This window comes from Notothenia rossii (assembly GCF_949606895.1).
Source record: "Notothenia rossii genome assembly, chromosome: 7".
Taxonomy (NCBI): domain Eukaryota; kingdom Metazoa; phylum Chordata; class Actinopteri; order Perciformes; family Nototheniidae; genus Notothenia; species Notothenia rossii.
In genome coordinates, this window is record NC_136905.1 from 52,563,241 (window position 1) to 52,707,419 (window position 144,179).

At 41.6% G+C, this 144,179-nt stretch overlaps 5 protein-coding genes and 2 long non-coding RNA genes across 12 annotated transcripts in view; 3 read left to right on the top strand and 4 right to left on the bottom strand.

Moving 5' to 3' along the window:
• Positions 1 to 4,425: 4,425 nt before the first annotated feature.
• On the top strand, positions 4,426 to 72,095 carry lrit3b (leucine-rich repeat, immunoglobulin-like and transmembrane domains 3b; the record flags this gene model as incomplete). Its single annotated transcript, XM_079692804.1, has 5 exons — positions 4,426 to 4,829; positions 9,487 to 9,572; positions 69,423 to 69,716; positions 69,813 to 69,872; positions 69,955 to 72,095. The coding sequence occupies 5 exons, from the start codon at positions 4,426 to 4,428 to the stop codon at positions 70,431 to 70,433; spliced, it is 1,323 nt and encodes a 440-aa protein (XP_079548930.1). The 3' UTR covers positions 70,434 to 72,095.
• On the top strand, positions 14,991 to 27,835 carry LOC307045770 (uncharacterized protein). 6 transcript variants are annotated; one of them, XR_013809987.1, is made up of 5 exons: positions 14,991 to 15,134; positions 15,996 to 16,190; positions 16,281 to 16,357; positions 16,475 to 18,109; positions 27,618 to 27,826. XR_013809987.1 is itself a non-coding variant. In XM_079691721.1 (5 exons), exons 2-5 carry the CDS (start codon positions 16,122 to 16,124, stop codon positions 27,766 to 27,768), a joined length of 558 nt encoding a protein of 185 aa, XP_079547847.1. In that variant the 5' UTR covers positions 14,991 to 15,134; positions 15,996 to 16,121; the 3' UTR covers positions 27,769 to 27,835. The 6 variants fall into 6 exon arrangements, 4 of the variants coding, with proteins under 4 accessions (XP_079547847.1, XP_079547844.1, XP_079547846.1 ...); XM_079691721.1 differs by having other exon boundaries at positions 16,475 to 16,735; positions 27,618 to 27,835; XM_079691719.1 differs by lacking the exon at positions 27,618 to 27,826 and adding an exon at positions 15,502 to 15,593 and having other exon boundaries at positions 15,038 to 15,134; positions 16,475 to 19,120.
• On the bottom strand, positions 17,631 to 20,873 carry LOC307045772. Its single transcript, XR_013809990.1, has 2 exons — positions 19,088 to 20,873; positions 17,631 to 18,586 (listed from the first exon to the last, which is right to left on the bottom strand). It is a non-coding gene; the product is annotated as an uncharacterized lncRNA (long non-coding RNA).
• Positions 32,650 to 34,793, bottom strand: LOC307013442 (E3 SUMO-protein ligase ZBED1-like; the record flags this gene model as incomplete). The annotated part of the gene is made up of 2 exons (XM_079640841.1): positions 33,365 to 34,793; positions 32,650 to 33,195 (listed from the first exon to the last, which is right to left on the bottom strand). The coding sequence occupies exons 1-2, from the start codon at positions 34,484 to 34,486 to the stop codon at positions 32,650 to 32,652; spliced, it is 1,668 nt and encodes a 555-aa protein (XP_079496967.1). The 5' UTR covers positions 34,487 to 34,793.
• A 6,848-nt stretch (positions 72,096 to 78,943) lies between the features above and the next one.
• LOC307045771 lies at positions 78,944 to 83,815 on the bottom strand. Its single transcript, XR_013809989.1, has 5 exons — positions 83,491 to 83,815; positions 83,007 to 83,084; positions 82,690 to 82,788; positions 81,080 to 82,477; positions 78,944 to 80,615 (listed from the first exon to the last, which is right to left on the bottom strand). It is a non-coding gene; the product is annotated as an uncharacterized lncRNA (long non-coding RNA).
• Positions 83,816 to 87,209: 3,394 nt separating this feature from the next.
• Positions 87,210 to 115,010, top strand: enpep (glutamyl aminopeptidase). Its single transcript, XM_079691722.1, has 20 exons — positions 87,210 to 88,618; positions 95,850 to 95,991; positions 96,750 to 96,884; positions 96,983 to 97,103; positions 97,816 to 97,970; positions 100,075 to 100,188; positions 100,275 to 100,409; positions 100,506 to 100,571; positions 100,699 to 100,764; positions 100,947 to 101,107; positions 101,530 to 101,612; positions 101,786 to 101,922; positions 107,536 to 107,591; positions 107,670 to 107,817; positions 108,484 to 108,557; positions 108,750 to 108,854; positions 111,874 to 112,047; positions 112,230 to 112,370; positions 113,828 to 113,909; positions 114,274 to 115,010. Exons 1-20 carry the CDS (start codon positions 87,885 to 87,887, stop codon positions 114,418 to 114,420), a joined length of 2,976 nt encoding a protein of 991 aa, XP_079547848.1. The 5' UTR covers positions 87,210 to 87,884; the 3' UTR covers positions 114,421 to 115,010.
• Positions 115,011 to 115,150: 140 nt separating this feature from the next.
• The window catches only part of rrh (retinal pigment epithelium-derived rhodopsin homolog), a 75,756-nt gene continuing 46,727 nt past the window's right edge, over positions 115,151 to 144,179 (bottom strand). Inside the window, exons 5-7 of the mRNA XM_079691740.1 lie at positions 133,559 to 133,727; positions 132,087 to 132,265; positions 115,151 to 115,817 (exon numbers count right to left, since the gene is read on the bottom strand). Coding sequence (XP_079547866.1) covers positions 115,712 to 115,817; positions 132,087 to 132,265; positions 133,559 to 133,727 — 454 coding nt within the window. The 3' untranslated portion in view covers positions 115,151 to 115,711. The remainder of the gene's footprint in view (positions 115,818 to 132,086; positions 132,266 to 133,558; positions 133,728 to 144,179) is intronic.

Below are 144,179 nucleotides of genomic sequence, written 5' to 3' on the forward strand. Positions count from 1 at the left end.
CGGTCTCTGTGAAACTCATCCGCAACATCCCACAAACGAGCCCATTAAATCACCGAAAAACAAGGAAATAGCCTAGGCTAGAAATGTATTCCTATCAAATAGTTATGGACAGTGCCGTTAGCAGAATACACGCATGATGACAAGTTTGTGCAGACCACGATAATGACGTTGTATATGCAAGTTAAAGAGAGATAGCAAACAATAAAAATACATAAATTGCATTAAATCAAGGAGGCAATTAAAAGCACCCTGCAAACTATTATCCAATGAGCATATTTCCAGCACTTAAACACTTTCAATAACAGCCCATACCGCCGTTCAAGTCCCCCTATCATGATGAATGAAAACAATCTGCGTGTTGATGGAATGTACTTTCTTTCTATTGACGAACACGTCCTCATCTTTTGAGGGCACAATTATTTGTATGTGCGTCCCGTCAATAGCACCGACCACACCGGGCATACCTGCAATTGCCATGAAGTTGGCTTTGATCCTGTGTAGTTGTTGATTGTCCAAAGGAAACCGGATAAACTGTTGGATGATATGTGGTCTAGAGAGCGCGTTGATGGTTTGGTTTATGGCACGGCTGACTGATGGTTGCGATATTCCTAAATCGTCGGCATTGCACAGTTGCATTTTCCCTGTTGCTAAATTTCGTAGTGTTGCCAAACATTTTATTTCCGTACTAATAGGGTTATTCCTGTTAGTCGGGGATGTTATTGCATCCCGCACTAATTCCACAACAAGTTTGATACCCTCACGATTTAGCCTATATCTCTTGATCAATTCACAGTCTTCCATTGTCTCCAAAACATTTCGTCTCGCAGCCATTTTCAGATTCTTTGTGAATAGGTCTTACTGAGTTAGGAGTCCTCTCGAGGACTTTTAAGCTCTCCTAAACTTAGGTGCTACTTTTAGGCCTAAAATACTTTGTGAATTGCTCTTAGTGAATACAATTAGGAGTCCTAAATTTAAGACTGACACGCCCATTATGTTTAGGAGTTTCTCCTAAATTCGCCAGTTAGGAGCTACTTTTAGCCCTAAGATCCTTTGTGAATACGGCCCCTGGTCTATCATGGACTACTCCAACACAAATTACTTAATGACTTCCAGTGCTACAGTGGAATATAAAAAAATGGTTAGTAGTAAAGTAGCAAGATGTACATTACAGTGCTCTTACATAGTGTAATAGACATACATGACACATTCAATTGGTTAACTGTAAAGCAGAGAACCACCAATGCTTTGCTCAAATTAGTGAAAACTGTGACAGTGTCATGCTCATCAAATGTAATATGGGGAAAGTTTTTCCTCTTTATTCAACATAATTATAATGGGATCAAAGGAACCTCAATCTTCCAGACTTCATAGTACACCATTCAGGTTTCATTCCGGACTGAACAGGTTTACAATAAACTAATTTTTCAATCACAGAGTCTTTAAACCCTATAGTCCCTAAAGTTTATTTGCCATTCACTATCATGTATCATTAACAATGGCTAACAATTCCATTTAAGGTGCATGCTCTGATGCTGTAGACTTAAAGGTTTTGGTTGGCGTTCTCTGATGTTGTGATTTGTTTTACTGACAGTGGGGCGTGGGATTAAATGCTGCTCGTAAACAGTGTAATCCCAGCTAATCTGGGATACAGTTTCACTCTTCACTGTGGACACAACCTCAGACTGGAGAGCACTGGGAATATGGAGATACAAAGTGTTGGTCTGAGTATGCGGTTTGTCTGGTGAACGATGTTTCTGCTGCTCCTCGCTCACATCTTGCAGTCTCCTCTGTTGGCGGTGCAGTCCTGTCCAGCTCTATGTGCCTGCACGTATGGGAACGTTGGAGCAGCAGAGCTCAGGTTGAGTGAGCTTCATTTCATCCTCATCTTTGTGTTGTTGTGTTGATCCTCCTGGAACAAAACTTAAAAAATCCCATTACATGTTTTTAAGCTTCTATCCAAAGCAGCTTTACTTATTATTCAATACCGCAGTCACGTCTGGTCAGGGGCGGACTGGGGGGTAAAAAGTGGCCCGGGGATTTATTGATAGACAGGCCCACTTAATGTGTGGCATGTATCGGCCGGCCGGCGACGAAAGTACGTTACTTAACAAAAAACCCTATGCATTTAATGTTATTTTGGACCATTATTCATATATTAATCACATTACCTGAGCCCTTGAGTTGCTTAGAGCAAAATAGTTACAGCATATATTTATTGATTTTAATGTTAACAGATCATTGATGCAATAACATTTGGACCCAATTTGCCTGACTTGACGCATGGAATAAAACACGGGCGTAGGAAGCATCCTCAATGTGGGTGAGACCATTTAACAGGGGGTGTGGGCAGGTGGTGGACCTCAACTCCTCTAGGGGGGTCCGTTACTTCCCCCTTTTCTGGTAGAGCCACTCCCCCTGAACCCTGTTTCCCTGCCAACTCCCCCCCCCTCCCCTATGCAAACCCCTCCCTCTGAACCCAGGGCTCGCTACAATACTGTATACTGTATACACAAACTATACAAAAACGCCTTTAAGCTTTGGAGCTTGTTTATCCATCTGTAAGCAACTGCCAGCTACAGCCTCTCAGTCACTCACTCCTGATCGTTCACTGCGCAGTGACAGCTGCTACGGGCCTGATGTGTGAAAGTGAAACTATCTAATAGATAGAACATAGGTAGCCTATCAAAACGGCGCAGCCCAGCCCAGTGGGGTGTGGGCCACACCCCTCCAGGGAGTGGCTGGAACACTTACAAATGTGGGCCGGTAGGATTTAGGCAAAGAAAAAAATAATTCCTATAAAAAAAATGTTTGGCCCTCCGACCAACGCACAGCACCGGCCCACTGGGAAAACTCCCGGTATTCCCAATGTCCAGTCCGCCCCTGCGTCTGGTATTGAATGGTATGTACATTTGGATAGTTGGGGACAAAATATATTTTCTAAGGACACTGACATGTTGCAGGGGATTGACCCGCTGACCCTTTGATTGGTAGATGCTTTTTTACCCCCTGTTCCCGAGTCGCAATATTTGAGTAACTATAATTGTATTCATTTTTAACTTAAAAAAAATAGGAGGATAACAGGGACAGGGTTGCTCTTTTCAAAAGCTAAAAAGACGCCAGAGCCTGTTTTAGATATTGTAACTACGCAAGGAATAAAACTTGAAGTGGTTACCTGTTACAAATACCTTGGTATCTGGCTTGATGATTGTCTCACTTTTACACGTCATGTCAATAACCTGCTTAAAAAACTGAGGGTTAGGCTAGGTTTCTTCTACAGGAACAAGTCCTGTTTCTCGCTTGAGGCCAGGAAAATACTAGTCACTCGGACCTTTTGACCTGTGCTGGACTATGGTGATCTGATTTATATGAATGCACCTGCCAATTGCCTGGTCAAGTTAGATGCTGCGTATCACAGTGCACTGAGATTTGTGACAAACTGTAAAGCATTAACCCATCACTGTAGCCTGTATGCAAGGGCTGGTTTGCCTTCACTAACTGTACGGAGGCTCAGTCACAGGTACATTTTTATAATCAAAGCCATGTTAGGGAAACTTCCATCCTACATCTGCTCCCTGATCTCACGGCGAATTGTAAGTGGCTACTGCCTGAGATCGCATGCTGTGTTTTTATTAAATTTGCCAACTGCTAGGACTGTCTTAGGGAAGACAGGTTTTAGATGCGCAGCTCCACTCTCTTGGAATAGTCTGCAATCGAAATGGAAACTGAGCAATCCGATGCCACGAAATGTTTTTAAAGCTTGGTTGGATGCTACTCAATCGGAAGCTGTTGGTACCTGTTCATGTGGATAGTTATGTAAATTGTAATCCCTGTAATGATTCTGTAAGATGTCCTTTTGTTGTTCTGTTTATGTTTTTTTTTTATGTTTCATGTGGAACCTACTTGAGCAGGTCTCCCTTGAAAAGAGATCAATGATCTCAATGGGATACACCTGGATAAATAAAGGTTTGAAATGAAATGAAGGGTTGAAATCTTCTTGTAGCCAAATCAAGTTAGAGAATGTATCCTTCTAATTGGAAAATAAGCATATTCGTGAACTAAATCAGAGAAGAAGATTTTGAATTTATATATTAAATATTCAAGTTTTTAATATGAAACAAAGGCCTTTGCAATTGAAAAAATACAGATTTGTTACGGTCCATCTGCTGTTCGTTCACCAAGGGAAAAACAACTGGTAGGAAATCCATTGAGCATGTTTATAAAGCATTTCAAAATGCACATGCATTCCTTTAGGTAAGAAAAGTCACTATAATGTTACACATTTGGTTGTTTGAAATATCCTCATGGTAACTACAATTAACGTATTATAAGTAACCAATGTAAAGCATTAGACAAGCAAAATTGTGTTTGAGAATTGCATGTTTTCAAGCTAAAATTATCAAATAGTGTGAATGATTGAACTGAGAAATGACACATCTTTGTATTTCCCATCGCAGGTTGGTGCAGTGCAGTGACCCTGGGATCTCAGCCGTTCCTGTTAACGTCCCGGCTGATACAGTCAAACTGCGTCTAGAGAAGACCTTTATCTCCAAGGTGCCCCGGGCAGCCTTCTACAACCTTTCAGAGCTGCGTTTTTTGTGGCTGACCTACAACTCCATCACCTCCATCCACCCCAGTAGCTTCGTCAACCTGAAGGCCCTGCGAGAGCTACGTCTGGATGGAAACCTGCTGTCATCCTTCCCCTGGGAGGGGCTCAGGGACATGCCCCGCCTCCAGACTCTCGGTCTCCACAACAACCGTCTTTCCAGCCTTCCTGCCCAAGCTGCTGTCTTTCTTCCGAATATCACCTACCTGGACCTGTCCAGTAACAGGTGTGTCAGATACCACAGGACCATGTAGCATGCTAATGTAGCGATAGAGCTGTCAGTAGTATTAAAGTATGTTTAGCTCTTGTCTACTCTACTTGACTATCCCCTACTCCAGGGGTGCCTACACTTTTTCAGCTTGGGGGGACGCTATTTTAATTAGGTCATCCCAAACAATGCCACACAAGTGCGCACGCGAGCAGTGCACTCACAAAACGGGCAGACAGGTCCACAGAAACTACCGGTATGCTTAGTCCTACTTTAGTTAGGCTACTGTACTGCAAAAAGCAGACGGCGCTGCGCTCAACACACACAGACTCAAAACCATGGACACACTGGCACATAAGTTACATAAACAATTTATAGGCCTAAGTTGCATAAATGCCTGAGCTACAGTATTGCAACTAAGCAGACAGCGCTGCTTCTCTCTCTCTCTATCTCCACTTTCAAAATCTATTTAAAACTCATAACAAACAAACACAATTCCCAAAGTTGTCCTGAAATTAACTTATTAAATAAACGTAACGAAAAATATAGCGTACTTATGCAAACAACATTGAATATGGACTTGAAATTATTCAAATTAGACAGCGCTGCTTTTTTCAAACACACACACACACACACACACACACACACACACACACACACACACACACACACCCCCACACACACACACACACACACACACACACACACACACACACACACACACACACACACACACACACCTTGCGTTTTGAAGACTGATAAATCCGAAATGGATGAACAAACTTTGCAGCCCAGTATCTCAGCTTTGCAGTGTATCCACGGGTGTGCCTCTTGTTTCCTCCGCCACATCTCCTCCGTCCATACCTCTGGGAAAGGTGAGCTTGAGCTAGCCAGGGGAACGTTGCTAGCGCAGCTAATGTTAACGTTAGTGCTAGCATTATCCACATCTTTAGGTGGCTCTTCTGATGATGTACTAGTAGCAGCTTCACTTGTTGCTTCGGTGCTGCCCAGGGGTCGGCAACCTTTCTGATATGAAGTGCCATTTAAAAAAAAAATAGTTATCAGCGTGCCAACGATCGACAATTATCAACGGGAGGGGGGTTGAGGAGCTTGACGCTCGTCAACTATCAGTAGGAGGGCGGGGGAGCCTCGCTGCGGGGAAGCAGTGTGTGGACCTTTCAGCGCAACTTACATGATGCCGAATTTAACAAACACATTTAAATAATTGGTTTAAACGGCATAATAATAAGGACGATCGTCCGTTCTGTGATTGTCCAGAGCACACATTTTATGATATTATGGTCATGCAGAGTGAGATGAGATCGCTGTCTCTTTAAGAGAGAGAGAGAGAGAGAGAGGGGTGTGGCTTGTGCATGTGTGTTTGTGGATGGTAGAGCGACAGTGAGGGAACGTGTGTATGTTTCTGGAAGTGAAACGAGGAAGCAGAAAAACAGAGGTCTCGTCTGTGATGTATTTTGTAAAAACAGAAGAACAGCTAAATAAATGCAACGGCCTCCCAAGAAGAGCTCGCCTCTCTCTAGTCATTTAAGCTAAAGTGGGTTATTGAACCTGAAGCTTGTTGTTTCTGCCCTCCTCGACTAAGGTCTGGGAGCCGACAGGAAAGTTCAACACACAGATGGCCAGTCCGCCCCTTTGTAGCATATTATTTCGATGAGAGATGAGCTGATCGCCACTGGACTTTCAACTAAATACACAGCCACGCAAAAACTGCGGCATTTGTACAGCTCCTTATGGGTACTGCAATTAGTGAAGTGCTTTCCTCCGTGGTGAAACGATCAGCACTGCACCACGGAGGAAAGCGGCAGAAAGTCGCCTGGAGTTAAAGAGAGCGGGGCTGCGTTGCGTGCATGGCTTCCTTCTGCAGGTAACGGGGAGACGCGCTCTGGCGGCGGTCTCGTTCAGGATCCGAAAATACAATTTAAATATTTTGCACACTTATTCCACTTATTCCTAGTTTGCCACTGGTTATGGTGCCGCGTACCAATGCTGGCGCGCGTGCCAGGGGTTGCCGACCCCTGTGCTAGCCTCTTTCTTTTTGTGAATGACATTCTTTTTAGAAAAGAAGTCAAGTATAGAATGTTTGCCTGCCATTGTAGAGCTTTCTTGTTAGCGTTCTTGAGGGAAAGAGCTGCCGCCACATCATTGACACACCCCCAGCTCGCCGCGGGGTCACGAGCGTGATGACGAATCATCATTTTTTAAGGAAATCGTTTTTTATTTTTTATTATAATTACTGTGAAATGTATTATGTTTTTGTCATTATTACAACAAATACACACTTGCAACTGATAACACTGGCAATGATTTTATATTTATTAGACTATTAAAAAAAATATCATGCTCCAAATAAGTGGGGGTACGGCGTACCCCCGCGTCCAACGCCCACTACACCACTGGTGCTAGTGGACTAAACGGCGGATAAACTGTGGCGCGCTAACACTAATTGCGCCGCATAAGCGTATAATATTGCGCTGCATTTGCGCTTCAGATGAGGAGGGGAGGCCCCCTCATAACGGCTCCTATACACGGCTGCGTGCGTTGACGCTTGCCGGCGGGGGGGGCTGAAACTCGACCAACAACCAATCACATGAATCTCCCGCCCCAGACACACAAGCACACGGTTTGATTGGCTAGAGCTTGCACTGGCATATGATTCGATTGGCTGACGCCTCCGTCGAGGCGGCAAAAGTAGAACATTGCTCTACTTTTGCAGCGAACACCGCGAGAGAAGCTACGCTTTGCTCCCACAATGCAGTTCAGCGAATCGTGACGTCACCCCATTCAAAGTGAATGAGCAGAAGTGTTGAAGCGGCAACGCACGCCGCCGTGTGTAGGTGCCTTAACTGCATGAACCTGTATGGCACAATACAACTCAGACTGGCTTACCTGTACGTCAATCAAGTGGCAAATGCCATAGTAAGGATGGATGATAGGCTAACCTTAAAAAAAAAAAAAAAATGTTTTTTTCTTTTCTTTTTTTCTTCAATGCCATGCGATCTACCCACACTACCCTTGTGATCGACCGGTCGATCGCGATCGACGTATTGGTCACCCCTGCTCTCTTTCCGTTTCTGTTGAGTGTGAGCTTGAGTGGAAGAAATGGAAGTAGTAGCAGGGAGCTTTGAATTGTTTTCTGTCCAATCTGCACAAAATGTCCGCCCTGTTGAGTCAGGTTAAGTCAAAAGAACGGAGAGGGAAAATAACTCTGGGTTTCCATTTTAGCGCATTTTACAACTTTAAGGAAACATAAACTGTAGTACCACCATTTAGCCTCTATAGATATTAACTTAAACGCCCAGCTTGCTTCCTGGGGAGCTTTTGACCATTAGCTGATTGAGAGTGACAATTTCGCCTGTTGACACAAGGGTTTTTGTTCAGCAGTACACCTTACATTTCACTACAAAACTTAAAGCAGTAGTGGAAGAATTAGAAGCCAGCCTGTTTAACTTAGAAGAGGTTTTACAAATGTACTATAACCCAGTGGCGAGCCGTGACTTTTATACCTAGGCCCTCTGACTTATAAAAGTAGGGTAGACATGTGGATATTATCCGGCTGAACAAAACTTGCATTTATCTAACAGGTTCGTTCCACATACCTTATTTCAAGCTATTTTCCAAAATCCTATGGAGAAATCCCATTGCTTTTGTGTCGAGGGAAACAGCAGCTTACTTCCGGGTTTTAGGACGTGTCACTGCACCACTTTATACACATGTATAAACCTCACAGCGGGCGGAACTTGTCATAAAGCCCACGAAAATAAAGCCCACCCATTTAGAGGGAAGATATGTACTGTCATTTGAAATTACTCTCTCAGTGAGTTACTATAGCTGGCCCTCTGTGAATGTACAGAGGGACCAACAAGCTCTCCCATCTTCACAGTAACTCGCAGAGATGGCATTTGACCCTTCACATTCCAACAGAAACTGAACAGGCAGATTCAAAGGATTTATTTCTTTGGAAATGTTATTTTGAATACAAATAAACCAAGTTATTTTTGCTAAAACTAATGAAAAATGTAACAACAAAAATATAATGATTTTTTTTTTTGGGAATATCTTAGACCCTCACAGGCCCTAGAGTGCCCTGATGGCTCGCCACTGCTATAACCACTCTGCCGGTCATGAGCTAGCGTGAAAAGGGCTCTTGTCAGGTCTCGTTTCTCCAGATAGAATAAGTACATTCAACCTGGAGAGATTGGTTGCTCAGGGGGAGCATTTGACCTGTCTGAAGCTGAAAACTTCAGGAAACTTCAGAAAAACTGCTCTCGACTGCGACCTGACAATGTAGAATGTTTTCTGCACTCAGGGCTGGTATGGTAATAGTATTATCCAACTCTGAACCTTAGCCTATTTGGAGGGGACAAAAATCGAGGTAGGCTGAGTTTTTTGGTCCAGACTCTTTTGGTGATGCCCTCCAGGAGAGGGTTTTACATTGGCCAATCGCTAAACTTTTGTTTTTCTGTAATGTTTTGTTATGGTTGGGGTTAGGGTGTATAGTTTCCCCCTCAAGGTTTAAGGTAAAAGTAAGCTGTTTCTTTTCCTCCTCTCCTATCCTCTTCTCTCTTCTCCTGTCCTTCTCTGTTCTCCTCTCTTCTCCTCTCCTTCTCTCTTCTGCTATCCTGACCTCTACTCTACCTGTCACTTCTCTCCTAAGGCTGACTTTATTACCCGGTGAGCTGCTGGAGCTTTGGTTTCCTCTGCGAGGACAACAGGAAGGAACAGAACAAAGAAGAATTTTAGGTACAGTATGTTTCAGAGCAATACACGTGCATTATAAGATAACGCTGTTCAAAACAACTATGCTTGATTAGGATTCCTACTGGATGTGTACATATATTTCAGACAAATTAACCTTACTAAAGTAGGGTCACGGTAAACTCCATTATATTAAAGAGTTTGTTAGTAGTAAGTGTTGCAGAAATGAGTCCTAAAACCTGAAAATGACTTTGACCCTTTCCTGTTCCCTTGTCTCTAAGTAAAACAAATTCTGAGTTTTGTGTTGTGTGGTTAGAAGTCAAAAATAAGATCTGTGGTTAACGCAAGCTTATGAGATTTTTACGTTTTGTTTTACGAAATAACAAATGTGGGCAAATACTCCACTCATGTCCGAAGCTTCTATGTGCCATAACATTAACGGTTGCTAACAAGTGACTTCATGAAAATACTAAAGTCCACCTTTAGCTTAGCGGTGGTGACGCACAGCCATGGATTTTGATGTAGTTTGTTTATAGAATTTCATTAGCTTTTCATGTATGCTGATCGCACTTAGGCTTCGAGATCACAAAGTGGTGTAAATATATGGAAATTATTCTGCTGAACAAAACCTGTTAAAGAGCAACTTCCAGGTTAAAGACACCTGTGAATAAATGTGTAGGAAAATGATGAATACACTAGATTTTCAAAAAAATATACAGAAATATACACTACAGGCGTAGTTTTTGTAAGAAATGTTCAAAAGCCTCGGCACGTGACCTCCCGCGTGTGACGTAACATGGGGGAAACAAGGGGGAGAGCGGCCGGTGTAACGTATTAATAAACATGGATCCCAAGGCTAGTCAGGAGTGACAGCCACGACTCACACACAAACAACACAGACAGGGGGAAACAAACAAACATAAAGGAGACGGCTGGAGCACTACAGGCACAACAGCGTTACCTAATGCAACTCCACACTACGTCTTACGGTGCCGTGTACCGGAGGGGAGAGAGAGAGAGAGCAGCAAAGGGGGGGGGAGAGTGAAGTAATACGGTTTCCTGATAAAGCTGTGGAGAGTATGTGCTGCAGGGAGGTGGATGCACAACGCACCCAGGAACGAACGCTAGCTCCGGTCCTTTTCCCGTGAGGGAAACTGTGGACTCGATGTCCTGACAGGCTGGTATTTGTGCAACCTGCACAAACACAATACTGCACCATGATTACAAATGGTGAAATAGAATGTAAAACTACCGAAAAATACCAGCTCACTAAAACACAACCGCTCAACTCAACGCAACTACTAACTATACCCGCGGTCAGAGAGCGGAGATGTTTACCCTTTGTGATGTAATATGACGCGTTTGACGTATGACCTTTAAAAAAAAGGCGTTTTTAACAGCAGAGCTCAAAATTGCTCCTTTCCCTCTGAATTCCTGCCCTTATGTCTCGTAAAACATATCAAATCCTACATTCACTTTTTTAATTGTAATTTTCAAGCAAGTCTAAGCATAAATGTAGAAAAAACAAAACCTCCAAGATGCCCTTTAAGTATCACAGACATGTGTTGGCCACAAAGCTTATTTTCTTGAATTAAACTTTTGTTAAGGTACCAGTTGCAATGCTAACTTCCGGGTTGGCCTACACAAATACTTCATCACTGCAGCACTCTATAGAGTTACTTGTAAATAGTCAACCCAGTCTCACGGCATTTCGTGTAATAGTCACGAAATTAATTGTATCTATTGATTCGTGTTCACCAACACCATTTTCCCATTTTTTTCATGTCACAGAACGATTTTAAAAGTAATGTATTTCTATTGGTAATATGTTTCGTGCCTGCAGCACGTCTTTTAGTCCGGTCGGGTCTTGGAAGACCAGAAGCTGTGTGTTCATAAAAACATTTTCTTACTCAATATCAAGCCACGATTATTGTTTTTATTTTAAATAGTATAATATCAGACTTTTTTTGCCGTCCATGAGGAAAATAAATGGGGCTCATAGCCTCAGAATACTGAAATCTGTATTTCTTTCCTTCTAATTTGTTATTATTTGGTGCAGGCAAGAAACATACTACCAATAGAAATACATTGCTTCTAAAATCGTTCTGTGTCAGAATACTCAAACCTGTATTTTTTTAAATCTTTTTTTCCTTCTAATTTGTTATTATTTATCGTTCTGTGTGACACGAAAACAAACGGGAAATCGTGTTGGTGAACACGAATCAATAGGTTAATTTAGTGACTATTACACGAAATGCTGTGAGACTGGGTTGAAATAGTTAACCATGTTAGCTAAGTTTAGCAGTCTGTTCCTCTTAACATTTGTATTTTACTTGGAAGTTTTAACATTTCTCATCTAGTATTTTAAGAAATGGAACTTACAAGTTCAGGATGGTCTGGTATGGTGAAGTATTCGTCGAGTATTCAAGATGGTCTGCAGTTAAAATCCCCATGCCCAGTGAGCCCAATGACTTTCGGCCCATAGCACTTACTGAAATGCTTTGAGTGTTTAGTTAAGAGGTATTTCATCTCACAAACATAGCACCTCTTAGATCCCATGCAATTTGCATATCAGGCATCTAGAGGGGTGGAAGATGATATCGCGACCCTGTTGCATCTTCTGCACACTCATCTCGAGAAGCCAAAAGCCCATGTAAAGATCTTATTTGCCGATTTGTCATCGGCTTTTAACGCCATCAAGCCAAGTATTTTTGCAAATATTTTAACTGAAGAATTCTCACTTGAACCTGGTCTGATCTCCTGGATCGTCGACTTCCTCAGCTGTAGAACTCAGCAGGTTAGAATAGGCATGACACTTTCTGATACGATGACTACCTGGATAGGCTCACCCCAGGGATGTGTCCTATCCTCTCTTTTATTCATTTTATACAAGTCCTGCATTAACACTTTTCCCAACAGGCACTTTATTGAGTATGCAGATGATACGGCCCTGGTCAGCCTCCTATTTGACGAGGAAGAGGAGCAGGGAACTGTCCTTGATTTCTTTATTAATTGGTGTGAGAAGTCAAACCTGCTTTTAAATACCTCAAAAACAAAGGAGATGGAAATACATTTTAGAATAGCACAATCGCCCAACCCTACTCTTTTAAATAGGGAGCCTATACAATGTGTCACTGAGTACAAGTATCTTGGTGTTGTGCTTGACCACAAGCTCAGATGGGATGTATGGTCTGAGAAAGTAAATGCTAAGTCTCAACAAAGAATGTTCTTTTTACGTATATGATTGTCTTTCAATGTCGGCAACATCAGGAATCAAATGTTCTAGTCTAGAAAGCTTATACAAGGACAGAGTTTTAAAAATGGCACACAATATTGTGAGTGACCTGAGGCACACTCTTGCCACTTATTTTGAACTGTTGCCATCTGGGCGGAGATATCAAGCCATCAAACTCCTTAATCAATGATGGCTAGGACGCACTGTTTACCCAGCTGGTCTGGCACTGTCCCCCCCCCCTCTCGCAAAAGAGGGCCTAGGCCCAGTGGCGGCTGGTGGAAAATATTTTTGGTGTGGCTGTTGATATAGTGAGTAAACATTTTTTTTTTGGGAGAAATGACCCCTTAAATTGGGACTTCTGGTGATGTAATGGCCCCATACAATCGTGGTTCTAGGGCCAGGAACAACCAGGCTGAGTCGGGCTGAGTATGCTAAACTAACTGCGGTCAAGCCAGCCTCCACTCGGGAAAACCTAGTCAAGCCAGCCCTCAAGTGATATTGCAGTGCGCGAATATCCTATGCATTACGGTAGAGTAAAAAAAAATCATCCCTCTTTGTTTAGATGAGAATAAAACCAAAACTGTCCAGTATCAAAGACTCATTTCGCTTCAGGGTGACAGCAGGACATCCCATCTAGTCACTCAGAAAAAATCAGGACATTCTGATGTAGAGTTTCAAAATAAAAGACCTTTGAAATCTCTATTGTATGAGCTATCATCCCTGTTTTTAGATGAGAATAAAACAAAAACTGTCCAGTATCATAGATACATCTCACTCCAGGGTGATAGCAGGACATCCCATCTAGTCACTCAGAAAAAATCAGGACATTCTGATGTAGAGTTTCAAAATAAAAGACCTTTGAAGTCTCAGCTATCATCCCTGTTTTTGGATGAAAATAAAACAAAGACTGTCCAGTATCATAGATCCATCTCACTCCAGGATGATAGCAGGACACCCCATGTCGTCACTCAGAAAAAATCAGGACATTCTGATGTACAGTTTCAAAATAAAAGACCTTTGAAGTCTCATATGAGCTATCATCCCTGTCCCCAAAGGTCTTTTATTTTGAAACTGTACATCAAAATGTCCTGATTTATACACGTTTCAAAATGATGCGGAAGTAACAACATACTGATACCGGATAGTAAAAACCATGAATTAAGGCTTTGACAAGTCTGCAGACAGACGGCAGGCGAAAAACCTTTTAAAATGCGTGTTTTCTAATGGAGATTTGGCTAAGCTAACGTTGTAAAATCTCCGACCGTCCACACTCACAACAACGGCCTATACAGACATAAATAAACCAGCGACTGTATTCGCCATGACACAGACAGTATGTGGTTTGTACTTGTTTAACTTTTGTCTAGTTTCTGAACAGATATCAAGAGCTGTGAGTTCTGAGTGCTAAGAGCTAACGGCTGTGTTGTTTTTCTGGGGAGCTCATTGAAGATGACGTCACGGCTCCGCCTACACTGCGTTACTCTAGATACTACCCCAGTTCCTCACGAGTCTAAAAAACAACTCACGTCAACGCACGTAAGCAACGTGGGCGCCAACGTGAGCGCTCTCGTGATCAAAATATTTGACGGCGATGATTGGCTGAAATTATGTTTCGGCGGCACAGTTTACTATTGAGAATTTTGCAACGTGCTGGTTGCTGCTGTTTGGCTCGGGGGCAGCGCCCCGTAATGATAAACTAATGCCAAGGGCAAGGCCAGGCAGGAAACATGTGACTTATCAGTAACTTTAGACATCGTAACACAATTTTTAACAAGATTTTATTGTAGATTATACATTTTACTGATACCAATTGTATGATATTTACCTTGTTCATTAAAAATAAAAAATATAAAATATATATATTTTTGAAATATATATATTTTTAAATATATATTTTTTAATTTAATATTTTTTTTGAATTTGGGAAGAGGTGGGGCGGCGCCCCTAGCGCCCTTATGGGCCGGTTGCCACTGCCTAGGCCCCTTGTCATGTCTGCCGATATCTGTTTTTTTATGTCTGTTCTTTATAACACTCCTGTTGTGTTCGGGTCAAATCTGACCGATTTACTATTTTCATCAATCATAACTTTTTTGTTTTACATTCGATTGCATTAAGGCTTTATAATATCCTTCACAGTAGACCTTTGAACATATACTATAGGCTACATGCACAGTGACTTCCGCATTCTACTCAAAGCGGCCGATTCATTTCCTGTTTGAAAATGACGACCTTCTACACCCACTGCCTACAAGAGCTTCCGAAATTAAAAATGTCAGATGTTCATCGGATTTGCCGGACGACTAAAGCCCCAGCCAGCAAACTCGATAAAGGCTTCAAATTATATGCTGCGTCATATATACACAACTATGAAGGTAAGAAGGTAACTGGAGTAACAGGTGCTAATCAGCTAGTTTATGTTCCAGGTTACGCTAACGTTAGCTGTCAAAAGCTAGGTAACGCCAGAGCCCTATAGTATAACTACTATTATACTACTACTATAGTAGACTACTATAGGGCTCTGGGTAACGCTATGTACTGTTTCTGGTGTTAATTCTTTAAAACATTAGCCATTTTGCTCAAAAATACTATCGTTTAATAGCCTTATAGCCTAGCCAACTAGAGGTTGTCTTGTTGTTAGCCACACTGCATAATGGTATCAGCTTTTGTAAAGCAATGTTGCCATAGATGTTTTGACGTGAGTATAGATCTAACGCTGTTGCTCTGTTTTTCTTCATTCAGTGTCCAATAAAGACAGGCTGACAGGGCAGGTCAGCGTGAGAGCCTTGTGCTACAGGTCAATGAGGAAGAGCGAGACAGCACACAGTTTGAGTGTAGGCAGGCAGCATTGACACTGTGTTCCCCCCTGTTTATTGAGTTTCAGTTCAGTTAAACATTAGTTTACCTTAAGGGAATCTCAACAGTGTCCTACTTCTCCCTGCTTTATCACAGCTGATTGGTCAGATATTATTACATTGATTATGGATGTGTAAGTTTGGGGGTTCAAATATATAGTCAAAACTGCTTTAATACAATTTTCAAGGCATCTTAGTTTCCAAAGAAAGTTCATTGTGGTATTGTAGGGTAAGAGGGTAACACTAAGCATTCAGGAATACATGCTTCTTCTAGGATAATGGGTCAGTAAAAATAACCAATAATTCTACTCATAATAACCTCCTGGTTCATTTACCGTAAGTGAGGTTACTAATCACTAGTATTTCTTCTCTCTTTTTTAGATAACGCTTCATGATTCATCACCAGTGGTGCTCACGCACAACCAGTGCTCCTGTGTTGCAGGAACTGTTTTGTGCAATCACACAGTAGCATTGCTGTTCCAAACAGCACACTAGACTGAACTGAACATGCCAGTTGTGCCACCTGTGCATAGCTGTACTGAATCGGAACAGCAATGGCACAAGCCGCGAACAATGGTAATTTCAATGAGGTTCAAATACTTGTAATCTTTCACAGAGTTTTTGTTTTAAAGTGACTCAACGAACAGTAATTGTGTTTTCCTTAAGGGTGTGAAGCCAGGGCCCATCAACTCCATTGTCTTCACCAAGCCTGTACCAAATAGGATGGTGCAGACTGGAGTAAGGTAATTTTATCTGGAAAATTGTGTTTCCTGTGTTTTTAAAATTCATAATTCTGGTGCTGTATTCCTAACCTTTATTGTCACATTAATGTGCTATATTGTCTTTGCCATTCTTTGTAGGAGTGGATTCTACAGAGGCATGGTGGGGCCATTACCAGATCCCTGCCTGTTCAGAGTTACGGAGGCATACTCAGCATTCAGCATTGAAGAAAGACCGCTTGTGACCACAATGAACATGAGACCTGACAAGCCCCTTGTGGAAAGTGCCTTCGGGATGGTGCAGGAGGGCAGTGTTCTGTCCTATCAGATGCCTGCGTTGACGTCTCGGTATACCACACTTCACACTGACACACCACCAACACCCTACTTGCCCATAGAGGGGTATGTGATCTTGCCATGTGATTTACCACTGGTGTGCTCAGAAGAGGAGCAACTACATATGAACAGCTTATCTGTTGATTTGGAAATGTCTCACAAAATTGAGGAGGCTACCTGTGAGCAAAGCTCTAGCTCAGAGTGGCATCTGCTCTGCAAACCCAGGGTTACTGCCTCTAGGTTTAGAGAGATTTGTCACGTCAGAGGTGAGAGCTCTGCTAACTCTCTTGCAGAGCGAATACTCAAAGGTACAAGGCAGACTGCAGAAATGAGGAGAGGTGCAGAGATGGAGCCCACAGTAGCAGCTGAATACAGTAGACTGGCAAACGTGAACTACTCCCCTTGTGGCCTTGTCATTCACCCCTCTACGCCCTGGCTTGGTGCCTCCCCTGATGGAGTTGTTTTTGACCCAACAGAATATCCCCAATTTGGCCTTGTTGAATTCAAATGTCCCAATGTCCCAAATGATGTCGACTGCAAATATGTGCAGATGGAATGTGGCTCCCCTAAGCTCAAGAAAAGCCATGCCTATTACTGGCAAGTACAGGGTCAACCTGTAAAAAAACGGTCAAATGACTGGCAGCAGCGGCTGCCAAACAAAAACCATAAAATTAAAGTAAAAATACTTTAACTGAAATAAAGTGCAAAAGCAATTAGTATACATAAATTGTCCTTAAAGATTTTAGAGGAAACTTTCCCCTCTTTTCAAAATCCATTGTCTTAAAATGTTACATTAAAATACCTTAAATAAAGTTCTGATGAGAAAAACAGCTTTTTACATTTTCTTTTGATAAGATTTGTATGATCAAACACTAAAATAAATACAGAACCTAAAGTTCTACAGCTAGAATTGTTAAGGCCTAGAGAATATTGGACCCCAAAGCAAAAGACTGGAGAGAGATGGTCAAAAACAAAAAGCTTTATTCAAGCAGAGGAACATAAAAAACGGCAGTGGAGGCAGGAAGCTGGCTGGCACGGAGACGTCAGGGACAGGAGGCAAAAATCCAAGCAACAGATCATAGAGACGAGGAGAGCATCGAGACACACCAGAGGGTCGAAACACAAAGGAATGATCTGGCAGGGAAGTGGCATGAGGACCGGGATTTTATATCCACAGGTGAAGAGGTGAGTGGAAACAGGTGTGCCTCGTCTGCTACTGGGGGGAGCCAGCCAACTCCCTGTCACACATCAGCCCTGCAGAGAAAGGCCCAATCCCAAACCACTCCCTCGACCCTACCCCTCCGTGACGGAGTGAACTCCGTCTATAGCCACACTCGCAGCTCAACGAGGCTCCATCCTGTCAGATGGAGGGAGTAAATACAGCGGCAAGCTTTGGGAAGACCTCCCCTCTCTCCGGCAGAAACAGGAAATGCCGTAACTGTATGTAACAACGGTTTCAAATCAGCATCACTTACACAAAAAGTTTAAATTAATAACTCAAATAAAACTCCAAATATATTTCATTGTGTTACTTTTTCGTAAAGCTCTTTTAGTTTTAAACCTGATGTTTATAAGCTTCTTAGTTTTTGCAACAGTCTGTAAATATACACAACTTTATAATAAAATGCACACATTTACCTTTTTCTAGACTAAACACAGGTATGATCCTAAGTTAAAACATATGAGGCTATCATGAGGTTGTTAACATCGCAATTTATCAGTGGGTGTTTGCTGGAACTACTTGTAAACAGCGTGTTTCCTGACGGACACACACATCGTGACTCCGGTCAGGTAGAGGCCGGTCTCAAGTCAGCACCTCTGCAGACTCGCTGTTTGAGGGCTTGATAGCCCACTCCCCCTCCACACCATTCCACACTCGTTGGTTTGGAACAGCCCTCAATATGGCGGACCCTCCGCCTGAACGCGCAAACGGAGGGGTAGGGTGTAGGGGGCGGTTTGGGAATGGGCCGAAAACAGAGAAGGGAGGGGGGAGACAGCAAAAAACACAAAAAGAGCACACAACAAAATCAAAACTAAACAGAATCATAACAAGAATACTGTTATTTTACAGCTTTTTTCTAACATTTTCCAATCAAATAAATTCAACAAAATGACATCGCAAAATGTTCTGTAGGAAACAATTACTCTGAAAACTTAAAATATAAAGATATTTGTAGAATTATAGTACAACTAATGAATACAGCATTTAATATTTAAACATCATACTTATAAACAGTAGAAACAAAAAGTAAGTTGAATTTTTTAAGATTACTTTGAAACATTCTCAACTGAAAATAACAGAAATTGCAAAAAGGCGACATATGTTCACATTGTCAATTTGAAGGAGCAGTGTGCAGGATTTAGTACGTCTAACAATGGGGATGTAGGTTTCAACCAATGGCTAACTTGTTCACTCACCCTCCTATCCCAAGTTTTTAGGATAATGTATATTGGCTGCAAAAAACTTAAGGCCCAATCATGTTTCCTCTGTCCATTCTGCGCTACTGTAGACGTGGCAGTGCAACCTAGAGGACAAAAAGATCAGAATCAGAAATGGGTTTATTGCCAGGTAGGTTCACACGTACGAGGAATTTGACTAGGTGTCGTACATACAAATACAATTTTAAAAAAGGGTACACAGATAGCGAACTATATTAAGAACACTGTAATAAAAATAAATAGTAAGATAGAAATAAAATAAAGCAGTAAAAAAATCCCCCACTACACCACTGTTGGTATCCACATCTGTACCAGATACAATTTGGCTCCAGTTAATGTTTTTAATTTCCCTGTCAAATTCATCAATATCACTCTTGGGTATTCTTAATTGGTAAAATGTTGTGTTGGGTTTCAAATGGAAGCAGGATTTAGTGAGCTTTCTGGCTATGAGAGTTAGATTGTGGTCAGACAGACCAGTGACAATATTGAAGATTGTTGTCACCCTTTCAGGTTTGTTGCTGAAAATCAGGTCAATTTGGGTTTTTGAGGATGTGGTTATTCTAATAGGCCCCTTAATTAATTGTGAGATCAAATTGATTTGATACCCATTCTAATGCCATATTACTTGCTTTGTCCTCCCAATTAACATTGAAGTCACCCATTAATACTACTGTATATCCTAAGCAAAACTGCATTCCCTTAGCATTATTTCTAATTTGTCAAAGAAAATTGCTTTTGCAGATGGTGGTCAGTACACTCCAATGAGAATGAAACACATCTGTGGTGACAGGCTAACATTAAGACAGATATGCTCAAGCTCATTCTCAGCAGAGCATTGAACCTCATTACATGATATGTGGTCTTTGATATAAAACAATAACCCCCCACCCCTGCCCACAGCTCTATCTTTCCTAAAAACATTATAGCCAGGAATATGTATGGCTGAGGATGGGGAGTTTTTATTCAACCAAGTCTCTGACAAACATAAATAGTCCAAGTTAGAGTCTGTTAAGAGATGTTTTATCTGATCACTTTTGGGAATAAGACTGCGGATATTCAAGTGAACCCCAAGCAGACCACTGGTTTTTGCATGATGGTCCCACAGCACTCTGGCATTGTTCAATGTTTGAAAGAAGTTGAATTTTCGCAATTTTTTAATTGCTGGATTTAATACTGCGGCTTTCGGTCGAGCGGCGCCAACTCTTGTTCTGAGTGAGTTCTTGATTGGCCCACGCTTACCTGGACCGCTGCAGAGAGTGTTGACAGGAAGAATGGAGTTTGTTGGTTTGAGATCGACTGGTTGTGCGACACTTAATCTATTGATTCGTGTTCATCAACACGATTTTCCCCTTTTTTTTCGTGTCACACAGAACGATTTAAAAAGCAATGTATTTCTATTGGTAGTATGTTTCGTGCCTGCACCACGTCTTTTTGTCCGTTCGGGTCTTGGAAGACCGGTGGTTCATAAAAACATGTTCTTACTCAATATCAAGCCACTATTATTGTTTTTAATTTTGAATCGTATAATGTCGGACTTCTTTTGCTGTCCGTGAGGAAAATAAATGGGGGTCGGAGCCTCAGAATACTATATTTTGTTCCTTCTAATTTGTTATTATTTTCTAAATAACACACTGTTATTTACTCAACAATAACACACAATTATCCTTGTTTTTATTTATTTGTTTAATTCTATAATATCTGGCTTTTTTGGCGTCCGTCAGGAACTGAATTTCAAAATAAAATAACCTGAAACAGATCACATAATGGCATTGTAATACACGGTTCGGCTGCATTAAATATTACATATCTGCCGTAGTTCTTTATTTATAGAGCCCTGATTAGAAGACTTCTGGAAAAACAGGAAGAACTGCCACCGAAACTGAATACTTGACGTGGATCATAAATATATCAGCAATTAAACAACATATTCAATCTCTCTTCACACAATACGTCTCCTCACAGTATCAACACTAATTCGGCTGACTTTTATATTTGATCCAATTGGTAGATAGGCTATATTTACACCATAACGGTGCACAGCTGATAGAAAAGGACTTGTAGTTTTTAAAGATATTAATGATTTTCTTTGAATATAAGAATGTAAATACTGAGTTGAGAGAATACTCAGTAGTGATGGGAATTATGGCTCTTTGAAGGGAGCCGGATCTTATGGCTCCGTTCCTTTCAAAGAACCGTTCAAAAGAGCCGTTTTATTAAAAGGGGGCAGGGTTACTAGGTTTATCTGCAAAATAATCACCAGGATAATGACTGACTGTATTGCCAGACCTAATGTCAATAATCTGCATTGTAAATGTAACCCAAATGTCCCGTAGTCTCTCTGAACACCCTGGGACTCTGCGTTGTGTTTTTTATTGGTGATGGGATGTTATGCAGAGTGGCGGAAAACAGGACACAGTAGATCGGATTGCGGTGGAGACGTTGAGTAGTGATTTATTCTTTGCAATGGCAGCTCTTCTGACACACCTTTCGTGGAGTGAATACAAACATTAGCGCATTAGCTAAATGCTAACCAATACAATAACCAAATGAACAGACAAAACATAAACATCTCACTCCCAAACATACACAACCGGGTAAATAAACATTTAAACTAACCCATTAATTAAATAAATTGAATGTTTGGACGTTTTTAACGTAATAATGTGTACAATTATTTGCCGCCATTAACACTGCTCACCTTTCGTGGAGTGAATACAAACATTAGCGCCAAGATGACGGCCGCACCCAGAACAACAGGAGAAATACGGTGTCCCACAATGGACAGCAATTTGCTGCGCAACAGCAACACCTAGTGGCCTGTCAAGGCTGCTACCTTACATCTACCCCTTCTTTAATTGATGGCGTCCCAGCCATCAGACCAAACAAAATACAACAAAGGCCATGTAGCACAAACAATTTAAACAGTTAAAGAGAAACAAATAAACTTTCTGTATGTATGACTGTCTTATAAAATGTGTGCGTGTTATACATTTTAACAGTCAGAATGTTGTGGCTTGATTGTGTCGCCCCTTTCCTGCTTCTCTACTTGCTTTGGCCCTTTGCCACAACTTCCATCCCCTTTCTCTCCTCCTCTGGTCCTCTTCCGAACTCAGGACTTGTGACTCACCAACCCTGTCTCCTAAAAATTACGTTCCCACAGAACTAAACTGCATTCTCAATTACGTTTAGTTAGAAACATATTTTCTCCCACGTTACGTTCGTTATGAACGTATCTCAAATACGTTTATTTTCTACATATCTTCTAGAAACACATTTTCTCCCACTTTACGTTTCTTATGAACGTATCTTAAATACGTTTATTTTCTACATATCTTTGCCATTTATTGTCTTGCTTTATAATAATGATAATAGTCATTTATAAATATCATTTTAGAGCACACATTTGAAATCAGTAGGCGAGGCTGTAATTTCGCAAGCTCTTACTCTCATGAGCGAGATAGAAAATAATAGTTTCAGTTGATTAAAATATTTAATCGCGATTAATCGCATGATTGTCCATAGTTAATCGCGATTAATCGCAAATTAATCGTACATTTTTTATCTGTTCTAAATGTACCTTAGAGGAATATTTTTCAAGTTTTTAATACTCTTATCAACATATGAGTGGACAAATATGCTTTATGCAAATGTTTATTATCATTTGAACAATGACAAATATTCTCATGAATATTAAACACAACAACCTCTGAACATTACAAATATTCGCCTCAATTCAACCTGGAACCTCTATCATACAATAATACAATACAAAGTGGGTGCGTGCGTGCGTGCGTGTGTATGTGTGATGGATCGTTGGAGCTATGTGCAACTCAAGGCATATGCTCGAACGGGAGCTGCCTGGACGCTGCAATCATGTTGCACTATCCGTGCTGAGTGAGCTGACTTTTCGTACAATGTCCCACTGTCTGGCTACCTGCATAAAGTCAAATGCTCGGCGCAGTTGTCGGCGAAATGTCGCTCCTCTGTTTTCATTTAAACAGCTCCTTATATCCGTTAGCGCAGCTAGCTAGCACCAGATGCTAACAACAACAATACACGTAAGGTATCTCTCTCGCTTGCTCGGGCCACACATACACACACCCTCCCGGTCCTCCCAATGGCCAGTCAGGGCCTGACGGTGAGCGTGGAAGTGTGGTCTGCCGCAAGCGGACGGCTGGAGCGGGGCTGTCAGCATCAGCTTAGATGGTATTTTAAACTCGATGCGCTCTGAAACTAGGGGGCGGCCGAGGACAAAAAATACACATGCGTTAATCGCGTTAAAATAATTAGTGGTGTTAATTTTTGTTTGCGTTAACGCGTTTATAAAGCGTTAACTTGACAGCCCTAATTAAAACAAATCCAGAGTTACGTGTTTCTGTACTTCCTCTAAGAAGAAAGGACAGTAACAGAAGATCTCTGTGACGCCAGATGTGGTGTTGTTAATGCGATATGATATCCGGAAACAAATTCAGTTTAGGATGGCCGAAGACACTACACTACCCATAATCCCCAGCTATCGTTTGGGACTATAGTCCCGTTGACAAACGCTGTGATTAATCTTCAAGCTCTGGGATTGGATATTGGAGTGGCAGTGCGCCAAGGTTGCGCAGAGAGTCAAGCTCTTTGAAATGGAACAAAACCACGGCAGACTATTCAAAACTGGACTCGAACGCCCCCCCAGAACTACACATGCTGGCTATTGTGTTTCGCAACATGTTCTCTACGGCACGTCTCTACTGGGAATTGTAGTTTTAAAAGACGTTTTCGTTTTTCCCAAAATTAGAAGTTGACCGTATTAAACTGTGTACAGCCCTGGAGGTTTAGGCGATAGGAAACAAATTGGTGTGTACAAATGTAAAACATGTAATTACTAAATGGGTGAAAATCGCTCGTATCCAGAATGAGCAGCATACCCAGATGACAGCTCATTGTTACTTTGTAATTCTACTCCACTACAATTCAGAGGTTAACCTGGCATTTTTACTCCACTACATTTATTTTAGTTACTTTGCAGATTCTGATTAATGATGTGAAATATAAACAACCCTTAAATCAGACTTTAGTTACACCTGAGTAAAACTGAGGGAAAGGTGATTGTCAAGTGCCAACAATCAGGAGAGATATTTGATAGTTCGTGCTTGAGAAGACTAAACATTTATCTTCAGATCCCTATAAAGTATATTAATTACTCGTTATTCTCTACTAATAGTTAATTTAAAACTATATAATTGCTATTTTGCACATCCCTTTCAAGATTTCAAGATTTTCTAAGGTTCATTGACATATCACAAAACTACGGTGCAGTTATGCAATGAATGAAAGACTTGGGTCACAGGTTCCTCAACAGCGCATTACAAGACATCTATCAATATGTGTGTACCTCCACCATTAAACTGTCATATTCTGCACATTTCTTATGCTATCTACATTCATAAGAGTATAATTAATGTGTATAATATCAGTTCAAATAAGTGCTTCAACATAGTTAACATTGCAGGAAAGCAATATATTAGACGTTAAGTATTTTGTCAGGCTTAATATTTATCTGTCGATACACTGAACAAAAATATAAACGCAACACTTTTGTTTTTGCTCCCATTTTTCATGAGATGAACTCAAAGATCTAAAACATTTTCTATATACACAAAATAACCATTTCTCTCAAATATTGTTCACAGATCTGAACAAATCTGTGATAGTGAGCACTTCTCCTTTGGCGAGGTAATCCATCCAACCGGTGTGGCATATCAAGATGCTGATTAGACAGCATGATTATTGCACAGGTGTGCCTTAGGCTGGCCACAATAAAAGGCCACTCTGAAACGTGCAACCCTTTTGCTTTATTGGGGGGGTCTGGGGGGGTCCAAAAACCAGTCAGGTTTAACCCTAACCCTAACCCTAACATGTCACCCACTGACATGTTAGGGTTAGGGTTAGGGTTAAAGTCTAAAACATTTTTTAATGTGTCATTGGGTGACATGTTAGGGTTAAGGTTAGAGTTAGGGTTAAACCTGACTGGTTAAACCCTAAAACCTTTTTTAATGTGTCAGTGGGTGACATGTTAGGGTTAGGGTAAGGGTTAAACCTGACTGGTTTTCGGACCCCCCCAGACCCCCCCAATAAAGCAAAAATGCACGTTTCAGAGTGGCCTTTTATTGTGGCCAGCCTAAGGCACACCTGTGCAATAATCGGGCTGTCTAATCAGCATCTTGATATGCCACACCTGTGAGGTGGGATGGATTATCTCGGAAGTGCTCACTATCACAGATATTTTCAGATTTGTGAACAATATTTGAGAGAAATGGTTATTTTGTGTATATAGAAAATGTTTTAAATCTTTGAGTTCATCTCATGAAAAATGGGAGCAAAAACAAAAGTGTTGCGTTTATATTTTTGTTCAGTGTAGATACCCCCAAAGCTTTTTTCTTATTTGAAAGAAGACCTTAACCTAAAGTATTCTTTAATGTGTTAATAAAGGTTAATTAGTTTGTCTGTTTTGCACATCCTCCTATTAATATCTTTGTACATCCAGCACTAAACTGTTTTATTGTAGAGATCACTTAGAGTATCTTCTTGATTTTGTATATTCTATATTGCTATCATTGACCTTCTACTTTCCCCCTATGAAAGTATGTACTCTTAATATTTCTTTCATGAAATAACTTTATTCAACAAAAATAACATTATTCAACAAAGATAATTCAATAACGTGCTTTAACCACTAGGCGGTGCACACAAGGTACACACAGCATACTAATAATAACTTTGTATTTGTAGTTTAGGACAATTATGTATGTATAATATCTGAAGATGTGTAGTTTTATTCATGTTTTTACATAATTTTACAGGATATTGCTATACCATTTCTCATGTTTTACTTCTACACATTAATATCTGATTTGTAAAACATCACAGACAGAAAGGCATATCCGTCATTTAATGGTAAGCTATTGGAATTGTGATTCCATAGATGTGTCTCCCATCACCCAAAACGCCTGACTATTCTTTCAACTCAGTATTTACATTCTTATATTCAGAGAAAATCAGTAATATCTTTAAAAACTACAAGTCCTTTTCTATCAGCTGTGCACCGTTATGGTGTAGATATAACTACCAATTGGATCAAATATAAAAGTCAGCCGAATTACTATTGATACTGCAAGGAGACGTATTTTGTGAAAAGAAATGCAAGATGTTGTTTAATTATTCATGTATTTACGATCCACGTCACATATTCAGTTTTGGCGGCAGTTCTTCAAGTTTGTCCAGAAGTCTTCTCATCAGGGCTCTATAAATAAAGAACTACGGCAGATATGTAATATTTAATGCAGCCGGACCGTGTATTACAATGCCGTTATGTGATGACTTCCAAAGAGAAAAGCAAGAACACTCGGAATAAAGTATTTTTTTGTTTTGTTTTAAATGTTTTCGGATTTCATATCACATTAACATCATATCCCAACATGCATTGCGGCTAAAACATCCAATCAACGAGCTGCAAGCTGAGGATCTTGGGTAATCTGTTCAGTGGGTTTTTAGTGTGTATCGTTCGAAATGACCCTTATAGAGAGGCGAAGTCCCGCCCATCTACTTCCGACCCATGGGACCCCGGAAGCGGAAAATTATACATTGAAGTCAATGGAGAAAGAAAAGTCATCTTTCGATCCCGTTTGAATTGTGCGACGAATGACACATATGATGTTTGTCAAATTAAAAGAAGATTTTGCAAGTCAAAAAATAAAAATGTGTCGTAAAACTGTGAAGTTATACATTTTTTTGTGTGAAACCGCTCAGTGAACTACAGGTCTCTGGTCTCGCACAATTCGCTTCACCATCACAAAGATGGCCGTCACGTTAGCAAATTTCACCTGTTTCTTTCAGAATGAGGCGAAAAAGTATAAAACGAGGTGAAAATCACTACAAGTCTGGGCATGTTGAGAGCTGTACATACACGAAAGGGGAGTTAGTCGGTTCTGTAAGAGCCAGCATGCGGGACCGGCTTTACAAGGTTTCAGTGAGTAATATGAGTTCAATGTTTAACGTTAATGTCAGCTAGCTAACATTAGCTAACAAGGTACACTAACGTGTTTTGTTTTAGCAACTAGTTTTCTCCCTAGAACTTCGTGGTCTCTGTGTATGCTGTGGATAACATTCGTGTTCACAAGAACAAGATACACTCCCGTGTTTTGTTTTAGTTGCTCTTCAGATTGAAGCGGCCGCTTTTATATCGACTATATGTGTGATCTCCTTTTTACATCTCGTTGTGTCATTTGAGTTTATTTGCTGTGTGTAGATTCAAGGATTTTGGTTATCTTGTCAATTTGTTTGGTTATCTAGACACAGCTGTCTGTGACTCTCTCTGGTACACTGGTATGTGTTTTCCTAATGTAGAGAGCATTGATTAATTAATAAACTACACACTGACTCTAGATCCTGACCAAATCCTTTTTTGTTGATCAAATGTTTTTCAAAAATGTATTGTATATTATATAACAGCTGCACTTCACAGACCGGAGTCTCTGCTACTGTGGACCACGAAGGAGGCGATCATCATCCCCATCCCCAAAGACCCTGCATGGCATGGAAATCTCCTCCTCCTGGAAAAATTCCACACCCAGCATATGCTCCCTGTGTTGGCCAGTAGAGAGGAGGACATTTAAATAAACATACTCTAAACACCCTCGGACTCTGCGTTGTGTTTCGTATGTGTGATGGGGTGTTATGCAGAGGGGAGGAAAACAGGACACAGCAGATTGGGATTGTGGTGGAGATGCTGAGCAGTTATTTAATTGTTGCATGTAATTATTATTATACTGCGTGCTTCTTAGTTATTCCATATTTTGCTGTAACATGGATCTGTATGTAACTCTATATTTACTTGTTATCTACCACACTTCCTTCTACATCATACACCATCATTATACATGATGGTGTATATAGGATATATATATTTGTATACATATCTGTAAATTGTATAATTTTATTTTTCGTATTTGGGATTTCTCTTTTGTCCACTCAAATACACTTGGCCCTTTCTCTTTTCCATGTGGAAAATGGCAGCTGCATATTCTGCTTTTCTCATCTAAATCCCTGTCTGCTCATCTACAATGAGACAATTATATAATTAATTACTAATAATCATTTAAACCTGTTATTACCAATATTTCACAAATTCTTCATGTAAATTTAAGAGCACAGCTCTATGTTGAGTGTCAACTTTACTTGGTTCATTTTACTGGGGGGCAGCTACATGGATGTTGGTGCAGTCCACAATAATTTTGCAGTTGAAGGCAGAATGAATTTATTATTGACTCAGAATGAAGCACAACTTCATGTCATACAATACATTGACTTTATTTGTAATTGTGTACAAAAATATTAGCATTGATTAGCAAGCAGGACCTGAAGGAACAGAGAATGGTGATGGATGGAGCTGGGAAGAGAGAAGAATAAAGAAAACAGATCAACTTTATTATCGGATATTAAAAATTCAATTTCAAAACAAGTTGCCGCTCGTACAGTTTTCTAGTGTGTAAAGATGATTTCACATGACCAATGCAAAATATCACACTCAATACATGTGTGTCTCTGAGGGGTGCATTGTGCCTTTGATGTATATAAATAATATACCATAACCAAATACTATTACGTACAGTGGAAATCAGGTTGCCAGAGCAGGTCAGACCAGTGTGCATGTTCCTCAGGGTCTCAGCAGTTACAGGTGAGGTAAAGAAAATAAAAGAGAAAAAGGTCAGTAACAACACTTTAAAGTAACAAAACTTTGAATAATTATCTCTTTTAATAATTTTCTCTCAGTCATCACTCAACTACTGTCTTTCCAACAAACAGATTGACTCGCCCTCACTATCATCACAATGAAACACGTCCAGAAGAATGTCATGCAAAGCTGCCTGCCTGCCTGCCTGCCTGCCTTCCTTCGACTGAACTGCCTGATATTTTAATGTTCAATGTTAACCATTTGTGCAGATAGCATGAAGTAGAAAAGATCCCCGATGCTAATGTGGCGTTAGCCTACCTCCCGCCCCCTTAGCACCTGGTGGAGGGGGTGATAGACTACTCTTCAAATGTTTCACAAAATACTTACCATCATGACTACTCTTACTGTTTAACATTTTGGTTTACTTCATGTTAAGGCTAATACAAATGACAAGGCTAAGTAATGCAATGTAATGCTAACTAACGTGCTCGCTACTAGCTATGTAGCTAACTTGACTATGTTCCATGCAAAACATGTATATTTCCTGATATGTTTGGTCCTGGTCCTTTCACCAGACGGGAAGCGATAGAACGAGCAAGTGGTATGATCACTTTTGTGATTACAACCTGGCACAAAGCACACAGGCATCTTGTAAAAGTGAATTTATTGGAGCAATCTCTTATATTTATTGGAGGGAATAAATCAGTTATGAGATCTTCTTCTTCTTTGCTTTAATTGCGAGTCGCAACCACCAGTCTTGGAGCATTATTGCCTCTGTCCGCCACTCTCCCACACTGTCTACCTTCAAAACCCAGCTGAAAACATACCTCTTCTCCCAAGCCTTCAACTTACCCTACCCCCCAACCCACTGACTTCACTCACACCCCACGCTGTATCTCTTTTTCACCCCACGCTGCATCTCTTATTCATACATTCATCAACTTTTTCTTTCCTCTTTTCCATTATGTTGTCTTTTGCTCGTTGTCCTATGCTTGCTCCCCCCCTGTGTTGTCCTTTTCCTGTTCATGTAATGTTCATGTTCAATTTTCTTGTCCAATATGTTGTCTTCTGCCTGTTCACCCCCTTTCTGTACTTTTAATTTTTTTTGTAAGCGACTTTGGGTTATTGAAAAGCGCTATATAAATAAAAGTTATTATTATTATTATTATTATTATGACATCACTTACGCGACCCAGAATGCGAGTTGGGATTTGTAGTCTTTCTAGTTGCGTATTTTTCATAGTCTTATATTTTAACAGTTTTACGACAAACTGTGACTTTTTTTTTACATGGAAATGATTGTTTAAGATTGACAAACATCATATGTGTCATTCGTGGCACAATTGAAACGGGATCAAAAGATAACTTTTTTCTCTCCATTGACTTCAATGTATAATTTTCCGCTTCCTGGGTCCCATGGAGGCTCCCGGAAGGGGAGGGACTTCGCCTCTCTATAGGCCTACGTCTGTTTCCGGTGACTTTATTTACGGCTAAAAAGCATGCTAAAAAGCCCAAGATTATAGAATTAAACGAATAAATAGAAACAAGGATAATTGTGTGTTATTGTTGAGTAAATAACAGTGTGTTATATAAAAAAGAATAACAAATTAGAAGGAAAAAAAGATTTTTAAAAATACAGATTTCAGTATTTTGAGGCTCTAAACCCCATTTATTTTCCTCACAGACAGGAAAAAAAGTCAGACATTATACGATTTAAAATAAAAACAAATAAATAAAAAGATAAAACACTGGCATTTAATTTACGTTAGAATAAATAGAATGGTTTTGAATAATAGATGAGAGTAAAATCTACGTCACTTTACAGCCCCGCCCACTTTTGGAAAAACCAACGCTGTCATTTGAACGGCGATCAAGCCTGAAGCCACAGAGATCTTCTGTTACTGTCCTTCTTATTATAAGAAAGACAATAAATGGCAAAGGGAGAAAATATGTTTCTAGAAGATATGGAGAAAATAAACGTATTTGAGATACGTTCATAACAAACGTAACGTGGGAGAAAATACGTTTCTAGCTAAACGTAATTGAGAGTGCAGTTTAGTTCTGTGGGAACGTAATTTTTAGGAGACAGGGTTGAACTCACATGACTGTCTCTTCGGGGCACACCGATTTCATGGTGGATTTCTCCTAGGAGCCTTGTCAGGTGATTTGGTGTCACTCACAGTCGTACTTTCCTCATCTCCTTCATCCATTTGTCCTTCATTCACATCCACTTCCTCCATTTGTTTGGGCTCATCGTGTACCACTGGTGTCCAAGGTCCCACATTCTCCTCAACTTCCTCTGTATGATCGATCTCACAGTCCTCTGCTGCATCCGATTCAACCTCTTGTCCTATCACTTCACTGGCTCGTTCCACTGGAAGGAACATACACTGTGTGAGGAGGTTGCGGTGCACCACCCTCTCTCTCTCTCGCTGTCCTCTAATCGTATCACATACAGTATACAGGTGTGTTGAGTTGTTTCTTCACCACAATGTATGGACGTGCCTCCCATCTGTCTCCCAGTTTCTGCCTTCCCTCCACATCACATACTTTGACAAGGACTCTATCCCCCGGTATGAAGACTTGACTCTTTGCTTTTCTGTCATAGTGCTTTTTCTGTTGAGCCTTAGCATGCCGAGAGGTTTGATTAGCCTGTGCATATGCCTGTGACAGACTGTCGTACAGAATTTCGACATAATCACTGTATCCACGTGGCTCACTTGCGGTGGACAGCCCAAAAATCAGGTCCACTGGGAGCCTAGGATGTCTCCCAAACATCAGGTACAGTATTGTGTGTAACCCGTTGAATCGTGCTGTGTGCAGTTATAGGCATTAGGGATGGGCATTTTAAGAAATCTCTTTAATCGATCATCGTGAGACGTTAACGATCAATTATCGATTAATCGTTAACATTTATACCCGTCAAAAAAACTGTATGACGTATTGTAACGTCCACCCGGACAGGTCGGAATGACGAGCGAAGCGTATACAATCTTAACAGCTTTATTGCGGTTACAGGAAGGGTCACTGTGGGCCGGGACCACGCCAAAACAACCAAAAACAACAAACCGCTCAACAACGTGCTGCTCTTCCTCTCCCTAACATGCAGCCTTTCTCACCCACACGCACGCGCCCACACAGACACGCACTCAAAAAGCCCTCTGCTCTCCACCCCGCCCCTAACTGCTCTCCTCACAGAAGCCTGACCATAAAACAACCGTTAACAGAACACGTGAACATTAATGCAGGTCGATACAGAATAACAGAAGTGAGAAACTCACTTTTATGTTTATTTAAATGTGCAAATGTTAAACAAAAGAAATATCCCCGACGCCTCCGCGACATTAAAAAAATAAGAGCCAGTGTTCTTAAAACAAACAAAAACAAAATAAATACAATTCCGCCTCTTTTAGACATAAAACATTAACTAACAATAGTATACTGAGAAACTCCTGTGTTTAAATGTGCAAACAATAAACAAAAGAAATGTCGCGGAGGCGTCGGGGATATTAACAAAATAAGAGCCAGTGTTCTCAAACAAAATAAATACAATTCCGCCTATTTTAGACATAAAACATTAACTAACAATAGTATCAGAAACTCACTTCTGTGTTTAAATGTGCAAACAATAAACAAAACAAATGTCGGAGGCGTCGGGGATATTAACAAAATAAGAGCCAGTGTTCTCAAACAAAATAAATACAATTCCGCCTATTTTAGATATAAAACTTTAACTAACAATAGTAAACACAAAACAATAACACGTTATAGGCCTCGGTCTGACTAAAGGCTACGGTGGTTAGGAGGCTATAGCTTACTTAACCTACTGGTTTTTGTTGAGGAAAATTAGCATGTTAACATGCTCGGGGGTGAGACGTGAACGGAGCCGAGTGACGGTCAGTCCAGCGGCTGAAAAGACCCGCTCTGACGGGACCGAGGTGGCGGGGATGCAGAGATAGCGTCTAGCTAATTTAGCCAGCCTGGGAAACTTTCCACCGTTCACTTTCCACCAATCAGTCGGGCTGCACTCCAGAGGTGGGGGTATGTCCCTCAGAAAGTTCTGAGTCTCTGTTTCAATGCCAGTGTCCTGTGGGGTAGATGAGTATTGCTCCCCCAGGAGAAGTGCCATCGCAGAAACGTGCGTAGTGGCAGTGACAGTTGTGGGACTTCCCCGGCATGACAACACCGCCTCCTCTCTCCCAGTCTGTGGGATAGCCGCCTCACCTGCATCAATTGCCTCTCCCAGTTCAACCAGTTTAGCATTAGCAATTAGTCTCTGTGGTGGCGAAAGAAAGCTCAAATGTTTGTGACGGGGATCCAGCATGGATGCAATTATTGGGGCGGATGTCACAAACTCGTCAGACCAAACCTGTATAAATAAATTATAGAAAAATGTCGGATGATCGATAAAAAACGTTTGAAAATATGCCATATCTAAATAAGCAAAGCACATAAGCGACATTTAGCTATGCCTATGTCAGTCTCGTCATCAGCGGCTATTTATTATGAGTGTCATGTCAACTAATTAGTTAGTTTACCTTCATTCTGTTGCTGAGGGAGGACTTCACTTTGGTCTTGAATTCGGTTACTCTGGTCTCGTCTCCTTCTCTCCGCATGAGATGGGTGTTGATGAGGCTGAAGCTTACTGGATAAATGTTTGAGATGGAGACGTCCTTCTCGGCAGACATGGCAGTTGTGACACACTTAAGTGCTGCTAACACAGGCTGTGCGTCCTCCATGAGCCGCCAGTGCTCATCCTTCAGCTCCAGGACCCTGGCATCTTGAAGCTTGGTCAGGGTTCTGTCCGAGAGGACAGCAACAACAGCCCAGCGCTGCTCCACAAGTCGCTCAAACATCTCACAGACTGAGTTCCACCGTGTTTTGCACGATTGAATAAGCCGGTGGGTGGCGAGGCCCATTTGCTCCTGCTTCTCCTTAAGCGCATTGGTTGCCACAGTGCTGTGATTAAAGTGGCTAACGAGTTTACCAGCTGCAGAGATGACCCGATGCAGGTATAGAGCAAACCCGTCATTTATGGCTAATTGGAGAGTATGTGCAAAGCAAGCAACAGACACCCAGCTGACTCTGGTGGGATTGTTGGCAGCCGTAATGTTGGCCGCGTTGTCGTGGACGCAGGCGATAACTCTGGCTTCAAATCCCCACTGCTCTACAGCTTCATTCATCTTCTCAGCGAGAAGGTCGGCAGTATGCCGGCCTGGAAGGCTTTCAGTGAGCAGGACCGCTGAATTCATTTGCCAGTTGTCGCAAATGTAGTGGCATGTGATAGTGATGTAGCTCTCCGCTGTTAAAGCGGTCCAACAGTCTGTTGTTATAGCAACACTAGCTGCTGTGGCTAACTTGTTTAGGAGCTCCTGTTTTCGCTCCTTGTAGTGGGTTTCTATGACCCTGGTGATAGTGCGCCGTGAGGGAATCTGATACGCTGGTTCAAGTAAACTAACCACATCTCTAAATCCTTTCCCCTCGACGACACTTGTGGGGAAGATGTCCACTTCAATCATTTTGGCGATACTTTCTGTGATTTTCTCCGCCCGCTTCGCATCACAGCTCCTCCGGTTTAAAACTGAGGTGATGGTGGGCTGAACGGAGGATTCAGTGCCTCTTAACACGCTGGGATGAAGGCTCTTTAAGTGGTACATCATCGGAGTTGTTGTCGTGTTGTACTTGTAAACCGTGTCGCAGTGTATACAGTGAGCGGACTCGTTTTTTTATCTCAAAATGGTCCCACACCGGACTTCGTTTCGCGCGCTTCATGTTGTTATCTTTGTGAGTGAGCAGCTCGCAGGAAGTTTTCTCTGCTGTCGCGACTCCTTACGCTATATCGCCCCCTGCTGGTAGGATGTTTTATTACCGATCATCGATAAGAAAAATACGAAATCGACAAAATCCTTAACGATCAATTATCGATCATCGATTAATCATGCCCATCCCTAATAGGCATGTGTCATTGCGTCAAGATGCTCATGCCAGCGGGGTTTCAAGTGTGGCTCCAAGGTCCCCAGCATGTTCATGAGGGTCCGGTTGAACCTTTCGGTGGTCCCGTTGCCTTGGGGGTGGTAAGGGGTTGTATGAGTCTTTGTGATGCCAGTGCACTTACACAGCTCCTTCCCAACTGTACTTTCAAAGTTGCGCCCATGGTCCGCATGCAGCTTCGCAGGGAACCCAAACCGGCAGAAGACGTTTTTCCACAGTGTTTTAGCCACTGTAGAGGCCTTTTGGTCTTTTGTCGGGTAGGCCTGGGCGTAGCGGGAAAAGTGGTCTGTAACCACAAGTACATTTTCTATGCCACCTTTGGACTTCTCCAGAGTCAGAAAGTCCACACACACCAGTTCCATGGGGGGCACTGCTGTGGATACTTCCGGAGACAGCATCTTTCACACTGCTCACACCAAGTCTTGATTTCTTGAAACATTCTTGGCCAGTAGAATCTCTCCCTTATCATTTCCAACGTCCTTTCGAATCCTAAATGCCCTGAATCATGATGGAGAGCAGTCTTTACTGCTGTATGCAGTTTCTCTGTGAAAGCAATTCTAGAACCCTGAAGGCAGGAGAGACTGAAAAGAGTCAAGGGAAGCTTATAAAAGTTAACAGCATTTAATTACACAAAAGATGCGGTGGTGTACAAAATGAAATGTGCGAGTGGAGGCGCTCTCCTCATCCAGCGACCGGTCAGTTCAGGTCAGGGGGTAGAAGAGATCAATTCTTGGCTTGCTCTTCCTGTTGTCATCTGAGGTCTTATCCTATTGGCCGGCGTCGTCGAGGGGCGGGTCCAATGAAATTCCTGCCTTTTTCTGTTGCTAAATTACATCATTCTGGTGTCTGTGGTTATTTAAACATTCCCAAATAAACGTTATTCAGCGTCAACAAATGAGTGCTAATCCCAGTGTGTTTAGTGTACAACATGACATGTTATTTCACCTTCAATTCACGATTTGAAAACGTAGCATTTCGCCACATGCTAATGCTAACCGGAGATGAAGAATATTCAGAATAAAAGTGTTAAGTTAATAGTTTGAACTTCCGGTTTTTCAGAATAAAACTGATTTAAATTAAATAGTATATTTAATTCAAATGACGCCATATCAACATTGATTTTAATTTCTAACATCTGGCAATACTAGCTGCTCCACTACTCCCCTTTGGCCGTCCTGGATGTGGCGGTACATGATACCATCCCTCACCATTAACCTCCTCCACTCTTTTAAAAGAAGAGTACAGCACTTTAACTGAATGTCAAAGTGGAATGTAGTCAGCCGAGACACCCATCGCTGGCCGGTAGCATCCAGCTCTGCAGAGGACATCACATATTTGAGGGGGTTGTTATCCGTCTGGACAGAGAATGGACGCCCATAGAGATGGTCGTAAAACTTGTCTGTCACTGCCAGTGTTGGGTGTAACGCGTTACAAAGGTAACGGAGTTACAGTAATATATTACTTTTTGCTGTAACGAAGTAATGTAACGCATTAATAATGAAATGTGGGTAATATATTACCCGTTACAATGCTCAGTAACGCAGTTACAACACATTTTAACCCGAAATTAAATGGTGTTTTGTTTTTAAAGAATGTAGGCTACTAACATAGCGAGACATTCCGACACCAGAGACAAATTGTGCGGGTAGATTAGTAAACCTGGTGTGTTTACCCTTCAGGCTTCGCGTCGGGATCTTCGGGGGTGCATAGGCATGCATTGCACCCCCAGTTGAATGTTATGCACCATCTACTCAAAAAAGAGAACGGAGCGAAAAAGAAAAAATGGTGTCAGGTGCACCGTGACCTGCTCCCCTGCGCGTGCATAATTTTCAAAGTGCTTCCACAGCAGTGACACACATCTATGGATAATCAAAATACGAAAATGGTTAAAGCAACCATCACTAAATGCCAGCAACACTGGATCTACTGCAGACAGTAGCAACAGGTTGGATGGGGACTTCACATTACCCTCCGTTGTGGACACTAGCTTACTCCCGCCTGACTCGCCGCCCTCACCCCCGAAGTAGCAGTCTTTGTTGCCCGAAACTACGCCGCCCCTCAGCGGCCCGCAGGTGCCAGGATACCACGGCAAAACAGAGCTTGCCTAGGTATATCTAAACAAGTACCCGCAAGTACAGTGGGGTAAGGCGGTCATTTTGCAGCTCGTGGCATAAAAATAGACATTCATGTGAAAATAGTGCCATATTCTGCCATGCCTGTAGAAATGTTGGGTCAAAAATAATGCATACAATAGCACAGATGCCTTCACCACGAATGGCTACAAAAATATCTCATATCCCAAGCTTATTATCAACGAGCTGATGTTGCAGCTGAAATGTTCTCCAGGTCACAAAGTCAACCTCACATGATGATGTGAAACCAGTTTTCAAGCACAGTAAATATTCTCTTCCCAGAGTATATGATGGGACCAAGGTGATGATGTAGTACATGGTTTTAATAATACTTTTGCCTTTCAATGTTTGCCATTTCAAACCATGAGCTGGTTCAAATACTATTTGCCTTGATTTACAATATGTTCTCATTTCTTTTATCAGTACAGCTTTGAAGCTTTAAGCTTTTGTGCTTTTCCTTGCCATAGTCCACTTTGGAATTTTATGAAATATTTCAGGATTGAAATGTGAAATGTTCTCACTTGCTTGGTTTCAAAACATAACAAATGCCATAATCTGTTCATTGGGGACCATCAATGCTATTTTTCATTGCTGTTACCGGCCACTATTGCTCATGTAAACCTACTACTGCTGCGCCCCCTGTAATCTCAGAGGCATGGCCATGTACTAAACAAACTACAGAGCCCATTCCGTGTCCTGTTATTGTTTACTTCCTGTCTGCCTTCTTCTGGTGATTTATCTGACGTCCAGTGCTCTGTCTTTTAACCTCTTTTCCTTTCTCTTTCTTTGTCCTCCTTAGCAACCTTCATTATAGTCCTTGACACTGGTCTGTAATGCTGTATTAACAACGTGTCAGATGTTAAGAATTTACAATCAGAATCGAGTATTCAACTAAGCCGTGTAATACAAGTTGTTAGTAGCCTTAAAGAGCAACTTCCAGGTTAAAAACACCTGTGAATAAATGTGGTGGAAAATGATGAATCCACTAGATTTTCAAAAAGAAATACAGAAATATACCCTACAGTGACATCTGGCGCTGTTTTTGTAAGAAATGTTCACTTCCGCATAAAAAAGCCTCGGCACGTGACCTCCCACGTGTGACGTAACATGGGGGAAACAAGGGGGAGAGCGGCCGGTGTAACGTATTAATAAACATGGATCCCAATGCTAGTTTCGACACAGAAGACACGGAAGAAGTTGAACATGAATATTCAAATGCATATGACGGACCACAACCTTATAATTATGAGCCTGCTAGGCGTCCAAGAGACCAGGAGCAGCCAAGGATTAGAAGAAATAACGGCCATCGGAGAGAAATTGAGCTGTGGTGTGAGGAGAACCAGTGGAGAACTGGGCAGCTATCTTGGTGAGTGACCGGCGTTAGCTACAGAATGTTAGCTAACATCACATCACAACATTTAGGCTAGTGACAATGGCCCCAACATTTTGAGTTACCCCTCCCGGAGTTAGGAAAAAACACAACTTACTTTTTCCTCATCTCTAAGGCCTCCCATACATGAAATGGATTGTTGTATAAAAATATTTTACTGCAAAAGTGGTGAAATTGATATATAAAGTTAGACACCCCAAACTAAAAATAAAGCCTGGCCGTCTGGGGGTTGAGGCATAACAACTCATGTAGATTCACAATGGAAGGTCTGATATGTTTAACACTTGGCATACCTGAGGCCAGGACATCCCTCTGCATTATAGAAAAGACTGAATGTCAATATCTTAATGTAAATTGGAGATACAGTCATTTGAACACATACCTACAATAGGCGGAAATGTAAATCTATGTAGAATGATCTCTTTACTTTGTATGACCCTGACATGGATTGCCATAGCAACACACACAAGGGCCTATTGAAAAGGTGTGGTTCTACTGAATCCAGCAATACCAATTGTGTAAAGGTAGCTTACATACTCATCGAGTTATGTCACTAAACGTTTATGGTGTCTTTATACAATGTTATGCCCAGCTGCAGCCAAAATGTGCCAGGGACTAGAAGGTGAAACACAGAGACAAGGAAACAGGTTTTTGGATTAACAAACTTGAGTATTCAAATTAAATGTTCTTATCTAAACTTAAGTAAACCTAAGCTAGTGGGAGCCGGGGGATACATGCATATAAATACATCTCTATCACTCATCCACATTGTCCTCAAAAACAACACGGCTCACATTTGGGCAGTCAGAGCAAGAGCAAAACTCTGTGCAGGTCAAGCCTACTGAAAGACATTGGCATTTCCTGCTATCATTGCACTTTCCGTCCTTACAGTATAGGTGGGTGATGTCTCTGACTTCTTTAGGTGCAGGTTCTTTGACGAACATCACTGGTTCAATAGACCCATCTTCTCTGAGCCTCCACCCTCTACCAACTGGGTTCCAGAGATGAGGCTTGGCCACATGGCTGTGACACCACACTGCGCTCTGGTACATGGCTCTTAATACATGTTGCTGGAAGGCATCTTCTGTTGGGGGTAGATTTGCAGCTGATGAATCTGTTGTAGATGCTAGTGTGTACCTTAGCTCATCCAAGGTGGTGCAAGGACGACCATCCTCCCTTTTCTTTTGGCCATACAGAAGGAGGGCATACTTTCTTGCCACAGGAATAGCCTCCTCCAGACTTCCAGAAAGTCCAAAACTGTCCATCTCATTTAAGTCACTCAGATGGGTCTTAAGTCTTGTAAACACAGTAGCCTTCCCAATTCTGTACAAGCTGCTTGTGGTATCACAACCTGTGAGGGCGTGGCATGCGGGTAGACATGCACAAAATGCTGCACCAAGCTTCTTTGCGATGGCAGACTGGGACAAACCTCTCCCTTGGGCCATGTCCAGAGTGGATGAACACCGTTGAGGATCCAAACATTCCTTTGCTGGAATAATACACAAGCAAAACCAGTACGTCAGTATCATCACATCTGATGACGACCCGAGAATGAGACTCTGCTAGATGTATTGCATTTAATACCAATCTGGTGTCAGCCTCCTCCTGGTCACTATACAGATCTGTCAAGTTGTCAACACCTGACTTGCTGACCACTTTGACCTCCTCACCATTTTCAAAGCCACCTGCCAAAATGACTGTGTTCTCTGAGGATATTCTCTTGGGCCCTGTATTGGCTATGTAGTTGCTTACAAAGCTGCATAAAGCAGCCTTGTTACCACTGACCTTGAGGTATTTCCTGTAGTTAGGAACTTTGGCTTTGCCTGTGATGACATGTGTAGATCTGCTTGCTTGGATGGTGCCTCTTCTTTGCCTTTCCAGGTCTTTGATTGAGTGTGGATGATCATACCTATCAAACACTAGAGCAACACAGTTGTTGTTTTCCTTTTCCATTAGTGTTGTGATCTTCTTCCAGACACATTCACCCATGTCATTGAATGTCTGAAAGCCTGAGTCAGGGAGAGTCTGTAGAAGAGCCATGCCATCGATGATGTATGCAGATGGTTCAGCAACATTGGCAACTGCTGTGTCTCTTCAACTACTGACTCCAATTAATAATAATAAAATAATATATATAATATAATATATAATATATATCATATAATAATAAATTGCAAGGTCTGCAGTCACAAGCACATGGTGTTGTCCCAGTTCTTCAGCTAGCTGTACAAGCTGTATCATAGCTGTATAGATGGTGGACAAATCTGAGGGCGATTCTCTTATGAAGGGCATGTATAGTACACTGGGTACTGGACAAGGTGTGTCTGATGTGAAGGCATTGAATGCAGACCATGCAGGAATATGCTGTTGATTCTCGCTCTGGTTTCGGGCCAGCTTCCATACCAGGTCTTTGCCTTCTGCTGCTTTGGAGACTGCTGTGTTTATGTGTAGTATCTCAGGTTTGGGAAGTTCGGGCGGTTCTGGTCGCTTTGGAGGTTTGATATATCTGTAACCAGAAATAATAAGATAAGCTTGTTATCATATGCATTAAATATCAACTCATAACACTAAACCTCACCAAGTATTCATATTGAACACCCCCACCAATTAATTTGTACTGTGACTATACACATGAAAACGGAATGAATACAAATTCAAATAATCCAAACATACCTTTGAAGTTTCTCTCCATTCAAGTCAGCTGTGTTCAAGGTTGAGAGAGACCTCTTTGGGACTCGTGCTAGACATTCATATGCAGTGGAGACATGGCCTCTTCGGTACACAACAGATGCCATAGCATGAGTTGTTTGCTTCCCGTCCAGAGTATCCTCATTCTGACCAAAGTTATCGATGGCTGCATCAACAATTCCATGTTCAGTGACTCCAGTGAGGCCAGTTGGGATGTAGACACCACTCTCTGTCCTTGATATCTGGTCTGCTGCCACAGATGTGAGGAACTGTCGAACCTCTGTATAGGAAACACAGTGCCCCATTGCACTGAGCTCATTGATGAGTGACTTACTGCCAAATTGATGATGAATCAAAATGGCAAGTCCCAGTGTGATTGGCGTATGGATGTGACGGCACTGTGCAATGAGATCATGGCAGATTGCAATGACACGCAGATTGTCCTTCAAAGCTGGTTCCTCATCACAGGTCTCGCAATTTCTGTGAGCATTTGAATCAACACACCAGTTCAAAAAGTCATAAACATTGTTTGGTACATAGTTGCTGCAATGTAGACGTGATAGTCGATCAATGCTGACATATGATTTATGGTCATGGTCAACCTGCTCCATGCTCTTTCTCAATATGTCTGCAGCTCTATGTAGTATTTGCCTGTCAGAGAGACCTTGACTTTGCTGTTGTGTCTCACAGTCTGCTGTAGAAGCTGTTGTCTCTTCTAGCTTGTCTTCGAGTTGTACAGCTCTCATTGCCAATCCCATGGGCACACTTTCAGAGCATACCAAATCAGACTTTCCAGCTCGTTCTACAAATACCAGCCTGTGCTTGTAATGCAGTAAGAGCTTTTCCTTCAGTTTCCAGGAGCTGTATTTAGTGTGTTGGACTGTCTCATCTTCTTCCCCAGACCTCAGTGTCTTCAGTATGTCATCAAACCTCCCAGCCAAGGAGTTGAGGGTCGTCACTTTCATTTATTTTGAGAAAACAGTTTTGTCAATGAGTTCAGTGAGCTTAATAAAAGCTTTGTCATAGATACTGGTCTGCTGTTCTGATTCTTTTTTTCGTCTGGCAGCTGCTATATTTAGTTTAGAGATATAGTGTTTAAGGCAGCTTCTATGATATTTGGCATCATATGCAAAGAGATCCGGATATGAGAGCAGCCGAAGATGTACAACTTCATCAAGCCTTTCTGATGCTGCATGAAGGACCTTGTCTCGGGTACTCTTACCTGTACCAGTCATAATGGCTGTCAGAGGTTCTGGTCTTGATCTGGCCCTCCCACAAATGAAACAATCTCTTCGTATGTCAAACGATAATGTATCAACCCTACTCAGTCTTCTTGAAGAGACTGATGGAGGTATGCTCTCACTTTCAACATTTGCAACTTGTTGCTCACTGATATTGGTCTTACTGGAGTAGTTTGCTCTACATGATCGATGATATGATACCTTTATTTTAAACGAAAGTATATCATCTGTATATGGAGAGAGATTTTATGAACATCATCATCTCTCTGTTGAGCAACATTTAGTATACGTTGGAGGCCTTCTGCTGTAGGATTTTTGACATATGGAACTTGTTTCTTCCCTTTTTCAAAATGTTTACCACAGATGATACAACGATTTGGATCCACTGTTTGTACATCACTCTCCATTCTGGTAAAATTGAAAAAAAAGAAAAAAAGAAAAAAGATACACTTCCGAATTTGTACAGTATCTATGTTGTACTTAAACTGTTTTTGTTAGGCTCTATTTACAGTATTGTTACCAGTGATACTAATTAAGCCAGGAGACACAGAGTCTATTGTGAATATAGGCTACTGGACAGGCTGTTACATCAGAGGCGTCAATTGGGTATGGCAAGGTATGGCAGCTGCCACACCTTGGCTCCAGGGGAAAATTTAAATGTTCGTTTTAAAAAAATAAATTTATGGAATTACTCTGTGTCAATTTGTATTGATTATTCTATTATTTAATACATATAAATTAAATACAAATGAAAATCAGAACAACACAATCGATTTCTCTAGTCTAGATATTATCTTTCCCAATACTTATCGTAACGTATCCCCCCTCCCTATCTTGAAATGTGGTATCTCCTGACGAGAAGCCGCCGGAGGTCAGAGCGGGTCATGTTATCGCGGTTTTTTTTATTTTTCGGCTAAGCTAATTAACTAAAATGAAAAGAAAGCAAAGAACTTTAGAATCTTTTTTTATCAAAAAAAAGGCAGGTGAAGGTGATGGCTCCAATGTTGCCCCAGCAGCAGAGGGAGAAGGAACAGGTAGTGAAGGTGGGATTCAAGCTGTTAACGAGGCTGTTAGCCACTCCAGCACCTGCGCCGGGGATGCAGATGCTAACAGGGAGACGGAGACTACATGCATGGAGGCTGAGAACTCGTCCACACCGACTTCTCGAATTGAATCCGAGTCTGAGTCCCCACCAATTTCTCAGATTGAAAGAGCTGGATCAGACGTGGACAGCGATAAGGAAGGTCAAGGCCCGGGTGCAGCAGCAGTAGCAGCCTCTGGGTCAACTGGAGCAGAGAAGAAGGATATTAGTGGATGTAAAACAGACGGACTCAGGCGTCCTCGTTTGACCCACTTCCCAACTAGAAATGGAAGACGCTTTAATGTCAGTGTGTATCAGGAATATGACTGGGTTGAATATTCTGCGCAAGAAGATGCAGTTTATTGCTTTGCATGCCGTCATTTTGGAGGAGCCTCAACTTTAACAGGTGACAGGCATGGACTGCGTGTGTTCATAGACACTGGATACACATGTTGGAAGAACATGAAAAAAAATCTCCGGGATCATCAAGGGAGCAGTAGACACAATTGTGCTGCATTAGCGTGGTCTAACTTTAAGGCTGTGATCAGCGGACATAAGGAATCCATCGCAAGTCGGATTGACGCAAACAGGACAGATGAGGTGCAGGAGAACCGGGCTCACGTCAAATCCTTGTTCAAAATCACGTCATTTCTGGGAAGACAGGCCCTCCCTCTCCGTGGCCACAACGAGAGAGATGAGGATGAAAATAAAGGAAATTTCCTTGAACTTTTGGACGTTATTGCAACAGATGACAGGAACGTGAAAAGCAAACAGGAACGCAGGTATGCGCACTATTCTTCCCCAGAAGCCCAGAATGATATGGTGAGAGTTATTGGGGAACATATCAGAAGTATAATCATAAATGAAGTAGGAGAAGCACGGTACTTTTCAGTGTTAGTGGATGAAACGAAAGACCTGTCTAAGAAGGAGCAGCTGGCCATTTTGATCCGTTATGTACATGACGGGATTATAAAGGAAAGAGCCATTGGAACCTATCACATGAAGGACCTGACAGCTGAATCCCTGGCCCAGAAAATAATAAAGGAATTATCGAGTTTAGATATTCAGCTGTGTGTTGCACAATGCTACGATGGTGCAAGTGTTATGCGGGGTAATGTGCGTGGAGTGCAGGCTTTAATACGTGAAAAAGTGCCGCATGCAGCGTATATACACTGTCATGCACATAGACTAAATCTTGTGCTTGTGAGCTCGATAACTGAAATACCAGAGATGGCAGAGTTTTTTGGTGTTGTTCAAACACTATATACTTGTATTGCAAATAGCAATACCAGACACATGCTTTTCATTGAGGCTCAAAAGAAGTTGGGACACAACAAAATACTGCACTTGGAGCGCACCTGTCCCACTCGGTGGCTGTATTGGTATAGGGCTCTACAGAAGATAAAACTGCGCTACGAGGCTATACTAGCTGTGTTAGATGCCACTATTGACGCTCATGCAGAGGGTTCAACTGAAGCTGCTGGACTTCGGACAAATATGCTGACAGTCACTTTTGACTAGTAACCTTGCCATACCTTAGCTTTGGCTGAATTGACGCCACTGTGTTACATTAATGAAACATTAAGCTAGGTCACTTTCCAGTTAGCTAATTAGCCATTTTATTTGACAAGGTCCCATCTTTTCACAGTCCAAACATATTTGCAATGATTTACCTGTCAGTTTGTGAAGAAACCCACGTAGGCAATGAGATGCAGATAAAGCAGGTGGAGTCAAATACTGTAGTATAACTTCTTGATTCTCTACAGAGCTGAATGACTTGCTGTTATGAGGAGCATAAGCTTGAGTTGCTGGGCCGTTGATAAACAACGTGAGCAGAGACACATATTGCCCTCTTGAAGGTCATCCTACGTGAAGAAGACACCTCCAACACCACGTTTGCCCCCGCCGACCTCAAAGACAACGTCAACTCCACTCTGTATTTTATCGACGGCATGACGTGGCCGGAGGTTTTGCGCGCGTACTGCGAGAGCGACCGGGAGTACCATCACGTTCTGCCCTATCAGGAAGTGGATGAGTATCCTTATGGTCCTCTTGAGAGTAAAATCAAGGTGTTGCAGTTGTTAGTGGATCAGTTTGTGACCACCAACATCGCCCGCGACGAGCTGATGTCCAACTACTACTTTGTTAGTAGTTCTATTGCATTTTAGGCCTGCATTTTCTCTGCACTAATGTTGAAGTTGCAATATTTTACTTTAAAAAATAACAATTCTCAAGTTGTCATACCTTTTAGGGACTTCTACTCAAGATAATTTGTTAATATTTTCCACCCCTGATAAGTGAAGTCAAAATAAAACTAATTGGTGATACTATAGATTTAATTAGGACTATTTCATATTTTCCCCATTTGGGACACCTTATACGTTTAGTTACATAACTCCATGAGTATGTAAGCTACCTTTACACAATTATTATTGCTGGATTCAGTAGAACCACACCTTTCGAACAAGCCCTCATATGTGTTGCTATGGCAATCCATGTCATACATTCTACATAGATGTACATTTCCGCCTTTTGTAGGTATGTGTTCAAATGACTGTATCTCCAATTTACATTAAGATATTGACATTCAGTCTTTTCTATAATGCAGAGGGATGTCCTGAACTCAGGTATGCCAAGTTTTAAACATATCAGACCTTCCATTGTGAATCTACATGAGTTTATATGCCTCAACCCCCAGACGGCCAGGCTTTATTTTTAGTTTGGGGTGTCTAACTTTATATATCAATTTCACCAATTTTGCAGTAAAATATTTTTATACAACAATCCATTTCATGTATGGGAGGCCTTAGAGATGAGGAAAAAGTAAATTGTGTTTTGTCCTAACTCCGGGAGCGGTATCTCGAAAACTAAAGCCCTTTTTGGCTGTTTGTCACAGGCCTAATTGTGAAGTTAGCTATCATATATCAGGCAATAACTAAAGTAGCATTGATAATATAGTAACGTTACTGGCAGGACTGTTGATACTGATCCATAACAGAAACTATTGCGCAAGTATCAGGTGGTATATGGTGAAATACAATGTAAAACTACCGAAAAATACCAGCTCACTAAAACACAACCGCTCAACTCAACGCAGTTAATAACTATACCCGCGGTCAGAGAGCGGAGATCTTTACCCTTTGTGATGTGATATGACGCGTTTGACGTATGACCTTAAAAAAAAGCCGCTTTTAAGAGCAGAGCTCAAAATTGCTCCTTTCCCTCTGAATTCCTGCCCTTATGTCTCGTAAAACATATCAAATCCTACTTTCACTTTTTTAATTGTAATTTTCAAGCAAGTTTAAGCATAAATGTAGAAAAAAACCCCCCTGCAAGATGCTCTTTAAGGGCCTACACAGTTGTTATGCTATACCATATTGCCCTTCACTGGATGTATAATGAGCTGCACAAAACTACATTTTAGCATTTAAAATACCTAGCCATTCTTTTGCAGTTATTTTGGTGAAAGTAACTAAAAAGTAACTAAAGTAGTGTAACTCATTACGTTTCAGAGACAGTAATATTGTAATGTAACTTATTACTTTCAAAAGACAGTAAAAAGTAATATGTAATATATTACATTTTGGAAGTAACTTGCCCCCCCTCTTTGACTTTCTTCGACAGCCCGCAGTATTGCCTCCAACGCTATAGCATAAGAGCAGGGAGATTCTCCGGACCTCTGGCTACGCTCATAGAAGTCAGCCAGTGGATCTAGGGAGCCTTGTGTGTCACCGTACTCTGCCCTCAGTTCTTCTAATGCTTTCTCAGGGTTTTGATCAGGTAGGTTCAGAACCAGCTTCCTAGCCTCACCACCCAGGTGTCGCACAGCAGTGGAGAAGCGGAGGTGCATGGGAAGCTCTACTGCCTCCAGGAGGTACTGCAGGTCACAAATCCAGTCCTCTATGAGCATTTTACTGTCAGCATTGCATGTGAAGACTTGGACATTCTTCACCTGATGGGTCTGTATGAAGCCACCATAGGCAGGCAGTGGAATGCTTGGGTGGGTGAGGGCTCTGCCAGGAGTCCTTTGCAGTGGCTCAGATAGACCGGAGTGAGTGTGGTGAGTGGGATATGGAGGTAAGGGCGCGGACTGATGGAGAAAATGGCGATTACTGCTGACTTGATGGTCCGAAGCAGGCATCCTTGGAGCAGGGGCTTGGGTGTGAGCTGCATAAGTTACATTCAGGGGGTTGGGCGCTGTCATGTTGGGGCCCCATGCACAGATGACAGAATGTAGCCTCTGGGCTCCTTCACTCTGAGTCAGGTCATGTGGATAATGGACAACAGCTTGTGACATATGTGATTGGGGGGTTCGTTCATAATCTGACCATCGGAGGGTCTGCCCAGCAGCAGGTTTTTTTTCATAATGTTAATTGTTTTTCACTTTCTTGGGGTTCAGGAGCGGGATATGCATAGCTGGTGTAGACATGGGAGTTACGCTGAATGTCCTCGGTTGGATAAGGGGGGTTAATTGGAGGATTTATGTTGGGCTGCTGCATAGTTTGCATTTCAGGGTAGGCGTTGAGCGGGAAGCTCTGAGGTGTTACAATAGCTGTGGGTTCATACACACTGACTTGGGGTGGGGGGGCAGGGACCATCGTTGACTGTATCACCGGCTGAGAAGCGGCTGCACCCAGTCTGCCATAATCAGACCTGTTAGTCTGGTGACTTTGACCCGGGCTAGGGCTGTTGTCGAAACAGAGCTGAGGTACCTGTATTGTAGCTCCAGGGCCTGGAAATGAAGATACATGAGCTGGAGTAACACAGTGATCAGTATAAGGTGATAGGATTGGGGGTTGTGGGGTATTATGCAAGCCTGATTCTGTGGGGTTCCAGCTGATCCGGTGGTCTTCAGTATCAAACTTTAGTGAAGCATTTGCAAACCTGGTGGGCTGGTTGGTGAGTTTTGGCCTCACTGATAGCTGGTGGTTCGCTGTGCTTGTGTCAGCGGATGCCCCTTCAATCAAGAGGTGTGTGTGTGTGTTTTAATAGGGGAGTCATAGTTGAGGCTCATTGCAGGCCCAGGGAGAGGTTGCAGGACTGATGCCTCAAGCTTTGATGGGGAATCTGTACGGGCACTCCACATGTGTTTGTGTGTTAGCCTGTGATTATGTGGACATTTTATTTCTAGTGTATTGTAATGAGTCAAAACAATCAATAAAAATTATAATGTCTAGCACAATATCAGCTCGTAATTAAATTACATCTAGAACACTGCTCTATAAGAATATATATGAGATAAACTGGCAACAACAGCTTAATATTCATTGCAGAGTGGTCTCACACACAATATACTCTTTAACCATTCAAGTAGTGGTGAAGTTGCTATAATAACAGGAACAATTCTCTAAAGATAAAAGCAAAGTTCACAGCCTTTAAAGGATATATTGGAGAAGGTGAATCTCCTGCCAATACAGCTTCACAGACAGTGGCGGCGCCAGGGTATGGCTGGGGTAGGCTACAGCCATACCAAGAAATGGCTTACCTTAGCCCGACCTTGAAAAAGTATGTTAAAGTAAGCATGTTGAGAACACGAATTGCGAAAATCTACCGGTCGTGCCCACAACACACAAACTGATCCTGCTGTAACAACAAGAGCACGTTACTCACGCAATATGGTTGAGACCATTCGGGCTTATGCTAGAGGGGTGCAAGGAATAGTCTAAGTAGTGGGCGACAGGGGCGGATCTAGAAAAATATTCATGGGGTGGCAAGAGGGTGGCAGGAGAATTTCAGGGGTGGCATCCCCTGGCAGAAGTATATGCTGATTTAATCGCGGTCATATCAATCAATGTTAACTTGGAAAGCCACAATATTGATATTTTAACTTAATATCATTAGGTGACATTATTGTGGCCCATCAGTAAAGCCATAAATATAAATATATAAAGTGGCAGACATAATTTAATGAATTTTAACTGAATGAGTTGGTTTCACTCTTAGACCAGCAGGGGTACCAAATCTATGCAGACTGCTGCAATAAGTACATGAATTAACTGTCTCATCGATGTGTGTCTGTATGAATATGATAATATCAACAATCATATTATTCCTATCAGCTGTCAATCACTGTTATGATTCACATATTCAGTGTTATTATTTAATAAATTATATTTTTTGGAGGAGTTAATGATGAATGTTCCTCAAGATGCTTGCTCACCCTCCTTCAAATTTGAAAGACAAATAATTACTATCATAAAAGAACAGTTCAGCGCCCCACAACTTCATTGCATACACTTACAACCTTGACTTTACATCAGAAAGAACAAACATTAAAGAAGTGACTAACTGCATCAATTAGGGTTAAAAAACGGTGTATTCAGCTAAAACATATACATCGCTGCAGTTATTATCCAGTGGAAAGTCCTTACCTACTGGCCTAGTTAAATCAAAGTGGTTATTGGGAGTATTTTTGTTGGGTAATCTATGGTAGGGCTAACCCATACAGTGGTGTGGCTCAAGTCAGTATTTGCAATGTAATTACATACACACTATATTGCCCCCCTTGACAGTGAAACGCCACGCATGAGGTTTAGATTATTTCTCAATCCAAATTGAACTGTATGAAATAAAAAGGCACATTTGTCTTGTAGTAAATAAAAAGGGCGACCTGGAGACAATCCTGCAATTTACCCACAAGTGAAAGAGTTGACATGCTGAAAAGCCAACCCCTGCAGGGGGTTCTGGGGGGATTCTCCCCAAGGAGATTTCTTGAAATACTAACATAAAATACACATTCTGGTACTCTCTTGAGAAGAAAAATAAATAAATCTATTACTACACGACATATTCAAAAAAATGAATGCCATTTTTGTTTTTTGTTACTTTGTTCTGAAAGCTGAACCTGCTGCTCCTCACAGAGAGAAGAGGGAAGAGGCTGTGTGAATGACTTTACTTTGTGGATAAGGGTGGATAGCCCCCATTGTTCTGTGTGTCAAAATGAAAGACAGCCCACACACCTATCAATCATCAAACCGTGGGGTTTTTCTTCATTACGTGTTGATTTCTATCAACACGTAATGTTGTATCGATGTATATAGAGATGTACTACAGCAAAAGTATTCTCCGTCGGGACTTCCTTTAACAACACCGCGCCGTTATCGTGATTCTGATTGGCCAGAAGACATTATCAAAGATGTTCTATTGAGAAGACATTCACTACGTGACAAAAGTTTTCAAAACCGTTTCTAGTCTTCGGTATTTCCGGACAAGTGGCTACTGAAATCAATCTTACTAACTGCTGTCTGTGCAATTTACTCCGCGCGAGTTGGCGGACTTTATTTTGCTTACTTTAACATCATTGTTCATGGTGGCCTACCCCAGCCATACCCTGACGCTGACCGCAAATACCTCATTCCTTCTGTCTACTTGGATCCGAAATGCTTCTCGTTTTGCGCTGTCCTCCCGTTCAAATGAAATCGCCGCCAATCATATTTCCAAGCTCGCGCCAGGGGGGGGGGGGTGGGAGGGGTTACAAGGCTCGCGTCTTGTGCTGCATTCACTTGCACTCGGACATTAGAGATTTTCTCTCATAAATGTCCGATGAGCCACAACTTTTCTTTCAAAACAAAGCTGCCAACTGGGGTGGCAGCTGGGGTGGCAAGGCATTTTTCTGAGGTGGCAGCTGCCACCCCGTGCCACCCCGTAGAACCGCCACTGGTGGGGGAGTTTTATTCACTAAAGGTGTGGAAATTGACTCGCGTCATAATATCAGCGTGGCCGCGGTCAGATCAAAATGCCTCCAAATGCAATTTTAGACCTACAGCCAATTAGAGCATGAAACGTTGGGTCTGCTGCATCATGCATTCCTGATGCATCACGTTCACAGTGAAAAGTCCCCAAACTCGAGTAAATTGCAGACAGACAGCAGAACTTCTAGGATTAATTGTATATTTTGGATGGATAGATTTGTTCTTAAACGCCCTCGCATTGAGGTACAAGTCGAAGAGGTGCCAGAGTCATACGACCCACCTGAAGAGTGAATAGTGAGTTTTGAATTTATTTTTTAATCATGGGTCATTTGAAAAAGTGTTTTGTATGACAATAGAGACACAGCAGGCCACCTGTTGTGTGCTGTGTCTGTCTCTCTCTGTTTACCTGTGTCTGTGTCTCTCTCTCTGTCTCTCTCTGTCTCTCTCCCTCACACTCCCTCTCTCTCTCCCTCTCCGTGTCAATTCTATATGCCAACTTTTCTTGTTTATGCCGCTGCGTAGCATGTTGTAACAACGTGGAATTAGCAGAATAGGCTATTGTATTGTTTAACTCACACCTGTTGCTCTCGATGTAATTTAGCTGATTAAAGGAGACTAATAAAAGCTAATAAAAGTCTCACGCGTGGCGTTTCACTGTCAAGGGGTGCGATATAGCGTGTATGTAATTACATTACAAATACTGACTTGAGCCCCACCACTGTATGGGTTAGCCCTACCATAGATTACTGTGAGCCTCTCCGCTCACACAGGGTTCAAATAGGGACGGAAAGAGCAGGTTGGTTGAACACAGGCGTTTATTAACTCCGAACAAAAATATACGCGGGTCTCAAACGTTGCCCGGGTGGGAACCTTCACAGGTCCTTTCGCGACCTTCCAGGATCCCGCCTTCTGCAAAACAGACCAGAACCAGGTTACGACATGCTTTTATTCCGGCACTGATTGCCTGATTCCGATCAGCGGCCTCCGGCCGAGCCACTCTCTTCACTCCAGCAGCCAGCGCCCAAACCACACCCGCTGCCACAATTACCCAACAAAAATACTCTGGCGCCGCCACTGTTCACAAAGAATAATAGCTCAGTCCAACAAGCTGTTCACTCACCAGCCTAGTACATACAGTTCAATACAGTGGCAAAGTGTGTGTGTGTGTGTGTGTGTGTGTGTGTGTGTGTGGGGGGGGGGGGGGTACTGCCATCAGTCTCTCCTTCTTAGCAGTCTCGGAGCACCACAATCCGGTTCACGGCACCAAAGATGTAACCCGAATGTCCCGTAGCCTCTCTGAACACCCTGGGACTCTGCGTTGTGTTTGTTATTGGTGATGGGATGTTATGCAGAGGGGCGGAAAACAGGACACAGTAGAGTGGAGACACTGAGTAGTGATTTATTCTTCGCAATGGCAGCTCTTCTGACACACCTTTCGTGGAGTGAATACAAACATTAGCGCATTAGCTACATGCTAACCAATACAATAACCAAATGAACAGACAAAACATAAACATCTCACTCCCAAACATACACAACCGGGTAAATAAACATTTAAACTAACCGATTAAATAAATAAATGGAATGTTCAGGCGTTTTTAACGTAATAATGTGTACAATTCTTTACCGCCATTAACACTGCTCACCTTTCGTGGAGTGTGTCACTACCCGATCTGCAGCTCTGCCCGATCTGCAGTGCGCATGTTCGAGATGGTCCGCCATATTGGAGAACTCCGGATGGCAAACCAAGAAGGACACTTGACACAGTGGCTTTTGGCAAAGCTGAAAAATAAAATGAGAGAGAGATGAGTTATTGTTATTACAACGTGACTTCACTATTATTCAACAACTCTTTTTACGGGGTTCTTTTATTTGGGGTTAAGTACATTGCCAGAATAAATGAGAAATGAATTTAACTTCTGTTAGACAGCCATATTCCATACATTTTTGCATACATTCACAGTACATATTTATTCAGTATGATAGCTGTCTAACAGAAGTTAAATTCATTTCTCACTGGTCACTCACTTCAGTCAAAATATTAATGTGTATGCTGTTTTTGACACAAAGATGCATTACATCTACAAACAAAGCATACAATGAGAGCGAATGATACACTTTTGGTGTTTGTTTCATTTCTTCGGTAATGTTCCAGAATGTTTCGGAAAATGAAGATTCCAGGACCACTTTAAAAGTTTCGTTTATAATACTATTACTATATATGAAAGCAAAAATAAAACACATTTTCATTTGTTTTGGTTTTTTAATTGAAAACACAACATTCAACACATTTTCAGAAAAACATATTACATTTTACGAAGTTAATGTCGTAGTGCAGGGGTATTCAACTAAAATTCAGATTTTAGATAAATAAAATAAAGCGTAGCAGCAGCTTGAGTTTCCCTTTTTCTTTGTTAACCGTTTCACATCATGACTTAACAGTTTCAGCCGATTATAGAACAATATCAGTCTGTACACATCATAACAATTGAACAGTTTTAAAGGGCGACCTAACCTCCTGTAGGGTATGCTCCCCCGGGAAGATATTTTTTTTAAATATTGAAGTTAAAAGTATCAATCTGGTGCACTTTGAGAGCAACATGAAGAGATCTATGGATTCATCTTTCAACACCCATTTGAAACAGAACTGGAAGCAGATTTTTCTTTTTGGATATTTTACAAATCACTCACCTTTTAAACTCTATTCTTGTTATTTTTAACAACTTTTTTGTTACTGTCATATAGTATTTTATACCTGTTTTTCCTTTAGTCTCATTAATAACTATAATGATCATATCAAGGTGTGCCTTATCCTCACTGAGCTGAGGTTATTTGAGCCTCTCAGGAGAGAGCTCTCTTCCACCTGGTTGTAGAAAAGTTCTTTAAATTCGCTAGCATAGCTTACTAACCAGATGCTAATAACAACAGATCGCCACTGTGCTTACAACTAAAGACACAGCCCCGCAAACACTGCGGCATGTGTACGGCTCCTTACGGTACGTCTACACTACAGGCATCAAAAAATGCTTTCAACGCTTCGCCCATTCACTTGAATGGGGTGACGTAGAAGATTTAAAATCTTCGCCGAACTGCATTGTGGGGAGCATGGCATGGCTTTGCAAGCATCACGAGCATCTATCGGCATCAAAAGTTGAACAATGTTCAACTTTTGAGGCTCGATGCTTGGCATCAGCCAATCAAATCCCGTTTATGCAAATCCCGCCAGTGCAAGCGCAGCCAATCAAACCGCGTGCAAGCTGGGAGAGCCAGACCGCAGTTCATTTCCTCATATTCCAAACGAGATATTACGGTAGCAAATCACCCGGTTCTTTACGACCGGAACTATTTACCGGAATACAAACCGGAGGAACCAGGCATGGAGAGAGGTGGCAGAGACAGTGGGTGAAACCGATAGTTTTTTCGCCTGTTTGGAGAGTTTATATCCAGTTTACTTCGTTTTAACATTGCTATTGCTTTGTATGTCGGGGGCGGGAGATTCATGTGATTGGTTGCTCGCAAAAAATCGCCAAGCTTCAGAAACGCCCAGCTTCAAGATTTGTTCATGCCTGTAGTGTAGACGGGCCGTTATGGTTACTATTTGGGCTGGAGCGGCGTTCCGGTGCTCTCTGTCAGCACTCCTTTCAGACGAGACATATACCACGTGACGACACGTTACGCTCGTGTTGTGTTCAAGGAACCTGTCCTTGGCCAGGAAAAACAGGTACTCGCTTCTTTAATTATGTTTGCGGTCTAGATTTCTTCTTCTTTTTTGAAGTGAGAAGTTGTCCGTCAGTCGGATTGACGGACGGACTCCCCACCCCCAAAACGAAAACTCTTCGGTTCTCCAAGTCACCCAAATCAGCGTTAAAAAAGCGGGAGGCGCCGAAAATACCCTATTAATGTATTGATTATAGATCCGGACCGCGGTCCGCCTGTTGCCGACTCCTGTCGTAGTGCATACAAGGTAATAGACTTAACGATTTGCACTGCTGCTTCTCTCCGCGTTTCATTTACAGTGATTGGTTTATCGTTCAATTCACATTGCCCAAGTAGATGTTGAGGGGTCTCTTGGAAGTAAACTAATGCATTTTTTATATCAGATAAAAGCCTTAACATCACTTGCAAATTCTCTATCCTTTCACCCGCAACGATTATAATCTGCTTTGCTTCTTCTTCAGTTTCACCATTATTAGCTCTGAATGTAATCCTTTCTAGGGCTTCTTGTGCTTCTTGTGGTCTGTTGAATACCTGGCATAGGATTTGTTTAGCTGTAAGGACAGGTACCATATAATTGTCTTCAAAAGCTTTGTCTATGTCGTCACACATTTTGGCATATCCTTCGATGTAATGACAACCGATACTAGAATAGAGATCCTCCAACAGTCTTTTAATACATGCTCTGGCACTGTCGCCAATTTGGACAATTCCGTAGTATCGTGCTTTTTCTCTCATTATATTGAAGCAAAACTCTGCCATTGCTTTTGGTATTTGTTCAACACATTCGCAGCAGTCGGTTAGCGGTAGATGATCTATAAGATTATTATGATCCGCGAATGGCTCAACAACACCATCCTCGATAGTTAGTTGAAATGTCTTTACTTTGTTCCTTTTTCTTTTTACCGTCCTTCTTTTTGTCTTTTTCGTTTTCCGTCATATGGTCCATTTCTTTTCATTCGCATTCTGCGTTTGCTTTTCATTTTTCTTATCCTTTTCACTTTTATTTTTATTTTTCGTCGGTTTTCTTTACTTTTGCTTTCTTCTTTTCTGCTAAATGTCGTTTGCGATCTTGTCGAGTGGTATGAGATATATTGTTTCTATAAAGGTTATCTATAATACCATCTTTTAAAGAAAGATATTCTTCATATGTCATGTTATCATAGTCCTCTTTTGTCCTAAAGACCTTACATTGATATGATATAGAAGAGAGCTCTTCTTCGGGAACATCCTCTCCCTCTACTTTGTAACATCCAGTCATTAAGCCCATATCCGTTATCCTGGTGATAATAAGGGTAGGCTACATCAGACTTGGTTTTTCTCAGATCCATGGCTAGTTTTCAACGGTCGTCTTAGTGGGGTCCTTCGTTTTAGATGATTTGCTGAGTGGGGTGGGACTTATTGCGTTGAGTGGGGGGGAATCGTCTGTAGAATTGAGAGTTTTTTCACCAGTATAATGTCCCTCGCTGTTTGACTCTTTTTAAAAAGTTATTTTTCATCTATCATTTTCAACCAAGCAGCAAGAGATCAAATTTAAGAATAAGCAATAGTTTGTCACGATTTTACGGGAAATAGTCAGAGCGCAATGTCACATCTTAAAGACAGCTTGAACTGGATAAATGGTTAGTCTTCAAACATACCGTACGTTCTCCATGTTAGTATATCTGGCCAATCGGTTTAGACCCTACTGCCCTAGACGCATGCCCTCAATAGGGAAGTCACGCTTTGGGAAGAGGTGTTTCATTTCACAGATCCACCTTGATTGTTCTTGTGCTGGCTGAAGGAAGAGGGACGGGGGAGGAAAATTCAGAGGATGAAGAAGCAGAAAAATAACTTGTTTGTAAAACGGACAGCACGTCAGTTTCGAGAAAGATGACACCGTGTTTATGAATGACATGCAAAATATCTTGAAGCCCTACAAAAAAAAGGTACAAGTATATTGTGTGGAAAATATTGCAAAATGTCGTAATATTGTATAATGTATTAGTTGCATGTTGTATTTTGCTAAAAATCACTATGTAGTTTTTCAAAAATATAATGGAAAAAGGAGAGAAAGACAAAAACAAAATATCACAGTATGTTGAAAAAATATGAAAAAAGTAATGTTGTGTTAAAATAACATGAAAGAAATCAAAGTAAAGTATCTAAAAACATATATTTAAAAAAGTAATGTTAGTCAAGTCAAGTTATCAAGACTGCATTGTTTCATCGAAACAGTGTTATAGGAAGTACTTTGTAAGGAATTCGGTTTCTTTTTAACGGCCTAGGCGGATTTTGGCTTTTTTCTCTTGCCAAGATACTTTTAGACACAATTTGGGGTATGCAAAACCTTAAAACTAGAACAATGATGGCTGGCTTACGCTGCAAACTTCATCACCTTTTAACAAGAGAGTAAGTATATAAAACGTTATTTTGTATATTTTACACATCAGCAGAAACAGAGAGATGGCAGGAAGGGGGGAGACAGTCTCCCCCACCTTTACAGACACTGTGTTTTAGAGAGAACAAATACAAGTGTAAGGTAACTGTTTTTAAATTCCATCCCCCCTCTGTCTAGTGATAAGATGGCAGGAAGGGGGGAAGAGGGGGCAGGGCCAGGCTCACACAGTCACCCACGCACACACACACACGCACACACACACACACACACACACACACACACACACACACACACACACACACACACACACACACACACACACACACACACACACACACACACACACACACACACACACACACACACACACACACACACACACACACACACACACACACACACACACACACACAGACACACACACACACACACCTTCACAGACACTGTGTGAGACTCCATCCCATCCACTAAAGTACTTCAACATTAGTTAACAGTTTCCCCAAAACTTAAAAACCATTATGACTCATATTGCTAATACACAATAAATACAATATATACACAGAGGTTGTTTAACACACAACATACAACATTTAATAATTATATGAAGTACTTACCAGAGTTTTTCAGGATCAGATCCAGGTCAGGAAAACGCAGAGAAGAAATGCCAGGGTGGTTCATCATCATCTTTCTCTTGCTGTAGAAACTAGATATCCTTATAAACCCTTAGCCAGGTCAATGGCTCAAAAAATTACAACCATCTGTCTAATCCTTGCAATGTAGACAGAGACTTCCTCATAGCTAGTAAACTAATTAACACAAATCATATTAAAACCTTAATCTAAGATCTAGATAGGACAATAAAGTTTGTATGGTGACTTTAGCATAGAGGGGCAGCATTTGCCGGCATCACCGCAGAAGGAAGGAGGCTTTGAGACGAGAGTAGATGTTAGCTTAGATTTCCGTTCGAAAGGGGCTGTCTGATGAAGAAGGATGTAGCCCCGGTCCACAGCAGGGGTTAGGGGAGACCGTCTCTCACACACACACACACACACACACACACACACACACACACACACACACACACACACACACACACACACACACACACACACACACACACACACACACACACACACACACACACACACACACACACACACACACACACACACACACACACACACACACACACACACACTTGGGGGCGGGCCCACCTGTCACTTTTTATGCATACTAATGTGATTGAAACAGCATTTTTTTTTTTTTTTTTTTGACGCCATAAGGCGCTACAGTGACGCCATAAGGCGCTACAGTGGGGGCTTTTTCAAACCTGTGAATACACATCACCCCCTCCTATCGACGGATCTCACACCTACTTGGGATATCACACCTACTTGGGATCTCACACCTCGAACAAATGGGAGGCGGGACTTAGCTCATTTGTATAATTGGGGGAGGTGTGACCTGTCACTTTTTTTAATGCATTTACTAATAATACTACTGGCGCCCTAGGCGACCACCTGTGCCATACATTGGCCCTGCCTAGTACATACAGTGGCAATGTCTCAAGATTTAGCAAAAATACACCTTTATTGAACATACAGTAACACAAATACTACAAATCCAAATAACAAACAATCAAAAATGAAAAAGGGTCGCCACTGTTATTATTTTAAGAAAAAAAAAAAAGTAAATAAAATTAAAATATACATATATATATGTTTTGGTACCTGGCTGGCGCCCCCTAACAGCGGCGCTCATATTTCAGCAGCGGCGCTGCGCCGCCACTATTGGTATATAGGGGAAACACTGCTGTACCTTGTTTGCACCGCCTAGTGGTTAAAGCACGTTATTGAATTACTGTTTTAATATGTTATATTTGATAAAAAAAATATTAAGAGTACATACAAAATAGGGGGAAAATAGAAGGTCAATGATAGAAATTTAAAATATAATAAATCGAGAAGATACTGTAAGTGATCTCTACAATAAAACAGTTTAGTGCCGGATGTACAAAGATATTAATAGGAGGATGTGCAAAACAGAAAAACTAATTAACCTTTATTTAAACATTAAAGGATACTCTTCTTTTAAATTAGAAAAAAGCTTTGGGGGTACCTACACATAAATATTAAGCCTGGCAAAGTACTTAACGTCTAATATATTGCTTACCTGCAATGTTAACTATATTGAAGCACTTATTTTAACTGATATTATACATATTAATTATCACCAACTATCAAATATCTCTCCTGATTGTTGGCACTTGACAATCACCTTTCCCTTAATTTTACTCAGGAGTAACTAAAGTCTGATTTAAGGGTTGTTTATATTTCACATCATTAATTAATCAGAATCTGCAGAGTAATTAAAATAAAAGTAGTTGAGTAAAAATACCAGGTTAACCTCTGAATTGTAGTGGAGTAGAATTAGTCTGGCGTGGTTTTGTTCCATTTCAAACAGCTGTTTGATGCTCGGCGTAACCTTGGTGCACTGCCACTCCAACATCCAATCCCAGAGCTTGAAGATTAATCACAGGGTTTGTCAAGCAACGGGACTGTAGTCCCAAACGATAGCTGAGGATTATGGTTAGTGTAGTGTCTTCAGGCCATCCTAAACCCCAAAATGTTTTTCGGATTTCATATTGCATTAACAACATATCCCAACGTGCATTGCGGCTAAAACATCCAATCACTGACCTTAAACCATAGCTGCGGATCTTGGGTAATCAGTTCAGTGGGTGTGTATCGCAATGATGCTCGAAATGTCCCATATAGAGTGGCGAAGTCACGCCCATCTACTTCCGGTCCATGGGACCTTATTTCGGAAAAATTATGTATTGAAGTCATCGAGAGAGAAAACGTATCTTTCGATCCCGTTTGAATTGTGCCACGAATTACACATATGATGTTTCTCAATCTTAAAAAATAATTTCCATGTCAAAAAAGTCACAGTTTGTCGTAAAACTGTTGAAATATAGGACTATGAAAAATACGCAAATATAAAGACTACAAATCCCAGAGTCGCATAAGTGATGTCATAACTGATGTCATAATTGTTTTCCTCTGGTAAATATAAGAGATAGCTCAAATAAGATAACTTTAAAGGCCTAGATACACCGGCCAGTCACCTGAGAAGTCGCCGACACCGACTGTTGCGTCGCCGGACTCTCCTGCGTATTTGCCGACTTCACGCACTGGAACACACCGCAAATCCGAGCCGAGCACGTATGAATTGCGCATGCGTGAGTCGCAATAACTCTCCTTACCAGCAGGCGGCGGTAGTGTGTATTCATCATTCAAAAGAGTCAACAACCGGAACAACCGGAAGACAGAGAAGAAGAACAGACTCCGTGATATAAACAAACAACAAATAGCGTTTTTCTTTCCATTTTCAATCTCGTCCATTGAAAACATGAACGAACAGGAGCTCTATAAACCGATGGGGTGAAATAGCCGTCCGTGTGTGTTCCATCTTCCATTTTAAATCATTTGTTTACCTCCCTCACTTCCGTTAACGCTTCTCATGCACTGATTCGCTAGCTGAACAGCCAATCAGTGTTATCCCTTTGTCCGACTTCCGGTGGTGTTCCCGACGCCGATTCAACATGTTGAATCGGCAAGAAAAGGCGTCAGGTCGGCAGAAAAGACCCGACGGTGCGGCGCACACCACTCCGAATAGGGCGTGCCCACGCTCATGTTCGGCCCGACTCCCATTTACTGCCAATTTCGGGCCGGTGTATCTGGGCCTTAACAAGATGCCTGTGTGCTTAGTACCAGGCTGTAATCATACCAGCAATGGGTCGCTTCCCGTCTGATGAAAGGACCAGGAGTGGCTGGCTGGATCAAGTTAGCTACCTAGCTAGTAGCAAGCACGTTAGTTAGCATTACAGTCTTAGCCTTGTCATTTTTATTAGCCTTAATATGAAGTAACGTTAAGTAACCCAAAATGTTAAACAATAAGAGTATTTGTCATATTTCGTGAACCCTTTGAAGAGTACTGTCACACCGGGGTGATCATTCTATAATACACCATTTAAGCCCGGGGGACAAATGCTAACGCTACATTAGCACCGGCGATCTGTTCTACTTCATGCTATCTGCAGAAATGGTTGACATTAAACATTAAAAAGATCAGGCAGTTCAGAGAGAATCAAAGGAAGGCAGGCAGGCAGGCAGGCAGCTTTGCATGACATTCTTCTGGACATGTTTCATTGTGGTGATAGTGAGGGTAGCCAATCACTTTTTTGACAAGACAGTAGTGACGGTATTAGCTTTGTTCAGGAGAGAAGCTTTAAAAGTAAGGAGACCAATGGAGTCTCTGAGAAGGTTCAAATGGGTACTTTAATTAAAATGGCGCGGTAATGTTACAAGCAGAAGAGGGTTCAGAGAGAGGAAGAGGGAAGCTCCCTCTCGCAGTGTCGGCCGAGCAGAAGAGACTCCACAAGGCTCCGTCGCCTGACTATATATCTCATTTGGCTCCTCCTCTTCAATGGCAGCTGTGGCGTAATCTTCCGCCCTCCTTTCACCAATGTCCGATATCGCACATAACAGAGGATTTTGACATTTTACATTCAATAAATAACTAAACACGCTTTTCTCCTCCTTATCTCTTTCATGACTTTTCATTTAATACATTTTAACGGCTCTAATCAATACTTTAATAATACTGGAAATACTTTACGGCAGTTTTCATTTACGGTAGTCCCGGATGTTGTCATATGCTACCCACGTCTGTAAACAAAACGTATTAAAATAAACTGTACCTTTATTTAATATTCAGCAATAATAATATCTCGAAGTCTATAGATGTAGTGTACAATCAGTAGGTTTCGGTGTGCATCACTCCGTGTCATTTCACTTCGAAATTCACCTCTATAGGGAAAGGAATATTAGCCACATGCTAAATGCTAACCAGAGATGAAGGATTTTCAGAATAAAAGCTTGACATCAGACATTCTGCGCGAGAAATTCTGGTTTTTCAGTATAAAACAGCATTTAAACTGACGGTATGTTTAAACTAAATTATGCCATAAAACATTGATTTGAATTTCTGATAACGGCCATGTTGGTGACGTGTGTTGTTGTGAGAGTCTGCGAGAGCCAGAGATGTAGTTCATTAAGCGTTTCACACAAACAAATGTGTTACTTCACAGTTTTACGATACATTTAATTTTTTTGACTTGCAACATTTTCTTTTAAATTGACAAACATCATATGTGTAATTTGTGGCAAAATTCAAACGGGATCGAAAGATAATCTTTCTCTCTCCATTGACTTCAATACATCCTTTTTCGAAATAAGGTCCCATGGAGGTCCACCGGAAGGGGAGGGACTTCGCCACTCTACAGGCCTACGTCTGTTTCCGGTTATTTTATTTTGAAATTCAATTTCTGACGGATGCCAAAAAACCCGAGATTATAGAATTAAACAAATAAATAAAAACAAGGATAACAGTGGGGCCTAACAGGTTATTGTTGATTAAATAACAGTGTGTTATTTAGAAAAGAATAACAAATTAGAAGGACAAAAAGATTTTAAAAATACAGATTTCAGTATTCTGAGGCTCTGAGCCCCATTTATTTTCCTCGCGGACGGTAAAAAAAGTCTGACATTAGACGATTTAAAATAAAAACAATAATCATGGCTTGATATTGAGTAAGAACATTTTTTTATGAACCACACAGCTTCCGGTCTTCCAAGACCCGACCGGACAGAAAGACGTGTTGCAGGTACGAAACATACTACCAATAGAAATACATTGCTTTTAAAATCGTTCTGTGTGACACAAAAAAAAGGGGAAAATCGTGTTGGTGAACACGAATCAATAGATTAAATGTTGTGACTGTAACACGAAATGCCGTGAGACTGGGTTAGCCATTTTGTTAGAGTTGGACGCTTTCTCCTACAAACCTGTTGCTCAGTTTGGCCTTTTTGCAGTATTTCCTTCAGTACCTATACAGTTGTTTAACAACAATCTGTCTGCCGGAGGAAACACATTTGAAATGCACTCTGTTGGGTTCAGAATTCCAGAAAAGACAGACAACTTCTAAGTTGAACTATTTATTGTAAAGAGAGCAAAAGATATATATCACTTGGGCAAGGACTTATCACATCTTTGGGAATCACAGGCAGCAAAGCTGTAATCTGTAACCACCAAATCTGTCAAGAGCCTCGAACCTCGTGCGACAATACATTTTATTACACAGGGCGGTCCCCGTACATTTTTGATTGGTCAAGACTAGCTGAAGAGATACCACGGTTTTAGACTTCGTACTCTTTGGTTGTTCCATTTATTCCTAAGTCACAGCACATACAATGAGCACAATAAGCAAATAATGTAATAATAAGAATCTTGTAATGTTATATAAAAATAGACTCCACAAATCCGTCCTTTCACACCTTTTAAGGTGTGAATCTAATCTACGTCTATTTTTATTTTTACTGCGTCTCTGGTGTAATTTATGAATCTCTGCTGGTTATAGTAGATATAGTTCACCCCATCCACATCCTTGTTGACAGAGGAATATTAATTCAAAACTTGCTGATATTTGGTTTCTAGCTTTAAACTCACCAGGAGGCACCCTAATGCTGTCTTTAGCTTAAAAACTCCCTCCTTGGACCATTTAGTTCTGCTGTCTGTGGGATGTTGTCTAAATTAAATTCTGTCTCATTACATTACTATATTTTAGCTTAACATTACAAAATGGTTTCATCATCACAGGTCAACTTCTTTGGTATTCCCATTCTGGACTTACATCTCTCACAGTAGCCCCTTGGCCACTGCTTCTGCATCTTCGTTACCTGTTATAATTCAATCAATATTTAGAAACATGTCAACATTCATCAAACAGTATCTTATAGACATGGAGCAGGATCATTCTAAAACTGTCAATCAATGGTCAGATTGAACATCCGAGTTGGGGCAGCAGGTTTCTTTCAGTCCCTAAATGAAAAATGTAGATTGTGAATTTGACAGCCATATACATTATACACACACTCTCCCTTTTTACACATGAACTCATGTGTAACAAAATCCTGTATGGGAAGAAAACCTTCAGGTAACCATTGATTATAAGAAAATACCAAACATTATTCACAAATGTACATACATTATTTTCCACAAGCACTGCAGTGAAAACAAGTGTTTCTCTCCATCTTTCAGTCCTAAAAGAAACAGAATCTTCAGATTTTAGTTTGAGCTTCACATTTTGCAAACCGCCACTGCCTGCAGGAGTACAATAGCATCAAGTAGATTAGAAACAGGTCACATGTGCGGTTTTCCAATTTTGTGGAATTTTAGGAAACCTCTTGTTTCCCACAGAGCCCCAGAATAATGTGTTAGTCCAAACACATGCTTGATTAGTCATTGTTTTAAATCATGCAGTTACACTGATCACATGCAGACATACATTCACACTCACACTGTTAGGTTGTAAGGTCAAGTTTGGTCAGATTTACCCCAGAGTCAGTCATTGACAGTGCTTTTCTCAAGTCACACTGTCAGTCAGGGTCAAAGGTCATTTGGTCTCAGTCTTTTTGGCCATGTGTCGTGCTCTGCAGAGACCAGTATCATTTGTCTAAAACAATCTGTCATATATGGAGCGCCATCATTTATTACTTCACGATTACAACTTTAATTTTCAAGATATCTCTAACTTTTCATTGGGACAGCTGTTTCCCACATTTCCTGAAATTTGTTAGCCAAAAATGTAACTTCCTTATAGTACTACTACTGCAGTTTATTAACACCTAATCTATATTAAAATATATAATAGATCTATTTCCGAACCTTGTGCATATCATTATTGTCTTGAGTCAAAACATTATTAGGATCTGTAAAGCTCTGCCATGTATTTCATAACTCATTATATTAATTTATCTTCAATTCTGCTCTACTTAAAGAAAAACGTTTAACCTCCCTAACAGTGTGTGGAACCTTGGGTGTATCAACATGTAACAATCACTCCTTCCTTTATCAAGGATTTAAAAACAGAAGTCATTTCATCAATGGTTTGTAGTTGAATTTAGGAATTATCACTTATGGTAGGTATATTTTTACTTTTTAACATCTCTAAATTTCGGGGCATTACTAATTAAATGGATGACCATTAGGAGATGGTGGCGCTTGCTGTAACTCTTTAATGCAGCCATCTGCCCAGTTAAATCTGCAGCCCCCATCATGCCACTGTGCTTGTACTGCTTTGCATTTCATCTCCTCCTTTACAGTCTCTTTGCTGTTTTATGGAGCTTTGGTTCTGGATGCCACAGGTGGAGATTGTTCTGGATGCAGTTCTTGATGCAGTCTTGTTTTTGTTGGTTCAGCTCTGGTTCTCTGTCTGTTCGATGGAGAAGGAGGAGTCTCCTGCTTGGGTTAGGTCTTTGTTTGCTCAGGCGGGTCGGGGTCTTAGCCGTCTGACAGGAAGAGAGAGAGAGTCCAGGTCTCGGGACGCATTACCTATAGAAATTCTAGCACACTGAGGTTAAATAAATCCCACCCTTTCCTCTCTGTCTTTTTCTAATCATACTATCTGTCTTGGTTGTTAAATGCCATCTTAACAACAAAATGAATGTCTCCTAATGATATTACAGAACTCCTTAAAAAAATTTATTTGAACCATTTGTAACATATTTACTCAAAACAACTTTTTCAGTAAACCATTTTCTCCTATAAAATGAAATACTCACATATTTCAAGCTCCATATATTTCACACAAGAAGAAAATCCCCACATATTCTCCAGTATTTTAAATCCTACTGTTACTTAGAACAACAGTGAAAAACCAGCAGAGAGCATACTAACAGATCACAACAATGTAAATTGACTCAAGAGTAGGCCTATGTTTTATTTCTATTATAATTATTAATATTATCACTTTTAGTGAACACTTATTCGTATTATCTAAATGCCCTGTCCATAATCCAGACATGAAAATTGTTTGAGTGTAAACATGTGTTTTTCCATATCTGTTTACACTCTAAAGATTCTTTAAATTATTATGGATTAATCACTAATCCGTTTTGTACTTCTGATCAAAATGATTTATGTGTAATGCTTTAAATATACAAATATGTGTTAAATGTAATAGTTCTACATTTGAACACAGTGGTTCTAGTTCTGACTAAAATACTATACCATATGTCCAGCATATGGAGCCAAACCTTAATTTATAATTACTCTCTCTTTCTTATGTGCCACACCCTGTATACGTTCTTTGTCCTTTTCAATCTGACTTCTCCATTTTACAAAACCTCTCCTTATTTCACATTTTCTTATCTATTTGTTCTGTTCTTTTAATCAAACAGTGTAACAAGTCTTGGTCATTTAGCAATGTGTTACATTACATGTCACTTGTTAGACAATTTTATCCAAAGCGACTTACATACTCAATACTGTGGGCAATCCCCACAGGAGCAATTTGGGGTGAAATGTCTTGCCCAGGGACACAACGACATACTGACTGCAGTGGGTTTTGAACCTGTGCTCCCCTGATCCGAACACCAACGCACAACCCACTGCACCACACGCCTCCCTGTAAAAAGTATTTTTAGCAACCAAATGCTATATATTCTGTTATGTGCCCTAAGTTTTCCCTGCCACCATTTTAGGATAATATAGTAAGTTCATGGGAAGGAATGAGACAATTAAGCTTTTGTCACTCACCTAACGTAATCGCCCTTTTAAACCTATGCCGTCTTGACGGGCTCTCCGTAAAAAGTCTTCACTTACTATAAATATCTTACTTTAAATCCAATCTCTTGCCCTAATCTTCGTTCCCCCCAACCCACAGCCTCCACACGGCGGTGGAGCCTCACGGCGGAGGATTTAAACTATTTTCTGATAAGGTCCCAGACTCTTATCTTTAATTGATCTATAAAGTCCCAGACTCTTATCTTTAATTCTTAACATAGGTCCCAGACTCTTATGTTGATCACTAATTCTTAACATAGGTCCCAGACTCTTATGTTGATCAGTAATTCTTAACATAGGTCCCAGACTCTTATGTTGATCACTAATTCTTAACATAGGTCCCAGACTCTTATGTTGATCACTAATTCTTAACATAGGTCCCAGACTCTTATGTTTAATTCTATAAGGTCCCAGATTCTTATCTTGAATTCATCTATAAGGTCCCAGACTCTTATCTTTAATTCTTAACATAGGTCCCAGACTCTTATGTTGATCACTAATTCTTAACATAGGTCCCAGACTCTTATGTTGATCACTAATTCTTAACATAGGTCCCAGACTCTTATATTTAATTATATAAGGTCCAAGACTCTTATCTTTAATTGATCTATAAGGTCCCAGAATCACATTGTAGGTCACCATTTTGTTGGGTTCAGTATGTATTCCTAAGTCACAGCACATACAATGAGCACAATAAGCAAATAATGTAATAATAAGAATCTTGTAATGTTATATAAAAATAGACTCCACAACTCCACGTGTTGTTTGGGTGGGGGGGGTGTTAGCTCTTCAGCTTCATAGCGTTTACGGAGCCAAAACGGCAAATATGTCTTACCTTTGCTGTTTTCTGATAAAAAAGTTGTGTTCAAGGGCATTAAAACGCATATAAATGCTGCTGAAGGTTGATCCAATGTCTCTATGTGACTTTGAAATGATTACTGATAATCCATCATAACATTTATGTAAATAACCAGAGTGTTCATAGCTGCTATGAGAGCTACGAGAGTGTATGAGAGCTTCTGGTTTTGGGCACCCTGGCTGCGCATCACTCTCATTCACCAATGGTATTGTTTAGATGAATTTAGGAACTTCCACTCGATTCTATTGGCTCTATTGGTCACAAAGAGGTGTCAATCATCAAAATCGACCAAATACACCCAAATGACCCCAGAGGTTTGGACGGAATATATCATTTACATTTATTTACTGTGTTCAATCTGAATTTACTTTAAAACAAAAACATCAATATTGATTCTGACTTTTCTACATCCAACTCACAGGTATATCATTGCTTTGAGAAAAAGATTATTAATTTACCCCTTTTAGAAGTGAAGATATAGTAATTTGTTCTGGGCATGTCATTTTCGAGCCTGAGACCTGAAAAACAGGCTCAGGGCTTAACAGGTTAAATGCCTTGTGATGTGCTGCAACCCATTTTCCCCTCGGGGACAAATAAACAAATGCTACTACTACTACACATCTGACAAAACCACTTCTATCCAAAACAGAGATAAATATTACTACTTTTTTTAAGGCAAAATGTCATTAGTGATTTTCCCCTCTTTTCCCATATCATTCTAATGAGCATTTTTACAATCTTCTTAAAGGTCCCATGTCATGGCCATTTCTACTGATCATAATTCCATAGTTGAGGTCTACTAAAATAGATTTATATTGTGCAATTTTCCAAACTCACATTGGTTTCTCATACAGCATCTCTTTAAAGTATGTGTATTCACCAGGTATTCACTCTCTGTCCTAAACGGCTTGTTGGAGCTCCTGCCCCCCCCTCCCTGTGAGCCCAGTGTGCTCTGATTGGTCGGGACGTTGCAAGGCTCGCTCCTCAGTGAGCTGGCTTACTGGTGTGGTTTCCGGGTCGGCGAAACAGCGAGACAGCGCAAAACTCATCCTGAGCACACACAAACACTCACAGCCGAAGAAAAAACAATAAGTGTGGCTTGATATTGAGTAAGAAAAAGGTTTATAACGCTGAGAGAATGGGTCTGCGGAGAGCATTTCTCCGCGATCCCAACTCGTCTATTACCAGTGTTCAGGGAGCTCTATGCAAGTCAATGGGACTGCCTGTTGGTTGAAAATGTACGCTAAAGGAACCCCCACTGCGTTTGATAGTGACGCAAAGGGATCCTGGTGTGTGAGGAGCTCCGCGGATTGCTCCATTTTGGTTCCGGAAACCGCATGACGTCATGCGGTTCCCGGAAGAAACAAATGGAAAAAGAGAAATCTCCAACGAGGCGTTCTGGGGCAGCATATAGACAGGTATTTTCTGTGTTAGAGTTTTACTCGCTACAGGGTGTACTTTGAGGGTTTGTGACTCTGCAGACCGTTTACATGCAGAAAAAGCTTCATAACACACAAGGGGACGGGTAATAACCAGAAAAGCATGACATGGGACCTTTAAATCACCATAAACAACCCACTTTAGTAGTTTTTAGGGATAGTGGTCAAGGAAAGAAGACAACTTCTTAACAGTGCATAACTCAATTATTGTATCCAATTGAAAAATGGTCATGAGCAGTGCTTTTCAATAACATTTCTAATGGAATTAAGTAAATAAGTCAAATTGTCCTTAATTTCCAGGCCTCCACGACAACCCCTGGTTATGCGACTGCCAAATCTCCATGGTGATGTCATTGTCCATGTCCATGGGGAGTCCTATAGTTCTCATGGACCAGCTGCTGATATGCCGCCGGTCTCTGGAACAGACTGGGATTCTGATGACCGAGGCTGATCTGTCCCTCTGTATGAGGCCTTCAGTGCAGCCTGCAGCCACCAGAGTCATCTCTCCACTGGGCAGCAACGTAATCCTCCGCTGTGACGCCACCGGGTACCCAACACCGACCCTGATATGGATCAAAACCACAGCCTATACTGGTAAGCAATCCAGGGTCAAGCTCCGGTGAATAAGTGATGTAACTAACATCTGAGCATTAGTTAAGTCATGTTGTCATTTGGTTCACTTCTGTGCAGATTGTTGCCGACAAGAAATCCCTGAGGACACTGACCAGCTACCCAGGAATTTAGAAAGTTGTAAGTGATGCTATCTTGTTAAAACGTTTGCATTGGTTTCTGGTCTCTTAAAGCTAAGATTGTGCATCTCGTTATGTTCCAGTTATGCAGGAATCTCCTCGAGTTGGAGTTCGCTGGTCCATAATCACCCTGAACGGGTTATCGTACAAGGATGCTGGTGAGTATCGTTGCCAGGCACGGAACATGGCAGGAATATCTGAAGCCCCAATTAAACTGAAGGTGGTGGGAGTCTCAACACTATCTCGTCTTCCAAAAAAGAAGAAGAAGAAGAAGAAGTCCCGAAAGATTTCAACCAACTCATCATTAAATAACAGGAAGACAAACCTGAATACCATTCAAACCAACCCCCCTTCGGTGAAGGAGAATCAGATACTCGAAAACATTACGGCCCCTTCCATTAACAAGACCCGGATGGCTCCTACTCTTTCGCCCAAAGTGTACGAATACATTAAAAGGCGCAAAATGAACTTAACAGATGCAAAAACCTCAACATTTGTTAAGTCTCCAAATGAGCCCCCGAAGAACTCTACAACTGTTCTGTTGTCAAAAACAGTTGTATGATAAACACTGAAGAAGGTCTGGGTCTGTTACTTGGTTGACTTTTAAAGTGGAGTTGATGGGAAAAGTAATGAAGGAAACATTTTTGTGAACCTTTAGTTGCGGTGTACCATTTCTTTTTTTGTTGTTGATAATTTTGAACTGCAAAAATAATGGACAGTTTTGTTCATGAGATATTCTAAAAATGTAAAAAAAAAATTCAATGATCACAGCTTCCCCAGAAAGATAAAGGAACTGCGGTATTATTGTCAGTGTGAGACAGTAGTAGAGCTGGTGTTCTCCAGGAATGACACTCCATGGGCACTAATCATTCAGAGGGATATGGGAAATATAAGAGAAACAATAAAAAAAAATTGCTTTCCAGCTAGCCTCATTCGTACTTTATGTTTACTGCTAAAAAGGAAATGCTAGCATGATAAACTAAGACGATCAACTCGGAAAAAAGTACACTTGCTAATCAACATGTTAGCATTGTCATAGCGAGCATGTTAGCTATGATATTAGCAATAAGCTCCAAGCATCACTGTGCATTAGCAGCCATACACAACTTGTGGAAACAACACCAAAAAAGGATTCAGAGGTCAGTTGGAACAAACAGACTAGAACCAGGGGCACGTGGCTTGCTGGATTTTAAAGTAACAAAACACATGTGAAAAGTGCAGTAATTAAAACAAGGGCCCTTTCTTATTTCATCAAATCCCCCTCCTCGACTCCTCGGTCCTCCGGTAGTGACCCGGAAATGACTTTCAGCGCGCCCTGTTGAAGGACATCTCATTTCTCGAAATGCACTTCGAGGACCGAGGGCCGAGGATCGAGCGTCGAGCGTCGAGGAGGCTCTCTGGAGGAGCTATAACCGAGGAGACACTGATGGGTCCTCCACGGTCCTCCACGGTTCCTTCGTAGATGCATTTCCGGGAACAGAGATGTTTCAAAGAGTCGTGACGCACGGCCGGACTTATCTCAGCCAATGACAGCTCCGCATGCATCCCCTGGATATTATTTTAGTAACTGCTTTCATCGCGACGCGATGTTTACAGTGAGAACAGCTGTGAAGTCCGTGCAGAAAGCAGAGCAGTGTGTAAAATATATATCAGTCAGTATAACAGGCCTACTCTCTTTATTTGCTTTAGTTTAGTAGATATCTACAAACAAAGAGTCAATATTTTTCTAAAACCATTTAGTGCTTCACATAATAAAATACACAACGGCGGTAGCCTGATTATATGCTTTAGGAGCTGTAGGTGCGTGTGGTACAGTGTGTAGGTGTGTGCGTGGTACAGTGTGTAGGTGTGTGTGTGGTAGAGTGTGTAGGTGTGTGTGTTGTACAGTGCGTAGATGCGCGGACAGACGGGTCTCAGTTGGTTTGGTGTCCTATGCTTACTTTTAATATTTGTAATATAACTAAATAAAACGTTTGGCCCGTAATTTTAATTCCCCATTGTAGCGACCAGAGAGGGGGGGGGGGATATATCCAGTCTCTGATAGTGTTACTTTATTATGAGAGTGCTCTGTTTGATTCTGAATTGTATATATTTATATAAAATATATACATATATATATATATATATATATGTGTGTGTGTGTGTGTGTGTGTGTGTGTGTGTGTGTGTGTGTGTGTGTGTGTGTGTGTGTGTGTGTGTGTGTCCGCATCTGTAGCCTGTTATTGTCTCATTATACCGCACTGTGAATGAATTAAAATTAAATGCTGCTGTGCCTCCTGTCATCATTAATGGACGTCTCTTTAAAATGACCGCTCAGAGGAGAGGAGTTCTTATTTCTCTAACCGCCTGCTGCTTCCCCTCCTCTCTCCTCGACTCCCCTCCTCGGCTCCTCCGCTCGCATCTCCTGTGGGCGGGACTAAGTCTCGAGGATAGGAGTCGAGGATAGGAGTCGAGGTGGGGAGTTAGAGAAATGAGAAAGGGCCCAGGTGTACGATTATCCAACAGAAAACATAAATTTAACCACTAAAACAGGGGTCAGCAAGTAAGTTTGGCATTGGGACAATATTTTTCTGAGCCACTAGATGGTGGCCCGGAACATAATCAAAGTAATTGATTGTTAAAAAATGTGACACGTTCGAATGCTTGGGGGGGAGGTGCTAGTGAACTGTCAACGGGGGGGAGTGAGCCTCACTTCGGTGCCGTTCTGTGATTCTCCAGATTCTACAGAGGGCCAGTCCGCCACTGCTCACAAGCTTATTAAGATCCAAAGCTTTAGTGCGTTTTGAATCAATGCTGAGTACAGCCAAACTTGACAGTCTCTTCTCTGTCATTGTAGACCGAATGCTTCTCGTTTTGCCCCGTCCCGTTCAAATGACAATCACATTTCCATGCTCGCGCCATGGTCGGGAGAGGGGTTACAAGGCTCGCGTGTTGTTTAATTTTCATTCACTTGCACTCGGACATTAGGGATTTTCTCTCATAAATGTCCGATGAGCCAACACTTTTCTTTCAAAACAAAGCTGCCAACTGGGGTGTAGGGACGTGCACAGACATTTTGGGGGGCAGGTGCTCAAGTGAGAAAAAGGGCACTTCCCATAATAATTTATAAAAAAGTGTTTTAAAACAAAAAAGTTAAATATAGTCTCTGACTTACTGACCAATTTATTGTAATACCCTCACACTCACGCAATTGTTTAATACTCAACAGAATTCTACAAAATAATCAGCTAACACAGAGACAATGGTCTTCTTTAGTATTCACAGTGCACAAGAGCAGACAACAAACTAGTTCAATAGTTATTAAATGAGTAGCCAACAATCAAAATTATGAAGTTACTGTTTAAGGCAGGACATTACAGGCAAAAATATCGTTTTTTCATACTTGTTATTTTGGTCTATTTTGCTTCCATGTTTTCTTTCACTCGAATGGAAATAAAACTTTCAAGAAACACATATAAATGGTGTTCGTTTTACTGCATGTCTGAATTCATCTATAGATATAAAGCTAATCTGCATTTAAACATAACATTTCAGGGGAAAATACTGGCTTGACGTAAGTAATTATCTGGGGAAGTTGTGAGGTGATATGTTTTTTTGTTTTATCCTTTTCACCTGCAATGCCTTGGTAACTGCATGCAAATTAGCGCATTTTAATTAAGCCTAGTTAACGCCTAATTTACATATCAATGTGGCGATTGTGATGACGTTATTAGATACACATTTTACTGTATTCGCTTTAAGTGTCTCCCCTTAAGTACAGTTCATTATCCTATGCCGATGATAAATTGTCTTCGCTAAACCTTGAGCTAACTTAACCATTAGCTAGTAGCCATACCATAGTTAACTATATTTGTTATTGTCTTTTAGCTAATTAGCTGTAAACTCGAGGCACTGGCAGTTCTATATCGTATAAGGCTTTGCCCTCTAAGGCTATCGCTATTGGGTAATCCCTCCTGCACGTGTGCAGCACTGACAGACTTAATCCACGCCCACCTATGACGTGGGCCCCACCTCCGGGCTTACTTCCGTATAAATAGGAAGTAGGCCCTACCATCTACTCCCACTTTTCTTCAGCACTCCGTTGCAGAAGCACTGTCAGGCACAAAGCTCTTTTCAGAGCTGTTTACTGAAAAGCAAACATTCCTGGTTCCCCTGGGCCCATCCTCCCTCTCCTCCGGACGGGGGAAACAGGGCATGGGCCCGGTGTCAACCCGACATATGAGTTACGACCGGAGCTCACGGTGTGATTCCTGCCGGGGATTAGAGCACGCAAACGCGGCTCTCACTGCACTCCCCAGGTGTCGTGCACTCATTGTGTCCGTCTCCCTCTGGCCCACAGACAGTGGAGAGTGGACGCTCTCGCTGCTGCGGCCGAGGATGATTGGCTGGTCCAGGAATCTTACTCTGTGGACCAAGCCCTTTATTTATTGGATCCGAGTGACGGGCAGCAGTCAGGCGACTCCTTCCCCTCCATTCACGGTCCACCATGTCTTTCCCCCGCCCTGTCTCTCTCTCCTCCGGCGGGGGAGACGGGGCGGGGGCCCGGTGTCAGCCCGGTAGCCGAGCCTAGGTTCCCTCTATCCGCCATCACGGCTCTGCTGTCGATAGGCGGTATTCTCCAGGAACTCGGAAAGGCAGCCGCCTAATGAGATTTCCCCGTTCCCCCGGTTCAGGAGAGCTCTGCTACGGATGACATAAAAAAAGCAGCTTAAGCGGCTCACGGCTCAAACCGGCTGTCTTTAAAACCTGTCGGTTAATTAGACAGGCCGGGTTTGTTTCCTATGTCACATATGTGCCTCTTACACACACCTCCGCTCATTCCTCAAGCAGATTTGAGCGTGAACCTCAATGTCCGGTTTACGAGTCTTCTCCTAAACGGCGACATGATGAGACCCGCTGTGCAATACAGCGTGTGGAGGTGCATAAGCCAGCTGTTTGCTACCTGTCGGTTAGCAGACAGCGGGGCTCGCCGGTTGAGCCGGCTGTAACGTTTGGTTAGCGCGGCAGCAGAGCTCGCGACACAAGCCAGCTGTAATTAACCAGTCGGTTATTAGACAACAGGGCTCGACGTTTAAACCTGATGCTCCTAACCTGTCGGTTATAGCAGCACGGTTTTTCGTCTGTCCCAGATGTGCCTATACTACACACAGTGCGTAATGAGCCAAGGACTGTTATTACGCACTGTGTGAATAGCACTGCACACACCTCCGCTCATTTCTCAGCAGGTTTGAGTGTGAACGTGCCTCAATGTCCAGTTTACGAGCCTTTTCCTAAACAGAGACAGGATGAGAGCCGGTGTGAGAGGCAGTGTGTGGAGGCCCCCTTGCAGCCTTTTCGGTCCAGGCCCCTCTTGGGCTGCTTCACGGGCAACGGCGACGAGGGCTCTGGCGTGGCTCGTCACCATGACAACCACAGCACATCCAAAACATGTCGTGCGCTCTCAGAGTATTGCTCAGAGTGGCGACGCGTGTGTTCGATGGACAGATGGATAATAATAATAATAAGCAGCAAGGCCCACCGGGTAAGCCGGCTGCCCCTAACCTGTCGGTTATAGGCAGCATGGCTCGCTGCATAACCGGCTGTCTTTAAAACCTATTGGTTTTTAGGCAGCTCGGATTTTTTTCCTCTGTCCCAAACCTACCTCCTACACATGGTCGTAATGAGCCACGAGTGCCATTATTACAGTGTGGACGGCACTGCACATACCTCCGCTCATCCCTCAGGGGTGTTGAGCGTGAACTAAATGTCCGGTTTACGAGCCTTCTCCTAAACGCGACATAAGGAGAGCCTGTGTGAAATGCAACGTCTGGAGGGCTCTGGCGTGGCTCGTCACCATGACGACCACAGCAAATCCAGAGCAGGTTCGTGCCTTGAGTGACGACGCGTGTGTTAGATGGACAGAGGGAAGTTAATATGCAGCGAGGCTTCCCGGTTAAGCCGGCTGCCAATAGCCTATTGGTTACTTGGCAGCATTGCTCGCTGCTTAAGCCGGCTGTTTTTTTTTTACTTATCGGTTAATAAAACAGCAGGGCTTGCTATTCAAATCCGTCTACCTTAAACTTTTTGGGGTTTAGGCAGCATGGATTTTTCCTCTGTCTCAGACACCTCCTACACACGGTCGTAATAAGCCCACGGAGGGCCATTGTTACGCATCGTGTGGACAGCACTGCAAACACCTCCGCTCATCCCTTAGTGGTGTTGAGCGTGAATGCGCGGTTTACGAGTATTCTCCTAAACGACGACATAACGAGAGCCTGTGTGAAATGCAGCGTGTGGAGGGCTCTGGTGTGGTTTGTCACCAACCACACCACATCCAGAGAAAGTACACCCGGCGCTATCAGAGTACTGTATGGTACTCAGGGTGGTGGCGCGTGTGTCTGATGGACAGATGGATGAGCAGGCAGATGGGCAGAGGGTAGTCTCTGCAGTTCGCCTCTCCCCCCCACAGTTCTACGGGATACAGGGAATCCTGTCATCACAACAGTGTCAACAGGAACAGTGTCTCGCGCTCCATGCAGAGCGGCAGGAACTCGTGTTAAAGAAAGCCTTTCTCCAGGGTTCCTCAAGGGGAAGAAAATCGGGGTTTTTACTCCCGCTATTTTCTGGTCCCGAAGGAGACGGGGCGGGGGGAATGAGACCCATCCTCGATCTGTCAGTGTCCAACAAGGCAATGGCCTTTTTCCCATGCTGACGATCAAACAGGTTCTGGAGTGTGTTCACCAGGGAGGTTCACATCCATAGTCCTGAAGGATGCTTACCTCCACGTAACCATCATCCCGAAACACAGCAAATTCCTGCGTTTCTCATTCCTGGCTCCACGCACTTTTTTCAAAGTGGGTGGAGACGGTTGGAGCAGCTACTCAGAATGGGGATGAGAGTGTTATTTTACCTGGACGACCGTCTGTGGCTGGCTCGCTCCAGGGAGGAAGCGGTTTTTCAGACGATACAGCTCGTATCTCAGCTGTCAAACCTGGGTTTTTCATTGTCAACTGGAAGAAGAGCTGTCCTCTTCCCTCCCAGACATTTAACTGGGAGTGGAATTGAACTCAGCCCGCATGAGAGCGCAACTCTCACAGCAGAGAATGGGGAAAGTGACAGCTCTCCTCCGGTGCAGCTGTTAACCTGTCGGTTAGCAGGCAGCACGGTTTTTCCTCTGTTCCAGATGTGCCTATACTACACACGGTTGTAATGAGCCTAGGGCTGTTATTACGCAATTTGTGAATAACACTGCACACACCTCCGCTAACTCCTCAGCAGGTTTGAGCGTGAAACGCACCTCAATGTCCAGTTTACGAGCCTTCTCCTAAACAGAGACAGGATGAGAGCCGGTGTGAGATGCAGTGTGTGGAGGCTGACGTAGCTCGTCACCATGACAACCACAGCACATCCAGAGCATGTCGCGCGCTCTCAGAGTATTACTCAGAGTGACGACGCGTGTGTTCGATGGACAGATGGATAATAATAAGCAGCAAGGCTCACCGGGTAAGCAGGCTGCCCCTAACCTGTGGGTTATAGGCAGCATGGCTCGCTGCATAAACCGGCTGTCTTTCAAACCTATTGATTTTTAGGCAGCTCGGACAGCTCTCCTCCGGCGCGTCACACCCCGCGGGGCGGTGACAGCCCTCTCTGTGATGCAGCTGTTAGGCATGATATCAGCTGGTCACGTGGTGATCCCCCTGGTTCTCCTTCACAGCGAGGAGACTTCCAGAGGTGGTTCATTCGCCTGCGTATCGACCTTGTGCGTCAGAAGAGACGCATGGTGTACATTCCTCCTTTTGTGGGTTTGGATTTAACCCACTGGAAAAATCTCCACGTCAGTGGGGGTGCCCCTGAGCAGAGAGAAGTCACACACCGCAGTGTTCACAGACGCATCACTCGCAGGCTGAGGAACGTGCATGTCGCAGGCAGTGGGGGGACAGTGGCCGGGTCACATGTCTCTCCATATAAACGTGCGGGAATTACTCTCCGTATGGAAAGTAATCCAGCACTTCGCCCCGTTGCTGTACAATCAACATGTGTTGATTTCGAACAGACAACAAAGTAGCGATCAGCGCAGCTGCTGAACACACAGGCACAGCCAAATGGACAATGTTCCGTTTGGTGTGTAGGGAAAAGCCTGGACCCCGTTACGGGCCCCCTGCCTCGTGCTGTCGTTCCTCCAGCTGGACAGGAATTGGCTTATAGCACGGTCAAAACATATGCTGCTGCCATTTCATCTTGCCACGTAGGTTTTGGGATCAGCACGGTGTTTAGTCACCCTCTGACAAAACGTTCTCTACGGGGAGCACAGAGACTCAGACCTGTGTCACACGCTTTGGCGCCTCAATGGGTTTTGGCTTTAGTGTTACGCACACTGATTAAAGCTCCATTTGAACCTTTAGATCAGGTTCCCCTGAAGTTTTTGTCAGCCAATGTAGCTCTGCTCTTGGCTCTGACATCAGCTAAAAGGGTGAATGATTTGCCTGCTCTCTCTGTGGCTCCGTCATGTCTCCGGATCCAAGGAGATGGCAGCTCAGCTGTTTTGCGCCCTAACCCGGTTTTTATGCCAAAGGTGAACACAAGCTCTTTTAGATCGAGAGTGATAACTTTGGATGGCTTCTTTCCTCCTCCTCACACATCAAAGGAAGAAGCCACATCTAATTTCCTCTGTCCCGTGCGCACGCTGTCATGCTATATTGCACGCACGGCTGCTTTACGCAGCTCGTCTGTTTGTGCATTACAGAGAGCGCTCAATAGGGCACCCTCTGTCTGCACAACGCCTGTCACACTGGCTGTGTGAGGCTGTGTCACAGGCGTATGTCTCCTCTGGGGCGGATCCCCCGGAGAAGATCAAAGCGCACAGCACCAGAGGATTTTCCTCCTCTACGGCGTTGCACCGAGGAATGACAGTGAAGGACATTTGCACTGCTGCATCTTGGTCTTCCCCCTGTTCTTTTATTCGTTGTATTTGAGGGATGTTTCCCATTCCTCTCTGACACACTCAGTACTGAGTGTCCTGTCAGAGTGAGCAGGGCCGGCTCTAGACAATTTGCAGCCCTAGGCGAGATTTTAGCTGGCGCCCCCCCCCCCCCATAGAATATATAAAGAATAAATTAAAAATCTCTACAAAAGACGAATACAATACAAAAACAGAAACTTATTGACATAGGCAAAAAGGCTTCAAATGTATTCAGTATTGTACGAACATGTTTGAATTGGGGGATGGACGTCACATCCTCTAGGGGGGTCCGGGGGCACCCCCGGGAAGAAATGTTTCAACATTTTAAAGTAAAATGCTTCAATCTGGTGCACTTTGAGCACACAATTACTACTAGATCTATGGGGTACAACTCTAAAACACCCATATGAAAAAGATCAGTTAACATTTTAATAATCAAATGAGTATGTGAACATAACCAATAACCTACCATAGCCAATAAATGTAACTTATTTTATTTTTGTTGTTCATTCATATCTTATTTGACCTAGTTAACATTCATTTATGTATTCATATTTTTATCTCTCCAGTTTTTAAACGATATTTTTTGTTTACTGTCCTATAGTATACATTGAAAACACCAACCCCCCCACCCTACACACTAATACAAAAGCCACACTTGCTTTAGTTATAATTCAACAAACATCTTATAATAAACAAGTAGCTTCCACAGAAGGAGTTATAGAAATATTTTAAAGAACACTTAAGAACACACGTATTGTAATAATAAATAAATAAAATAAAATAAATGAAAAGATATTAACAAATACATAAAAACGATTTATACAAAAAAAGAACAATTACATTTCTGTTTTTGAACAAACATATTGTAATAATAAATAAATACCTTACTGACTTGTTTGACTTAAACACTCAGAATTGCACTCGTCTTGACTTCTTTTCTGCAAACTCATCGATAACACCCTCATATGACAGCTGACGAGAAAAATCACTGTTAATGCTGATGATGGCACTGAGGCGTTCTTGGACCATTGTAGACCTCAGATAGGTTTTAATTAACTTCAGCTTTGAGAAGCTTCTTTCTGCTGAAGCCACTGTTACTGGCATAGTGACTGCGATCCTGAGGGCCACCCGCATATTAGGATAAACCTCCCTCAGGTTCTTCCTTTCCAAGAACACCAACAGTTCCAGGGTGGTCATTGTGGGTGAGGGGAGAGTTGGAAAGTTAATCAGCTCCAGTGCCAACTCTTTTCCATCTATGTCTGACTGTCCGCCAGAGCTCAGGGTGTTGCTCAGTGTTTGACACTGCTTTGTCAGCTCGTTTCTGGGAAGTTCGGGGACATTGACAAGCACCCCAAACTTTGTCTGAACTTCTTCTAGGTGTTCAAAACGCTTATCTAGGGAAGTGATGCAAACATCAACCACCCTGTTGAAAAATGTAACTTCCATCTTTTTTAGGGCATTGGCCATTGGCTCATCAGGTGATTCATAAGAGAACTGCCTCTTGGTTGACCTCAGCCTCTTCTCATTGAGGACAGCATCCACATCCATGTCCTAACACATGTCTTTAGCACTGATCTGAGCAGAGGCAAATCCAGTGGCTCTGTAGTCTTCCAGGGTGGCCTTTGTCTTTCTCAGGAGGTCAACTGCGATGTCAAGTTGCATTGACACAGACTGCATGACCTTACTGACCTGTATGACTTTACTGAGGATGTCGTACCACACCACAGTGCAAATGGAGAAGCGGTAGGACCCCACTTCGTCAGCCAAAGACTGTGCCTCTATTTTGATCATTATGTCAGTGGCCTTGTGTCATGTCTCGCAAATTATGTTAGTTAGTTTTTGTCTGGGTCTAGTGATTTTCCCCTTTATTTTTGAATAGTAACCTTCCCTCTCGTTTCAGATACTCTGACCTCCCTTCCTTGTGTGTCTCCCACTCCTGTGATTGTCGACCCCGCCCCTGATTGTTTCCACCTGTTCTCCATTACCTGGTGTATTTATTGTCCTCGTCTCCCTTTGTCCTGTGCCAGTTCGTTTCGTTCCTTGTGACTACCACCAGCATTAGCAATCCAGGATTAACCCCAAGCAGAGCTTTGAGCCACGTCTTGTTTAAGTATTTTTGTTGTTCATGCTCCTAGTGTTTTTCCTCTTTAAGAGTGATTTTGTTTTTGTACCACTATCGTTGAGCTTTGGTTTGAATAAAACCTTTTTTTTGTTAAATTCTGTGAGTTGTGCATTTGAGTTCATACCCGTTTAATCAGTCGTAACACCTTGTCCCTCACCTCCAAAAGTGCATCTCGAACAAGTTGAGCCTGATATCGCACAGCTTCCACACTGTTGACCCGGCTCTCCCACCTGGTTTCAAACCATGATTTCAAGGTAGTGGTGACATGGCTCTTCAAAATGTCCCAGCGCTTTGTGGATGCTGAAAACAATGTAAAAAGCTTTTGGAGGTAGCCAAAGTATCCAGTGGCATCTAGGGAGCTTTTCGCTGCATCAGCTAACACCAGATTGAGAGTGTGTGCGCCACATGGCACGAATAGAGCCCTCTGGTTTAGTTCAAGTAACCTGGCCTGAACTCCTTTGTTTTTCCCTCGCATATTGGCACCATTGTCATAAGACTGTCCCCTACAGTCCTCAAAGGGGATGTTCAGTTATTGGAGCCTGTCAAGGATGAGGGATGACAAACTCTCGCCAGTTGATTCCTCAGCGACAAGGAACCCCATGAAGTGTTCCTTAACTTGTGGCATCTCCTCCATTGTAACAATCCTTAAGATGACTGATAACTGCTCTGTGTGGCTAATGTCAGGTGTGCAGTCCAGAATGATGGAATAATATTTAGCCTTCTTAATTTCTTCAATCATGTGGACACTTATTCTCTCACCGATACATTCATGAACTCATTTTGAATATTTTTTCCGAGATATGTGGTATGGCATGCACCCCTTTTGACTTTAGCAACATGTTCTTTCATTACAGGGTCAAACATTGCCATCAGCTCCACTTCTTTAAGGAAGTTGCCATTGTTGGGTTTGTGAGTGTGTCACATGTTCCCCTGAGGCCTATGTTTCTCTCAGCTAATGATTGAATGATGGCGACCAACCTTGTTACCACCTCACGCCATCTCTTCCTTTCTATGTCTGTAAGCGCCATCTCAGTCCTATCAATAGTTTTCTCCTTTTGTAATCGAAACTCTAACTCTTTCCATGATTCCATGTGTTTAGTATGTTCTGGAGTGTTCTCGTGTGTTTTCAGTAATTGGTGGCAATTTTTCCAGTCATTTAGTCCTGCACTGATTAATTTGTATTCCTTCTGGGAGAACAGCTTGCAGCAAAAACAGTAAAGGCTGTCGTTTTTCTGTGAGTACAATAGCTAGCTTCTCTTGATTCTTTTCCCATTTACCAGTTTTCTATAAAAGTATTGGTGGTGGCAGCTTCTCCCATCCTGTCTTTTTGGAAAAATGAAGTGTGGTTTTGCCTGATAGGGTCCTCTGCTCACAAACTCTGTTCTTACCTTATCAGACATGGATGGCCAGTCGGCAGGGTCAACAGCTGCTGCCTTTGTTGCGTCATGTGCTGCAGACTGTGTTGTGGTACTCGGGATCAATGTTTCCCCTGCAGATTGTGTAGCAGCAGGTTCACTTGGAAAAGGTAGTGATACGTTTTCACCTGCAGACAGTCAAACATGCATGGATACAGTCAGACACCCACTGTGTGTGTGTGTGTGTGTGTGTGTGTGTGTGTGTGTGTGTGTGTGTGTGTGTGTGTGTGTGTGTGTGTGTGTGTGTGTGTGTGTGTGTGTGTGTGTGTGTTTTACATTAACATGTACATTATTAGTAAGAGAAGTGCTATTGTAATGTGCAATAATAAACTGGACTCACGTGCTGCAGACTGTGTTGTGGTACTCGGGACCAATGTCTCTCCTGCAGATTGTGTAGCAGCAGGTTCACTTGGGACAGGTAGTAGTGATACGTTTTCACCTGCAGACAGTCAAACATGCATGGATACAGTCAGACACCCACTGTTTTATATTAACATGTACATTATAAGTAATATAGGTGCTATTGTAATGTGCAATAATAAATTAGAAAACTGTGGTACTGTGCTGGGAAGCTTCCAGGTGTGAACATTTGTATGAACTACCCACAACCCTAATAAACTCAACAGGAAATATCACAAAAAACTTGACTGAACTCACCTGCTACAGGCAGTGATGCAGTAGACTCAGGTTGTGCAGTGGTGGGAGTGGGATTACCCAGATATTTTAACAATGCACCTGGAAATTACACAGAGAATAATGTAGTAGGTATCTATCTGCAATAATACTGAGCAGTTCAGACTAGCTGACATAATTTCCTGTGCCCAAATATGCAAAATATATGTTTTAAGTGATAACCTAGCTAGTTAATGATTTAGCAGACTTATTTTGTGTCCATTACCATTTGTAAGCTACAGATGGAACAAAATAGATAGCTTTAATAATAATAAATATATATAATGAATACAAGAAAAACCACACAGTGCAGTTGGTGTAAAAAGAGCTATCAAGCTAGATGGTAAAGCAACTCATCTGCTAGCTTCTATCACTATATATCAGCTGCTATCATTAGCTAACGTTAGCTAGCTAGCTTTATACCGTTGCTTGAAAAATGCCAATAAACACAAACAGTCATCAGACATACCTCTGTTTTCCTGGACTTTTTCCTCCTCTCCCTTTCTTCGCCTTCTCCAATGCGCCCCAGACGGCTTTTTGTTGGGGTTGCCCCGCTTCATGTTGTGACAGTGAAGTTCTAATTCTCGTTCAAAACGGGAGCGCGCGCGACACGCGAAACACAAATGAACAGAACCAAAGAAAACATAGAGAGGGATGGTGCAGTGTTGGGGCGCCCCTACGTTTTATTTTTCATATTCTCAAAAAAACTAATGAATCCTGATCTGAGCAGCGCCTAAAAAAAAGGAATCTGGGGGGCGCCTACAAAAATAAAAAAATATACATAGGCCTATTAAAAAAAAAAAAGAAAAAAGATCTGGACTGCACCCCTGCGCTCCCTCTACAGTTCAGCGCCCTAGGCGAAAAATAAGCCAAGAAAAGCCGGCATAACATGGCACAGTAAAGTGGGAGGTGCTGCTACCTGTCTGTCTGAAGTGACTGCCGATGACTGTCCGCACCGCTGTGCAGGAGACGTGGGGGGAGGGAGGGTAGGTAGAGAGAGCATCAGAACTTCACAGTCTAATCTCCCGACCTGATATTTTAATGTTGTATTCAATCAATATATTTTTGGAAAGGGGAACTGTGTGCGCAAACAGCAGTAGATATATATTCATTTAGACAAATAAAATAAAAGGGGGGTGAAAAGGGCACTTTCTCTGGAGGAAGAAAAAGGGCAGGGGCTCAAGCCCACTTTGATGTCTGTGTGCACGTGCCTGCTGGGGTGGCAGCATATGCACCACCACCCCTCGCCCTCCATGATCAAGCGGCTTCTCCGATTTTGTTGTCAATGTTTTGACTGAACTTTGTTACTGTTCACATATAAGTAAACCTTACGTTTGAATGATTTAGTGAGCAAGTGTTCTTTTTTTCAAACCACAAACCGCATATTGGCTATTTCAGCACCACGCGCAGTCCACCTACTTATTGATCCACTGTCAGCGTCAGTGCACCCCGCTGCCAGATTGTGCCTGTGCTGTGTGTCATTCACTCTCAACATGGATAAAAGTACAATAAGCATTCTTCAGGTGTAGGTAGATTCTCTATTCGGACATTATAGCCTATATGTGCGACTGTCGGTCCGATATTGTAAAAACATATTTTTTTAAATATTTTTTATTTTGATTCTCAAAATAATTTTCTGGGCCAAATATTATTGCTGGCGGGCCAGCAATGGCCAGGCCGCCTATTGCCGACCCATGCACTACAAGTTGTGGTTTGAGTATGTGTGTTGGATATATTTGTGGTTCTGACTCAAGGGGGGTTACCTTGGTTAGTTATTGGCTAATGGTCACACAAGCCAAATCGTTATGACTTCATAAAGGGGCCAACATCTGATCAGCTCATTTTCAGACAGCTTTTTATATAAATGGATCAGGACAAAAAGTGAGTGAATCTTTTTTTCTGAAATGTTCAGAATCTCTTTACAAATGTTTATGTATAAAATACATGAAAAAGTGGATTTTGCATAATAGGTGACCTTTAAATGTTACGTTTGTTACGAACGTGACACAAGTAGTGGAACTCAAATGCACGACTAAGACAAGTTTTCAAAACAAAAAAAGGTCTTTACTTAAGATGAAAACCAAGTACAAAAAAACATCTCTTATAAAGAGGCAAAACGTAGAAAAGAAAACTTGAAAAAACATGGAACTAAATCAGACTTGGCTGTGGAATATTAGTAAAAAGATTATTGGTTTATCCGATGGCTTTCTTGATGACACGAGACGAACTGGCACAGGACAAAGGGAGATGAGGACTATATCCACAAGAGGTAATGGGACACAGGTGACAACAATCAAGGGAGGGGCTGACAATCACACTGGAGGGAAGACACACAATGGCAGGAAGTGCTCTGAAACCAGAGGGAAAGGTAAGTACAAAATAAAACAGGAAGTGCATGACGAGACTAGACAACATGAGTGACTGTAACTTGACAAGTGAACAATTAGATGCACCTAAATCTAAACATAAACTATAACTAAACATGAAACATATAACATAAACCTGATAAATAACTTAACATGAATAAATGAACAAACATGTTGTGATGTTACAGCGTTTACATTTCTGTTTGTTTACTAGTTAAACAGGTTTTTTTCCTTAAAAGGTTAACCAAAATAAAAAAAAGAATATTGAAATTAAACGCATCGTGTGGATTCAAACATGACTCTCAATAACATTTTACATATTTGAAACATTTAACTAAAATACTCTCCTTTGAATTCTAATCCTGTTGTTTTTCCTTGTTTAGTTCTGATTAACCAGGAAGTAGTCTGTGTGTAGTGTTTCAGAATTATTTGATTGATTATCTACTTATCTATGCCTCTTATTCCATTCTTCTCATAAAATAGTCATAACACCCATCACATGAGGGTTTTGATCAAAGGACGGTAATTAAGGATCTAATTATTAATAGACCAGTCAGCTACAGATTGTGTGTTATTTATTGTTGATAGACACCTGAGAGACGTGCATGATTTCTAGTCTTTGGGTCTTGGTAATGAGCTTGAGGTGGGCTGGTGCAGCGTCGGCCTCAAGCTTCCTTCACAAAACTATGAATTTGCTCTTTCCTAATAGCTTGCAATGCTGATCTTGTTGGGAAAGACAGCCATTTAGTCGTCTATCTCATCTTGGAAAGTTCCTAGTCCAAAATATTATTCATGTTGGTAACTGGCATTAGTAATTGGACTGCAGTGTGGAAACAAAACAGCATCATGCACTATTAGCACTCTTGCTAAGATTACACTCCACATTGTCACACAATTTTGGCAGAACGGTCAAGCGGGTGTTCAGTGAAGTTCAAAGATGAAGGAGCCATAACTTTTATGAGTTTCTTATCTCTGTGAAACTTGGAAAAACAATAAAGATACAATATGAGGAAGAAACTCAGGGTCAGAACAGTTGTATAAGCTTTGACTGCTTTGACCCTTTGGCTTTTTTTATTTATTTAAACTACACAGTATTTAAAGCCCTGGCAAAAGTATGTAAGGCTTGGCCTGAGACTGGCACTCAACAGATGATTATAGAAACGTTAAGCCAAACTTGATGATCGTTCATCGCTGCCTTTCTCTTAGATTATGTAAACTGATAAAGGACTTGAGAAACCTTATGAATGAAGATGCTTCCAAACGGGTTACCAGAGGCAAATAATCAATACATTTTGATGGGTATGAAAAATGTGCCAAAGCACAGGGGTAAATGAGATACATGCAAGTGCATAATCATGGTAAATGGTTTAATTCTACTGTTTACCTTATGATTGTTGAGATGTAGAATAAAATGAGGTTGCTAACATAATTTTTGAAATAAATGTTGTTGTGACTATTACATCTGTTAAAGCTTGAACAACCTTGGTGGACAGACTTGAAATATAGCAATACAAAGGTGGGTGAAAAAGAAAAGTGACCTGAAACAGACTTATAAATCATGTTTTACTTGTGATTTAAACTCAAGCTGCCACCAGAGAGACCAGCAGAGTGGAAGATGAAAACCCGATCCTTATGAAAGCGATGAGTAGACTAACATTTCTCAAGTTAATACATCAAACCAAAACAGATATGTGTTTCCATCATGTTTCTACAGATGTGCCACAGGGAGTCACCATATGTATTTGGGATCATCCACTGAAGATCACAAACATTCATTTTGCCAGGAGTTGTTTTAGTTTGAAAACTTGTTGGACACATAACTAACCCCCTGCATGACCATCGTCCTCAGGCGCTGTTGCTGCTGAGACAAGATTAAAAGTGAATATTTAGACATAGTTAATCCCCCTACTGTGGTGCATCCAACACAATACAGACATTGTTTTGTTTTTCTGTTCACGTGCCACTCTGTTGACCAGAGAGCAAAAGCAATTTCTAGTAAAGTCATGTCCAAACAAAAGACCCTTCCCCCCATCAGGTTGTGCTGTATCCAATGCACATTTAAATAAAATCCACTAAGATAGGGGTTTAGAATAAACAAACACATTCGTTCACATATTTCAAAGGTTGGACGCAGGCACTGTCTTCATGTTCTTTTGACACAAAGAACAACACATAGCACTTTCAGGACACACATAAAGTTGAACTTTAGCTGTTGATTTAGAGGCAGATTGTAGATGTTTAACAGGAGGAGGCGTTTTAACAGCACCGAGGAAGGAATAAATCTCTCGCTCAATGTGTGAGATTCTCTCCCCTGTCCGGCAGATTTACTCTCCTCACTTCTCTTCGTCTTTCTTCTCTCCACCCCTCGGCATTACACAGGGGCCAGCTTTAGACCAGCTCACACAGCTAATCCATACTATAAGAGCCACAAGCTGCAGCTCTGACTTCAGGTCAGCTGTGGAGCCCAGTTTGAGTCCAGGGAAGTTTGGAAGTCACCATGGTGGAGAGCATGGACATGGAGAAGCAGCACAAGCGTTACTGCATCCGCGGTAAGCATGCAGCCATCATCTGTGCCACGGTGGTGGTGTGCTCTTTGGTGGTGGGCCTCGGGGTGGGTCTTACCAGGTCAGACGCCAACACTACTACTACTCCCTCCACACCAGCCCCCACAGCAGGGCCCACACCGGCCCCCACAGCAGGGCCCACACCAGCCCCCACAGCAGGGCCCACACCAGCCCCCACAGCAGGGCCCACACCAGCCCCCACAGCAGGGCCCACCAATCCACCTCCAGCTGGCAGAGGGCCCTGCTTGCCTTCGGCTGACTCCAATGGAGACTGGAAGAACTTCCGTCTACCAAGCTACGTGAACCCGGTCCACTATGACCTGCACCTGGAGCCAGACCTGGAGCAGGACACCTACACGGGCACTGTGGACATCCACCTGGAAGTCAGCAAGCCCACCCGCCACCTGTGGCTTCACATCAGGGAGACGTTTGTCAGCGCCATGCCCAGGCTGAGCGTGCAGAGTGGTCCGGCGGACCGGAGGGAGGTGGCTGTGAAGGGCTGCTTCGAGTACGCCAGTCAGCAGTACGTGGTTGTGGAGGCCGCCGAGGAGCTGCCCGCCACCGGCCCAGCAGAGGTGTACGTGCTCACTTTGGACTTCCAGGGCTTTCTCAACGGATCTGTGGTGGGATTCTACCGGGTCATCTACATCGAGGGTGGGGTCACTAAGTAAGTTCTTTAATTTGATTCTGTCAGAAACATATCACAAATCTGTCAAACAACCAGAAAAAAAGATAATAAAGTGACGTATAGACAGCAGACAACACAGCTTCAGTCTTTTAAGCAAACACATATTTTTCATCTCGACCAATTTCACATTTATAAAAAGTATGAAACGATTTATATATATAACAATCTTGGGCACTATTATAATGCCCATTTAAGAGAAGCTCAGACATTGTTTAGTCAGTCCCAGCTCCTGGTCCACTCACTTTTTCTGGTGCTTTACCTGGATCACATGGCCTTCTTCAGTAGATCAAATTGGCTCACTTGCAATAGAGATGCCATGAATGTGCAGCCGCTGGGATCTTAAATGATCCATCTCAATGAGCAGACTTCATCTAATTATAAAGACTTTGTGATACGGTGAAGACTAAGTAAAAAAGTACATTTAGCATTTCACCTTTCTGAGAACAAGATCGCTTTTCAAGTGTTTTTCAAGAACAAAAAAAAGGATAAAAAATCAAACTCAAGCAACATCAAACCTTCAAAATTCCAGAATGAGAAACAAGATGTTACGACTGATTAAACGGGTATGAACTCAAATGCACAACTCACAGAATTTAACAAAAAAAAGGTTTTATTCAAACCAAAGCTCAACGATAGTGGTACAAAAACAAAATCACTCTTAAAGAGGAAAAACACTAGGAGCATGAACAACAAAAATACTTAAACAAGACGTGGCTCAAAGCTCTGCTTGGGGTTAATCCTGGATTGCTAATGCTGGTGGTAGTCACAAGGAACGAAACGAACTGGCACAGGACAAAGGGAGACGAGGACAATAAATACACCAGGTAATGGAGAACAGGTGGAAACAATCAGGGGCGGGGTCGACAATCACAGGAGTGGGAGACACACAAGGAAGGGAGGTCAGAGTATCTGAAACGAGAGGGAAGGTTACTATTCAAAAATAAAGGGGAAAATCACTAGACCCAGACAAAAACTAACTAACATAATTTGCGAGACATGACAGTACTCCCCCCTCTAGGGACGACTCCTGACGGCCCAGGAACCTGAGGGTGCTGGCGAAAAAAGTCATTCATGAGAGTTTGATCCTCAACAAATCTTGATGGGATCCAGGAGCGTTCCTCTGGTCCATAACCCTCCCAGTCAACCAGGAACTGTCTCCCTTTGCCTCTGTTCCGGACCGCCAACAGGCGCTTGACCGTATAGACCAGGCCGCCGTCGAGCATTCGGGGGGGTGGAGGGGGTTTGGCCGCGGGAACCATGGGGCTTTCCTTTACCGGCTTCAGTCGTCCCACATGGAAGGTGGGATGAACCCTCAGAGACCTGGGGAGACGAAGGCGAACAGAGACAGGGTTAATTACTTTGGCCACTGGGAATGGGCCTACGAACCTAGGTGCCAATTTTCGTGACACCACATGAAGGGGAAGGTCCCTGGTAGAGAGCCAGACCCTCTGGCCGGGCCTGTACTCCGGAGCTGGCCGACGCTTCCGATCTGCCGCCACCTTCATGCGTTCCCCACTCCTTAGAAGAGCCCTGCGGGTGGCGGACCAGATCCGGTGACAACGCCGAACCAGGGCATGGGCGGACGGGACTGTGACTTCCTTCTCGAGGTCCGGGAAGGTAGGATGTTGATACCCATAGGCAGCCTGGAAGGGAGTCAACCCAGTAGGGGCCGTGGGGAGCGTGTTGTGGGCGTACTCTACCCATGTGAGATGCCTGCTCCAGGAGGAAGGGTTCTGGAAGCTGAGGCAGCGGAGCCCAGTTTCTAATTCCCGATTAAGGCGTTCGGTCTGGCCATTGGACTCCGGATGGTACCCGGATGACAGGCTCACCGACGCCCCGATGAGGTTGCAGAACTCCCTCCAGAAGCGTGAGATGAACTGCGGACCCCGGTCTGAGACAATATCTTTGGGGAAACCATGGATACGGAACACATGAGTCATCATGATCTCTGCCGTCTCTTTGGCAGATGGCAGCTTGGGTAAGGCAATATAATGAACCATCTTAGAAAAACGGTCCACCACCGTGAGTACGGTGGTGTTACCTTCTGACATTGGGAGCCCAGTGACGAAATCCACGGAAATCTCAGACCAGGGCCGGCTTCGAACCGGAAGCGGCTGGAGCAGCCCCATCTGTGCCCTGGAGGATGTCTTGTTGCGGGCGCAGACAGGACAGGCCTCCACATACTCCCGGACCTCACGCTCCATGGATCTCCACCAAAAACGTTGCTTGATAAAGAATATGGTCCTCTTGACGCCAGGATGGCAGGTGAGCAGCGATGAGTGAGCCCAATGGATGACCTGTGGACGTACAGTAACAGGCACAAACAGACGGTTTGGCGGACAACCACTAGGTGCTGGGCTCTCACCGTTAGCTTGCTTCAGCACAGATTCTATTTGCCAAGTGACCGCCCCTACCACACGGTTCAGTGGCAGGATGGATTCAGGCTTCTTGGCAACCGGCTCGGGGTCAAACAAACGGGACAGGGCATCCGGCTTGGCGTTCTGGGACCCCGGCCTGTAAGACAGAGTGAAGTTAAAACGGTTAAAAAACAGAGACCATCTTGATTGGCGAGAATTTAGTCTTTTAGCCTTCCTAATGTACTCGAGATTCTTGTGGTCGGTCCACACTATAAAAGGGAGCTGAGCCCCCTCCAACCAATGTCTCCATTCCTCCAGAGCAATCTTTACCGCCAACAACTCACGGTTCCCCACGTCGTAGTTCCGCTCTGCAGAGGAGAGTTTCTTGGAGAGAAAGGCACAGGGATGAAGTTTGTTGTCTTCCTTGGACCGCTGCGACAGGACAGCCCCTACCCCTTCATTTGAGGCGTCAACCTCTACAACGAAATGACGAGTTGGGTCGGGGATGATGAGGATGGGGGCTGAGGTGAACCTCTCCTTGAGACGGCGGAAAGCCTCCTCGGCCTGAGGAGACCATACAAAAGGCACCTGAGGGGACGTGAGAACATGAAGGGGAGAAGCAATGGCGCTGAAACTCCTGATGAAGCGCCTGTAAAAGTTAGCAAAGCCTAGAAAACGTTGCACCCCCTTGCGGTTGTCTGGCGTAGGCCACTTAGCCACCGCACTGATTTTGGCCGGGTCCATCTGGATCAGACCAGGAGCTATGATAAAGCCTAGGAAGGATACAGTCTTAGCATGAAACTCACATTTCTCTGCCTTCACATACAGTTTGTTCTCCAGGAGTTTTTGGAGGACCTGACGTACATGGTGAACATGAGAGTCTTTGTCAGGTGAGTATATTAAAATATCGTCAAGATATACAAACACAAAACGGTTTAAAAACTCCCTTAAAACATCGTTAATGAGTGCTTGAAAAACTTCTGGAGCATTGGTGAGACCAAATGGCATGACGAGATACTCATAGTGCCCTGTGGGTGTGTTAAAACCAGTCTTCCACTCATCCCCCTCACAAATTCTCACCAGATGGTAGGCATTACGCAAGTCTAACTTGGTAAAAATGTTAGAGTCTTGAAGTTGTTCAAAAGCAGTAGCCATGAGGGGGAGAGGATACCTGTTCTTTACCGTAATGTCATTTAAAGGAGAATAATCAATGCATGGCCTAAGGGACCCGTCCTTTTTTCCCACAAAGAAAAAACCCGCCCCAGCCGGGGAGGAAGACGGGCGGATCAGACCTGCACGAAGAGAGGTGTCAATGTACTCCTTCATAGCCTCCTTCTCCGGACCCGAGATGGAGTATAACCTACCCTTCGGAATTGGAGCCCCAGGTAACAGATTGATGGCACAATCATACGGCCTATGAGGAGGAAGGGAGGTGGCGCTCACTTTACAAAATACCTTGGCCAGGTCATCGTAACAGGGGGGAACAGAAGTTAAATCTGGGGTTTGATTCTTGCGGTCCAGGCTATGTTGAGTATTAGTAACCCGATCGGTACTACATTCCCCAGAAACCCCTCCATGTTTCCCACACACTTAAAACAATCCTGTGAACACTCCTGCCCCCACCCCTTAATTTTACCTGACCGCCAATCAACATAGGGGTTATGCTTGGTTAGCCAGGGAAAACCTAGGATGAGAGGATGTTGAGCAGAATTAAACAGGTGAAACGACATGAGTTCACAATGATCATCAATCATGATAGTGACGGGTTCGGTCTTGTGTGTGACATGAAATAGAAGTTTGCCATCCAGAGCACTGGCTTTCAAAGGGGACGACAAAAGTTCAGTATTAAGTCTCAGTTCATGAGCTAATCCCCAATCCATCAGGCTTTCGTCAGCCCCAGAGTCAATTAACACTTTTTGAGAGTTACTTCTTTCATGGCAGATTACCTTTATGTTGGTCAACTTGCGGGGAGGAGAGTCTGCCGTGGAAAGACGGCTCACCAGTGCCCTCCCTTTCACTGGTGAGCCCCGTCTTTTACCGGGCATCCAGAGAGAAGATGACCTTGTTGACCGCAGTAAAAACATCTTCCCTCCAGCAGGCGGCGCCGCCGCTCCTCCGTGGACAGCTTGGCACGTCCCAGCTGCATTGGCTCCTCGGCCTTGTTGGGGGACGCTGATCTCTGGGATGGAAGGAAAGAGGAACGTGGCATGGCAGTCTCCTGAGAGTGAGAAGAGTAGGAGTGCCCTCTAGGGTGGAAATAGGGTAGTGCAGCCCTGTCCTTCTCCCGTTTCCTCTCAGCAAGTCTGTTATCAATCCTTATGGACATGGCAATGACAGAGTCTAGTTCCACTGGCAGATCCAAGGGTGCCAGCTGATCCTTAATAGGGTCAGAAAGCCCATTAATAAAGGCATCGAACAAAGCAGAAGAATTCCAGCCACTATCGGCCGCAATGGTGCGAAATTCCACTGCGTAGTCTGACACACTGCGTCTTCCTTGACTTAACTTGTAAAGAGCCCGAGCTGCTTCCCTGCCTGGGGACGTGTGGTCAAAAATGTTCGTCAGGGAGTCCGTAAACTGTCCCAAAGACTCGCATATCGGCGAGTCACGTGACCATTCAGCCGTAGCCCACGCCGCCGCTCGTCCGGTGAGATGGGAAATCATAAAAGCCACCTTGGATCTCTCCGTGGGAAAGGCTGTCGGTAGTTGGCTATAATGTAAGCTGCAATTCACCAGGAATGGACGGCAGTCATGGGATTCCCCGGAAAACTTCTCAGGCGGAGCCAGGCGGATTGACACGGTGTGGGAAGCGGGCGCCGGGTCCGCATTCGCTTCGGGTCCGGCCGGAGGTGGGTGTGAGGGCTCAGTCTTGAGGTGAGCGAGCAGGTGGTGGATCTGCCCCGCCAGGTGGTTAATCTGGTTTGTAACAGATGACTCGAACTCCCTCTGGCTGTCTGTGACGTGTGATACTCCCTGCTGGATGGCCGTTAACTGATCCTCCTGTTGAGCGAGGCGGCCTCCCTGAGAGCGAAGCGCTGCTCTCAGCTGTTCAGAGTCGGCTGGGTTCATGTTTAGGCCAGTTCGTACTGTTACGACTGATTAAACGGGTATGAACTCAAATGCACAACTCACAGAATTTAACAAAAAAAAGGTTTTATTCAAACCAAAGCTCAACGATAGTGGTACAAAAACAAAATCACTCTTAAAGAGGAAAAACACTAGGAGCATGAACAACAAAAATACTTAAACAAGACGTGGCTCAAAGCTCTGCTTGGGGTTAATCCTGGATTGCTAATGCTGGTGGTAGTCACAAGGAACGAAACAAACTGGCACAGGACAAAGGGAGACGAGGACAATAAATACACCAGGTAATGGAGAACAGGTGGAAACAATCAGGGGCGGGGTCGACAATCACAGGAGTGGGAGACACACAAGGAAGGGAGGTCAGAGTATCTGAAACGAGAGGGAAGGTTACTATTCAAAAATAAAGGGGAAAATCACTAGACCCAGACAAAAACTAACTAACATAATTTGCGAGACATGACACAAGACAGCATGAGGCAGGACAAAGGCCAGTTTCAATAAGTGTGTCTTTAGCTGTCTTTAACGGCGTCAATAGGAACCACAGATGTGATGTGTAAAGGAAGAGGATTTATCAGTCTTAGAACTATCACTGCAGAGGTACGGTCTCCTTTTGTTTCAGTCAGGCTCCAGAGACAACCAGCCACCTTGTTCAGAAAACCGTAGTGGTAGTAATGGTAGCATGTCAGTGATGTACTCAGGCTCTGTGTATAAAAACGAAGGATGGAAGGTAGTGTTAAGCAGATGGAACGTTTGTGATGTGAGTCCTTCAGCAGTGTTCTAAACGTGTTCAGTTCAGGGACGACCAACTGAGTTAGGCTTTTTTCAAATCCTTTTTTTGCAGGATTTTATTGCAGTAGTCCCTCTGGGTTAATACAAAAGCACAAGGGATCATCTCAAACTCACAATGTGATACAATAGACGGAAGTTTAGCGATGTTTCTTAAGGAAATGTGTAACTTTTGAGAAACAAACCTTCTTCAGCTCTTGGTAGACGAAAAAGGGTTTATTTTGCTAATCCATGGAGAGCAGCTGGGCTCAGCTTGGTTTCAGCTACACTAGATTCCAGTACTGACAAATGTTTACACTGCAGAAAAAAAATGATCCCTCCTATCCGCCACAGAGATTTCATCTACTTCAGTCCTGAATGTTTAGTATGTACTAAACAGTTATTGTTTCATTGGCTAAATATGATACCTCATGCATACTGAGCAGCAGACAGCTCAATCCTGGGTGGGTAAAAAAGTTTCATATGACTGAGAAGACATACTTTGGAAAGAGTGTCACTTTAAATTCAAGGTTTTGGTAAAAGTCTACAGTGTTTATATGTAATGACCAAGGCCATGACACAGCCGTGTTGGGCAATCAGTCAGCATCTGTCGCCTTATGGAGTGTACAGCTAAAGCAAATCAGTGCATGAGAAGATACATGTTATTGAGGGAAAAAAACACACACAGTCTCTTTTCATTTTTATTCTTTATCTTATTTTCATATTGACATGGCCATCCACCATTTTAGCACTCCCTGGTTCCCTCATTTCAAATCAATGTTTTTTTTAGGTATTTATAGGTATTGATTAGGGGAACTAACTGAACCAAAATACCTGAGATGTTCTTAAATAGAAATGACAAACATAAGTACACTATCTTTACTTGTTTTGCGGTATTTTCCTCACCGATTATGTCTCCTAAAAATTATATTGGATGAAAAAAAGATGAAAAGCACCCCTGATCTTAGACAGATCTGCAATACTCTGTCCCTCATTTAATCACCAGAAAGATTGCTGCAACTGATCATGAACCAACAGATGCCCGCAAGTCTTTTCCCTGCTTCGATGAACCCAACAAGAAAGCCACCTACAAAATCTCCATCACTCATGATGATAACTATGAAGCTCTGTCCAACATGCCGCCTCAGGTAGGACTGAAGTCAGAAACTCTTACATTCAAATGATAAATGCATAGCTCTACACTGAAACTACTGACAGTATTTCAAAGTCTTCGTGATGGACAATATACTTGTGAGGCTGCTGACTTTATCAAATAAGGTTTGTGGTCGACCTAAAGATATTTTCAGGTTTTGTTCTATGACATAAAATACATCAGTTAATACGCCACTCTTTAGCCGCCTTTAGCTTGGTGGTGGTGAGGTGAAGTCATGTGACAGTGATGTAGTTTGTTTGTAGCTTAATGTTAACTTTTTACTTCTGGCATTTGCATTTATGCTTCAAAAATCATAAAAGTAGCCTTAATAATGTCCAGATGACCCTGGCATACAAATAACCTCGTAAGTGTCAGAAACAGGTATTGGCCACAGATCTTTTATATTTAATATTTCAAAATCCAATGGAAAAATCCCATTGCTTTTGGGCTTTGCCAGCAACTTAACATACATCCTCAAAATGTACAGCTCTACTAATAACTATGTATACTTACAGCTATGAATGTAAAGTATGTACAGAGTAAGTTGTGTGAAGAATTGTAGGTGAAAGGGGCATAATTACTCAAATGTTCCCATGATGGGTAAAACAAAGAAAGAGGAAGCCAGCCATGGAGGGAACACTTTGAATACTAAAAGCAGAGGAATGGATGTCGTGCCTTTTGTTTTTGGGCCTGGGGCTCTACAGTCTGAGTGACATGGACATTACCCAATAGTGTTTTATGTTGCCTCCCCAGGGCGCGCCTGAACAACTGCCTGGCAATAAACAGAAGACCTCCTTTGAGAAATCTGTTCCAATGAGCACTTATTTGGTATGTTTTGCTGTGCACCAGTTTGATCATTTGGAAAGAACTTCTGCCCAAGGAATTCCTGTGAGTTTACCATTACATGTCCCCATTAAAATTACTGACTTTATTTCATGCAAAATTCCAGTACATGCATACTTCCTGTGTCTTTTCTGCCTTTATAGTTGAGAATATACGCCCAGCCAAGTCAGTTAAAAACTGCAGAGTATGCAGCTGACACAACCAAGGTCATCTTTGACTACTTTGAAAAATATTTCAACATGAATTACTCCATCCCAAAGCTTGGTAGGTTTATATACTTTGTTAAAAATCTCAGACAATACATTTCCTTTATTCCCTCTGTTCCACATACACATTCTTTGGATTTGGGGTCAATGCGTTTTTCAAATAAAAATAAACATTCTTAAAAGTCCTCGATTGGCCCTAGCTGTAGTTTTATTCTATCTACTTTGGACATGTTCTTAAACAGTAGTATTTACAGCTGCACATTAAAACATGCAATAGAACGTTTTGTCCAACACTAAGAGAGTGTAGGGTCTTTCTACCATTATTCACCATAAATTCACGTGTGTCTAGTAATATGTATCACAACGTGTGTCCACAATGTAAATACAACAAAACAATCTAACCCTAACCCTAACTGAAGCAAAGAAAAGATCAATAAGAGCCAATGGTGCTATTACCCAATCCAATGAAAGACATCTTTCAGTGTGGGCATCATGGAAATAACAGTTGTCAGAAAATGTGAAAGTATTTCTTCAAAAGACACATCAGAGGAGGTACGTCCAAGAAATATGTTATGGTAGAGCTAGAGGAAATATCAGTTAATCCAATGTTTTGATCAAATTAAGAGATGAAAAACAAGCATTCCAATTTTGATGACAATTTTACCAGCATCTTTCATGAGACAGTGTCGCTAGAACAAGTAAGTCAGTAATGCAATAACACACATGATAAGCGATAACGTCAGTGGACTCTTTGTGCTGTTTTGATCCAGATAAGATAGCCATCCCTGACTTTGGCACTGGTGCCATGGAGAACTGGGGCCTGATCACCTACCGGGAGACCAACCTCCTGTACGATGCTAACCAGTCCTCGTCCTACAACAAGCAGCGAGTGGCCAGTGTCATCGCCCATGAGCTGGTCCACCAGGTACCCATATGATCTTAAATTGCTCTGCTTATTTTATTCTTTCCAGCAGAAAATAACTTTAAATATGAAAATGTTGCTCTACTGAATTATATATACACAAAATATGTGAAAACAGAGTGGTGGACGCAGTTACCATTAACATAAAACATACCATAATCAGTAATGTGTATAACCATCACATTTCAGATAACCAAATGTGTCAGGGGTTTTAATAATAAGGCAAACATAATGGTGAAACATCACAGCTGTGGGAAAAAAACAGAGTGTTGGTGAACTGTAGGGCACAGGAGAGTGAACAATTACATAGCCATGGCAGTAGGATTGGAGTAAACCAAAATAAATGTTCCCAAACCTGGTGTTTGGAGAGCATACTTAATTATATGCAATTAACCCTGAATGTTGCCCAAGAGTCAAGAGTGTGGTTGATCTTGGAGGATAGAGAAATTCATATTATAGCTTCAGCTGGTCTTTAAATGCTTCAGATATTGTGTTTGTGTTCAAATGTAGAACTTTAGTTATTGTACTGTTTCATCTCAGTGCCATCATTCAACTCAACAAAACGTTAGCTCACTTCTCTATGGGCTAATGTTGGCTTTTATCTTAATTTCCCTCACAGATGGAAAGATCTGCATCAACAAGGACACAGATGAGTTCAGAGTCCTAGTTGTAAAAGTTTAAAATAGCTTCATGTGCTATTTTTCAAGCTTTTTTATGATGTACATATCTTCCTAAGATATCAGCTATATTACAGTAAGGTGAGATAAGAAACCAAGAGGAAGCCAAGAAAGTGTTATGAACTCTTCAAAGTCACAAGACTGAGGTTAATTCGTATATGACGATGTGCCAATAGTCCTCTTACTGGCAAGCTTTAATGTGCCCCATAATAATGTACTGAAGGATAAACCTGGACCCTAAGTGTAAAGCATTAACTAGCTAGCTTGCTTTAGGAAATTATAGCTGATAGCGACAGTCGTCTATTTTGTCAAATATCTGTCAAAATGTCTCCCAGGTAAATGTAATGAATGAATGATAATAAGTATAGTTTTTTTTACAAAGCTTCTAAGTTTTCCTAAAAAGCAGGGGCGTTGCTTAGCATTTGCAAAGCTAGCACTGGTGTTAGCATTCCGTTACTGAACTGAATAGCCTATGCTCTTGTAAACGTTAACGTTTATTTGGTTAATAATTACGAGGAATATAAACAATGATTTATTTAGTTTTCTTTAAAGCTGCATTAGTTATTTCAATTCAGTAAAATGAAAACATTTCATTCATCCACAGCAGGGCATTAAAAAGTGCTTGTTTGTTTGCTAATATGCACAGTGATATCTGTATGAGTTATGTCTTGAAGAGAGAAAATGTGGTTCTTATTCCATTGCTACTGATTCTTTGTAACAAAATTCAATAAAACTGAAAGTCATAATTGACGCCGCATTCAGCCCATCCTGGTATCTACTCTATTTCAATTGAACTCTATCCTTCCTGGATATGTTTTATATTATAAGCCATCTTCAGGAGACTGACTTCTTCACTCACATTTTAGGCTAAATTAGGTTTTTAAGTTTCAATATAGTTGGTCGTAATATTGTGCTTTTGTTCTTATTTAGTCTTGTGGGAAATGTCTGTATCCGTTAGGATTAGTTATGAAAAATATATTCATAATAATGGTAATGTTGTCAACATCCTCACTGTTAGCGCATTTTTAATGTCACACATTGTCACGTTGGGAGCCTACTAGGTATGAAAGGAATTATACCTTTTAAACGTATAAATAGTCAATTGTAAATGTCTTAGCAGTAAGCAATTCAATCAGTAACAGATCTGAATACGGGGAGGGTTCTTACTGAGATAGCATCAAATATATCTAATAAAGTGAGAGAACAGGCAGGGGCGGGGCCAGAGGGGTCGCCTTAATGTTTTTTTTAGAGAGTAGGGCTTTCATTTTTACAGTTTTACTTTTTAAAAGTGATTTAAATGTGCCACCCTGATCTGAGTCTGTGACCCAGATTGGCCACCCCACCAAACACATGTCTAGAACCGCCCCTGAGAACAGGGTAAATACAATATAACTTCCTTTATTGAAACTCATATCCGTTGTCTTCTCCAGTGGTTTGGGAACATTGTGACCATGGATTGGTGGGATGACCTCTGGCTGAATGAGGGCTTTGCCAGTTTCTTTGAGTACGTTGGTGTGGAGAAAGCTGAACCCAGCTGGGGCATGGTGAGTTTTATTGAAGGAACAACAATGAATCCTTGTCTTTTTGAGAACTCCCTGAAACGTGCCTTGTTTCCTCCTGTGGTTAACAGCGAGACATCATGATCATCAGTGATGTGCTTCCTGTCATGGTGGACGACGCCCTCCTGTCCTCTCACCCCATCATCGTGGACGTGTCCACCCCAGCAGAGATCACTTCTGTGTTTGACGGCATCTCATACAGCAAGGTCCGACTACACAGTAAACCTTGCTTCCCATGGGAACAATGAAATATTAGTTACTCACAATGTATCTTAATGCAACAACAATCTGTAATTATCCAGGGAGCGTCCATTCTCAGGATGTTGGAGGACTGGATGGGTAAAGACTTGTTCAGAGACGGATGTCGAGTAAGTCACAGACAGTTGTTGATATTTATCAATGGATGTAACTCTTTGGATTAATGCTCATTCAAGTTCCAAGTGTTCCAGCAGCGAGTTAATGAAAAGTCTGTTTTTCCTTTTTTCCTTTCACCAGAAATATTTGAAAGACTACCACTTCAAGAACGCCAAAACAGCAAACTTCTGGGCATCTCTGGCCAACGTATGTTCCATTACATACATGAAAACGGACATTCTGATATCAAATATGTATCAAAAAGGACATAACACTTGCCACATCCTGACTCCAGCTCTCACATTATCTCATATACATGGGATTGATATTAATCTGAATTTCTCACTCTGAGAGTTTTCAGAAGTTACCAATGTCTGCTTTGTTCCCAGGTGAGTGGGTTGCCGGTTGCAGACGTGATGGATACATGGACCAAACAAATGGGTTATCCTGTGCTGGATCTCACAGTCACAGAGGCAAACGCCAAACTGAGTCAGAAGAGATTCCTCCTGAATCCTAATGCTGATCCCAACCAACCCCCTTCACCTCTGGGGTCAGTGCTACAGAGAAGACTCTTTCATCCTTAGCAGTGTCCAAAGCCACAAAAAAAGACTATGCCAGATTATGTGTCAATTAATATATGTTCATATAAAAAACAGTTTGGTTCAGACCTCCTTTCTCCTTATTGATCCCTTCTCCATGTTGAGAGACAATATGATGAATCGCAGTTTAAAAGTCAAAGTATTAAGATATTCGTTGGTAGTATTTATTAATTGTTTTACAGTCGACAGCTGAAGAGAAAGTCTTTTTTTATCAATAGTTGGTAGAGACCAAAGCAGAGCAAAAAGGAGAAATCACAAGTGCAGCACAAGGGATATTCTAATGTATTATTCAAAAATGACCTAAAAAGATTTAAATGTAGGTGGCACAGTCTTTTTTACGACATTATTGACCACTAATATGTTTTTTTCACAGGTACAAGTGGACAATTCCAGTCAAATGGCACTCTGTGAAAAGCGACAAAAATATGTTGGTAATATTTGACAAGAGCAGCACAGGTAGTGTGTATAATCATTTTCAGAACATTCAAATGATTACAAACAAATCATCAGCACTCTGTCTTTAAACCTGCCAGTGACCTATGTTATATGGTAACTAACTTTTTTTCTTCAGAAAATGTATCATATTTTGACATAATTCGCAAATAATTAGTTTGACTGTTGTTTTTCAGAGCTTCCCGTCATGAACTACTCTCCCTCTGTGGACGGGCTGCTGAAGGTGAACAATGATCACATTGGATTCTACAGAGTTAACCACGACAACCTCATGTGGAACGCTATCAGTGAACAGCTTCTAAACAACCACCTGGTAACGCTCGGCTCGCACAAACAGCACATGTACATACTCCCTAGCATGCTAGGGCGGTGGTGGCGAAGTCCCAGCAAGACCAAGTGCTACCGAGGTGTCCCTGAGCAAGGCACCGTTCCCTAGACTGCTCCCCGGGCGCCGTTCATAATGGCAGCCCACTTGGCTCCTAACACTAGGATTGGTAAAATGCAGAGAAACCATTTTGTTACATAGTACTATGACAATAAAAGTGAAAAAAATAAAACAAATGCTGTAGAGTTCAGATAAGATAAGATCATCAGATAGATCTTTATTGATCTGATAGGGAAATTCAGGTGTTTAAGCAGCAACAGGAATAGTTGTCTTCATGGTTGCAGTATTTCTCAGTTTGACTGCTGCTAACTTTGGTGTTTCCAATGTTAGTGAGCTTAGGTGTTGTGTGATGAAGAGCATAGAAACAAACATTTCACATACACCTATGCAGCTTCACGACGGACGGAATTTTTTTGCACAGCGCAATGACAAACAGTACTGTGGAGTTTTTGTTATCCACGTGAAGCTCTCTCATGAAAGCCAACAAGAATTGAGAGTTTCTATGTCTCGTCGCTGATGACCTTATGTAGTTGAATCAGTAAAAGGAAAAATCAGTCTGGCTGTGGTCAATTTAATATGAGAGGCTGTCTAGCTCACAACACATACTTGGTCTTACAAACAATATCACAGTAAAATACCGTCTTTAACGTACTGTGATTCCTTCCTTCATTTAATATCATACATAAATAACTATTCCCTCTCAAAATCGCAACGGCGGGTGTTTGCGGCGGCGGGTGCGGTACCAGCGGCCCACCAAAGGCAGCGGCCCACCGGGAAAAGTCCTGAATCTCCCGATGGCCAATCCGAGCCTACTCACACACACACAACTGAAACCAAAATCATTTACAGCGTTGCAGTCGGGAAGAAAAGCAATGTGGAGCGGCACCTCACCACTTCACAAGGAGTTTAACCGTGACACTTTTCGAAATCCCGTTTGTGTCCCCCCACTTTACAAATAGGCCTATGTTTATTATAATTTTTTAACGCAAGCCGTCATCGCCACGGAGGAGCACATAGCCTCTGTGAGCGTGCGAGACAGAGAGAGAGAGCGAGAGAGCTAGAGAGAGCACACATGTATCTATTTAATATAGCTTAGGTGTAAAAAATAAAGTAATAAATTATTCCAATGTGTACTATAGAACAGTAAAAAAATAAATAAATAAAAGTGGAGTGATTAGTAAAATATGCATAAATAAAAAGAAAGAATGCTAACTAGGTAGCATAAGATAAGAATAAACAAGTTTAAATGATTTGTTATTGGTTTTGATCATATTCTAAAGATGTTTGGATTATTGAAAAGTATAAAGCTCCCTTTCAGTGTGTTGAGAGCTGTATCCATAAATTCATTTTTTGCTCAAAGTGCACCAGATTGAGGCCTTTCACTTCAACATTAAAAAAAAAAATCTTCCCGGGGGTGCATGCCCCCGGACCCCCCTAGAGGAGGTGAGGTCCACCCCCAAATAAAGCAGGTCAAAATAATTAAATTGCATACATTTTCTTTTAGTAAACATTGAAAACGGGTCCCACAGACCCAAACAGCACACAAAGGTTAAAGGTAAGCATATAATAATGTTCAAATGTGCTAAATATATACAGTGCGAATTTTAAGCTTGGCCTACCATTTTATTGGAGCGATGAGGAACGGGTGGGGCTTGAAAAGGCCCACCTGTTCAAAGTGGGGAATGACAGAAAAAGTTGGAGAACCACTGCAATAGTGTATGTGAAAGAGGACAATAGTTTGTGTGTAATCGGTAAAAAATGTATGTAAGACAGAATAATAACCTATCTAAGAGGGAATAGTATTTCATATTAATATCAATAGTCATATATGTAAAACAGAATAGCAGTGAATAATAGCTTATAAGAGGTAATAATAGTTCATGTGAATGTCTATATAGGTATGTGTACAGAATACATAAGAATAGTTATGAGTGTGAGAGAGTATGATTGAAAAGGAAGTGAGTTTGATTGAAAAGGAAGTTGGACTAAATTCTCAGTTCCTGATTGGCTCTACGATTTTTGTTTGATGGACACCGCCCAAGAAAGGCAGTAGACTGCTACTAATTTTCCCTATGCAACCTGAAGAGTAACGCAGCGCTGCCGGTGGGCGTGTCTGAAACTCGACCAACAACCAATCACATGAATCTCCCGCCCCGGACACACAAGCACGCGGTTTGATTGGCTAGAGCTTGTACTGGCATATGATTTGATTGGCTGACGCTTCCGTCGAAGCTTCAAAAGCAGAACATTGCTCTACTTTTGAAGCGAGCAACGTGAGCAAAGCGAAGCGACGGAACCACAATGCAGTTCGGCGAAGCGTGACGTCACCCCATTCAAAGTGAATGGGCAGAAGCGTTGAAGCTTCAACGGGCGTGTCTGAATCTCGACCAACAACTAATCACATGAATCTCCCGCCCCGGACACACAAACACATGGTTTGATTGCAGTGGCGAGCCGTGACTTTTATACCTAGGCCCTCTGACCACCCCCAATCTTGAAAATTACTTGGTCAATAATTTCGCAACGATGTCATCACAATCACTGACATGAGCCATCATGAACGAATTTATGCTAATCATAAATTTATCGATTAGATTTATGATTCGAAAAGGGTGGACATGTGGAGATTATCCGGCTGAACAAAACGTGCATTTATCTAACAGGTTCGTTCCACAGACCTTATTTCGAGCTATTTTCTAAAATCCTATGGAGAAATCCCATTGCTTTTTTGTCGAGGGAACCCGAGCGCAGCTTACTTCCGGGTTTTAGGACGCGTCACTGCACCACTTTATACACATGTATAAACCTCACAGCGGGCGGAACTTGTCATAAAGTCCGCGAAAATAAAGCCCACCCATTTAGAGGGAAGATATGATTGGTCAATTGTACTGTCATTTGACATTACTCTCTCATTGAGTTACTATAGCGGGCCCTCTGTGAATGTACAGAGGGCCCAACAAGCTCTTTCATCTTTGTTTTATGAACTCAGACACTTAGGATATAGGACCCAATTGCACGACCCTGGAGACAGAGGTAAAGCATTGGTAAGATACTTTATTTTTCCAAAATACAGCAAGATTAACAACAAAAAAAGTCACTATCAAATCTCAAGTTGAGGTGACAAAAATAGAGAACAAAATGAAACCGCTCACGTAGTGACGAACCAACCCTTTTCAAGAGCACAGAGAGCATAGACCTAACCATAGCAAGAGACAAGACTAACTGACACTGAACACTGGGAGACAGAGGAATTTAAGCACATGATAATAAGACACAGGTGGGAACAATCAGGGGCGGGGCTGACGCTGATGAGCATAGGAGACACACAAGGGGTGGACAATCAGGAAGCCTGGAATGAGAGATAAATGGTGAGTGACAACACAAACATAAAACACCATGAAAATGAACCTCTAGCATTTCTGTCGGTGCACAACAGTCTTCACATAACTCACAGAGACGGCATTTAACCCTTCACATTCCAACAGAAACTGAACAGGCAGATTCAAAGGATTTATTTCTTTGGAAATGTTATTTTAAATACAATTAAATCAAGTTATTTAGCTAAAACGAATGAAAAAATTTTTTTTTTTTAAATGTAAAATGTTTTTTAAATGTAATGTTTTCAAATATGATTTTTTAGAATATCTTAGGCCCTCAGAGAGAAAAATAAAATAGGGAACATATTCTTCGATAGAAATACCTACTTTTGAGTTATTTAAATTGAATTAACACTTATAGTTTCATGTCTTGTTACATAAGGATAGATCATATTATTAGGCCCATATTGAGCATATTAAGACCAAACAACTTCCCTACTTGAAATAAATAAGCACCAATTAGAGGGTTATTGAGGAAAAACTCTCAACTAATGGCCTATTACTTGTAGAATATGGTCATGTAGAATAAGGCATTAATAAGTGTTTTAAAATGACTAATAAAGAGCCAATATACTGCTAATAAGCATGTTAATTAACAACTAGTTGATGGTGAATTTGTGTACCTTAAAATAAAGTGTTACCAAAAGTTCTTATTTGTTGTTGTTGGATCAACCTGACTTCCTTTTAAAGTATACTCTCTCACAACCAGTACAATGTCCTCTCACATAAACTGTCATAAGCTCTCAAAAACAAAAGCGTTGTCTTTCACATACACTATCATTCTCTCTCACGCACACACAAACACTATCATTCTCTCTCTCACACACACACACACACACACACACACACACACACACACACACACACACACACACACACACACACACACACACACACACACACACACACACACACACACACACACACACACACACATACAAACTATCATTCTCTCACATACACACACACACACACACACACACACACACACACACACACACACACACACACACACACACACACACATACAAACTATCATTCTCTCACACACACACACACACACACACACACCCACACACACACACACACACACACACACACACACACACACACACACACACACACACACATACAAACTATCATTCTCTCACACACACACACACACGCACACACACACACACACACACACACACACACACACACACACACACACACACACACACACACACACACACACACACACACACACACACACACACACACACACACACACACACACACACACACACTATCATTCTCTCACACACACACACACACACACACTATCATTCTCTCACACACACACACACACACACACACACACACACACACACACACACACACACACACACATACACACACACACACACACACACACACACACAGACAGACACACACACACACACACACACACACACAAACTATAATTCTCTCACACACACACACACACTATCATTCTCTCTCTCACACACACACACACACACACACACACACACACACACACACACACACACACACACACACACACACACACACACACACACACACACACACACACACACACACACACACTATCATTCCCTCTCACACACACACTATCATTCTCTCACACACACACTATCATTCTTTCTCACACACAAAGTTTTCTATCTTGCATACACTACTAGAGTATTATATTGTAGTATGATATTGTATGTAAGTGGGAATAATGAATAATAGTGTTTCTAAGAAAGTACAGTTTGGTATGTAAGTAAGTTTGATTTATGGCCCAGACAAAAGTGTGTGAAAGAGAGTATGATTGTGCGTGTAAAAGGGTTTAGCAATATGTATAAAAGAATTTAATGGTGTATGTGTGAGATTCTGATATTGTTTGTAAGACCAAGTTTGAGTTGTGAGCTAGACGGCCTCTCATCATTTAACCATGAGTGGCACATGCCCATTATTTCAAATTTGGGCTGTAATCAAAATCTTGACTTGAAATATTTTTCTCAGACAACATAGACAACCTGAGCTAAATGTCCCTTTTATGACATAGTACTGCTATGTTTTATCCCACTATCCTGAGAGAGCTCACTGTGTTGGAAATGTTAATCTCTTATTTGACTCAGTTTTCTAACTTTAATAGGAGTTAGATGCAGCTGATCGCACGAGCTACATCGATGATGTTTTTGCTCTTGCAAGGTAAGATTTAAGCCCAAAGCACTGTATGAACATTACTGACATTCAATTCTGAGATTTTAAGTTCTGCTTCCTGTTCAGGGCGAATGTTATAGATTATGGTAATGCCTTGAACCTGACAAAGTACCTGAAAAATGAGACGGACTACATCGTGTGGGAGCGTGCGTCCTCCTCCATCGCATATGTCCGGGGCATGCTGTCAGACAAACCGTTCTACCCAAAGTTCCAGGTAAAGGAGCTGAGCATCCTCATGTTTTGAAGTGCAACATTTAAAACCTAGAATCTCATTAACCTTTAAGTTGGATCATATTACAAAATAATACTTTAGTATAACCTTTAAGTGTATCTCAAGTTTCAATAAGCCACCTCAGCAGAATCAACACAGAAGTCGTTTTCACACTATTTCGTGACATTAAACTTTAACCCTAAATCAAGTCATTAATTGAATGCTGTGGTTGTTGTATAAAAGCTTCAGGGAATAATGGTTTGATTGTTATGAAAGAGACATCTATAATGTATAAAACCATATAGTACATGAAGACAATATATTAATAATTATTCTATATCTGTATGCACGTTTCTTTGCTTGCCTTTATTTGATTCTGGTGCTGATTAGTTTTAGATTTCTGTTAATTTTTCAAAATGTACAACACTTGTTCAGATGCTGTTTTAAAAGTTTCTCTATATATATGACGTTTTTTCCATGACTTTATCACCATTTATTTTGGTAATCTTATAATCTTTCGCATTCTATTCTTATATATTTTTTTTCAAAATAGTATAACTTTTTTCTTGAAATCAACTTTATATCAATATATACAATAAATTGATATCAATTGGTTTTTTATCAATAATGGATTTTATTAAGATCAATTTTTCTGTATATTTCCTCTAGCAACTGTTCCGAGACCACGTTAAAGCCATCACAACACAACTGGGATGGGAGGATGTTGGAACACAGACTGAGAGGTACAGCAGGAAGTGACAGTGTGTGATATACACACAGGACTGAGGGATCTTCCCTTTACTCCTTTACTTTGTACAATCATTACATCTGGTGACTGTAATGACACCTTTGCTCATACAGAATGTGTCTTTGCTCTTCTGTGCTAACCGGGTTTACCACCCACTGTAAAGTGTCATGTGACTGTTGTCCCACAGGTTGCTGAGGGAGACTGTGCTCGGCATCTCCTGTCAGATGGGGGATGAGGCGTCACTGAATGAAGCCTCTCGCATTTTTGACCAGTGGATTAGTGGCAATCTCAGGTATCACCACGCTAGTGTCACATTTTCCTCAATAAAAAGACAATAAGGTATTCTAAATGGGCAGACCTATATTTTCTTTGAATATAGTTGTTCTCATTCATTGCTAGTTCATATTAGCACAATAGACATCAGCACTAGTGCTGTGTCTCAGTTTGCGTAGTTTGTAATAAAATGTGCAGATTTGAGTGCGTCCCAAAGTGAAGTATGTATAACAGTATAAGTAAAGGATGATTCACTAATAAAGGTCAATAACGACCAACAACCGCCATCTTGGCTACGTAACGGAAGTTGCAAAACAAGCCACAATTGAGGTTGCTCATGAAAACACAGCACTATATTAATAAAAGTTATAATTTGTTTTCACTTGTTATCTAACCTACCACTATGCTGGTGTCCAAAAGAAACCAGCCTTCATTTTGTAGTTGTAATTGAGCAGTCTGCAACTATTTCTAATACAAGTATTTCTAACCCCAAAGTTCCTCGCTAGGGAGCTAGCTAGCTAACAGTGGCGATCGCCAATTTTAGTGACAGGAATAGTAGACGTGTGCGTTTCGAGACAACAATACACTGACACAAATGTTCATAGTATAAATGAAAGTGTTCCCAGCTAGAAATCTTTGGTTTAAAAACATTCTGAGAATGTTACCTTTCACTGTTCTAGGAATGTTTTCAGCGGGAAGTTTTCCTTTGGTTCCTAGAATGTTCTTCTGAAAGGTAGGATAACGTTCTTTAAAAACATTCTTAAAATGTTTGGTGATAACCTTCTTAAGATGTTTCTGATAACCTTCTTAAGATGTTTTTGATAACATTGTTAGAACATTATGCCCTACTATTCTTAAAACGTTTTCAGCTGCAAGTTAGATTTTTTTATGTTGCCAGAATGTTATTATTTTTAGAGTATAATAACGTGCTTTATCGTTCCGATTTATCAGAAGTCTTTCCTTTTTTTTGAAATGCGACCAGCAGCTAGTATAAGTCACTGTCGGTGTCACATGTACTGGAGGGGACCCAGAATCAGACTCGGAATCAGCTGGTGAATGTAACATTTGTTTATTAGAAAAGGGGAGCTGGGAGTGGAGGTTGGTTATGGCGGCAGTGGGAACAGTTCCAGGGTGGGTAGAGAGGCCTGGCTGGTCTTGGGAGTGTGGAAGGCCTTGGATTCCTTCTGGGAGAGACATACAAATGAGTGTGAGGCAAAAGCAGGCAAAGTTGTCAAAGAAAATGCTGGCAAAAAGCTATAGAGTGGCACACAACAAACTGTTCACAGCAACAATCTGGCAGGGAATGAGTGCAGGCTGCAGGCTTTCATAGTGTGGCTGATGAGCAGGTTGCAGGTGTGGTTGATTGGAGATTGCTCCCAGCCGTGTAGAGCAGACCAGCAGGCAGGGGGGGAGAGAGAGAGACACACAGTAGAAACAAACACATACAAACACTAACAAGGGTTTCAGGGACGGGCAGTGACAGTCAGTCCGTTCTTCTAGTCTGTCGGTCTCAAATCTAAAGGGTGCAATAACGATTTTATCCAATATGCATAAACAGCGGACACTGTTTATACGCAGCCCTCACAAACCACACACGGCCAGATAGCTTATCTAACAGTTATAACCTACATATGAGACACAGCCTTTATAGTCAGAAAAAAGTGTGATTATTTTCAGATATTTTACACAAATGATATTATGAATACTGTGGGCCTATACCTTAGTGTGATTATAAATGCATGTGAGTGAATATTGGCATGCATATTCATTTTTATACGTCCTATTCATTGTTTCAATGCGCTGATACATCTTAAGAAAGTTATCACCAAAAATGTTAAGAATGTTTTTAGAGAACGTTATCCTACCTTTCAGAAGAACATTCTGGGAACCAAAATAAAACGTCCCGCTGAAAACGTTTTAAGAATAATAGGGCATAATGTTCTAACAATGTCATCAAAAACATCTTAAGAAGTTTATCAAAAACATCTTAAGAATGTTTTGAAGAACGTTATCCTACCTTTCAGAAGAACATTCTGGGAACCAAAATAAAACGTCCCGCTGAAAACATTCCTAGAACAACAAATGGTAACAAACATTTCTAGCTGGGAACTCACACATGCCACCGCAAACATGCAATATCTGCTTACAGCTTATTATGAATGACATGCTTGTTTGTTTTTTTCAAAAGGAAAATGTCAGATTTTTTTTTAAATATCCTTTTCAAACAATTGCAACACGTTTGTTTTTTAAAGCGCTCTAGAAATAAATCTGGCGTTGACCATGACCCTGTTAATATTTGCCATCACAGGAACGTTTTATAAAAAAAGAATAACCTCCTGAAAACATCATCCGAATGTTGCTTTGAAAATGTTCTTCATTTGTTATCATGTAACATTCAGGGAACGTTTTATTAAGAACATCTTTAATGTGTTACTCCAACAACATCCAAAACACATCCTTAGAATGTTGCAGGCAAAACGTTCCACCTTTGTTAACATATTACATTAAAGGAACATTTGATAAAAAAACTTTCTGTCAACTCAGGCCTCAATAACATCCTGAAAACATCCTCTGAATGTTGCAGTTAAAACTTTATGTCTTAGTTTACCTTAAACCTTATAGGAACATTATTTGAAATAATAAACATCCTTAAAAGGTTCTTTGAACATCAGATTAAAACGTTTCTTTAAAACCTTATTAGAACCTGTAGGTAACGTTAGCCAAAGTTGTGAGAACGTTCCCCGCTAGCTGGGTTCTCAGTGAAGTATTAAAATTGAGACACAGCATGTGTAACGTCTAATTATTATTATTATTATTGAAATTTAAAAACCATTGCTGTTTTATTCTGACAACCCTGACATTTACAATTGATGTTTCAAACCTCAACAAGCTTTTAATTCAACTGTGTTGCAATATGATACATGTTGCCACAAGCTTTCTATAATAACAAGAACACTATTTTTTACAGAGATATTGTTTTAGAATAATGTTTTCCATCCCTCTTCGATATTAGAATGTATTTCCCTTTTGCCCTGCAGCAGTGTAGCAGTGAACCTGAGGCTGTTGGTCTATAGATATGGCATGAAGAAATCTGGTGACGCAGCGAAGTGGAACACAATGTTCAATAAGTACAAAGAGACTACTCTGGCTCAGGAGAAGGACAAACTGCTGTATGGACTGGCCTCTGTGGAGAACGTGGAACTCCTTTACAAGTAATCATACACAGAGTTTACATGATACTATTAAAGAAGTGTTGTTGCATCGCCTGGGTTAGACTGGGTTTGTACAGCCATGTTGGAAATATTTAAATGTTGGTGTACTATAACAATGTGAACATTTCCAGTTACCGTAGAAAGAAACTGTTTATAGAGATAACCTTTGTCCTGTCCCCCAGGCTGCTGGAGGCCACTAAAGATGAGAGTGTGGTCAGGAGTCAGGATCTCTTCACTGTGGTGACATACGTGTCCCTCAACCCACTGGGGCAGGACATGGCCTGGGAGTGGACCACGCTCAACTGGGACTACCTGGTCAACAGGTGAGGGCAACAAGGTCTATGACCTGACAAACAGAGAGAGACAGTAACACACTATCAAGCAAGCAACATAAACTACATTTTAAGATGCATGAAGTATTCTTTGGTTAATTGAATTGAAGAAGTCTGGGAGGATAAGTCTGGAGCTTGACAGATAATGGTGCAAACGTAGAAGCAATATGTCTTAGGTGCTTGCCCCACGAGGACGCATACGGCCGTTTGCGTAACTGTTTAGTGTCATATAGACCGTTTTGCCACACTAGGACGACCGAATATGACAGTAAACAACTGCGGTAACGATAACGTGTCCCAAGGTGGATAGCACGGCATACGCTCTGGGGGGTCCAACGGCTCCGTGTGTAGGACCTATGCGATAATTTTTCTGATAATGATGACGCAATAGCCCTGCCTCCCCCCACCTCCGCTGCTCACCGTCAAAGTAAACTGCACACTGAATTCAGATTATTTATCTTTCTCTCGATATAGACATAAACGCGAGTGGAGTCTAATCTGACAAGACGTTTTTTGTGTTTTGTGAGCAAAACACACAGGAGCTGCGTGGAGCTGCGTAGAGCTGCGTGTCTCTGCGTGTCTCTGTCTGTCTATATTGCATGTGGACGGAAGCTTTTTTGCGATTGCGCTAATCTTATGCGTTTTGCCGTATGCGTCCTTGTGGGGCAAGCACCTTAGATGACGAGCGATCGGGAACTACCTAGGGGTGTCAAACTCAATTTCATCGCAGGCCACATTAGCATTATGGTTGCACTCAAGGGGCCAGTTGTAACTTGAAGACTATATAAATATACATATATAAATATATAATATATGTAAAATAATGTATTATATTACAGTATTGACTAACATTGGGTTATTATCAGTTCAGGTAATAACTTAAGTACGTATGAAAAAAGGAGTCTAGGGCAAATCATTTAAAGCAAATATTCAACAATTATACCACTTGTATTGAATATTATAGTCTTCGCAAGCTCTTGCGGGCCACATAAATTGAGGTTGCGGGCTGGATATGGCCCGCTGGCCTCGAGTTTGATGACCCTTGACCTATGCGGACATAATGGCTGGAATAGAGTTCTGAAGATATGTCCGAAATACTTTCCTTTTAAATGCTCTTGATACCAGAATCAAGCGGCCACACGATCCTGATGTAGTTTGTTTATAGCCAAACGCTCGCAATCTACTTCTGGTGATTACGCTTCAACCAGAGTGATGTTAATATTTGGAGATTATCATGCTGAACAAAACGTGCAAATATCATTGATGTTGGTTTGGAAATTGGTGGAGAGTCTCCGGGAAAGAAGGGAAAGTCTGAGGGCATCTGGTGGATGGTTGAAAAATGGCAATGAAGGGACCTGAGTAATATAAAAGGGAATATTGCTGGAGAGAAAACACTTGGTTTTTAATGTGATTTGCTGATCAGGGTCATGCATTTTCTTTCTCTACAGGTACACCATCAATGACAGGAACCTTGGTCGCCTTCTGGGTCGAATCACCACCAGCTACAACACTGAGCTGCAGCTGTGGAAGGTTGGTACTGTCCTTTTGTGCAAATATCTATGACTTTGGTTCATTAAATGCTGGTGTCTTTGTTAGACTGTTGTTTATATGTTTGGTTTCAGGTTTCCCTTTTTTAATTTTGCTGCTGTAGTGCAGGTCGTAAACGTGTCTTCCCAGTAGGCCTGAAAAGGGCTATGAAGATTATTATGAGCCAGTTTTACTGCAGAAAAATGTATCACAAGATCAATATATAATTTTACCCTGGTGATAACTTAGCTTAGAGTTTTATTTACTGATGCCTCTTAAGGGAAAAAGTGGATCTTTTAGTGTTTGAGGCAAAGAAAGTTGAGTCGTTTTCAGACTTGAAACATATTTCTCTCTGCCGGTTCCATAGATGGAGCATTTCTTCGTCAAAACACCGGATGCTGGTGCCGGGGCGATGCCCCGGCAGCAGGCGCTGGAGACAGTGAGGAACAACATTGAGTGGATCAGTACCAATGAGGAAGAGATCAGCGCGTGGCTGCAGAATAACGCCCTCTAAAGCTGCATCAGTGTGAAACCCTGCAGGGATAACTGTACATACATATGGCCTTTACCATTCACTGCACACAGGGCCAGGCTTGGTTAGGTTAGTGTTCTTTTGAAGGGTCAAAAACAGGGCTGCTGATCTGAATTAACATTGAAAAACCAAATCCAAACAGATATTCACTTTCTAACACATTGGCGTCTTACACTTATCTGATTTCCAACGTTCCAAGTGTCCGTTCCCAAGTACCATTTGGCTAATTGCCGAATCTAAAACTTCCCCTTCACTGCTATCATCAATATTAAAGCATTCTCATTCCATTGTTCTCCCATCATGTGGCCGCCCAGTTTTCTTTTATTGCAGCCTTTTCCCTCTGTAGTTCTACTAGCTTTGTCCTTTTTGATTTGTTCCTGATCTTGTGGTCATCACATAGAGGATAATAATACAGCCTTTTCTCTGCAGAGTGCAGCCATGATCTTCAGACCCACATATAAAATATGATGATGAATTCTGCCTTAGTACACACCACACTGCATTTGTGTGTGTTTGTGTATTTGTGAGCAGAAATGGAGATAAAGAGTTGAACGAATAAATGTTTACTACAATGCTTCTTTCATTATTTAATGTTGGTGGGATGGAAAATGTTCGTATAGTGAGTACAATTTTGAGTCTTTTATAGAATCTATGTATTTTTACATGAATTTTATGCATACAAAACCACACCAATAATGCACCAACAATGCATGAGAAAAAAAATCATTCTGAGAGTGTGTAAGAGGCTTTAGATCAGGGTCAGCCCTTGGCATAGGCAGTATAGGCGAATGCTAAGGGCGCATCAACCCATCGGGGGCGCCGAAAATTGGGCAGGAAAAAAAAAAGTTAGAAATTAAAATATATATTTTTTAAATTTCATTACAACACAATTTCCCGATTATCTTGTGTCCATGTTTTTCTGTTTTGGTGGTCATGCCACAACCGTGCATGAGTCATAGTGAGTGTCTGCATTTTCGGGGATAGGGGGCGCCAGCTAAAATCTTGCCTAGGGCAACAAATTGGTCAGGGCCGACCCTGCCTTTCCAAGCACAGGATGTGATAATGTCCAGCAGTTGAAGAATGCAATCCATACACAGAAAGCATTTTATTGTCAGATAGTTATTGAAGTATACCAAGAATCGGAATGTACACAGTAAACACCACAGAGAAGATTATTAAGAGAGAAGAACTGACATTGAATCATGTCACTACATCATAGCAGTCTTCTTAACATGGTTTTAAGAATACAATAAGGGTCTGATGGAATTTCACCTTACTGGGTCAGAGTTTGTTGGGAGGTTGTCATGGGAACCTGAGTATTGATGGTGATTCGCTGCCTGGTTTGACATCGGACCATTCCTATGATGGCTCTTCTGAACCTGCAGGAAAAGATCATCCACTCACTATTACAGCCAAATACACGACAACATTAAAGTAACCCCATAACAATAATAATAAATAAAACAATAAACAAACAATTCATAAAAGATAAGAGGGTCAAAGGTCAGATGTCAGAGTGACAGGTGCCACTTCAAAGGGATTTGGAGGCGGGACTAAAGTGTATGAGGGTCATAAATAGGGATGGGTATCGAGAACTGGTACTAAGTCGATACCGGTACCTGATTGGACGGTATCGGTATACCGTTAAGCCGCTGGACAAACTGTGCTGCTATCGGTATATGTGTTACGTCTACTTCCTTAGTTTAACTTTAAACCATTCTGGTTGGTTGGGAACCCTCATCCCGTGTGATGTATCCGGTTTGAGACCCCTCTGATTGGCCACTGTAAATGCCACTCGTCATCTCTCTCAACAGCGCTCTTATTATTGTTGTCAGACTCCCGCAGGCATGGCGGACAGAGCGAAGCGATCGAAGGTCTGGGTGCACTTTAAAAAATGTAGTGGCGATAGTGCAAGGTGCAATCTATGTACTCAATTAGTTGCTTGTAAAGGGGGTAACACAAGCAACTTAATGAAGCATTTGCAAACGAGACACTCATTGAATCTACGGTGCAGCATATTTGACAGCCTAAACAATGTGGTTGCTAGCGATACTGCTAATAGTGCTGCTCACTATTAGAAACGTTGCTATCAGAAACAATGCCCAACTGTTTTGGACGTAATATGGTCGGTGTTTACATTAGCATCGCTAACACTCAGAGCTAACCTGTACTTGAGAGAGCATGTGTTAGGGGTGGGCGGATCGATCCCAAAATATTGATACTTACGATATTACGTTATGTCAGGGTTGGGGAAAAATAGGACCCAAATGCAGATTGAGGGGGGAAGCAGGTTTCAAAATGAAACAAAAGGCGAGCTTTATTTACAAAAGCTGAAAAAACAAGAATCCGTGAACAGGTACTGAGGTAGCATCCAAACAAAAGGTGACTGTGACCAACATGAAGGGAGATATGAACGACAAATAATGAACTAACACCGAACACAAGAAGAGACAAGACTAAATACAGGGAGGGGTAATCACGAGATGAGAAACAGCCGGGCAGGGAAGGAGAAACACAAGGGCAACAGGTTAACACAATCAGACAATCATACACACCAGGGAAACTAACGACAGGGAGGAAGACAAGACACAGGGAGAACAGAATTGCTAAATAAAACCATGACAAGACAGACCAAACTAAAACCGTGACATAAAACTAAGATCGTGACAAGTTACGTTTCAAAATATCGATACTAGAGCCAATAGGATCGATACTTTTATACTTTTTTTCCCCCTCTCCTCTACTCGTCAATTTCATCAAAAACTATGTGCAGAGTGCAGATGAACTCAAGTATATGCGCTCTTTTCTTCTCTCTCCACTGCTGTCCTCCTCTCCTCGAGGCTCACGCACGCGCAGCGCGCTCCCTGCCTGAACGCCGATTATCAAGCTGACTGAAAGCAGCTGGCAGGGCAGGACAGCAGCAGCCAGCGACTCGCGAGTGCGACACACACATGCGCATGATGGCTGAGAGAAAGAGGAGCGTTGTATGGAACTATTTCACAACTGCCAATGAAAACTTGGCGAAATGTGATGTGTGCAGTGCAGTTCGCTTCTGTGGCCACTTTGTATTGTTATTTTTCATGTTTGCCCTTTAAATTTGCAAAAGTAAAACGTTTATTTGTCTATAAAAAACTGTCCTGTCTTTAATCATGAAAATGAATTCAGATTTAGTCTATTTATGATTTCAGGTCAAAAATCATGTCATGCAGCTCTCCCCTATGTGAAAGTACATAAGACGCTTTTCATTAAAAAAAGTATAGGTATCGGTATTGGCGATACTGGCCCTGAAATACTTGGTATCGGATCGAATCCAGATTTTGTATTATCGCCCACCCCTAGCATGTGTGCAGGGCCGGATCTACCCCAGCTGCCACCCCAGTTGGCATCTTTGTTTTGAAAGAAATGTTGTGGCTCATCGGACATTTATGAGAGAAAATCTCTAATGTCCGAGTGCAAGTGAATGCAGCACAAGACGCGAGCCTTGTAACCCCTCCCCCGGCCCTGGCGCGAGCTTGGAAATATGATTGGCGGCGATTCCATTTGAACGGGGGGACGGCGCAAAACGAGAAGCATTCAGACTCAAGTAGACGGAAGGAATGAGGTATTTGCGGTCTACAATGATAGAGAAGAGAATATCAAGTTTGGCTGTACTCAGCATTGAATCAAAACGCACTAAAGCTGTTGATCTTAATACGTTTGTGAGGCGTTTTGCTGAACAAGATGGTAATAGGCGCATTCAGCTGTAATAGGCATGCCAACTTGACGCTCTGCTCACGGATGACTCAATGAGCATAAAAAACTGTTAAGATGATGATCTTGTATTAGACCCTCCATAAAAACGCGATCGCAGAATTTACCAAAAATGGCGCCGATTTTTAAAAGGCCGCCTATTTATCAAAAGGCCGCATAATCCCCGAGTAGTATTATTCATCCCGCTTCCATCACATTAGTACGCATAGAAAGTGACAGGTGCTGTGACAGGTCACACCTCTCCCTACTTATGCTGATGAGCTAAGTCCCGCCTCCCCTTTGTTCGAGGTGTGAGATCTCAAGTAGGTGTGATATCCCAAGTAGGTGTGAGATCCGTCGATAGGAGGGGGGTGATGTGTATTCACAGGTGTGAAAAGCCCCCACTGTTGCGCCTTATGGTGTATAATAAAAAATGTTTCAATCACATTAGTATGCATGAAAAGTGACAGGTGGGCCCGCCCCCAAGTGTGTGTGTGTGTGTGTGTGTGTGTGTGTATGTGTATGTGTATGTGTGTGTGTGTGTGTGTGTGTGTGTGTGTGTGTGTATGTGTGTGTGTGTGTGTGTGTGTGTGTGTGTGTGTGTGTGTGTGTGTGTGTGTGTGTGTGTGTGTGTGTGTGTGTGTGTGTGTGTGTGTGTGTGTGTGTGTGTGTGTGTGTGTGTGCGGTGTGTGTGTGTATGTGTGGGAATCAGTCACGGATGTCTTCACATGGAGATGAAGATTCCTGTCTCTTAACACCCAAGGTCCTGCAGTCGGCTGAGGCTGTAAAAGTATAGAAAAAGCAGGTAGGAGGGGGTTGAGAGCAGTAGCGTGGCGTGGGGAAAAAATTAGGGGAAGCCAATTTTTTTGGAGGGGGGGGGGGTGGTCAATAACGTAACCAGATGAGTGATTTCAGCGCCCGGTAACATTTTACACACATTTGTATCATACAGATGCAGGACTTTTACACGCCTGTTATCTGACCGACAGGTCCGCACGCACTCTCCAGCTGAAACTCTCTCGTCTTATTAATTTAAGCATTTCTTATTAATGTATGCAGTCAAAATCCTCAAGTATCTGCTTCAAGGAAGCACTCTGTGCAATGGTCTCTTTGTCCCATCCCGGCTCTGTCATTATCCTGTCAAAAGCGATACAGAGCGACCCGCGTCCTTCATGGATGGCCTGTACTGCGCGGCTTTTAAAGTTCCACCTCACAGCAGAACCCCCTGGTACACGCACAGCTCGATCAACTTCAGACAGTAGTGCTGATCTCTTACATGAACGTGAGAAAAAATTGTGGAAGGCATCGAGATTGGCAAAAAACAGTTTGGCTGCTTGAATGTTGTTTGTGCCTTAGCATAACAGTGGATGAATAGCGCATTGGGGCAGTGTGCTTTCACTAAAGCCTGAACGCCACCGTGCTGTCCGCTCATGCAGACATGAGCTCCGTCATAAGTCAGACAAATCAATTTGTTTGTTGGACTGTAGTTCCCGATGGCTCTCATGACAACTGATGTTACAGCTTTTGCGTCTCTTTCTAAGCCGACATCAAAAAAGCAGAGGAAACGTTCACACACACTGCCTTTTTCATTCACGTATCTGATTATGATAGTGAGTTGGCACTTATTGGAGATGTCTGATGTGTCATCCACTTGTACAGCAATGAAAGGACAAATATTTATTTCTTTATCAGTCTCATCCTGGATACAACGAGCTATGCTCTCAATGATGTCATTTTGGATGGAGTTTCATCTGCTTTAATTTTTAGTTGCTGCTGTAGCGGAAGTTTAGTGAAGTTATGCTTAATTAAGTATGCCAAATCTCCTCCCTCCATCATGCTTCATTTACTTGATCATTTCTAACGGCGGTGATGACAGTTACAGTACTACGTAGTAAAACTGATGTCGATGCGATTTGATTGGATTGTGAGGAAAGGGATTTTGCCTCACAATCCAATCAAATCGCCAGCCTCCAGGGGAAGCCGGAGGCGGCCTGCTTCCCTTGGCATGGCCCTGACCAATCACAGATTGGCAGGGGCATGACGTGGTCCTCATCTGATTGGTCAATCCCTCCATTTTTTTTCACCAAGGGAAGCCAGATTTGGCTGGCCTCCTCTCGCAACACTGAATGCAATCTACTGTTTCACCATAACATCTAGAGGGGCGCTGTTTCACTCTTTGTAAAATACTCAATGAGAATGGTAGAGAGACGGAGAGACGGTCCGGCAGGAACACACAGCAAAGGAGAATTACCGAAACAAAACAAAGTGTTTTTATTTATTTATTTAAATTATAACTACAATCAGAAAAAACAGGGGAAGCCTGGCTTCCCTTGGCCTCCGGGAGAAAACGCCACTGGTTGAGAGGAGACTCTGGGATGTCAATATATCCAGACCAAAATATGCAGATTCAGAGCTGATCAGAACCCAGAAAGGCTGGGAAATTCTTTTTAGTTTTTGTCTACTATCTAAATGTTTGTAATGTGTATGTACATATTTTCAATGCCATCTCTCTCTGTTTCTGCTGATGTGTAAAATATACAAAATAACGTTTTATATACTTACTCTATTGTTAAAAGGCGATGAAGTTTGCAGCGTAAGCCAGCCATCAGTCTTCTAGATTTTAAGGCTTTTGCATACCTCAAAGTGTTTCTAAAAGTATCTTGGCGAGAAAAAAAAAGCCAAAATTCGCCTAGGCCATTAAAAAGAAACCGAATTGCTGCTAAGAAATAAGTTCAGAAAGCTATGACTCCAGTGGAACACTGTTAGAGTCAAAAGTAACTCTCAATGTATTGAGACAGAGTATGCAGATTGGGGCTGATCAGAACAAAGAAAGCACCTTCCTCGTCAAAAGTTAGTCACACCCTCCCTTACTGTCACCCTTACCTCGTCCTATGGCTGTCAGGCCTTTTGTGTGTGTGTGTGTGTGTGTGTGTGTGTGTGTGTGTGTGTGTGTGTGTGTGTGTGTGTGTGTGTGTGTGTGTGTGTGTGTGTGTGTGTGTGTGTGTGTGTGTGTGTGTGTGTGTGTGTGTGTGTGTATGAGCCTGGCCCTGCCCCTTCCTCCCCCCTTCCTGCCATCTTATCACTAGACAGAGGGGGGAGGGTTTTTCTCTAAAACATAGTGTCTGTAAAGGTGGGGGGAGACTGTCTCCCCCCTTCCTGCCATCTCTCTCTCTGTTTCTGCTGATGTGTAAAATATACAAAATAACGTTTTATATACTTACTCTCTTGTTAAAAGGCGATGAAGTTTGCAGCGTAAGCCAGCCATCAGTGTTCTAGTTTTAAGGTTTTGCATAACTCAAAGTGTGTCTAAAAGTATCTTGGCAAGAGAAAAAAAGCCAAAATCTGTTTAGGCCATTAAAAAGAAACCGAATTCCACGTTTTACAAATGAACAGACACAAATGCAGACTTGACTACTTGGCAGTTGATTAAAGCAGATGTGTCCTTTTTCATCTCTCAAAGGTTTGGGTCCTGTTCAATACTGGGTACAGAAATATATTCAATATACAGTCATTTGTACGTAAAGACTTTTTAAGTTGTAAGCACTTAGAAATATACATTTGATTGCATTTAAAGTGGCTGTAGACAACTTATCATAACGAAGTAGTTGATTGCACAAATTTGTAATGGATGTAAAATAAAGACGACATTAGCATTTAAATTGGCCCCCTATAAGACTCGCTTTCTCTATGAAATTATGTCTGGTTCTGAGTAGTGTTCTCCCTGTCACAATAAAAAGCCCAAACACAATACTTTCTGAATCACTGCAGGAAGTAATGTGCTAAAATGCAAATAGAAATAGCTTACAGTAGCTCTCAATTAGTTGAACAATTGGAAAACAGCAAGGACTGTGGAAACACCTACTGGCAAAGGATTGTGGATGCAAATTATGCAAAGAGGAAGAAAAAACATTATATCTAAAGCTATATAACACAATCTGCATATTGACAGTATGAGTACAACAAAAACAGTATGCATGTTGATGCAAACCACGATGTTCAGTAAACGATCAATCAAAATTGAAGAATCCAATGTATTTTTAAATGGAGCAGAAATAGAACTAGTCTCCCAGTTCAAGTATATTGAACAGGGATTGTCATATTGGACTCGAACTTGACTTTTTAAGAAACATATCCAGAAAGTATCCAATACCATTAAATTCAACTTGCAACATTTTAAACAAATTAGACCTATTCTTAACTGTCAATGCTGCAAAGTCATACCTCCACTGTATGATTCTATCCCACATTGAATACTGTTTTACAAACTGGTCGTTTGCTTGTGCCACACACCTGAAACCCATAGAACAGCTGTTCAAGATAGCTGTCCAGGTGTTTGACAGAAAGCCACAGTCATACCACCACTGTACCATCCTTGAAAATCACAATTTCTTGAGTTTTTGACAATTTTATTTATTTTAAAAGTATGTGTTTTAAAAAAAATAATATTTACATGGGCTGGCCCCCCCATGTCCCCTTGTGGGAATTCAGCCACAGAAAACACACTGGACGCAGCACTAGGTCAGAAACCAAAGGAGACTGTGAAGTCCACCAAAGACAGACCACCTTTGGACAAAATGTCCTCTCCATTAAAGGCAGCTCATTGTGGAATAGCCCCCCAACTGAGATACAGGATTGTCCCACTCTCAATAGTTTTAAAGGTCAGCTTAAAGAATGGTTGAGCAACAAACAGACGTGTAATCACCGCTAAATAAATGCACTTTAACACAGGGGTATCTCCTCTTGCACTTTATGTAGCGCTTTTATCTTATCTTGCACTTTATATATCATAGCTGCTACATTGTACTGCCATGTGGTAAATGCTTGTATGCTGCTCATGCTCTTTCTGCATATCATGCATTTATTTTTGCTGTATATATAAATGTCATGTTCTTATATGCTGTATGTGACGGGACTACAGATGGAAATTAGCTCAAAGCTAAAATCCGGCTCATTTACACTTGTAGGCATTATTTTTGTTTTAAAGTGTTCATCAATGTGCACTACGGTAGCCCTGAAGAAAATTAAACATTAAAAGATGTTATCGATGTCCCCATTCCCAGTTTGTTTTGGGAATAATTGCGATGTTTACTATGTTTTGGTAGCTCTTAACAAAACAGAATTTTTGTAAAAGACTGCGACTCTAAAAGGCAAGTTTGTGATTTTAACACTGTTTCGATGAAACAATACATTATACAATATTACGACTTTTTGCCATATTTTTAAAACAATATACTTGTACCTTTTTTTTTTGTGGTTGTAGGGCTTCAAGATATTTTGCATGTCATGCATAAAAACGGTGTCATCTCTTCCTTGAAACTGACATGCTATCCGTTTTACAAAACAAGTTATTTTTCTGCTTCTTCATCCTCTGAATTTTCCTCCCCCGTCCCTCTTCCTTCAGCCAGCACAACAAGAATCAAGGTGGATCTGTGAAATGAAACACCTCTTCCCAAAGCGTGACTTCCCTATTGAGAGCATGCGTCTAGGGCAGTAGGGTCTAAACCAATTGGCCAGATATACTAACATGCAGAACGTACGGTATGTTTGAAGACTAACCATTTATCCAGTTCAAGCTGTCTTTAAGATGTGACATTGCGCTCTGACTATTTCCCGTAAAATGGTGACAAACTATTACTTATTCTTAAATTTTACCTCTTGCTGCTTGGTTGAAAATGATAGATGAAAAATAACTTAAAAAAAAAAAAGACTCAAACAGCGAGGGACATTATACTGGTGAAAAAACTCTCAATTCTACAGATGACTCCCCCCATTCAACGCAATAAGTCCCTCCCTCCACTCAGCAAAGCATATAAAACTAAGGACCCCACTAAGACGACAGTTTGAAAACTAGCCATGGATCTGAGAAAAACCAAGTCTGATGTAGCCTACCCTTATTATCACCAGGATAACGGATATGGGCTTAATGAATGGATGTTACAAAGTAGGGGAGAGGATGTTCCCGAAGAAGAGCTCTCCTCTATATCATATCCATTTAAGGTCTTTAGGACAAAAGAGGACTATGATAACATGACATATGAAGAATATCTTTCTTTAAAAGATGGTATTATAGATAACCTCTATAGAAACAATATATCTCATACCACTCGCCAAGATCGCAAATGACATTTAGCAGATAAGAAAAGCAAAAGTAAAGAAAACCGAAGAAAAAGGAAAAGCAAAATGAAAAGGAGAAGAAAAATGAAAAGCAAACGCAGAATGCGAATGAAAAGAAAAGGGACCATAGGACGGAAAACGAAAAAGACAAAAAGAAGGAAGGTGAAAAGAAAAAGGAACAAAGTGAAGAAATGTCAACTAACTATAGAGGATGGTGTTGTAGACCCATTACCGAATCATAATAATCTTATAGATCAGCTACCGCTAACCGACTGTTGCGAATGTGTTGAACAAATACCAAAAGCAATGGCAGAGCTTTGCTTCAATATAATGAGAGAAAAAGCACGATACTACGGAATTGCCCAAATTGGAGACAGTGCCAGAGCATGTATTAAAAGACTGTTGGAGGATCTCTATTCTAGTGTCGGTTGCCATTACATCGAAGGATATGCCAAAACGTGTGACGACATAGACAAAGCTTTTGAAAACAATTATATGGTACCTGTCCTTACAGCTAAACAAATTATATGCCAGGTATTCAACAGACCACAAGAAGCACAAGAAGCCCCAGAAAGGATTACATTCAGAGCTAATAATGGTGAAACCGAAGAACAAGCAAAGCAGATTATAATCGTTGCGGGTGAAAGGATAGAGAATTTGCAAGTGATGTTAATGCATTTATCTGATATAAAAAATGCATTTGTTTACTTCCAAGAGACCCCTAAACATCTACTTGGGCAATGTGAATTGAACGATAAACCGATCACTGTAAATGAAAGGCGGAGAGAAGCAGCAGTGCAAATTGTTAAGTCTATTACCTTGTATGCACTACGACATTAACTTGGTAAAATGTAATATGTTTTTCTGAAAATGGGGTGAATGTTGTGTTTTCAATTAAACAACCAAAACAAATGAAAATGTGTTTTATTTTTGCTTTCATGTATAGTAATAGTATTGTAAACGAAACATTTAAAGTGGTCCTGGAATCTTCATTTTCCGAAACATTCTGTAACATTACCGAAGAAATGAAACAAACACCAAAAGTGTATCATGTGCTCTCATTGTATGCTCTGTTTGTAGATGTAATGCATCTTTGTGTCAAAAACAGCATATACATGAATAATTTGACTGAAGTGAAAAAACTCCATCATGATATTTCCAGTCATCTGGGGAATTCTAGCCGGAGACGGTCCTGGGGATGTTACAATCAGTATAACTATTGAATTTGTGTGTGAAAAAATAAAAATGTAAATAGGAGAAAGAAAAAAAAAAGTTTTTACATTTTAAAAACTGTTGTCTTCATTATAGCAAGGGGAGCGTGTCTGATACATGTGTATTACAGTCCTTCACATGCACTGTTGTCCTCATTATAACAAGGAGAGGGTAACAGGGAAGATGTATGATACAAGTGTATTGAAACTTGCGTATTATACCCAGTGGCGTTTTCTCCCGGAGGCCAAGGGAAGCCAGGCTTCCCCTGTTTTTTCGGATTGTAGTTATAATTTTAATAAATAAATAAAAATACTTTGTTTAGTTTCGGAAATTCATTGTTGTATGTTGCTGCCGGCCCGTCTCAGGTCTCCTGATTCTCATTGAGTATTTTACAAAGAGTGAAACAGCGCCCCTCTAGATGTTATGGTGAAACAGTAGATTGCACTCTCTGTTGCGAGAGGAGGCCAGCCGAAATTTGCTTCCCTTGGTGAAAAAAAATGGAGGGATTGACCAATCAGATGAGGCTCACGTCATGCCCCTGCCAACCTGTGATTGGTCAGGGCCATGCCAAGGGAAGCCAGAGGCGGCTGGCTTCCCTTGCCTCACAATCCAATCAAATCGCATCAATTTAGTGGTGCAGTGACGCGTCCCAAAAAGCGGAAGTAAGCTGCGCTCGGTTTCCCTCGACAAAAATAACAATGGGATTTCTCCATAGGATTTTGGAAAATGCACGTTTTGTTCAGTCGAATAATATCCACATGTCTACCCTACTTTTATAATTTTCGAATCATAAATCTAATCGATAGAAGATAGATAGCGTCACTGCACCACTTTCACCGCCGTTAGAAAGTAGCAAGCAACTGAAGCAAGTGCAATTATGGAGGGTGGAGATTTGGAGTATTTAATCAAAAATAATTGGATTAAAGTTCCGCTGCAGCAGCAACAACTAATACAATCTGATGACAGGCCAATGCCCAGACTGGAGCTGTGTACAGCGAGGAACAAAGGAGCGAACCGGACGTAAAACGTTAAAGGTCTCCTGATTTAGTTTGTGAATGAATGCTTATTAGAGTTTCGGCTGGAGAGTGCGTGCGGACCTGTCGGTCAGATAACAGGCGTGTGTAAGTCCTGCATCTGTATGATACAAATGTGTGTAAAATGATACCGGGCGCTGTAATCACTCATCTGGTTACGTTATTACATTGACCACCACACCCCCCCACCCCAAAAGAAAGGACGTATTATTGGCTTCCCCTAATTTTTTTCCCACGCCACGCTACTGATTATACCCCCACGGAAACACAGAAACACGGAAACACAGAAACACAAAAACACAGAAAAAACACTGAAACACTGAAACAACACAGAAACACTGAAAAAACAGAAACACTGAAACACCGAGACACAGAACCACAGAGACACAGAAACACAGAAACACAGAAACACAAAAACACAGAAACACAGAAACACAAAAACACAAAAACACTGAAACACCGACACAAAAACACTGAAACACCGACACACCGAAACACAGAACCACAGAAACACAGAAACACAAAAACACAGAAAAACACTGAAACACTGAAACAACACAGAAACACTGAAAAATACAGAAACACTGAAACACCGACATACAGAAACACCGAAACACCGAGACACAGAAACACAGAAACACAAAAACACAGAAACACAGAAACACAGAAAACACAGAAACACAAAAACACTGACACACAAAAACACTGACACACAGAAACACAGAAAACACAGAAACACAGAACCACAGAAACACAGAAACACAGAAAACACAGAAACACAGAAACACAAAAACACTGAAACACTGACACAAAAACACTGAAACACTGACACACCGAAACACAGAACCACAGAAACACAGAAACACAAAAACACAGAAAAACACTGAAACACTGAAACAACACAGAAACACTGAAAAACACAGAAACACTGAAACACCGACATACAGAAACACCGAAACACCGAGACACAGAAACACAGAAACACAAAAACACAGAAACACAGAAAACACAGAAACACAAAAACACTGACACACAGAAACACAGAAAACACAGAAACACAGAACCACAGAAACACAGAAACACAGAAAACACAGAAACACAGAAACACAAAAACACTGAAACACAGAAACACAAAAACACAAAAACACAAAAACACTGAAACACCGACACACAGAAACACCGAAAACAATGAAAACACTGAAAACACAAAAAACAGGCTTGTGTGCTAGTATGGTTTTTGAATAAACACATCAGTATTTTAAAAAGTCAAATAAAGGGGGGCCAGCCCATGTAAATATTATTTTAAAAAAACACATACTTTTAAAAGACTTAAAATTGTCAAAAACTCAAGGATGGTACAGTGTTGGTATGACTGTGGCTTTCTGTCAAACACCTGGATAGCTCTCTTGAACAGCTGTTCTATGGGTTTCAGGTGTGTGGCACAAGCAAATGACCAGTTTGTAAAACAGTATTCAATGTGAGATAGAATCATACAGTGGAGGTATGACTTTGCAGCATTGACAGTTAAGAAAAGGTCTAATTTGTTTAAAATGTTGCAAGTTGAATTCAATGGTATTGGATACTTTCTGGATATGTTTCTTAAAAGTCAAGTTCGAGTCCAATATGACACTCCCTGTTCAAGATACTTGAACTGGGAGACTAGTTCTATTTCTGCTCCATTTAAAAATACATTGGATCCTTCGATTTTGATTGATCGTTTACTGAACATCATCGTTTGCATCAACATGCTGACTGTTTTTGTTGTACTCATACTCTCAATATGCAGATTGTGTTATATAGCTTTAGATAGAATGTTTTTTCTTCCTCTTTGCATAATTTGCATCCACAATCCTTTGCCAGTAGGTGTTTCCACAGTCCTTGCGGTTTTCCAATTGTTCAACTAATTGGGAGCTACTGTAAGCTATTTGTATTTGCATTTTAGCACATTACTTCCTGCAGTGATTCAGAAAGTATTGTGTTTGGGCTTTTATTGTGAAAGGGAGAACACTACTCAGAACCAGACATAATTTCATAGAGAAACCAAGTCTTATAGGGAGCCAATTTAAATGCTAATGTCGTCTTTATTCTACATCCATTACAAATTTGTGCATTCAACTACTTCATTATGATAAGTTGTCTACAGCCACTTTAAATGCAATCAAATGTATATTTCTAAGTGCTTACAACTTAAAAAATCTTTACGTAGAAATGACTGTATATTGAATATATTTCTGTACCCAGTGTTGAACAGGACCCAAACCTTTGAGAGATGAAAAAGGACAAATCTGCTTTAATCAACTGCCAAGTATTCAAGTCTGCATTTGTGTCTGTTCATTTGTAAAACGTGGAATTCGGTTTCTTTTTAATGGCTTAGGCGGATTTTGGCTTTTTTCTCTTGCCAAGATACTTTTAGACACACTTTGAGGTATGCAAAACCTTAAAACTAGAACACTGATGGCTGGCTTACGCTGCAAACTTCATCACCTTTTAACAAGAGAGTAAGTATATAAAAAGTTATTTTGTATATTTTACACATCAGCAGAAACAGAGAGATGGCAGGAAGGGGGGAGACAGTCTCCCCCATCTTTACAGACATTGTGTTTTAGAGAGAACAAATACAAGTGTAAGGTAACTGTTTTTAAATTACATCCCCCCTCTGTCTAGTGCAGGGGTCGGCAACCCGCGGCCCACGGGCCGCATGCGGCCCTTTAAGCCCTCTGCTCTGGCTCCCTTGAGCTTAGACGGAAATAAAATAAAAGTATTTGTGGGACTATTTCTATTTTGTTGCATGATTGAAAATGTTTCATATCTTGTATTTTGAGGTGATACTGTGACACATAAATAAAAAATAAAACGGTTTTAATTAGGTCAACTAAAATATGCTACGGTCCCGAGCGAGCGCCTTTTCTTGGAGGCAAATAACCTGACTCCCGGCTCGATGAGCGAACTATGGATAACTCAAAGAAAAGTACCGGAGGAACACAGGATTTAATTCTGTGTGGACAGAGTTATATGCTTTCACAGCAAACGATGCTGGTTTACCGGTATGTTTGATATGTGGAGAGAAGTTGTCAACGGTGCTGCAGCCTTTACGTATCGAGGAACAACACGGGAGAGGAAGACAGCTGACAATCTTCAGTCATAATTCAATGGGGTATGTAATTTATTTTAGAAAACACTTTTTGTTATATTCCATGGAATGCTCTTAACGTCCCGATAGCAATGAATATATTAAATGCTTTGACAATAAATACATACAAAAATTAATCTCTGGAAGCCGTAGCGCTGTAAAAAGAACAACCAATCATTTTAGCCGGCCGACTAAAATAACTGGATGGCCTACCTGCCTGTCAGCCTTCCATCTGTGCACACACTTATCTCGTGGCCTCATTGATGATGCACGTTCGTGTGTGTTGGAGGAGGGGCTCTGTAAGAAAGTCTGAAGGAAGAGGCATATTTTTTCCGGTTGTGTATTTTCAAATTCTAGCGCACTCGAGCTGGTTTCTCCATTCTTGCCTACCCTAAACTCTTTTTAGGGTGCAGCCATATGTTTTATTTATTTCAAAGTGGGCCCATTTTAATTTAAGCCTAATAAATGCAAACAAACTGTAGTTTTTGTCTGATATAACAATAAATACAAGATAAGCTATCAAGCTATGAAATATGTTTTGCGGCTCCAGAGAAAAAACATTTGGGGAAAAAGGAGCAAAATGGCTCTTTTGGTCAAAAAGGTTGCAGACCCCTGGTCTAGTGATAAGATGAGAGGAGGGGGCAGGGCCAGGCTCACACAGTCACCCCGCTGTCTGATGAAGAAGGAAAGTGGTAATATACATCAATACTATTTTTAATTATTATGTTTATGGTGGGCTTTTCTTTAGGGGCTAAAATAAGATTTGATGTAGCCCCGGTCCACAGCAGGGGTTAGGGGAGACCGTCACACACACACACACACACACACACACACACACACACACACACACACACACACACACACACACACACACACACACACACACACACACACACACACACACACACACTTGGGGGCGGGCCCACCTGTCAGTTGTATGCATACTAATGTGATTGAAACTTAATTTTTTTATTATACACCATAAGGCGCAACAGTAGGGGCTTTTCACACCTGTGAATACACATCACCCCCCTCCTATCGACGGATCTCACACCTACTTGGGATATCACACCTACTTGAGATCTCACACCTCGATCAAAGGGGAGGCGGTACTTAGCTCATTTGCATAATTGGGGGAGGTGTGACCTGTCACTTTTTTATGCATACTAATATGATGGAAGCGGGATGAATATTACTACTCTGTTGGATTTACATGAGGCATGTTTTATTTTGAGACACATGAGCCATTTTGAGGTTTTCATCATGTTGTTCCTAAGGAGCCTATTGATATGATTGGCACTAGCTTTGCACCTATTTTGGGGCTAGCCTGTTTAATGATTATCATTTTATATTGATATTGTTTGATATTATTGTTTAGTGGTGGTGTTGACGCTTATAGCCCAATGTTTTGTTAAGTGCTCTGTGGCATTTTTTTTATAATAAAGAGCACAAAAGAAATATCTGTTATGTCCTCCATAGTAGAACTTTATGTAAGCCTAAACATTTAGGAACAGAGATGGGGTTCTGCCCAAAGTCGAGCAACATAAAAGTAACGTAAAAGTAACGAGTAACGTAAAAAGTTACTTTCCTTGGAGGGTAACTAAGTAAAGTAAGGGATTACTTTTTTAAAGAAGTAACGAGTAACGAGCAAACACTACTTTTTAAAAGTAACTTCCCCAACACTGGATGAGGCATGGCTAGAATGGGTGATCTGTTTGGTCTTTTGACCAAAACACTTCATAGACATGTTTTTTATATATTTGTTTATGTCTGAGATATGCTATTGCCTAAAAATAGCATGATAGGTGACCTTTAAAGGATTGGGAAGGATCTTACTGTTTACTGCTAGAACTCACTGCTGAGAATATTTTAGTTTTATAGGCTTCTCTGTTGTTGCCTTTTTATGTTTTGTTTAATTTGGTTCAAATGATGTTTAAATCTTGAGAAAAAGCTTTTTTTTAATGTTAGGGTTAGGTTTTGGGGCACATCTATAAGACTACTTACTTTTTCTTGGATACAGTGTAGAATGCGGCAGTTTTTATTGCTCCCCATCAGCAACAGTTCAGATTAGTCATACTACTCAGTCAGTGTTAGTTGGCTCTTTGGAGCCAGAATAGACTCTTTGCTATCCTGGCTCCAAAATGGTAGAATGAGCTCCGTATCGATATTAGGACAGAAGAAAGTCTAAAATCCCACTTGTTTCCTATGCATCTTGGCCAATAAAAAAAAGAACGTAGCACTCTGGACAGTTGTGCTAATTCGAAGCCAATGCAGAAGCACTTACAAACCTGGTTTGGCTTGTTGGAGTCTAATGTACTTGCAAGATCTTGCTGCTTTTAGTTTGTATCTTCATCTTGGATAAAAGTGTCAGCTGAATTAGATGTAATGTAACTATTATCAAAGTGTATTGATGAGGAAAACACACTTACTTTTTGTTGGCGATCACATAAATGCAGGGGTTGTAAAAGGTGGAGGACTTGGCGAAGAGTGGAGCGATGATGGCCATGGCGGCAGGGATTCTCTTTGGGTCACCAAATGAAGCCCATAGACACACGATGGAGTACGGAGACCAGGCCACCAGGAACATGACGATCATTACTATCGACATCTGTCAAACACAAACACACCAACATAGTCTCAATATGAGAGTCAGGACAGTGTATATAATACATTATTCCAATACTAAAGTCCAATAGAGTGCTGCAGTGATGACATCTTTTTATAGGTTGACCCGATGGTTAGCATTGCAAGCGCTCCCACGATAGCAATCAAAGGCGTTTTTCAATTTGATTTCAGAATATTGCAGAAATTAGCTCTGTGGTAGACACATTTTTATGATAATTACACAGTTACTTTTGTTCAGCAGGATAATCTGCACATATTAACACCACTTCTATATATTGGAAGCATAAATACAGTTGTCAGAAATTAGCTTCAAACAAACTACATCATGATCGTTTTGGCTTCACATCACCACTGCTAAGCTAAAGGGGGCTAATGTTCGGTGGACTGTCAGTACTCTTATACTCTTATATAGGAGGCGTGTGGTGCAGTGGATTGTGCGTTGGTGTTCGGATCAGGGGGTCAAAGGTTCAAACCCCACTACAGTAAGCATGTCGTTGTGTCCCTGGGCAAGACACTTCACCCCAACATTTTCCTGTGTGGATTTTCCACAGTATTGAGTATGTAAGTCGCTTTGGATAAAAGCGTCTAACAAGTGACATGTAATGTAATGTAATATAGTCACGGTTGAAAAACCAACGATGTTAAGACTCAGAAAATCTTCAGACATTCAACAGTAGGGTAATTACTGAAATATCTTTGGTTGTGGGACAAAACTAAATAATATTTTAAGCTTGTGTTAACCACAGACCTTATTTCACGCATCTAACAATAAACACATTAAACAAATCGTTGACTTCGAAACATGGGACAGGCAGTACATAAAGGCTAATGTAAACGCCGACCATATTACGTCCAAAACAGTCGGGCATCATTCCTGGGGTTTAGGACACTTTCTTGCACCACCCTATGTTTAATAATTGTAATAACATGTATAGGATGGAACTAGTGTATGTCAAATCAGTTTCTAAAAATAGATTTTTGGACAAAGTTACCCTTATAAAATGAGTCGATTCTCTGCTTGTCAAGATTAAAATGTAATACAGATGCAAGGGTGAAATAAGCCTGAATCCAGGGGACACATTCCCGATGCAATATCATGCTGTTGAAAACTGTACAAAGGAAGCTTTTTACAAGTAGTATATGCAGGGAAGAAAATGAATTGACTTTTAACCACTTTTTAAAACACAAAAGTTAAACTGATGGCTTATGCTATGCTAACCTAGCAGAGTGAAGAAAGAAGAGTGAGTCAGATGGCTCAGTGGGGCGCAGTGTTCACCTTGGTGACGTCCATCTGATCGGTCCAGTCCATGTTGATGCTGTCCAGTCCGTTGCTGGCTTTGTATCTCTTCATAGTGACGGACACGTTGTAGTAGCAGTACAACATGATGGACAGAGGCAGTATGAAGTTCACAGCAATCACAGCCATGGTGTAAGAGATGAAGGAGCTGTGGAGGAAAAGCTAAGTTAGTTTTATCATATGACGGACTTTGACTTGTAATAGAATATCTTTAGACAATGTCTTTTATACATAAATATGTGTCCCCGGTGCGTCGGGGAAATCACGCAGCGTCAGAAAATAAAACCCTTTCTCTTTTCCTCCGTACCCAAATCTTTTAAAAACGGGGGTACAACGAGCGGATAAAGATTTGCTTTCAAATCGGCGGCGGACCCACAGAGAGTTGCTATCAGAAACAATGCCTGTGTAGGTACAATATCTGCACGGCCTACCAGATCAGCACTGGGTCCGTTACGGCCCGTCCACACAGCAGCGTTAAAGTCCATGTAATGTCCAAAATAAATGTTATTCTGTGTTAATAAATCGCTTCATCACTTTCCACTGCTTCATTTGACATATCAACATCAATGATTCTTTCCATAAATACCCCCCAAATAACATGAAATGTGTGCCACTTTCCCGTGTTATTCCGCTCCGGTAGCGAAAAGCTTGCCAGCCATTAACCCAGCTGTGTGACGTCACACGTGGCAAACACCAGCCTCGTCTGGATTGTTTGTTTTGTATCCTTCCGCTATTTTCGCTCAACATATGTGTAACCGGACCTCGCTAAACTTTTTTTATCTAACAATTCATGATGGGGAAGCGATGTGTAGTTGTGAGCTGTGAATGTTTCCTGATTGCTATAAACATTGATCATGGGTGCTGGAAGATTGTGCACAAAACTCGGGTCAGAATTAAGTTACTACAGGTGTTATGCCAGCTTGAGCTAAATGTCACCAGAGTACAGTGAACTTGCCTAGTGACTGAAATATATAAAAGTTGAAGTGAAATAAGTAAGGCCAAAAATGAATTACGTCTGAATATCTTTATTATTTTTACCTTTTTACCGCAACCCGACCCGAACCCGCATATATATAAGCAGTGACAACGTGCAATTATTAACACACGCAGTTGCATATTTGGCTCAAAAAGCCTGGGATGTTGTTTATTTTCTCCATCTAGGTTGACACCAAAAGCCTCCCAGACGTTGGATTTCGCTCTTGAAGAAGAGTTATTGAAAATGGTGTATTCTCCGCTAGAGAGCTTCACCTCAGCCATTCAGAATGTGGTGCGCTCAGCAGCAGATAGATGCGCTGCAGAGGTTATGATTATGCTCGGTCCCGCGGAGGAGAGGTCTGAGGATTTAAACATTAAACTAAATTATTATTGTTTAAATATATTTATTATGCAACACCCGCAACCGGACCCGCATCATCTTTGTTTTACCCAGAAGCGAACCCGGAAAAAAGCGTTTGAAAAAATACCACCCGCAAATCACCTTTTTTGCGGGTCACCCGTCGGGTACCCGCGGATACCCGACCCGATGCAGGACTCTGCTATCTGGTCAGTAGGTTGCAAACTGTCTATTTGTTCCATCACCTGCCAGATCTCTCTGCAGCATACACATTCATCTGCAGTGGGCATGCTTTCACAGCATTGACATGTACACCAGAATATTGTACATAACATTAAAAAAAAAACAATATCTGCCGGACGTGTGAGGAACAGATGACAAATTAAGATCGACATTTAGTGCAGGTCAAATTAAATAAAACAGAATTTACCATTCAGTATTGCCGACTCGAGTCTCGCCGGCTGCGGAATCCGCTTCTCTTTCACAAGTTTCTGCCTCGTTGTTCGATTGCCGGGCAGGAGGCTCGTACTGATAAGGCAAGATGCCTTGAAGTGAAAGGCTAGCTGGTTCACTCTCTACTTCTGTAACTGAATCCAGATAACCCACCGAATCTGAGCTTGAATGATCGCTCTCGCTGTCGCTGTCTGAAGTTGTCGCGTTGCTTGCCATTTGGACTGATTTGATCAAATGGCAATGTTTGCCACGTGTGACGTCACCGCTCGTTCGGGAGTGATCGGGGGCGTACTCGGCAAACTTCGGAACCAACATCGGTTTTTAACGTATATGTCATTTAATTATGACCAAACTTTAAACATTTGTATTTATTTTTATTCTGGTGATATCTAAACTACATGTTAAAAAACACCTGTGTTAGATGCATTACATGGCCTTTAAAAAAATCTTGAAAATCTTGGAGGTGGGCGTGTCTGAAAGCTTGGAGATTAACGCGACCAACAACCAATCACATGAATCTCCCGCCCCCGACATACAAAGCAAAAAACCCCGGGGATTTTATGCGAACAATATATATATATATATATATATATAAACAAATTCCGCAAAAAATATTTAAAAATAACAATCGACAGTGAATGTATGTTAGTGGAACTGTGTCAGGAAAGTGAAGTGTTAATTTAGTAATGTTATTGAAGAACTGAAATGCATAACATTTAAAGTTAATATGTATCATATCCCTCCAAAATGGTATCTGGTGTTTCCATAGCAACAACAACTTCCTGTCAACAGCGTAAACTCCCACAGACAGTACACACGTTCATCCTCTCAACGTGTGTACTGTCTGTTCAAAAAACTGCAGGAACCCAGAACACAGACAAAAAAACATAACCCCCTTCACATCTCAACTATTGTAAATGGTACGGGTTCCCGATGTGACCACAGTAGCAGTGATGATAACTGTATTAAGCAGGTGAAACAGGAGCTGTTGACAGGAAGTTGTTGTTGCTATGGAAACAACATGACGGTATCTGATATCATAAAGACGGAGAAAGTAAAGAATAAAGTTTATGTTTAAATGTTAGCACCCCCCGAAGAGGCACAAGCTCTTTCGTTGAGTCTGGAGTTTCAATAAATTCTAAATCATCAGTAAAGTCTACGACCATATTTTGGAGGGATATGATACATATTAACTTTCAATTTTATGCATTTCAGTTCTTCAATAACATTACTTAATTATCACTTCACTTTCCTGACACAGTTCCACTAACATACATTCACTGTCGATTGTTATTTTTTAATATTCTTTGCGGAATTTGGCCGTGTAAAATGTCCTCTTGGGTTGCCGTACAGCCAATGCGTGACGTCATTAGTAAGCGTAACGGACCCCGTGCTAATCTGGTAGGCCGTGCAGATGTGGTACCTACACCTGACGTGTTTTGGACGTAATCTCGTTTTTGTTAACATTAGCAAGCCTCGCTAACACTCAGAGCTATCCCTTCACAGAACTTAAAGTATGCTTTTAAAAAAGGTTTAATGGGATGATGGAATCAAAGCTGAACTATATAAAAAGGCACACATGCTGGAAACCCAACCCCAACAGGGGGGTCTGGGGGGATTCTCCCCCAGGAGATTTTTAGAAATACTAACATAAACTATGCATTCTGATGCACTCTGAGAAGAAAATAAATAAATCTATTACTACCTGACATATTAATAATATGTTATGCCATTGTTTGCTTTTCACTTTGTTCTGACATCTTGCTGCGAGAAGAGTAAAGACGAGATAGTCTGTGTGACTTACTTTAAATTGTGGGTAAGGGTAGATAGCTCCCATTGTTCTGTGACCTGTCAATCATCAAACCGGGAGTCATATTTCATTATGTGTTCATTTTTATCTGAAGGTGTACCCATGGATGTATAAAGAAGAGTTCTACCGCAAAGTTATTCTCCGTGGGGACTTCCGGCAACAATCTTGATTCTGATTGGCCAGAAGACTCGAAAAAACATCAGCAGAGATATTTTATTGAGAAGATGATCAATACGTGTCAGAAGTTTTCAAAACCGTTGAGGGTCTCCGGTACTTCCAGTCCAACGCCGACTGCATGCACAGCGTTAGAAAATCGGGCCTTCAAAATAAAAGTTTGACTTTTATTTTGACTTAAAAAAAAATAATAATAATTCCAATTTTTTATTTTTTATTTTTTGTTTTTCACTCACACATCCGCGACCCACTCGAAACGGGTCGTCGCGACCCACCAGTTGAGAACCACTGGTTTAGATGGATGACGTTTAATCACAGCAGAATTTAACTTTATCTCCGGTAGAATTCTGATCAGGCATTAGCTCCTTTTTTTTCAAGCTAAGGATCCACAATCCGCATTTCTCTAACAGGGCTGCAAAAGAGGGGTATGAGCAGTATGAGGCATGGCTACAATGGGTGATCTGTTTGGTATTTGAAGCAAAAAACTTCACATATATTGTTAGAGCCATTTTCCTTTTGTTATTATTGCCTGAATGTTAGGCTTAATAATAATATAAATTAGATTAAACTCTTGATTATCAGGTATTTTTGTGAGTCACACTATGGTTTAAAATGTATTAATTTAAGGCTCACTTATTTGTTATGATATGTGCATCAGTATTACTTGCATGGCTACATGCCTATATATGGAAGGTTGATAGGACACAGCTGATGGTGATGAGACGGGGAAGTGGAAAAGTCTTTTGACCGTGTTCTTTATGTTCTTTTTGAGACTGATAACTTTATTTTACCATGAAGCGAAGAAATGTGTCCTCCTGTTTGTATGTCGTCTGGACCATTGAATAAAGCTCATCTAATTCAACAACGATCTCTGCTGAATTGTTTGGAAACAAAGAGGCGCGTCAAAACCCACAACCCCGACAGAGGTGGCTATTAAATGTAGACTAGGATTAATACGCCACCACAGATATGTTTTGTATAGGTATGGTCCTACAATGTAGCATAATAGGTCCACTTTAAGTAAGAGTGCGCCTATCATAGCCTTGCATCCACCTGACCTCCTGTACACCTACAGATGGAGCGATTCATTTCGGACAGTTTGAAACGCGAGGGCCGTGATTGGTACGTGATCTGCCCTCGCTCAAGGGAAAACCTCCAGCTTGACTTGAGACCGCCCCCGTGATAGATAAATGTATTTATAATGAAGCCAGCTGCAATGGATCATTTATCCACCAGGAGGTGCAGTGGGGTTCCACACTGGAGCTCATGTGAAATAAAGTCAGATACAGTACGCTGGATGTACAGCGGAACTTTGTTAAGATCCATATGTCACGGATATCATACTCTGTGCTAAATAAGAGACATGTAATCATTTACAAAACATCAACATGTTGTTATTTAACAAAATAATTTTGTTATTCGAAAAAAACGAACGGGAGGAAATGCAGCGAGGCTCTCGATTTTTAATCCTAATTTAATCATCATCTTCACCACGATCATTTATGTTTATGTTCGCCGAATTGACATGAAATCACTGACACATATGAATATACTGTATTCAACTTCATTAAAACGTTATTAACGTGCCTAAACTCAGTAATTCACCAAAAATATGTATATTTTAATGGAGTTTCGTCGGTCGATCAGGATCCCAAAGTGTAGCGGAGGGATCCTCATCTGGATGAAGGGTGTTATTTTCCCCATAAAGAACAAGTCGCTGCAAATTATCCCGCGTATTACATGGCCACATTCTCAACAAAGTAACGACATGACTCCCAATATTAATTGAAATGCTTTTATGGATTTAGAAAATGTTTTTATTGATTTAAAAAATAGTTGTATGTATTGATTTAAATTCACATGCATCCGCTAAGAAAAATAGTCCGTTGTTACAGTTTTTTAAACAGTCTGAATGAAACGGCAGCTCTCAGCTGTGTATTTACACAACTAATGGCCCATCAACCACAGCTCTCTCCCCCCTCCCCCCCTGATCTTTCTTCTCCAGCAGCTAAATTAACAGTAGGTTACTCTGAGTGACCATAGACTGAATGTGACAAGCTTACAGTTAGTGACGTAACAACACCATAAAAGCTGGTGGGTTGAAAGCAATACGGGAGGTAAAAATAACTAGAATAATTGTGACTTATTTATTGTGGCTTTTATGTTTTTAGGTATAACATTTTATGTCATTCAGGCTTATAGTTCACCCTTCTCTAAAAGCCTTCAACAATGACAATATTCATTGTAATTTAATAAATCCTTCCAACACACATTGTAAAAAATAGCCTACTGTAAGTTAAGAAATCATTTTCAATATGTACATCTTCTGATGTAACAACAATAACATTATAAATAGTAACATAGATGAACATGGTATTGCACATTTAGCTTTGAGTGTTACTGACCTGAGATGTTTTTATTACATGAATTAAGGTGACTGAGGCTTTTTAACATACAGGAATGCAAACTCATCAGGTATGAAAAAGGTGACAAGGATCCGAGCCCCCGGCTCCCCCACCCCACGGAATGACAGAGGATTTTAGCAGTCAGAACAACTAAAGCAGCAATGTTAATAATAACAGAAACGCCAAAGAGTCACATCTAATAGAAATATATAAAAGCATTTATTTTAAATTGTGGAGCAGTCAGTTTATAATTTTGGCAGCACTGTTGAGCATTTTGAAAATGTATTTTCAGGCCTCTGTGCAAGGCTTAAGTCTTTTTATCTTTATAGCCACATGGTGTAAAGTAACTAAGTTCATAAAATCAACAAGTACTATACTTGGGCACAATCTTGAGATACTTGTACTTTATTTAAGTATTTCAATGTTTTGCTACTTTATTCTTCTACTCCACTACAGTTCAGAGGTACATGGTGTACTTTGACTCCACTACATGTATTTAATACCTTTAGTTACTTCACAGATCTGGATTAATTAAGTGAAATATAATCAAGTGTTAAATCAGACTTTGGTTCCACCTGGAGTAAATCCACAAGCTACCCTGCAGTATACAAAGTCATTCAAACTAGCTGCACCTTTAGCAGCTTTGAGAACACTTTCATGATCAATCATTATAAAACATATCATATATATTGTTCTGAAATGGACCAATCTGCACAATGACTACTTTTACTGTCGCTACTTTCACTATATTTTGATGATAATACTTTTCTACTTTTACTTGAGGAACATTTTGAATGCAGGACTTTTACTGTAACAGAGTATTCCTTCACTCTGGGACTATTACTTTTACTCAAGTACAAGATCTGAGTACTTCTACGTTTACTCAAGTACAATATATATACTTATACCACCTCTGTTTATAGCCTATGAAAAAAACTATTAGAAATAGAAGGCTAAAGCTAACGTTAGCAGATAGTGACAATGTATGCTAGCTAGCTAGCTCAACGATTCCTTAAATAATATTGCCACAGAAAAACGTTTCAGTTCACATCACGCTCTGCCGCTCCGACAGGAAGCTCTGCTCTGAACACCTGAACGGCCCATTCTAACAGCTGTTCACCAGCGGTCCAGTCTGTGCCACAGTGACTCCGGACGCACAGTTAATATTAACGAACGCACCCGTAGGTAATGTAGCTGCTGAAGCTAGACCATCATCTCGGAGCAGCAGAGCCTTATTATACATCCATGAGCAAAGCCGACAGGCAGGAAGACTCGAGCACACAGCTCGTACTTCATTATAATATATAAAAAAAGAACACCATGCGTGTCATGATGGCACATAACAGCTCACGGCCGCAGATTACTCCGGATCCCAGCCCCCCCCATACCCCAAAAATATTTGTATTGCAGATCTACATGAATCACACAAACGACTTATTTTGGATTCAAAACGGCGAATTTCGCCGAAAGGTGACAAGTTTGCATCACTGAACATAGACAGAGCACAACTGAAACATAACATCTGAAACGATGTAACAACATAATACACTTGTGGGGATGCTTGGGATGTGAGGAGTGAGGGACACGGCTTAGAACGGGCGTGTCGCCTGGCAGGACAGGAGAGTGTGTGCACCAGTCTGCCTTGATCTATGAATTCATGTCCGTGACACTCACTGCTGCCCACAGCTGTTTTATAGAAGGAAATTCCTTCACTTCATGAAAGTGTTTTAACCAGTGCTTGAATTGGAATAAAAAAGGTGCCAGTAGGCTACTCTAAATCAGCAACAAGTATTTGGCACAAAGTCATAGTATATCCTATAATGCTGGTGGGTTTGTCTCTTTACTGTATATTTTAGAAAGGCTCACTGTACTTAAACAAAATGACTCAGGGTGCATCTGAGATTAGAGGGGGTGCAGTGGTAAAGTGCTATTTTTATAAGTGGGGAGTGGACCTGACACCCTCTAGTCTAGGGGGGTCCGGGGGCATGCTCCCCCGGGAACATTTTTTTTAAATATTGAAGTTAGATGCATCAATCTGGTGCACTTTGAGAGCAAAATGAAGAGATATATGGATACCTCTCAACATCCATAATGAAACAACTGTAAACAGATTTACTTTTTCTTTATGGATATAAAAGAAAGTAAAGCTTGACTCCTACTGGCTGGTTAAATGACTCCTCGTCCCTGAGGCCACTACCAGTTTTTTGTGCCATTTTGCTGGATTTATTTGTCAATAGCGTTGCTGCACAAAGTGATAGCCCTCTAGTTTAAATCTACTACCCAAAAAGAAACATATGGAGATGGGTTACTATTTAAAAAAAATTGCAAATCTATTTGGGAACAATGGGGCCGGGCCTTAAACCCTATAGGGGGTCCGGGGGCATGCTCTCCCGGTAAGATTTTTTTTTAAATGTTGGACTTAAATGCATCAATCTGGTGCATTTTGAGGGGGAAATAAAGAGACTACACCCATATGAAACAAAAATGTATACATTTAAATAATGATAAAATCATAAGTACATGGCCATAGCCAATAACATACAATATCCAATATGAAAAAACATTGAAACTTGTTTATTTATTTGTTTTTGGTTCATTTATAGTTGTGAGTGTGTCTGGGCTCCTGAATCGGCCTCTCCTGTCTCCCTCCTCTCCCCCCTGCTCCTCTTTGAGGCAACAGCAAAGACTAGTTTTAGCTCTCAACAAGTTTATCTTACCTTTTTTCACCTAGTTAACATTTTGTTTGTATTATTCATGCATTTTACTAATCACTACCCCCTCAAATGGAAATATGTGTTTACATAAATGGTGACCAAACCGTTTGAGACCCACTGAGATAACTTAAACTAAGTTAACTATCTAAAGACTCAGAGAGTAATTTACCTCACCAGAGCTGTAGTTATCAGCCTCTCAGTCTGACAGCAAAGGGCTCTCCCTCCACCTTGTTGTTGAAAAAGCTCCTTATATTCGTTAGCGCAGCTAGCTAGCACCAGATGCTAACAACAATACACGTAACCGGTGCGCGCGCTTTCTCGCTCGCTCGCGCCACACATACACCAACACACACCCTCCGAGCTTGAATGACACACAGAGACCAATCGAGGGCATTAGTATGATCTGTATGAAAGTGGCAATGTCGGCAGGCCACGTCATGTAGACAGCCAGTCACCCTCTGTGAGGCAGAGTCAGACCCACATTTGCGCTGCGTTGCGTTGACAATATATACGTATATTGCCGGCGGCTGAGTACCGGCATTTTACTGAGTACCGGCACCTTGCCGGTACTCAGTAAGAAGTGCCGGTACCACATGGGTAAAAATCAGAAGTGCCGGTACTGCGTACCGGTGAGTACCGGCCCAATTCAAGCACTGGTTTTAACCACACACACCTCTACTACACACACATGACGGGTGTTATTTTCCCCATAAGGAACAAGTCGCTGCAAATCATCCCGCTTATTACACGGCCAAATTCTCAACAAAGTAACGACATGACTCCCAATATTAATTGAAATGCTTTTATGGATTTAGAAAAAAAAATTATTGATTTAAAAAATAGTTGTATGTATTGATTTAAAAAATAGTTGTATGTATTGATTTAAATTGACATGCATCCGCTAAGAAAAATAGTCCGTTGTTACAGTTTTTTAAACAGTCTGAATGAAACGGCAGCTCTCAGCTGTGTATTTACACAACTAATGGCCCATCAACCACAGCTCTCTCCCCCCCTCCCCCCTTGATCTTTCTTCTCCAGCAGCTAAATTAACGGTAGGTTACTCTGAGTGACAAGCTTACAGTTAGACACAACACTGTCATTGCAAGTGACCCTCAGTTAGTTGACTTTTATGTTCAACTGCTAAATTTGTTACTGATAAAAAAAAAGGGCTTCTACTGTACCTAATTACCTTAACACTAGAACCGCCAGAGGTTTTTGTATAGGCCTACCTAAACCCGTCAAATCCCGCTATTAGAATGCAATTTTTAACAACATAGGGTGCTACATAACACACTTTCAGGAAAAGTCAGGGACTGGGAGACTTTAATATTTTATTGAAAAAAAGTTACATTGCACACACACAACAACACATCACACAAATTGACCCGATTGGCGGTTCTAGTATTAAATAAACTCACTAATTAATGAAACCAGTTCAATACGCATTATTCTTATTCTTATCATTCTTTATGAGCGCAGAAATAGTCTTAAAATCAGATCTGTTTTTTAAATGAAATCTGACGGCAGGCAGTTAGCTCTGATCACCTATGACAAATGCGCCGCACCTAATCGCTGGCCATTCAGCCACAGACACTGTTCGAAATGGGGGGGAGCTAGGAGGAGCTTGGCTCCCCCGAAGAGGGAGGGAGCTCCCCTGAAGGCTGACTTTGAGATAAATAGGGGGAGCCCAAAACAGTCGTGCATATTTGTG

Excerpts from the sequence above, each read along its gene's own strand:
- LOC307045770 (XM_079691718.1), top strand. The coding sequence starts at position 16,122 with ATGCCAGTTGTGCCACCTGTGCATAGCTGTACTGAATCGGAACAGCAA. Across the intron at positions 16,191-16,280 it reads GGCACAAGCCGCGAACAATG|GGTGTGAAGCCAGGGCCCAT; the intron begins GTAATTTCAATG and ends GTTTTCCTTAAG. Across the intron at positions 16,358-16,474 it reads ATGGTGCAGACTGGAGTAAG|GAGTGGATTCTACAGAGGCA; the intron begins GTAATTTTATCT and ends CATTCTTTGTAG.
- enpep (XM_079691722.1), top strand. The coding sequence starts at position 87,885 with ATGGTGGAGAGCATGGACATGGAGAAGCAGCACAAGCGTTACTGCATC. Across the intron at positions 108,558-108,749 it reads GTTGGAACACAGACTGAGAG|GTTGCTGAGGGAGACTGTGC; the intron begins GTACAGCAGGAA and ends GTTGTCCCACAG. Across the intron at positions 112,371-113,827 it reads TGGGACTACCTGGTCAACAG|GTACACCATCAATGACAGGA; the intron begins GTGAGGGCAACA and ends CTTTCTCTACAG.